This window comes from Sminthopsis crassicaudata, chromosome 4, assembly GCF_048593235.1.
Source record: "Sminthopsis crassicaudata isolate SCR6 chromosome 4, ASM4859323v1, whole genome shotgun sequence".
Classification (NCBI taxonomy): Eukaryota; Metazoa; Chordata; class Mammalia; order Dasyuromorphia; family Dasyuridae; genus Sminthopsis; species Sminthopsis crassicaudata.
Genome location: NC_133620.1, coordinates 98,166,771 through 98,299,460, shown reverse-complemented (window position 1 = coordinate 98,299,460; position 132,690 = coordinate 98,166,771). Strand labels below are relative to the sequence as shown.

At 36.7% G+C, this 132,690-nt stretch overlaps 1 protein-coding gene across 2 annotated transcripts; it reads left to right on the top strand.

Moving 5' to 3' along the window:
- Window positions 1-61,624: 61,624 nt before the first annotated feature.
- KDM5B (lysine demethylase 5B) lies at window positions 61,625-128,453 on the top strand. 2 transcript variants are annotated; one of them, XM_074308813.1, is made up of 28 exons: window positions 61,625-62,039; window positions 84,298-84,375; window positions 87,042-87,164; window positions 88,707-88,877; window positions 90,282-90,338; window positions 93,560-93,694; window positions 95,341-95,437; window positions 96,956-97,065; window positions 98,216-98,374; window positions 99,012-99,131; window positions 100,071-100,229; window positions 100,956-101,137; window positions 102,305-102,467; window positions 105,680-105,799; window positions 106,442-106,636; window positions 108,164-108,345; window positions 108,542-108,666; window positions 109,681-109,831; window positions 109,932-110,046; window positions 111,136-111,491; window positions 112,588-112,726; window positions 118,910-119,089; window positions 120,251-120,409; window positions 121,566-122,051; window positions 123,458-123,569; window positions 124,073-124,227; window positions 125,779-126,099; window positions 126,635-128,453. In XM_074308813.1, the coding sequence occupies exons 1-28, from the start codon at window positions 61,824-61,826 to the stop codon at window positions 126,770-126,772; spliced, it is 4,704 nt and encodes a 1,567-aa protein (XP_074164914.1). In that variant the 5' UTR covers window positions 61,625-61,823; the 3' UTR covers window positions 126,773-128,453. The 2 variants fall into 2 exon arrangements, with proteins under 2 accessions (XP_074164914.1, XP_074164912.1); XM_074308811.1 differs by lacking the exon at window positions 90,282-90,338 and having other exon boundaries at window positions 61,729-62,039.
- Window positions 128,454-132,690: the final 4,237 nt, after the last annotated feature.

Genomic DNA, 132,690 nt, shown 5'->3' with positions numbered 1-132,690 from the left:
TGTAGAAATGTCTTTCCAAATCTTGCCTTTGGGTTTCTTTTTGGTCTTTGCCCTCTTTTCTCCCCGACTCCAGTTCCCTGCCCTTTCCTCATTCCCTTTCCCATACACACCCGTTCTTATCTACGGAACATCCACCCATGCTCTTGGCAATGCTATTTTAGCCACCTTAACCTAACCAGCCACCCAAAGTCCTTCCCACAATGGCTGGGTTCTCTTCCCTCAAGGTAATTCCTTACCAACCAGACTATGGTCAAGTTTATATAGGGACAGATCTAGGGAGAGGTGATTTAGAGAAATGTCTTTGCTCCTGACAGGTAGTAAGCCTTTAATAAATGCTTGTTGATTAACAGAAGAGAGGTGAGATCTGTTCTACATTTGCCTGTAGGATCTTGGCAGCCGGCTCCCAGGGACCTATGACCCACAGACAACAGCCGCTCTGACAGGTGGTGTGCACACAGTCAAACCTGTGTAACCGGCTACCCCTCCTTTTCGCTGCTTTCAGAAATGTTTCCTGCATAAATGGATGCAGCAGGTTACCATGGAAAGATTTAGTCCAGACTCAAAAGTCCTGGGTTTAAATCTTCACATTCTCCCTACCTGAAAACTTCCTTTGTTCTTGGTTCCCTCCCCTACAGAAAGGAAGTTTCTGATTTGAGGATCTGAAGTCTTTCAGCTGGATTTCTATGACCCTGTTGCTGCAAGCTGCCCAAGTCCTTAGGACTTGGCTAGATTTCTTCCTTTCCCTCTCCCTTTGGGGAAGTGGAAACAATCCCTCATTTCCTTATGGCTTTCTTGGATCTGCTGACACCCATATTCCTAAAGATCCTAAGGTAAAGACACCAGTCTATAAGGTTAGAACCTAGTGAGGTGGGGGTAGAGCCACAAAGCTGGGACAGCTAGTACATTCACTGTCGCCAGGAGGGAAGGGCTCTATCAGCCTCTGAGCTGCTCATCTTCTCCACTGTATAAAACTGAACTCTTTTTATTCCCCTCCTCTTACAGAGGGAAACTAATGACAAGACAGAGGAAAGTGTGGGAATCGGTGTCAGAGTACTTCCAGCAGGTCTGTCTGTATTGGAGAAGCCAACTTTTTTTTTTTTTTTTTTTTTTTTTCTAACCAGACCCATGATTTCATTGGTGTGGGGAAACTTCTTTAACCAATGAAGTTCTGCCACATTTGGCCTTGGAAAGTAGTCTGAGGCCCTGAGGTTGTGATTTGGCTCTGGTCTCCTAGCTAGCTGAAGTCAGCTCTATCATCAGCCATCTTGTTCTTAAGTTCATGGCATGGGGGAGTGAAGAATGATTCTTTACTTCTTTGTCATGCTTCCATATTGCAATGATCCTTCGGGTTACAGCAAAACCCCATAAGGTAGATAGCACTGGACCCGAAATAAGTAACTTTGTCTTAGCTAAAATCCTGTTTGTTTTTTGAATTTTTTTTTGTTTTTTTTTTTAAATAAAGGTAAGGTAGAAGAAGAAAATTTGGGAGGTCTCAGTCACTTAAAGACCAGAACAGAAAAAGCCTTACTGAGCACAAAAAAAAAAAAAGCTTGATCTTAAGGCCTTCAAGCAAGGTGGTAAAGTGTTGAGTCTGGAATTGGGAACACTCATCTTCCTGAGTTCAAATCTGGCCTCAGATACTAACTCAGTGAGCAATCCTTATATAATCCTGTTTGCCTCAGTTTCCTCATCTGTAAAATGAACTGGAGAAGCAAAATGCTTCAATATCTTTATCAAGAAAACCTCAAACAGACACAAACTAAACACCAACAATCATGAACCAGATACTGCGCTAAGTGCTTTGGATATTACCCCCCCAAATCCTCAAAACAAAAAAACCCCAAACCCAGTTCCTACTCCCCAAAAGTTCATTTTCTAATGGAGGAGACAAAATGTAACAGCTATGTACAACTTAGATCTCTATAATGTACCCAAGATAATCGGAGGGAAGAAGCTTGGAATGACAAATAGAGGATTTTATATTTAATCCTGGAGGTGAAGATGAGCCACTGGATTTTATTTGGGGAGAGGAGGAGCAGGGGGAGGAACATGGTCAGATTTGAACTTTAGGAAGATCTCTGACAGGTAGGTGAAGGCTGGACTTCAATCAGATTATTGCAGTAGTCCAGGCATGAAATGGTAAAGGCTTGAACCAGGGTATGGAAACTTTAAAGGAAAGAAAAGATGTATACAAATGATGTTGGAAAGGTAGAACTGACAGAACTTAGTGACTGATTAGATAGAGGGATAGGGAGAGTGAGGAGTTAAGAATGACTTGTAGGTTGCTAACCGGGGTGACCTAAAGAAGGCTGGTATCCTTGGCAGTAATTGGGAAATAAGGATAGTGAGGGGGTTTAAGACAGAAAGAGTGAGTTCAGCTTTAGATATGTTGAATTTAAGATGTCCATTAGACCTATATTCATCTTAAAATGTCCATTGAATCCACATTCAGCTTAAAATATCATTGGACCTAACATTCGGCTTAAGATACCTATTAGATGATCTTGTGATGAAGAGAGCCATCTGCACCCAGAGAGGGGACTGTGGGAACTGAGTGTGGACCACAACGTATCATTCTCACTCTTTGTTGTTGTTTGCTTGCATTTTATTTTCTTTTTCATTTTTTTTTCCTTTTGGATCTGATTTTTCTTGTGTAGCACGATAATTGTATAAATATGTATACATATATTGGACTTTAAAAAAAGAAAAAAAAATATTTCTACTGAACACACATTCCTTTTAAGATGTCCAGTAAGCAATTGTAAATGCAAAGACTGGAGGTCAGGAGGGAGGAGGGAATAGGTCTGGATAAGAAGATCTGGAAATCATACAAATAGAACTGAGCAATGGGCTCCATGGAGCTGATAAGATTCAGAGCCCTAACAATCTAACTCTATATCTTTCTGACCCCTCTATCTAGTCAGCCCTTACTAGGTGAAGTTTGCATCAAAACAGCTATAATAGAACTTGTTATTGTTCAGCTGTTTTCAGTCATATCTGATTTTCATAATCCCAATTGGGGTTTTCTTGGCAAAGATACTTAAATGGTTTGCTTTTCCTTCTCCAGCTCATTTGACAGGTGGGGAAACTGAGGCAAACAGGGTTAAGTGACTTGCTCAGGGTCACACAGCTAGTAAGTTTCAGATTTAAACTGAGGAAGACCCATCTTCCTGATTTCAGGCCTGACTAATGCCCATAATAGAATTACAAGACCATAAATTTAAAGCTGCAAGGAATCTTAGCTGCATTCAAGTCCTCCCTTCTCCTACTTTATAGATGAGGAAATTGAGACACAGGAAAGCTGGGATTTGCCCTAGTAAGTATCTGAAGGAGGATTTGAACTCAGATTATCAACTAAAAGCCTGAAGCTCCATCCTCTATTCTACATTGTCTCTCTAAGCTCATTCACTACCTTCCAGCAGTGCAGGCAGTGTTAAGGGCTATTCAAAAGTCCTTTGAACTTGTCTTTTTGAGTGGCCATATTTTCCAGAAATACTAGTCCCAGAGCATTCAGGAGGTCCTGATTGTGTCAAGGACAAATTCCCCCCCAGCTGACATAATTTGTTGTTTGCACCCTAAGCTGGATTCTCTGTGTGTCCTTGGGAGGCAAGACAGGCACCAGCCAGTCTATGCCAGGCTGGAAGAAATGTTTGTGCAGCTGGGGTCCTTTTCAGATAAACAGACTCTCCTAATACCATAGTCCAGCAAAAGAATGTAGCTTTTGCCATGACCTGGTCCTCCTTTTTGGGAGGGAAGACAGCACCTTTCCCCTCCCTTGCTGAGCCTCTTCCTGTTTTCTCTTCTTCCTTTTATTGTGCTCTGGTAATTTTGCCAATTTCTATAAGGATTGGGAACTCTTTGGTCCCACACGCAAGTTCATTTCTCTTGTGATATATCTGATTTTCATATAAGTCTTGTGATTTATGTTGTAATTGTCTGTTGACAGCACCCCAACATACTTCTTACTCAAGTCATAGTCATCCAATCAATGGTATCACTGATTTTGGACGGGTTTGCCAACTGGTTATCCTCTGCATCCACATGCCTTCCCTGAGACTTTCCCTCTTAACCAAGCACCTCAACCCACTCTCGACCCCTAACCCTAACTCTCTCACTGACACAATGACTTCCTTACCCACTTCTCCCTCATTCCTTTGCCCTATTGGAATGGAAGCATCCCGAGGACTGTCTCACTTCTTGTATTTGAATCTCTAGCCTTCTGCCTGCAGCACAGCACTAGAAAACATTTTTTTTTTTTTTTTTTTTGTCATTGTTACGATGGGTTTTCATGACTCATTTACCCAGGGAGTGCCACTTCTATAAGGAGCTAACCCAGCTCTTTCCAGGGAGGGCTGACTTTCTTAGAAGTGGGGTTGAAAGGGAATCAGGAAGCAAGTGACAGGAAATGACTGCCCACTCACTAGGCTTCCCTGCCCCAGCTGGGAAGGACAATGGCCTGGCCCTGGACTAGAGACTGAGATTACAAAACTAGCCCCTGCTCCTTGTCCTGTCCAAGTCGGGAAGGAGGAGTGGATGGGGTCAGAGGGTCTTTCCCTTCCTTTAAACCTCATTTTCCCCCATCTCTAAAATGCTTTGTTCTTTTCAGGTCATTAGCCACGTCCCAATAAGCCATATTGTCCCGGCAAAGACACTGCAGTGATTTGCCATTTTCTTCTCCAGTTCATTTTACAGATGAGGAAACTGAGGCAAACAGAGTTCAGTGACTTACCTAGAGTCCTGTGGCTAGTAATTGTTCGAGGCCAAATTTGAATTTTCCTGACTAAGACTGTGTTCTAATCACTGAATCACCTAAAATGATTTGGATGAATTAATAAAATTTACATAATGCTTTACATATATTAGAGTCATGTGAGTCTTGCAAGAACCCAGTGAGGTCATCATTCCAATTTGACAAATGAGGAAACAAATTTATACTCAGGTTAAGGGAGCCTCCAGCAGTAACATGCTCCCTCCCAGAGGTAGGGTTTCAGCCTTCAGTGGGTCAGTCAAGATATAATAAGCACAATTTTTTGAGTCAAAGTCCGTTATAATGTCTGCTACCATCAGAGATGTGCTGGTAAATATTTAACAACTGGTTCTCAAAAAATTAATTTCTAGAAGATAATTTAAAATTTAATTTAATTTATTAACATTTTCTCCATCATTTGCTTAAATCTAGTCCAGAGAATAGACAAACTTTGACCTGACAGACAAATCCAGTGGCCCATAGGGTTCTGTGTGGTTGACCAAAGAATGATTTTTGTATATTTAGATATTCTTTTTAAACACATAAAAACCATTCCTTGCTTGTAAACCTTACAGAAAGAGACAAATTTAGCCCTACTTGGGCCATAGTTTATCCTGGTCTGCACCAGAGGCATCAAACTAGAAACAGATTAAAATATAATTGGAAAATATTTAATAGAAATAAAAATGCAAACAAAATAGATCTTGTCATTGAGTCTGACACGATGGGTAGGCAATCAGCAAAACAATAAATCAAGTTCTCATTTGTCCTAGATGTAAATGCATACTTTGAAATTTTAACAATCAGCTCCTATAAAGCAGTTTGAGCTGACCTTGCAATACCTGATTTTTTGCTTTAGACATCATAACTTCCTAATTTCCCTTAATGTCAATTTCATCCTTCAAATAATAACCAATAAAGGTAAATTCTATTCAAGATCTGATTTCTTACCATCAGTTGCTGGATGGAAACTATGGGAACTTTGGGAAGAAATAACTACTATCACTTAATATTTGAGAGAAAGAGTCCAGTAGAGTTTGACTTGCACCCTTTATTTTGTAGAGTGGATTTTTAAATAGTTCTGATGAAGGATAGATAAGAAGTCAATGCAAAAGGAAAAAGAAGCTCTCCATAAGGAAATCTGGGAAAATGTGAGGAGGAAAAAAATACAAGTTATTTGAAGAGAATTTATCTCAATGCAGATACCAACCAATTTGGGTTTTTAAAAGACAAGTAGAAGTTGGAAAAAACAGCAGGTAGGTGGTGCAGTGGATAGAGCATCAGGCCTTTTTAGTCAGAAAGACTGATCTTCCTAGGTTCAAGTCTGGCTCCAGACACTTACTAGCTGAATGACCCTGAACAAGTTTCCTCATTTATAAAATGAACTGGAGAAAGAAATGGCAAAGTTCTCTCGTATCCTTGCTAAGAAAAGCCCAAATGGGGTCACAAAGATTTGGATACAACTGAACAACAAGAACAAGATGAAAGCCAGGACTAGTAACAGAAGATGAATGGAAAAAAAAAAAAAAAAAAAAAAAAAAAAAAGGCCAGAAATGCCCAAAGTTTAGAATGTGTCTAATTAGCTGTCAAGGAAAACTAAGAATAACAAAAAAGACTTTTCTTTTGCTTTTTTTGTTTCTGTGAGTTTAAAAAAAAAAAAAAAAAAAAGAAGAAGAGTTTCTTTACTGTATGTTTATTTGGATTTTCTCTTCCTAAAGGAATAATCTGCAAAGAATTGGACTGGAAAGAACAGAACCAAGAAATGGCTAATAGAGAGTTGATACAGGATACAAATAAAGAGATATTTTAGTTGTGCTCTCTGATTGCAGAATCAGGATCCGAATTAATGCAAAAAAATCTTTTTTTTTTTTTAAATTTTATTTTATTTTTTTTTTTTTTTTATTTTTAATGAGGCAATTGGGAATGACTTGCCAAAGGTCACACAGCTAGGAGATGTTACGTGTCTGAGATGTGATTTGATTCAAGTCCGCCTGACTTCAGGATTGGTACTCTATCCATTGCAAAAAATCTTTAAAATAGATTTTTTTTTTAGATTAGAGCTTTTAATAATAATGATGGTCATAATAATAGCATTTACATAGTGCATTAAAATTGACATGTTCCATATATGCTATCTCATTTGATCTTTTTTTAGTTTAGTTTTGTGTGTGTTTTTTTTTTCCTGAGGCTGGGGTTAAGTGACTTGCCCAGGGTCACACAGCTAGGAAGTGTTAAGTGTCTGAGATCAGATTTGAACTTGGGTCCTCCTGAACTCAAGGCTGGTGCTCTATTCACTGCACCACCTAGATGCCCCTGATCTTTTTTTTTTTTTTTTTTTTTTATTTTATAATAGCTTTTTATTTTTCCAAATATATGCAAAGACAGAACTAGATTTTTAAAAATCAAATTACTAAGTACAAAATGGAAGGAACATAGCTGGAAGTTGAAGGTAGTTGAACACTACCTGTAAGTTTTAGTAGATTGCAAAATCAGTGTGAATTAGCAGCTAATTTTTAGTAAATAGAAGGCTAGGCCTGGAGTCAGGAAGGCCACAGAGTGCAAATCCAGCCTTCTCTATTAGCTGTGTGACCTTGAACAATTCATCTCTACCTGCCTTAGTTTCCTCACTGATAAAATTATTTTAACCCCCCCCCAAAAAAAACAAAACAATAGCACATACCTTGAGGGATAATGGTGAAGGTCAAATGAGATCATATTTGTAAAGAATTTACTACACTATCTGGCAGACAGTAGACACATATTCAATGCTTGTTGCCTTCTACCTTCTGCCTAGTCTACTGTACTATCTCAATTAAAAAAAAAAAACCATTGTGATCTTGAGCTATATGAAAAGATGACTAACTTACAAGAAACAGGAAGTGCTCATCAGAAAATATCTGGAGAATTGTGTGCAGTTTCTAAGCCACATTTTATCAGAACATTGATAAACTGGAAAACCTCTAGAGGAAGACAACTAGAAAAGGGAAGGACTTTTAGATTATGTCATATGTAGATCAATGTCAGTAAATGAGGATCTTTAACTTATAGAAGAGAAAACTTACATGATGACATAATGGTGACCTTCATGGCTACATACATGAAAGAGGAATTAGATTTATCCCCAAAAGACAAAACCTGCAACAGCAGAAGGAACTAGCCAAGAGCCAAATCAACATTCAGTGAAATCTTCCTAACAAGTTGAGCTAACTCAAAGGAGAGTGGACTGCCAAGAGACCTGTTGCATTAAACTGTTAATTTCCTTTCTGAGTTTTTCTTTCATAGGAGAATTTCTTTTCCAGTGTTTTTCCTCTCTTGTTCTTATTGATGTGAGTGATGAAAGCACCAGATAATGGCAGGCTCCAAAAGTTGGGGTTCGGTCATGTGAAGAATGACTCTTCTCTTTGGCAAAAGGAAGATTTATTTAGGGAAGAGATTACAGATAAAATGAAAGGATGCAATAGATACCGGGAATGGTAGATATGAAATAGAGTTGGGAAAGCACAGGAAAGACAAGTTCCTCAGTGGAACTCACAATTACCCAGGAGGAAGGGAGCTCTCCATGAGCATGGAGCATTTAGCTGGTAAACTAAATCCTGAGAGGGACTTAGCACCCTAAAAGAGTTAGTTAGCTGGGGGTTGGGAAGCAGAGTGGAGTTAGGAGAATGCTGTGGCAGACTGACTCAAAGAAAGGCAGCAGCCAAGGAATGACCCAAAAGTAGATTTTATAGGGAAAATTTAACCTCAGGGACAAGATTGGGATTTTTGACAGGACATGACAAAGTAAAATTAATCAAGACTTCTGAAGAGGGTGCGACCATGGAGCTAAATTAAGGCATCAATTCTTTGGAAACCCCACATTACTGAATCCAATTAGAAAGCCAAGTTATGATGTCAATTCCCCCCCCAGATTATATTTTCCCTATCAATGTGCCTATGACCTACACTGTCTTTGCTCAATCCCTTTTAGGGGTTAGCTGGCAATGACTTTGGTCTCCTAGTGTCTTCTCAACCCTTCTCCCCATGTCTCATGATGTCTTCTCTTTATTATAGGTAACTGACTCTTTTAGGGTGCTAAATTTCTTTGAAGTTTAGCAGGCCAATCAATGCTGTAAGCCCCTTCCCTTGCTAACCCCTTTTGGGGTTAGTCTGCTAAACTCCTCTATTGGATTTAGCTTGCCAATCAATGGTGTATCTTCTGGTGCATTCCCTTCCTTCTGGTTAATTGTGAGTTCTACTAGGGAACTTGTTTTCTTCCCTTAATAAAATTTTAAAACCCCTTTCCTTGCTAACTATAATATTCCTTATATTGTTTTCCCGATATTATTTCATATTTACCATTCTTGGTATTCATTTTACTTCTTCACTTTATTTTCAATTTTCATTTTATTTTTCTATTTTTAAAATAGCTTTTATTTTTCCAAAAAAAACCATAGTTTTCAACATTCCTTTTTGTAAAACTTTGTATTCTAAATATTTCTCCCTAACTCCCTTAGTTTCCCCTTCCCCAAGACAGGAAGTAATCTGATATATTACCTCTTCATTTTGTCTGAACCTTTCCTCCTAAATAAATCAAATGGCAAAGAGAATGCCATTGTGAATTCTTCACAGGTGCCCTATGCCTTTCCCCTTATTTTGTGTATTTCGAACCAGGAATTTCTATCCTGACTCCATCAGGTAGAAGGGTTTTTCTCAGTGGAATTCTTCAAGGATGATGTCACAGTGATTTATAGCCAGGATTCTTTTTCACATCTGGGTAGCGCTAGCTGGTCACAAATGTTTATTTCAACCACAAAATTCCAACATTTTTGAAGGCCTCTTTTAACTCTTCTTTATATTTTTAATTTTTACTGATTTACTTGTTGATATGTCTCCTTCCTTTCTGAATGTCTTTCTCCTTTTTACCCACTCAAATATTCCTTGTTACAAGGAGTAAAAAAAAAAAAAGAAACAGGAAAAAAAATTAATAAGAGTTCAGAAAAATTGTAAGGTTGTGTCCTCTCAGGCTTGGATCATTTGCCTTTGCAGAATGTAAGGGGATGATAACAGAAAAAAACAAATTTAAAAGATGTTCCCTCTAACACTGTATAGGATTTTTTTTCCCTGATGTATTAAAAAGCTTTATTGAATTTTTTCTTTTCTTCCTCTTTTTTTTTTTTTTTTTTTGTGTGTGTGTGTATGTGTGGTTGAAAATTCTTTGTAATGAGAGATGGCTGAAAGAAAGAAGGCTTTATATTCTTTGACCCAGCAGCATTACTACTGGGCTTATATCCCAAAGAGATCTTAAAGGAGGGAAAGGAACCTGTATGTGTAAAAATGTTTGTGTAAGTCCCCTTTGTAGTGGCCAGAAACTGGAAATCGAATAAATGCCCATCAATTGGAGAATGGTTGGGTAAATTATGGTGTATGAGTGTTATGGAATATTACTGCTCTGTAAAAAATGACCAACAGGATTGTTTCAGAAAGACCTGGAAAGACTTACATGAACTAATGCTGAGTGAAATGAGCAGGACCAGGAGATCATTATACAGGACAATAAGATGATTATATGAAGATCAATTCTGATGCTCGTGGCTCTCTTCAACAATGAGATGATTCAAATGAGTTCCGATTGTGCAGTGATAAAGAGAGCCATCTATACCCAGAGGGAACAGAATGTGGACAAGAACATAGCATTTTTACTCTTTCTGTTATTGTTTGCTTGCATTTTTGTTTTCCTTCTCAGGTTTTTTTTTTTCTTTCTAGATCTGATTTTTCTTGCACAGCAAGAATATGTGTATATATATATATATATATATATATATACATATATATATAAGAATATGTATACATAAATATGTATACATATATTGGATTTAACATATAATTTAACATGTATTGGACTACCTGCCATCTAGGGAAGGGAGTGGGGGAAGGAGGGGAAAATTTGAAACAGAAGGTTTTGCAAGGGTCAAAGCTGAAAAAATTTACCCATGCATATATTTTGTAAATAAAAAGATATAATAAAAAATTTTTAAAAGGAGACTTAGTGAAACCAGGGAAAATCTAGAAATATCAATTAATTTTTTTTTTTAAACAGTTCCCCTTTTAAGTTTTGAGTGACAAGCTGTCCTAGTTGTGGTTACTCAGATTTTGAATGAATTTACCAGTTGCCCTAGAAAGGCAAAAAGGCCTTTCAGATTTTAAATGGTTCTATTTATAATAGAAAAGGTAAATGGCTGGACAGTTAGCTGGGAAATTGAATTTGATCATTGGACACTAACTACTCATTTACAAGAATAAATGAGTAAAAGTTAGAACCTGAAAACTTCAGAATGCTCTGTCACTCTGTAACCAGACATTTATTTAGTCAATATGTGCCAAGTATTGTGCTAAATGCTGGGGATGTAAATTGGATAAAAATCCCCAGCTAGAGAGTTGTTTACTGATTGGCAAACAGATAGGGGAGTTGGGTAGCAAGATGGTGCAATGGCCTGGAGTCAAGATTTATCTTCCTGAGTTCAAATATGGCCTCATATACTTATTAGCTGGGTAATGCTGGGCAGGTCACTTAACCTAACCCTATTTGCCTCAGTTTCCTCATCTGTAAATGAGAAGAAAATAGCATCTCTGCCAAGAAAACACCAAATGGGGTCACAAATAATCAGACATGACTGAACAAAAGGTAAATACCATTATCTGGTGCTTTTTAAAAATCTATTCTGCAGAAATCAATATTTTGTAAATGTGTGAGGATTGCACTAAACTAGAATAAGGAAACCTAGATACCCACAAAAAAAAAAAAAAAAAGAGTTTTAAAAGTTAACCCAAAAGTCATTGCTAGAAGGACTCTTTTCCTTTCTCCTGATTAGGAGATGCAGACCTCAGTGCATAAATTGTGGAGGGTGTAGAATCAGGGAAATTTCTGCTGGTCCTCAGGGAAAGAAGAAAACAATGTATTTTTAAGTACCTGGTACTAAATTGTTCACAATTATTATCTTATCCTATCCTCACAACTGGGAGACTGATTATTCCCATTTTTTGAGTTGAGGAAAACAGAGAGGTAAAGTGACTTGACTAGGGTTACATACCTAGGAAATGTCTGAGGCTGGATTTGGACTCTTCCTAACTCCTGGTCTAAGGTTCTATTCACTTTATCACCAAGTTGCCTCAGGAAAGTTTCCTTTTCTTAATGAAAAAGCATAGCAATACTGGGCTGAGAATTTTATAAGACACAGGATCTCACAAACCAGAGGGCTGAGCAGTGACCTCATTCACTGAGAAGAGACCAGTGTGAACCACATGAAACATCAGTAGCCCCGTAGCTTGTAATCTTTATAGTATGATCTACTCCTCCACACATTATGCTCTAGTCACACATAAACCCTGCTTGTGCAACTATTCCAACCGCTGTATCTTTCAGTCTCCTCGGTGATACTGGTTGGGGGATAGTGACCCAACTTTATATGGGAAATGTTTTGTTGCTATTCTTTTTAAATGCCTTTGCCTTGAGCTAATTGTGTACTCTGGCTGACTTGCCACATATTGACTAAATAAATGTCTGGTTACAGAGGTAAATATATTGGTGAGGGCTTGTGACATTTTAATTTTAGGAATACCCTGAACCTGGGATAGATGTTTCCTAAGGGATTCAAACTGGGAATTAAAATAATAATAATAAGATTAAAACTATAAATTAGCCAGCAATTCTCAGCTTACAACTACATATAGCTATCAGTTGAATTTGACAATATATACAATGTTCCATATCTGTCATCTACTTAGTCTCAGTCTTTCAGGAATTATGCTAAGCATGGGGGATACAAAGAAAGACAAAAAATGATCCCTTAAAAAACATTTTTAAGGGGGAGATGTGAAAATAACTAGGAACAGAAACATATATAAAGAATAAATGGAAGGTACTTCTGAAAAAAAGAAATGGAGATTCATTTCTATCTTTCTAAAAACCTCTCCACACCTAGCAACAGTAAAAAGGAGAGAAAGAAAAATAGGGGATGCAAAGGGTATCTGGGTTCCAAGTGAGGTGTCTGAGAAATGGTTTCTCCTCTGCCTAGCCCCAGTTTTCTTCTGAAATGGTGGTGCATCCCGGTTAAGTTTGAGCAGAGTTCCCCACCTAGAGAAGTTATTTCAGAAGCAAGGTTTTTTTTTTTTTATCTCATTTTATTTAATCTCATTTAATAGGTGATGGAAATGATAAGGGATTTAAGTGATTCACTCATGATCATACAGCTAGTAAATATCAAAGACTGGAATTAAATCCAGGTCTTCTGGATTCCAAGACCAGTACACCATCCATTATTCCTATGTAGCTTACCTTTAAGGTAAGCCATTTTGTATTGCTATATACTGTAATGAAAAGAGTATATTGGACTTAGGAGTCAGGATCATTACTGTGTGTCTTGGGAAAAGTTAGTTAACCTCTCTGAGTCCATAAAATGGAAATCATATCTATATTCCACCAACTTCACAAAGTGGTGAGGAGCACATTTTGTAAACATTAAATAATATTTCATCCTAGTTTAATTGAAAAGATCTTAGTTGTTTTGGCATAGCCTCCTCTCCAAACTTAAAAAAAATTATAAATAATGACCGTTCTACTTTTGTTGTAGTTGGTATTTTGTAATTCTTCATTCTTGCAAAATACTGAATTAGAGTTTCCCTTATTTGCTATATTTGCTTCACAAATCATCAGAGATCCAAGAAGAAGATAATGGTTTACATTTACCTTTTTCTTGATTTATATCGCTTAATCTCGCTCAGCTCCAGTTTCTCCATCTATAAAGTATGATAATAATAGCATCTATCTCACAAGATTATTGTAAAGATCAAATGAAATAAAACTTGTAAATCATATTAAAGATCTAACCAAGTAAATATTAATTATATGCTTGTTTTTAATGGGTTCACTGAAAGCCCATCCCATGAGCACTTGGCTTTCTTACTGATGAACTCATCTAGAAGATTTTGATTCAGACAGCTAATGATTAACAAGCATTTAATAAACACTACTCTATTTCAGGCACTATGTTAGGCATTGGGAATCTAAAGAAAGACAAAGAATAGTCCCTGCCTTCAAGGAGCTTATAATCTAATGGAGGAGACAATATGTGAACAACTACTTCCAAGTATGTATATACAGAATAAATTGGGACTAATCCTAGAGGAAAGGAATCAGCATTAAAAATGACTGGAAAGGCTTCTTAAACAACAATGGATTTTAGCTGAGATCTGAAGGAAACCAGGGAAATGAAGCAGCAGAGACAAGAAAGGATCCAAGTGCAAGCATGGGGAGCAGCCAATGAAAAATGTTTGGTGTTTTCTAGTCATATGAAAAAATGCTCTAAATCACTATTAACTAGAGAAAAGCAAATTAAGACAACTCTGAGGTACTACTTCATACCTTTCAGATTGGCTAAAATGACAGAACAGATAATGATAAATGTTGCAGAGTGTTGGGAAAACTGGGGCACTAGTACATTATTGATGGAGTTGTGAACTGATCCAACTATTCTGGAGAGCAATTTGGAACTACACCCAAAGGGCTATCAAACTGTGCATATCCTTTGATCCAGCAATGTCTCTACTGTGTCTATATCGAGATCTTAAAAGAGGAAAAGTGACCCACATGTGCAAAAATGTTTATAGCAGCACTTTTTGTAGTGACAAGAATGTACATCAGTTGGGGAAAGGCTGAATAAATTATGGCATGTGAATGTAATGGAATATTATTGTTTTATAACAAATGATGAGCATACTGATTTCAGAAAAGCCTGGAAAGACTTACATGAACTAATGCTAAGTGAAATGAGTAGGAGCAGGAAAACATTGAAGTCAGTGATAACAAAATTATGTGATGATCAGTATGATGGACTTGACTCTTTTCAACAATAATGTGATTCAAGGCAATTGCAATATACTTTTGAGGGAAAGAGCCATCTGCATCCAGAAAGAGGACTATGGATAATAAATGTATATCACAACATAGTATTTTCACTTTTTTAAAATGTTGTTTGCTTGGTTTTTTCTTTCCAATTGTTTTCCATTTTAATCTGATTTTTCTTGTGCAGCATTATAAATGTGGAAATAGCTTTAGAAGAATTTCACATATTTAACTTATACTTGATTACTTGCTATCTAGGGGAGGGTGCTGGGAGGAAGGGAAGGAGAAACATTTGGGACACAAAATTTTGCAAAGGTGAATGTCAAAAACTTTCTTTGCATGTATTTTGAAAAATAAAAAGGTATTATAATTAAAAAAAAAAAAGAAAAATGTATGTTGGGAGACATAAGCAAGGAGGCCATCTTCATTAGATGGCAGAGTACATAAAAGAGAGTCAAATATAAGAAAACTGGAAAAGATTAAAAGAAATTAGATTGGAAAGGCAAGAAGATTCTGGGAAAATGGAGTGGACCAGAAAATTCCAAGCTCTCCAGATTTCTCCCACAAATAAGATAAAATAGTGCCTCAGGGCTAACCATAAAAAACAAACAAAAGCTGGAGCAGAACAGTGGTCCTGCTGGCACAATTGGAGAAGATCCATTGAAAGATCTCAGGAGAGAAGTTTGGTTCAGGTAAAGTGTAAATACCTCCAGGTTAGCTGCAAAAATAGCAAGTGGTGGGCTCTGGGGCTAGCTGGATTGGGAGGTAGCCTCAGCCCCAGCCACAGGAATTTCAGCTTCTCAGACAGTGTGGAGAGTCAGGATTCTCAGAGGAATATTGAGGGAACTTCTACTGATAAGGAATGCCAGGCCCAGCTGTGCTGAGGTCCTAGGTGAGAAGGAACCAGCAAACACGTGGTGATCAAGGATGCTGCTGGTTGTGGGCTTGTACAGGAGGACAGAGCTCTTGGTTTTGGTTCCAGGCCAGAGAGGAGAGCTGAAGGAATACCTGAAGTCAGAGGCACCATACCCCATGCCCCAGGACTAGAGGCAATTACAATAACAACCTACTATATATTTTTTAAATGAGCAGATAAAGAAGAAAATCCAATCATAGAAAGCTACTATGGGAATAGGGAAGACCATCTCATCTTCAGAGGAGGATACTGGAGGAAAAAAAATCGTTTCTTACTCAAAGAGTAACATTAAATAGTCACATGCCCAAAAAGAATTCATAGAAGAACTCAAAAAAGACTAAAAATCAAATGAGAAAGATTGAGGAAAAACTAAAAGAAAAATCAAAATCAAAACAATAAAAGAAAAAACAAGATTATGAAAAGAAAATCAGCTAACTATAAAAGGAGATCTAGTATCTTAAGGAAGAAAATGACTCCTTGAAAACTAGAATTGGGTAAGGGGAAGCCAGAAAAGTTCTGAGACCAAGAAATAATAAAACAATATATAAAGAATGAAAAAATAAAAATCTCATCTCATAAGAAAAACAACTGATGTAGAGATCAGATGAAGCAGAGAAAGCTAGAATAATCAAACTACTTAAAAGTTGTGATAAAAAAAAGAATCTTAATACAATAATGCAATAAATAAAGAAAACTGTTCTGAAGCATCAGGTCAAGAGAAGAAAATAAAAAAAGAAAAAAAATCTATCCATCATCACCCGAAATGGATGCTATAAGGAAAACCTACAGCAATATCCTAGCCAAATTCTAAAAACCCCCAATTCAAGGAGAAAATATTACAAGTAAAAGACAAAAAAATTCAAATATGAAGGAGCTACAGTTAGAATCATACAAGACCTAGCAATGGCTACCTTAAAGATTGCAAGTGTTGGAACATTAGATATTGAAGAGCTAAACAACTGAGATTAGGACCAAATATCATACCCAGCAAAGTTAAGAAAAATCTTGAATTTAAAAAACAATCAATGAATTGACAGGCTTTTAGGATTTTGTTGCAAGAAGATCAGAACTTAATAGAAAACTTAAAATATAAGATGCAAGAGAAATATGAAATAAACATCAAAGACTAATTACAAGGAAACAATAAGGACAAACTGTTTATGTTGTATATGTGGAGATGTTTTATATGTCTCAAAAGAGAAAAATAGGGAAACTATAATATGTCAGACATATTAATATTGTTTTAGCCTATTTAAAAATAACTAGCTAGTATAAGGTTGGGATATTGTTGTGGTGCAGGAAATGATGATTTGGTAGATTTAGAAAAATATAGAAAGATAGACTTATGAAGGATGATGTTATCTACCTTCAGAAAAACAGAGGATAAGCACACATGATATGGCTTTATATAGATATTTATGAATGCATTTGTGTATGTATGTGTGTGGTTATAAATATCTACGTATTTTGATATATATATATGAAATCTACATATGTATGCATGCATATATATGTATATCTAAAAATATCTGTACTTAGTTACCTTCTTAGGAAGAAAGGGGGAAAGAATAAAGTAAAAAATACACACCAGAGTATTAAAAAACTACAAGGAAACAAAGATGTTCACAATCTAAACACTATGTGTAGAATTTACTAAATAAGCTTTCTTGAAATGGAAATTTATTGTTTTATATTTTGAATACTCTCTTTTGCTCTGCTGTGCACAAGGCAATTTCCCCCCTATTTTCTATTTAAGCATTTAATAAATAAGTTTAAAATACAAAAAAAGAAATTAGATTATGAAGGATTTTTAAAAATCATCAAAGGTGGATGACATGTTTTATTATGCCTCTGGAACTGTGGTTGATCATTGTGTTGATTAGAGTTACTAAATCTTTCAGAATTAATCATCTTTATAATTTTGTCATTGCTGTATAAATTATTCTTCTGGTTCTGCTCACTTCACTTTGCATTAGTTTATACAAGCCTCCCCAAGTTTCTCTTGAAACCATCCCAATCATTTCTACAACAGTACAAATAGTACAAAAATACAATAGTATTGTTCTAAAACTTGTTCAGCCATTCTCTAATCCATGAGTACCTCCTCAGTTTGCTATCACAAAAAGAATTGTTTTATTTTGTACATTCTTGGTTAAAATTAGTACTCTCCTCAGCAAGGTCAGTCAGTAAACAATAGCAAAAATATCTGGAAATGAACAAGTTTTTGATTCACTGCAGATTTTTAACTGATTTTTTACTCCATGTCCAGTGCAGTTGCCTGATAAGGTAACTCATAAAAAACATACATGTTAATCTTGAAGGCACTCTCATATTACTTCATTGTTTCCAAAGCCAATTGTTTTGCAATGAGATACATTGTCTACTCTTCTTTGTTTTACTTTGTTTTAATGTTTTTTTGTTTCATGGAATCTTGGCTTCTATTTGGTCCAGTCTCATTTTCAGGAAATTTGTTGCTTGGGCAAGGTTTGTATCTTTTTTGCAAAGCTGTTAATTCCCTTAATAATTCTTTCTTCCACAGTTTTAATTTATTTTTCCATGTTTTCTTCTAGCATGCTTATTTCATCTGTAAAAAATATTTTAAAACTCTTTCAAAATCTGGTTTTAATCTCTTTCAGAAATTCTAGTTGATCATGTATCTAAGCTATGTTTTCTTTTAGGTTTTGCTTGTAGATTCTTGGAGTCATTCTCTTTTTCTGGCTTTGTGTCTTTTTTTTTTTAAGGTGCCATTTTTTGATTGTTCATTCTTCCTGCCTACTTCCTGACTTCAAACTCGATGTTAGGGTTAGGCTTTGTCACACTTCTTGTAGGAAGGTACCAGGGCAAGCTTTCAGGGCTCCCATAATGGTCTGATCTAGGGTTAAATCTAGTTTTTGCTCCACCAGCCTGATCTCTGCAAGTTCCTGACCTAGGTTTGGGTCTGATCAAAATGCTTGTGGGCTTGGCTCATTTGTAGTTTCAGTAGACTGCAGCTAGTCTCAGATTTTACTAGTCAGAGGAATACTCTTCTGGTTCAGAAGGCTGGAACTACAGGCTTCCCTTTGGTCTGGAATTGCTGCTCTGATTATCCCACTACAAGTTTCAGATTAGACTCAAAGCTGGAACTGTGACCTCACTCCATTCCTAGCTCTTGCTTGTGTTTGAACTTGCTTTTTGCTTGTTGTACAGCCTAGGGCCCTGACCCAGTGAGAGACAGAGCTGTCAGTTGGTAACCGTACCTGTACTCCACACAGATATAGACTGGATCTGGGGGTTCTTGTCTTGGTACACAGCCTCTCCTTGCAGCAGAATGCTATCTGATGCACTTCTGGTCAGACTCCCTTCCCCATGACTTCAAACCTTTCTGTCCATTTCCCTATGTTGCCTCAGGCTAGAAAAAACATTTCACTGTGATTTTTTTTTTTTTCATGGATTTCCCAATCAAGATATAGTGCATTTTCTTGTTTTGTTTTGTTTTTGGATGAGTTGATGGGTAGAACTTGACAATACTTTTTCCTGCTATTCCATCATCATGGCTCCACTTCTAAGCAGAGTTTTTGTATGTGTAAATTTGTGTTCAATGCTCCTTTGCTTATTTCAGGGAAGTGTCAAATTCATTTGATGTCTACTACTCTCACTCTCAATTGTGAAAAAGAATAAGTTCTACCTTCTTATTTCTTCCTCCTTTCTCTCTCTATATTAGTATATTTATTTTACCATCCATTTTATTTTCCTCTTAACATCCTTTACTTTTCTATTAAGAAATCTACCCACATTATCTCCATTTTTTTTTTCTGAAACAATTGGGGTTAAGTGACTTGCCCAGGGTCACACAGCCAGGAAGTGTTAAGTGTCTGAGACCAGATTTGAACTCTGGTCCTCCTGAATTCAGGGTTGATGCTCTTATCCACTACACCTAGTTGCCCCTTTTCCATTTTTCTTATTTAACTCTTGCATTCACTAGCTGTGTGATGTTAGGCAAGTCACTTAATTTTTGTCTGCTTTAGTTCCTTAAACTGTAAAATGGAAATTAAAATAGCACTTATCTCAAAGAGCTATTTTGATAATAAAATGAGAGTATATATGTAAAGTGCTCTGCAAAATTTAGGGGAATTGGATCTATGGTTTAGTTGATAGTAGAGTTTCTTTCTAAAGTATAAATTGCTGTCTTCACTACAACTTAAGGTAGAAAGTTGCTGGAAGTGACTTGTTCAAAGTCATACAATCAGTGTGTGTCTGAGGTAAGATTTGAATCCAGACCTTTCTGATTGTGAAGCTAAGCCAAACTGCCTCACTATACCACTGTTATGATTGCCCTCATGTCCTAAGATTTCCAAGGGGAAAAATAGTGTCAAATGGTGGCCAAAGAGCCTCCAAGGCAGAAATGTTCCCAGGATGCCAGGTCTTTGAACAGAATGTTCAGGGCTCAGATCACAGTTGTCTCCTCCCTCAACTCAAGAAAAATACAAATTAATTTTTCCAGGACAATGGGTAATGTCCAATTGCCTTCTAGAGAAATTACTTCCTGTTCTCTGAGAGAGAGGTAAAGGCAGGTAAGCTCAGATTTGTTTGACAAATGGGCTTATTCATGTCAGACCCAACTCCTTATTACTCCATTCCTAGACTGAGGTCAGAGCAGAGCAAATTGGCTTCTAATATTCACCCGAAAATAAATATTTTAATTATATTGGAGGTTCCCAAGCTGATGAAAATTCAAAAGAGCCAATATAATGGTGTATCATCTGAAGGACCAGTACATAGTCCCCAGCACAAGGTATTTCTCTGTAGAGAAGAAAGAGCAGGATCTAAAGTTCAAGATAAATAACCTAAAAGGCTGATTTCAAAATGAGCACAGAACTATTCTCCCATCGACTACAAGTTTTTGTATTTCCCTTTCTATTCCTTTTCCTGCTTATCCCTGCTAGATTATCTCTTGGGTCTGCTCCTTCTACCACTATCTCCTATCTTTAACTAAGAACTGGACATAATACAAACTTGGGCTTTGGAAGGAAGGATATCCTTGTGATTTTTATTATCCTACTTTATAAGATTAACTGTGTTGATTCAATTCTTCAGAAGTCTGTTTTTTAAATCATTTCAAAGATGATTCTGCAATTGGAGTGAGAGTCATCAGGGTGTGGTGCTGGTGGTGGTGTGGTGGAAGTGACTTTGATGATGGTGCTTTGGTCAGCTCACTGCAGATCTACTAAATCTGGTTAATTAAAATGGAACAAAACATAATTTCCCTACAACTTTCTCTTCTTTGTTGAAAAAATAAAACATTCTTTGTGAAGGAAGCACAACACTAAACATTTATTGATTTCATTAAAAATATTTATACCTTTTGTTTTGTTTGTTTTGACAGAATATATAGCTCTCAGGGAACATGGAAACAAAGCCTCCCACAAAACACATGTCCCTAAACAGTAAGTTTATTGGTTAACAGAAGGAAGGCTGTGTCCTTCACATACATATATCACATACACAAACAATACACATATATGTACACACATACAGAACTACCCAACTGCCATCCAAGGATCTATATCAGCTGTGCAGGCAAAATTCCATATTAATTCTACTGTCCCATTATCCAGTGCTCCAAGTCATCTTAAGCCTGTGAAATGGGTAAGCTTAATGGTTCAAGAAAGTGGCTGATGAGTAGTATACCCCCATCTTGATTTTCTTTTATTAAATTGTTTTTGGTATATATTTATTTAACAGCACCTACTATTTCTCCTTCTACCACCACTCCACAACTGGGAAAACAAAATAAGTAACGATTATATAGTTGAGAACAACAAATTGTGTCATTAGCCATACCAAAAATATTTATCTCACTCTTTACTTTGAATCCATTACCTTTCTCAAGAAGAAGGTGCATGCTTTATTGTCACTCTTTTGGAATTGTGATTAGTCATTAGATTGATTAAATCTTAAATCTTTCAGTTGCTTTTCTTTGTAATGTTGTTAAAATATAAATTGTTCTCCTTGCTCTGCTCACTAAACTCTGCATTAATTGAAGCAAACCTTCTGAAACTATCCCCTTTGTTATTTCTTAGAACTCATAATATACCATTATAAATATATACATATATAGTATATACATATACATATATATGGATCCTTTTTTTCCCCCAATCAATCTAATATATATGTGTGTGTATGTATGAATGTGTGTATTGTGTATGCTGTTTCTTTATAGCTGTTTGCACATTGAGGGTAGGCAGGGTTTTTTGCCTTTTTTTATATACCTAGGGCTTAGCATATAGTAGGCACTTAATAAATGCTTGTTGACTTGATTACCTCTTTCTTTGATATCTTCTGTTTTATGAACTTAAAATCATTATTCTAAGAAGGAGACCATTAGGCTTCTTGCCAAAGCAGTCCATGACATACAAATAATAATACATCTTAAGGTCAGCCCAGGACCCCCATTTTGAAGAATATTTCTCTAGGTTATCTATCCTTTTCAAGATTCTTTCTTCAAATTTCTAGTTTTTAAAAAAATAAATCTGGAAGAAATAAGTTTAATTAAAAAGTTCTAAATATCTTTCCTTAGAAAAAAACTTCAAAGGGACAGCTTCATCCTACCTTGGAAAATCTCTCTAACCCAAGATATTTCTGCTGGTAATTTATGTTATTTCTCAAACAATGGCAAAATTCCACAATAATATAAAACATTCTTAGAAAATTCAGATAATTCCTTTGATTTATCAAATGGAATAATATTTTCAATTTTTGGCAGATCCTAGAGAATCATTTTCCTAAAATCACACAATCTACCTTTAAGAACTCTAAGGATTTTCCTTTCTAGGGTGTTATAATTCTTACAAGGTGCTAAGACAGTGGAATTGATAGAGACAATAATTATCTAATTTAGCATGGTTCAGTATGATTGATCTAACCCTACAAGGAGATGTTATTGGCCAGAACTTGAAACAAGGTACTAAGTGGAACTGAGGAGACAATGGTTAAATCTAATTTAGCATTGATTTAATCCTATAACAAATAATAGTTTCCTAGTGATTTAATGATTGGAGTATACTCAGTGCACAGCACATAAGCAAGAAGCTCTCAGGGCCAGACCCACAAGCCCACTCTCAGAGGCGGAGTCAGATTCATTCCATTTTCCACCTTTGTGCTGGCTAGGGGCTTTGGATTCAGAGGGAGCTAGAGGCAGAAGCTGGAAGAGACAAAGGACTAGCAGCAAGAACTCTCGGAACCAAGGAGAGAGAGAGAGAGACAGGCCTCTAAGAAAGCTAACCGGGCTATTTTGAAGGAGACAATAAAAGATCTGGACTTTAAGTCCTGGCTGCATTTGAGGTGATTATTGAACTGAACTGAAACTAAGGTTGCCTCCAAAAGCTCCCCAAGAAACCTGTTCTCTGAGAACATTATGTTTTAGAGAAGAACATCACACTAGGGGATCAAAAATAAACTCGAGAAATACGTCTTTTAATTAAATTAATCAAAAACTCCTCCTAATTTGATACGCTAATCAATAGTCTAACACAATATTTTGCATATATCTGGTAGACACTAAATTCGTTGAATTTGCACATATTAGGTAGACATTTATTAAATTTGTTGAAATGAATAGTAGGGAAAATGTTGTGCAAAACAAAACAAAAGACAGGATAATCCTAAGAAGGGAGATAATGAGACAATAAAATGCCTGAAAGCTAGAGAGAGGTTATCAAAGAGAAGAGAGTGATCATTGAAGGCTACATAAAGGTCTGGGTTTGTGGGGGATCCAATTCAATTTTGATGACTTCTCAGTAACTTTGTTCTTTATCTTGTGATCCTGCTTAGGAATCCTCTTCATGAAGGCTGAATTTTAAACTCTCTTTTAGAAGTATCTAGATGCCCTGAGCAAATAAGTTAAATAAGACATAAAGAGAGAAAAGAGTTGTTAACAATACTTACATGAACCAGAAAAGGGCTTCTTAGCTCCTCTAGCAAGGCAAAAGTTATATTCTGCCTTCATTCTTAGGTTTGTTCTTTTCTCTCTCCCACCAGAAGATCAGTCATAGACCTTAGACATAAACTTCATAATAATTACGAATTAAATGACAGTAATGTGAATGGAGTTGAAGATGTCATTGAAGAGTATTGTTAACATCTCCACTTGCCTGCTTTCCATCTGATATCTTGACTTGCTTCTATGCTGAGGCATCCACATGTCTATTATGCATCCTGCTTTTCAGCTTCATAGGACTCTGGGAGCATTATCAGATTGCTTCAGCTCCTGCAGATCCTGTTTTGGTCAGGGAGCTTCTTATTGCTCCGTGGGAACATGATTACTTTGCTCACTTGTCTTCTCATTCCTAAGTAGGTCCCATAATCTCAGAAGAGTCCTATCTATTTCCTTCTGGCTCTTCTTTACCCTGAAAACATCTCTTTCTCTCCTCTTCTGCATATATACTTTGGGCTTATGTCATTCTAGGAAAGAGTGTTTCCTCTCTTTTAATGGAGGATTTCTCTCTTTTCCTAGTACCTTCAGTTGTTTTTATAGTTAGCACTGTGGAAAAGCATGATATCTTTCTATTTATACACAAATGAAGTCCTTTCAAGGAGCATAGAATAGATTAGGAAGGAGACAGAGCCTTGTAATTTCAAGTTTGAACTGTGTAGTTTTGGAAAAAAGGTATCAGACAATTCCTGGCTTTGACAGTTACTATACATACATACATATATAGTAATTGTATATATATACATATATATATATGCAAATAATCTCTTCACAACAGGCTTCTGTTATCTTACCAACAAATCAAGAGCATTAGACTAGATATTCTGTAAGATCAAGCTCTAGATTATATGATTCCTTCCAAATAATAGCACATCATTCAACAAGCATTTATTAAGCTCCAGAAGCAGTCAAGAAGAGTTTAACATTTCTGAACTGACTCAACAACAACAAAAGGTGTTCCTACTAGGTGTTAAATATTGAGGATGCAAAGAAAGGTGTCTCAGCCTTCAAGGAGCTCACAGTGTAATAGGGGAAACAACATAAAATAAATATGTAGAAGAGAGATACATGATAGATAGATAGAGAGATATGACATGATAAATTGGAGGTAATGTGTTGGGAGGAAGGAGGCACTAAGCATAAAGGAGGATTTAAAAAGCCCCAATCTCAGCTAAAATGACAGGAACAAATAATGATGAATGTTGGAGGGGATGTGGGAAAACGGGGACACTGATACATTGTTGGTGGAGTTGTGAAAGAATCCAACCATTCTGGAGAGCAATCTGGAACTATGCCCAAAAAGTTGTCAAACTGTGCATACCCTTTGACCCAGCATTGCTGTTATTGGGATTATATCCCAAAGAAATACTAAAGAGTGGAAAGGGACCTGTATGTGCCAAAATGTTTGTGGCAGCTCTTTTCATAGTGGCTAGAAACTGGAAGATGAATGGATGTCCATCAGTTGGAGAATGGTTGGGTAAATTATGGTATATGAAGGTTATGGAATATTATTGCTCTGTAAGAAATGACCAGCAGGAGGAATACAGAGAGGCTTGGAGAGACTTACATCAACTGATGCTGAGTGAAATGAGCAGAACCAGAAGATCACTATACACTTCAACAACAATACTGTATGAGGATGTATTCTGATGGAAGTGGAAATCTTCAACATAAAGAAGATCCAACTCACTTCCAGTTGATCAATGATGGACAGAAATAACTATACCCAGAGAAGGAACACTGGGAAGTGAATGTAAATTGTTAGCACTACTGTCTATGTACCCAGGTGACTTATACCTTCAGAAGCTAATAATTAATGTGCAACAAGAAAAAGGTATTTACACACATATATTGTATCTAGGTTATATTGTAACACATGTAAAATGTATGGGATTACCTGCCATCGGGGGGAGGGAGTGGAGGGAGGGAGGGGATAATTTGGAAAAATGAATTTAAAAAAAAAAAAAGCCCCAATCTCTCTGCAACTCCAATTTCCTATTAATCATATCAAACTGAATGCCCCATAAACATCAGCCTTGTAGAAGGTTTTTAACTAGAGATCGAAGAAAGTCAGGGAAGCCATGAGCAGGAGAGGAGAAAAGGAGCAGAAAGAGAATTCCCAGCATATGGTACAATCAGTGAAAAGGCAGCACTAGGAGATACCAAAAGGATGGAGTGAATGTCTTATGGGAGGGAAAATAAAAAGGGCAGTGTTATTGGATCTCAGAATACCTGAGCAGGAGGGAGATGTAAGGATACTGGAAGATAAAGAAGAGTTAGCTTGTGAAATGCTCTAAAAGCTAAATGAAATTTTCTGTTTGATGCTGATGGTGATAGGAGCCATTAGAATTTATTGAGTAGTGGGGTGGGTGACAGGATCAGGTTTGTGCTTTAGGAAGATCAATTTCTCAACAGTTCTTCATCCCATCAGCTGTTAAACTGATCTTTAACAGCTGATGGGATGAAGAACTGTTGAGAAATTTGAGAAGTAATCTCCTATAACAATCCAGGTGTGAGGTGATGATGGCTTGTATGAAGATGGTGACAATGTCAAAGGAGAGAAGGGGATGCTATGAAAGTAAAATTGATGAGATATGGCAACAGATTGAATATAAGATGTGAGAGAGATTGGGGAGTCAAGGATAATGCCTAGATTGTATAAAATTGAAATCTAATTTTTATAAAGCTTTTTATTTTCAAAACATATGCACAGATAAGTCTTCAACATTGAATAACCTTGTGTTCAAAATTTTTTTTCTACCTTTCTCCCCCAACTCTCTCTCCTAGACAGCAAGTAATACAATATATGTTACACATGTGTAATTCTTCTACATATAATTCTACAGTTTTCACACTGCACAAGAAAAATCAAATCAAAAAAGGGAAAAAATGAGAGAGAAAAATAAAATGAAAGCAAACAACAACAACAAAAAAGTAAAAATACTATATTGTGATGCACACTGAATTCCCACACTCTTCTCTCTGAGTGTAGATAGCTCATCATCACGATCATTGGAATTGGCTTGAATCATCTCATTGGACAAATCATATCCATCAGAATTGATCATTGTATAATGTTGTTGTGTACGATGTTCTCTTGGTTCTACTCACTTCACTTAGTTCATGTAAGTCTCTCCAGGCCTTTCTGAAATCATCCTGCTGGGAATCTGATTTTAAATCTATTTTTAAGACTTAAGCAATGGACCCACATTTACCACCACATACTAAGATAAGATCAAAATGGGTCCATGATTTAGGCATAAAGAACGAGATCATAAATAAAGTAGAGGAACATAGGATAGTTTAACCTCTCAGACTTGTGGAGGAGGAAGGAATTTGTGACCAAAGGAGAATTAGAGATCATTATTGATCACAAAATAGAAAATTTTGATTTCATCAAATTAAAAAGCTTTTGTACAAACAAAACTAATGCAAACAAGATTAGAAGGGAAGTAACAAATTGGGAAAACATTTTTACAGTTAAAGGTTCTGATAAAGGCCTCATCTCCAAAATATACAGAGAATTGATGCTAATTTATGAGAAATCAAACCATTCTCCAATTGATAAATGGTCAAAGGATATGAACAGACAATTCTCAGATGATGAAATTGAAACTATTTCCACTCATATGAAAGAGTGTTCCAAATCACTACTGATCAGAGAAATGCAAATTAAGACACCTCTGAGATACCACTACACACCTGTCAGATTGGCTAAGATGACGGGAACAAATAACGATGAATGTTGGAGGGGATGTGGGAAAGCTGCGACACTGATGCATTGTTGGTGGAGTTGTGAAAGAATCCAACCATTCTGGAAAGCAATCTGGAATTATGCCCAAAAAGTTATCAAAATGTGCATACCCTTTGATCCAGCAGTGCTACTACTGGGCTTATATCCCAAAGAAATACTAAAGAAGGGAAAGGGACCTGTATGTGCCAAAATGTTTGTGGTAGCCCTTTTTGTAATGGCTAGAAACTGGAAAATGAATGGATGTCCATCAATTGGAGAATGGTTGGGTAAATTGTGGTATATGAATGTTATGGAATATTATTGTTCTGTAAGAAATGATCAGCAGGATGAATACAGAGAGGCCTGGAGAGACTTACATCAACTGATGCTGAGTGAAATGAGCAGAACCAGGAGATCATTATACACTTCAACAATGATACTGTATTAGGATATATTCTGATGGAAGTGGGTATCTTCAACATAGAGAAGAGCTAATCCAATTCCAATTGATCAATGATGGACAGAATCAGCTACACCCAGAAAAGGAACACTGGGAAATGAGTGTAAACTGTGAGCATTTTTTGTTTTTCTCCCCAGGTTATTTTTACCTTCTAAATCCAATTCTTCCTTTACAACAACAACAACAACAAAATTCGGTTCTGCACATATATATTGTACCTAGGATATACTATAACATATTTAATATGTATGGGAATGCCTGCCATCTAGGGGAGGGGGTGGAGGGAAGGAGGGGAAAAATTTGGAACAGAAGGGAGTACAAGGGATAATGTTATAAAAAATTACCTATGCATATGCACTGTCAAAGAAAATGCTATAATTATAAAATTAAAAAAAAAAGACTTAAGCAAGCTGGCTTGGGGACTAGTCTTTAAAATTTATAATGATTATAAAATAAATAAAATCTGAAATAATAATTGAATAATATTTTAACATTAGAATTTAATTTAATACCAATATTTTAATACTAATAATCCCATAAGTTATATTTAAGAACTTATATTGTAACTTATATGTATAATATATATATAATATATGCATATAAAAATATATAATATAACATAAGTTATATTTAGAACTTCACCCTTCACCTACATTCAGAAGAAACTTGCCTAAAAACCAAGCTTTTGTCTGGTCATTCCCTCCACTTCAGACTCAATTCTATTGTGGAGTGAATCTCCATCCTACTAATGTCTACCTTTGTAACCTCACCTACCACCCATCATATTCAAATTGATTTAATTAAAACTGTTGCAGACTACAGTCAAGTCTACAGATGAATTTTATCACTTGAGGATTATTCCCATCTCCCAAAGAAGAAGTAAAGGGAAGTAGCGGAGGTGACTCTTAACCTACCTCTCCATTAAAATGTCTACCAATCAAAGTTGTTTTTACCTTTGTTAGGAAGGTTCAAATAATGTCCTGTCAGGCCCATCCGAAAGACACATTGGTTTAAAGATCCTGGAAGTTTCTCCCTTGGGCTGTGTTGTCATTAAGAAGCATTGGTTTCTGGTAGCCTAACTAATAAACTGATCATGCTTGGAGCAATGTCTCTCAGTTTGCCTTAATTTTCAAATGCAACAATTGTGAGCCTGGGAGACTGGGAAGATAGTGATGCCCTTGGAAGTAATAAGGTAATAGGGAATAGGGAATAGGGAAGTTTGAAAGGGAGAAAAAAAAGGGTAAAGATAATAGGTTCAATATCAATTTGGTTTGAGACGTCCAATAAACCGTTGGAGATGTCAGTCTGGGGGTTAAGTAAGAGGTTATTGTTGTTCTTCAGTAGTTTTTAATCATTTCCAACCAGGAAAGAGGTTAGGGCTGGTAAGTTAGACATGAGAATCATCAACATTGAAATGAGGATTTAATCCTTGGGAGTTGATGAGATCACTGAGTGAAATAATATAGAGGAAGAAGTGAAGAGGATCCAGGACAGAGTCCTGGGTGATAACCATGCTTTTATGGATGAGATCTGAGTGAGGATTTGACAAAGGAGACTCAAAAAAGTGTTTAGATAGGTAGAAGAACCAGGAGAGACCAGTGTCCCCAAACCCAGAGAAAACAGTTGTTCATGCTTCCTTCTCAAAAGGGATCAATGACACAAGAGTGATGTCTTGATTTGCCCATGAGTTGGATGTAAGGCAGAACTGCCATCAGCCTCATTATCTCCTCCAGTCTTTAGAGTCCAGTGGTAAGACATAGGTCAAGAGTACTGTCCAGAGAGAAGAGACTATCAATGAAAAGATCAAGAGTCAAGAAAGAGGATTGGATTAGATAATTAAGAGACCATTGGTAATTATGGAGAAAGTGATTTCAATTTAATGATGAAGTTGGAAGCCAGACTATAAAAAGGACCCTCAGGGAACATTAGGGAGAATGTGCATTAAGAGGCAGTAAATAGGTAGTGTAATTAGAGATGAGATTTTTCTCTCCCTCATCCTGTCTTTAATATCCTCTAAGTAATAGAATTTCTATTCTGTTAAGAGCAGATATAGTTGTAATATAGATGAACTGGTTGATGAAAGCCATCTCTTGATATAAAAATAGATTATTTCTTGCTTAGGTCCAAGTTTACCACATGGAAGCCTTGGGAAAGCCCACTTTGGGTCACATGCAGGGATGTATCATGGAATAACAGAGACCTCAGATTGACTGGTGATCCAAAGAACTGATGATTCAGGTTTATACAAATCAGTTTGTTAAACTCCTACCTTATTCTTACTGTCTGTCTTTGAAGCATGCAAACTATGTTGAGTTGGTCATAAGAGTTGGTGGGAGGAAAAGTCACTACCCCATCTCCCACTTTTGTCTCCTTTGGGTTTTCTTTGCTGAGTTGATGACTTGAGATGAAATCGTTTAGATGACCTTGTAAGTTCTAAAAGGCCATAAGATCATGGAAGGCCTGTAAATGTGGCAACTGTAATACACTTAAAGAAGTTGGGTTTGGTTGTAGCTGCCCCAAGAATGGGCTGACAGCAGAGGAAGCATTTGCATCAGGAGTGAGAGAGTTACCTAAGGAAGGAGGAAGCATCCTAAGGCAGCATGTGTCTGAGATTCCAGGTTATGTGAGCAACAAGATAGTGGACTAGATATTTTCTCTGATCCTCACAATCCCTCACACTTCTCTAAAACAGAAATTATACATTAAAAATAAAGCAACTTTAGTTATTTCTATGGTCTAGGACATCCAGAGTCCAAAAGAAAGTTTGAAACAAAAACAGAACCTTAGGAACTGATACCTCTTAGCTCAACTCCCACTTACTGGCAGCAAAGTTGCATGAGCAGACTCGAAGACCCAATCTTATATCAAAATTCACTCCTATCCCCAAGGCCCCTCCTTCTTCTTTCCGAGACCCCACTTCAAACTGCAGAAGTAGCTCAGACCCTGACAGTCAGTGTGGTCCCTTAGGAGCAAAAACATGCCAAGGGCTGCAACCTGGAAGCAATGGCAAAAGCTATGGGCTGCCATAGATGCCATGTGCCCAGGGGAAACAGGCTCTGGACCATTGGTGCCAGGCCAGAGAACTAAGAAACAGAGGAAGTGGGGCAGGACATTGTTCACATCAGGGACTATGCAGCATTAATCCACACTTGAGGGAAAGAGCACAGAACCCAGTGGAAATCAGTAATCACCACCAAAAGTCACTTGAGGCAGAGACCTAGGCTGGTGAATAGCACATTGCTCAGTGGAAGAACAGACTGAGATGCTTTGAGATCTAGTCCCCAAGAAAACCGCAATCAGAGGAGAAGGAGTCAGGAAGTGAATGACAAGGAAAACAAGGGAAGGGAGATTGGAGACTGATTGTTCCAAAGATTTTCAGAAGGAGAAATCTCAAAGACTTTGAACATAAATAGATAAATCAATGAGGAAAACAATAACAACAGAAGGAAATATGACTTCTAGATCTAGTAAATGTGTTCAGGCATCTATGAAATGATCCAACACTCGAGAAAGAGGATCCTGTGGAATTTGAGAACATAGAACTACAATACACTGTTCCTGAGTAATTTAAAGAAAATAGATAATTAGAAGAATAAAATTTATATCTCACACAGCAAAAGCAATGAGCAGATAGAAACTCTTGAATCTTCTATGGTAAAGCCTCATCAAAGAAACAAAAGAGGCAACAATAGATTAAAAATGCAAATATTTAGAAGTGAAAGATAAACTCTAGAAGAAGAGAAGCAAAAAACAATAATATTAAAAGAAAATATGTTTATTTTAACATTTAATATGTAATAGACTACCTGCTATCTAGGGGAGGGGGTGGGGGGGGAAGGAGGGGATAATTTAAAACACAAGATTTTGCAAGGGTCAATGTTGAAAAATTACCCATGCATATGTTTTGTAAATAAAAAGCTTTAATTAAAAAAATAATTTAAAAATCAGGCTCAAAAAAAAAAAAAAAAAGAAAGAAAGAAAGAAAAGAAAATATGCTTACTATGCAAGCAAAACATTTGTATCCCTAAGAGGATGCATAAGGATCATAGATCTCTCAGAAGAACATGACAGGGTGAAAATCTTAACATCATAATGAATTTAATAATAAGAAAAGACTGCCCAGAATTTCTGTAGTAGAAAATTGAAAGGATTCATAGATCCTTTCTGGGGAAAAAATCCCTACTCTGTAACTTCAAGACACATGGTGGTTAAAATTAAGAATTCACTCCAGAAAAAAAGTCTGTAAGCCAAGAAACAGACTTCAAAAAAAAGGAAAAGATATTCAAATAATACAAGATTATTCTGTACCCACTAGAAAAAAAAGGAACTGAATAATGAATTCCTAAGAACGGGAGTTATGATGCAGTCCAGGGTGATGGACAAATCTGAGCTTAACCATAAGGAAAAAAGATGAATTTTCATTTTTGTGGGGGGGGTTTCCCCTCAAGACCCCTCAAGGGTCACACACCCAGCAAGTGTTAAGTGTCTGAGGCTATATTTAAACTTTGTTCTTCCTGACTCCAGGACCAGTGCTCTACCCACTGCACCATCTAGCTGCCCCTGAATTTTCAGTCATTTAGAAGAATTGATATATTTTTAGAAAGAACATCAGGATGAAAGAGATTATTTTTTTCTTGAGCACTACAAACAACAGAAATGCCTGAAGAAGTAATATTTCTAGCAGGCAAGGATAGCAACAGCAACGGGGTGACCACAGAAAAGACCAATTTTTAAAAGACTTCTTTTTAAATGTACAAAAGGAGATAGAAGTGAAGGCAAAAATCTGGTAGAGGTTGAAGTAAGGGGAGGACTAGGAGCTGTATGAACAGTTTACCGGTGAATGCTCCTTTGATGAGACTTCTTTACAACATAAAAGGGCATTTAAAAGGGGAGAGATGACAGTAGAGGTAAATAGAGAAATAGGTGATCCTTCAGGTCAAATCTAGGACTAACAGAAGATTAAGTGGTCTCAGAAAGAGAAGAAACCCACAGAGGTATAGGTGAGGAAGAGGAAGAAAGATGCAAAGGAGGTTGGGTAAAGAAAGGAAGCCTTACTTTCCAAGTGGGAGTAAATGCTCCTATGGATGAAGGGAAGTGAATAACTTACTGTATGTCACCTGAGGGAGCTGGTCTTTGTAAAGTTTACTTGTTCTGGGAGAAGTTGGAACCCAGAAACAAAAGAAGCAAATTTTTAACATTCTCCCCATACTTCAGAATTAGGTCATAAAAAGGCAGAGTTCAAGGGGAAAAAAACTACAAAGCCTAATCTCTGTATTTAAGATACCATTTTCCCCCCAGAACAGAATTTAGATATTGTTATATTACTTTATAGTGTTTTTAAGGTTTGTAAAATATTTTACATTTAATATGACACTGGATGATGGTAAGTGTTATTGCAGCTGAAAAATTTAAGGATCAGCAAGATCAACTGATTTGTTCAGTTACCCAACGGATTACTGAAGATAGAATCAATCTCAGGTTTTCCTGATTTCAAATCTGGCATTATATATACATTGCTAAGCTGCTATTTGGACTCAGATTTACAGAACCAAATAATTCAGAATTTCTAAAAATAAGTGGTTGGCAGGGGGAGAGGGGGAGATTTTCCCAAAAGGGAGGTATTTAGAGATACTAGATGTATTTAGAATATTTGTTGGAAGATGATAATGGACTGTGGTCAGAAGATGAGGTAGGGTAATCTAAAAGGAGACTTTGTCCGGTAAACCTAATATAGTGTAACTTTAATAAATGTTGGTTAAATTGAAAATTGATCAAAACTTGAATTAACCCAAGGATAGGGGAATAGGGTTATAAGAGAGAGAGTTTCATTTGGATTGTCAGCCTTCCTAAATGGTTAAGACCTTACACTCTCTTCCCACATAATAGAAATTCCTGATAGCCTCACCTTCACAAACAGGCTCTCCTTCCGCTGTCATCCACTAGTCCCAAATAGGATGACTCTATTATTGAGGCCCTTATCTGCAGTGAGTCATGAATCAAGAGATGAGGAGGACAGAGAATTGTAGAAATCTCGGTGCCTGAACAAAGGGTATCTCCATAGCCCTGAGGCTGACGGAGTTGGTCCAAGTGCTAGTTGCTATGGTAACTCAAAGACTACAGCATCACTACTAACCCTGCTTACTTAGCTGCCCCTCAGATGCCTGGAACTCTGTGTCTACCTCTGTCCCTTGATTAATTGCGATTTTATGGAAGCCGTTTACCCTCTTTGACTTCTTATGTATTGATTTTCTCACCTACAGGGGGTCCACAATTCTATTTACAGCACAAACCTTGGCTTTGTTTTCCCTTTGTTTGTAAAGATTATGATAACTGATCACCCTCTCCAACCCTTCTCTGATTTTCCTAACCTTGGCTTCCATCTAATCCAAGTCAATACACATTTATTAAGTTCCTACTAAGTGTCTGACATAATACTAAGTGCTGGGGATAGTTAATAATAAATATTTGTTAAGTGCCTACTATGTTTCAGGCATTCACTAAGTGTTTGGAACATAAATAATAATCAACCAATCAATATTTGTTAAGTGCCTACTATGTGCCAAGAAGTAAGCTAATTAAAAAAAAAAAAAAAGTAGTCCCTCTCAAGGAAGTTACAATCTAAACCCTTCTGATTCTTTTCTGGTAAGCTGCTGTTGGGGCAAATTTATCCTCTGTCAAGTCCCCAAGACCTGGGCTCTCTTATCCCTCTAATCCCTATCAGGAAAATATGTAAATGGCATTCTTTCTTATCAAGTCCATTAGAGAAATTAGACAGTTGCTTTTGATGTTCTGGTCTCTTCCCAGTGGATGGAATGATACCTAGATTTCAGCCTGGGAGATATGAGCCTAACGAAGAAAGGGTATAATTCAAATAGCAACTACAACGAGGAGATCAAAGGAAAGGGAAGGGACTGGGAATAGTAGAAAGGAGGGTGAGCCAGGACAAGTGTGAAGAAACAAAAGACTTGTCCATTTGTTCATTCAATAAACATTTATTAAGCACCCACTCAGCATTTAGTCACAGCTCTATAACTAGCCACATGACGAGGGCCAACTTTGCCACACCTCTCTGATCCTGTTTCTTCATCTCCAAAATTAGGGAGTTGTACTAGATCCCTTTGGGCAATTAAGTGGCACAGGAGATAGGGTGTGGGCCCTGGAGTCAGGAAGCCTAAATTCAAATTTGGCTTTAGACATTTACTAGCTGTGTGACCCTGGGCAAGCCACTTAACCCTGTTTGCCTCAGTTTCCTTGTCTGTAAAATAAACTGGGGAAGGAAATGGCAGACCACTCCAGCGTTTTTGCCAAGAAAATCCCAAATGGGGTCATGAGGAGATAAAGTCGACTGAACAAATAACAAAATAAGTATTTGATGGGAAGAAAATTAAACTGTCCAAAACTGACTCGATAACAATAATTAGTTCTCTGATGAAGTTGTTTCCAGGTCTTAAAATTCTAGGGTTTTATGAGATAGAAAAGAAAGGAGGACTTGAAAAGAGACACAGTATTATTTAGATAAGAAAAGAAGATAGAGTAGGCTGCATGGAGTATTAAATCCTTTCCATTCAATCCATTAAGTCATTCATAAAGTATAGGGAGCCAGGTCTGCATCTCGTCTACCCCAACCTAAGGTCAGCATTAAACACCAAAGATCATCAAAAATAAAATAGGAAAGAGGGCAAACTAGAATTTTCTTTCATGTGGTAAGTACTTCTTTCCTCTGAATTAGAGGGGAAAGAAAGTGATTATATACACAAACTAGAGGACAGAGACTATAATCTGACCTCTGCAACTGAGTGAATTTGGAACTAATAAATTTGATCATTTGAGGGCAACAGTTAAAATATTCAAGATCCAAGTGGCAGAAATGTAACAGCTGAGGAGCACCACCTAGAATGAGATTATGATGGCAAATTAATTCATTAGTTATCATACTATAAGGGGCCAATCCAAAGAATTTATTTAATGAATCAATGTCAACTTGAAAACAAGTTTCTAGGGATGGGCCATTGAACTTTGTTTTTGTCTCTGTTCCTTTTAACATTTGAGCAGTGTCTTGGATGGACATAGAAAAGGTATGCTTGTAAATTCTATGGATGGCATAAACATGGGAGTCATAGATAATGCATTTGAAGTGGTAAAGCAAGGTTAGATTAACCATCTGTCAGGAATGCTGTGGAGAGAAGGAATTCTTCAGGTTGGAGTTGGATGAGATATTTTTCAGCTTAGGGATTCTATAATTCTATTGAACTGTTCTGTTTAGGGATATTTATCTGGGAGTGTAATGTTCTTTTTCTCTAAATTATAAATCGTTCTCTGGGAGCAGATTTCTTGGGGAGCTTCTGGAGGCAGCCTTAATTTCAGTTTAGTCCAATAATCCCATATGCAGCCATATGTCTCTTTCCAAATCTTATCTCCTTCAATTGGGGCTCAGCTAGTTTTCTGGAGGCCTTCCTCTCTCCTTGGTTCCCGAGAGCTCTTGCTGCTAGTCCTTTGTCTCTGGCAGCTTCAGCCTCTCGTTTTCCCAATGTCTCCAGCCAGCACAAAGTGGAAAATGGAATGAATCTTGAATCTTCCTCCCAGAGCATGGGCTTGTGGGTTTCTGCCTTGTGAATCTCCCGGGAGTCATTCCTAGTTATTGTGAATCTCCCAAAGTTTAGGCTTTTCCTTTCCTCCTTATATATCTCTGTAAAGGTATGAACTCCTTCAAAGGTATGAACTAAATACATGATCTTGTCTCAAGTTCTGGCCCATAACATCTCCTTGTAGGATCAGATCAATCATACTGAACCATGCTAAATTAGATAATTATTGGTTCTATCAATTCCAGTGGCTTAACACCTTGTAAGAATCCTAACATGGGAGAGTAGTGGAAAAAGATTATTTAGAAATGAAGGTGATGTAAAGACAGAGATCAATAGACATTTTTAGAAGAAAGTTCATAGCAAATACTTTTAATGAATAATTTAGTCTGGAAAAAGACTTCACTTAATAACTTGCATAAAATAAATTACTGAAAGTTGAAGGATGATCATCATTACTTTTCAAATTTTATAGTTTTGAGCAGTCATTAGAGACAGCTATTTCTTTTTAAAAGCCCAAACTAATTTTAGTTGTAAATGTTGTAAAGGCTGGATCCACTGTATAAGGAAGAAAGCTATCTTCTGAATAGAAAAAAAGAAAAAAGAAAGTCTTCCATTTCTTATGATTATTTAGAAAATAATACTATAACAAAAGTGGCTGTATAAATAAATGAAAAGTAGAAGAATAAAATTGGGCAGGGAACAAACTAAAAGTCTTTGTTAGATCTTGAGGAAAGATCAGAACTGAAAAACAAGGAGGGGGATGGAAGGATTTGTTGCCCACAGCCATCCACTTCTCATAGCTTACTTGCAAAATTTCTGCACTCAGTTAAGAGAGTCTGAGTTTCTTTGGGGCTCCTGAAAACTTGGATATCTTGTGTGAAGTTAGGTCTGTAGATATCTTTGTGAGAGAGCTTGGGACTGATAATTTGAAGGACTGGTGGAACCTGAGACCAAGGGTGTGGGGAACAAAGTCTGAAGGGCTGATGAGTCAATACCTTAATAAGAAAAAGTGTATAACTAGGGTGTGGCTACATCAAAGGAATTTGAGAGGTTCTAGAGTAGGGAGCCTGCACCTAGATATTTGGAGAATGGGTCCAGGGACAAGAAAGCTTCTTCTGTTACACTCAGATGGAGAGACTGGTTGAGAATCCAGAGTCCTAGTGTCCTTCCAGATGGGGAACAATGCAAGTGGCCATTAGCCAGATTTTGCCTGCCATCACTGCCTAATTATCATTTTATGAGTCCTCCACATATGTTATCTCCAAAATCTGTCTATCTACTGTTTAGTCTCTGTCTCTGTTGCTGTGCGTCTCTGTCTCTATTTCTTCTCTCTCCCTCTTTCTGTCTGTATGTATGTATTCATCTGTGTATCTCTCTGCTTTTCTCTCCAAGTACTAGAAAGGAGAAAATGGGAGTTGTCTGCAGCAGCAAGAGGGTGATGATTGAGACATTTAAAAGAATATCTTGAAGATTAATTTCATAAGGGATCCAAAGGGAGAAACTGAGCAAAATGGCAAAAATTAATAAAAGTAAATAAATTAATTCTTCTAATGACAATATCCTATCTTTCTTGTTCCTCCACAATTATATCTGCCAACTTTTCCCACTTGGTTGGTGCCTTTTTAGTGCTTAACTCCAATTTTTGGAATGCTTCCCTAATGGTCTCTGCTTCCTGACTTTCCTGGCCTCCTTTCCAATAGCAAAAGGTAGCTCAGTGGTCTAATGAATAGAATGCCATACCCAAGTTAAGATTTGAGTTTGAATTATGTATCAGACACTTATTAGCTGGAGGACCTTAATCTCTCTCAGCCTCAGTTTCCTCTCTGTAAAATGGGCAACAAAGAACTAACATTTATTAAGCACCTACCATATCAAGCACTGTGCTAAGTAACTTTACAAATATTATTTTATTTGCTCTAATAAATAATAGCTCAGTGGTGAAGTAGAATCAGAAAGACCTGGATGACTCTCTTAACTTCTGTCTGCCTCAATTTCTCCACTTTTAATCATAATAACAGCCACCTCACAGGGATCTAGAGGATCAAGTGAGATAATGCTTATAAAGTACCAAGAATAGTACCTAGTATATAGTAGACACTTAAGAAGTGTTTATTCCCTCTCTACTCTTTACTCTCCCACCCCCCCTTAATGACACATACCTTCCAGTTTTGTTATGAACCTAGATAGGATAATATTTACAAAGTACTTTGCAAGTAGTAAAACACCATATTATCATTACTGCCTGTAAACTCTAGGTAAATGTTTTCTCTATGGGTCTCAGTGTCCTTATCTGTAAAATCAGGGATTGGACAAGATGACTTTTACATATATCATCTTAAGCTCCTTCCCTATCTGTACTCTACCACTCTAGTTACTTCCTAAAATATTATATTAGCTTCCAACTGATCTTTCTATTTCTAACTTCTTTGCCTTCTAATTTATCCTTTACTTTGCTGGCAAAATAATCTTACTAATCCACAAATCTATGTCAAGTTGCTTCCCTCAAAAACTTTCCATAATTTCTCATTGCCTGCAGAATAAAATGTAAATTTGTCCTAGAGGTATTAAAAGTCTTCCATAATCTGGTTCCAACAGATGGCTTCATTTCAAACACATCTGTTCCACATACTATGTTTCAACCAAACTGGGCTATTAACCATTCTCCCATCTCATAGTCTCCTGCCTTCATGTATTTGCACATGACTTCCCTGGTTCCTGGAATGGACTCTCTTCCCATATTTTGTACTATTGAAATCCTTTCTTCACCAAGATGGACTTATTCAAAGGCACCTAATCCGTGCAACCTTCCCTGATAATGATAGTAGCAATAGTCCTTTAAGGTTTGCAAAGCACTTTGCAAATACTATCTCCTTTGATCTAACAACTCTGGAAGGCAAGTGCTATTACCCCATTTTACAGATACAGAAATTGAGGGTAAGAAACGTTAAAGACTTGCTCTAATTCCCAGATAGAAGAACATTGACCCTGAGTCATATTATTGTCATTGGAATATATAGGACTTCAGAATAATCTTCCCATAGAAGGAAGTGATTATAAATTGGGTTTTTTCCTTTTTTTTTTGCCCTTGTAATTCCAAAATTTAACATAACGACTGACACATAAGAGGGTTTTGATAAATGTTATTAATTGATTGGAGTCATTCAGTCCTCCTGGATTCCATTTTACCCAACAGTAGGATGAGGAGATTGGACTAGACTGGCTTCTAAGGTCCCATCCAGTCTTCCATTTAGGGTCCTTTGATCCTCAAATCTCTAATGACACAGTTTTCCCTCCCTTGGAATCTTCCTGTCTCCAAAGTCTACAATCTCTCCTTAGCTGAGCTTCGATTTTATCTCACTCCCAGGTCAAGAAGCTTCTGATTCTTGTGTGTTTTATCACCTAAAGGAATCTTTGTAGGACTTCCCCATTTTTGTTTTATTGCTAGCTTGGATAAGTGTTTCTTGCTACCTGTGATAGTCTTCTGTGTAAAAAAGGATTTAAGGGCAGCCTGGTGGATAGAGTATCAGGCCTGGGGCTAGTAAAACTCATTCATCCTCCTGAGGTCAAATCCAGCTTTAGACACTTACTAGCTGTGACCCTGGACAAGTCCCTTGACTCTGCTTACCTCAAGTTTTGTAAAATGAGCTAAAGAAGGAAATGGCGAAGTATTGCAATATCTTTGCCAAGAAAACCCCAAATGAGATCATGAGAAGGTAGACTTGACAGAACAAATAATAAGTATTTGCTGAGAAGAAAGCTAAACTGTCCAAAAGTGAAGTTTGGATAGTCCCCTTTCTCCCTCCCCCAACAACTAGGGAAAGTGGATTTTATCTTGGACTCCAAAATGAATCATACCCTTACACCATAAATACCCGGTGTGTAATTAATATTTTCTGAAGCCCAATAATACCTCTTTTGAAGATAGGAAAATAAGAAAGTGATCACTGAGCCATTTCCATTCTCCTGATCCTCATAAAGGTAGAATTCTAGTCTCCCTGAAATATGGACTAGGGCATTCCAGTTCTGTTTTTTTCTTTTTTAAATTTTATTTTATTTATTTAATATTTTCCCCCAGTTACATTCAAAACATTTTTTTTTACATTTGTTTTTAAGATTTTAGAGTTCTAGGTTCTCTCCCTTATCCCTACCCACAATTAAGAAGCCACATAGTTATGCAAAATATTTCCATAAAAGTCAAGTTGTGAAAGAAATCATAGATCTTTCACCCTAATGAAAATAAAAATAGTCGAGTTGAGCTGGCAGAATTGAGATCAGCCAGTTGAACCAATACAGCGATGTATCTCAGGTCAGATTTGGAAAGAGACTTGAATACAGATACTTAGGAGGTAATTTAGCTTAGGGTGATAGACTGAAAATAGGTCCATAGAGAGCAATCCTAGGAAGTGAATAAGAGATATAGTTAGCACTGGAAAGAATGGCAAAACAGTTTGCAACTAAGGACTGAGATCTCTCTGGGACCATCTTGTTTCCTCTTTCTCTCTATTTCTTTATTCCTATTATTTTATGATCAAGGGTAAATTATTAATCAACCAATAGACACTTATTAAGTACTTACTATGAGCCATGCATTATAAATACAATTCCTACTCTTAAGAGCTAATAATCTCCAGGAGAGGTAACATGAATAGACATAGGTACATACAGATAATTACAATTGTAAAATAAAATATAATATTTTATCATCTCTAGAAATCTGGGGATCATAGAGCATAGTGAAATAGTCCTTATAATATCAATTTCCTCTTTCTATATACAATTTTTATTCTTTCTTCTTCAATTTGATCTATCTTCCCTTCTTTCCTTCCTTTTCTTCCTCAGTCCTTGCAATAGACTTGTTGAAACCCTCTTGGGCACTACCTTCTTGGAAACTCACTTTTCTCTAGGGGTAGAGCTCCGACCAGGTAGTGAAAGCTGAGCTCATGAAGCACTTCTACTTTTCTGCAGGTACCCCTCATTCTCAGAGCTGTTCTGGATAGAACATAGTTTGATTTCTTGAGGAAAAACAAGTTTTAACCCTTAGGGACATCTTCAAAGTATTTCAGAAAACAGTAGGAGATGAATATGTTCATCCAGCAGGCAAACATGCTCCATTCCACTGCTAGCACTGCCAGTTTATTTGTGTTTGCTGTTTACTCCAATTGAAATGGCCTAGCTAGTCAGAACACAGATTTTGTTCTGACCTAGGGGAGGAAGGTGGTCACTGATGTTTGCCTTCAAGCTTTATAAGAGTAAATGTACAGATTCAATTTTAAGGTTTGTACCACTTCAAAGAACTGACTTTTCCACTGGGGGCAATTTCCCAATTTGGTCAGTTTATCAACCAAAAAAGCATTTAAGTGACTATTAGACTGCAGGTTCTATGCTGAATACATAGATGGAGGATCCAGCTATTTTTTTTACCCCTATTTTTTCAAATAATTTATTTCTTTTTCTTTTTTTTTATTATTATAGCTTTTTATTTTCAAGATATATGCATAGGTAATTTTTCAGCACTGACAAATGCAAAACCTTTTCTTCCAACTTTTCCCCTCCTTCCCCCCACCCCTTCCCCCAGATGGCAGGTTGACCAATACATGTTAAATATGTTAAAGTATAAGTTAAATACAATATATGTATACATGGGAGAATCCAGCTATTAAAGATATAGAAACAAAAATGAAAGAATCCCTACTCTCATAACCTCAATCTTTGGAGGGGGGGCGAATGTACATTTGCATAAATACAAAATATGAACCAAATCAATATGCAGCAATTAGGGGAAGAGAAGAGGCCCTAGCAACTGGAAAAGGTAAGGATCAGGAAAATTCTCCTAGAGATGGCACTTCATCTGAGCATTAAAGAGAGCTAAAGATTTTAAGAAGCTGTGATAAGGAGGAACATTATTTTAGGTGTGGAGGATAGCCAGTTAAAATAATAAAGCAGATGCCAGTGTTAAGTGAGGAATTGCAAAGAGGAACAATTTCACTGAACTATAGCATACATGAAGTTGTAGCAGTATCTGATCAGCCTGGAAAAGTTATTTAAAACCAGTGTGGGAAAGGTTTCCAATACCAAACAAAGTAGTTTTTTCTTATATCCTGGAGTAGTAGTTCTCAAAGTATGGGTCCCAAAGACTCTTTTCAGGTCAAAAATTTTCATAATATTGATGCCTTAATGTCAAATACAGTAAATGTCTAACATACATAATATATATTTCATAAAATACATGTATATGTATATAACTCATATATATATACATACATATATATATATATAACTCATATATATCATATATATATCTAAAACTCATAAATAAAAGCTTTTTGGAGGATTCACAATAATTGTTAAGGGTGTTAAAGTGCACTGAGATAAAAATATTTGAGATCTGTTATCCTAGATGTAAGTGGGGAACAGGGAAAGGAGTGACATTGTCACTCAGATGCCCATTTCTCAACTGGGCCTTCACTGAAATAAAAGCTACTGTTTTACCTCTATCCCATTAGAGTAGCTTCTCCAAACTTTTTCAGCTGTCCTCAAACCTTTTGCAACTTCCTTCCTCAAGGGAGAACCTCACTTCATATTTTACTTTAAAAACTAAGGTCATTTTCTCAAGAATTCACTCTTTTCTCCCTCCTCACCCCATCTCATATCACCTATATGCTTTTTGCCACTATTGTTTCCTTAGTTTTGCATCACAAGATATCACAGCAAACCCCTCTAGATATACAAGTACTATTCCATTCTATTTTCTCCAGTGGATTGCCCCCCCCTTTATCATTTCCATTCTTTTATTAATCTTCATTGTCTCCCTGCTTATTAGCTGCTTTCTTGTCTTATGAATATTGTCCATGTCTTCTCCATTGTCAAAAAAAAAAAAAAGTCACTTAATCCATTTACTCCCACTAGTTATCATCTCATATGTCTCTTCCTTTGGTGGCTAAATTCCTTGAAAAACAACTGCTATAATTGGTGCCTTCCCTTCCTTTTTCTCTCACTCTCATGTTAATTCTCTGCAGACTGCTTTCAAGCATCATCATTCAACTGACAGCTATTCTTCAAATTGCCAAATCTTATGGCCTTTTCTTAGTCCTCATCCCCCTGTATCCTTCTGCAGAATCTTCTTTATATATTTTTCTCTGAATTCAATAATATTTTATTTTCCAATAACATGTAAAGATAATCTTCAGCATTCATTTTTGTAAGATTTTGAGTTTCAAATTCTCCCATCCTCACTTACCTCCTCCTTCCCCAAGATAGCAAACAATTTGATCACGTTGCTGAGAAGAACTAAATCTGTCATAGTTGATCATCCCATAATCTTGCTGCTGTGTACAATGTTCTCCTGGTTCTGCTCACTTCACTCAGCATCAGTTCATGTAAATCACTCCAGGTCTTTCTGAAATCAGTCTGCTCATCATTTCTTACAGAACAGTAATATTCCACAACATTCATATACCATAACTTATTCAGTCATTCTCTAACTGATGGGCATCCATTTAATTTCCATTTCCTTGCCACTACAAAAATAGTTGCTACAAACATTTTTGCACATTTATGATCTCTTTGGGATACAGATCTAGTAATGACATTGCTTTAATAGCCCTTTGGGTTATCAAGTAGTTACAAATTGTTCTTCAAGATAGCTTGATCATTTCATAACTTCACCAATAATGCATTAGTGTCCCAGTTTTCCCACATTTCTTCCAACATTCACCATTATTTTTTTCGGCCATTTCAGCCTCTGCTAGGTGTAAAGTGATACTTCAGACTTGTTTTAATTTTCACTTCCTTAATCAATAGTGATTTAGAGCATTTTTTTCATATGACTATGACGATTTTAATTTCTTCATCTGAAAATTGCCTGTTCATATCCTCTGACCATTTGTTAATCAGGGAATGACTTGTATTCTTATAAATTTGACTCAGTTCTCTACATATTTTAGAAATGAGGCTTTTATCAGAAAGGCTGTAAAATTTTTCCTCCAGCTTTCTACTTACTTCCCTTTTAATCTTGACTGTGTTGGTTTTATTTGTACAAAACCTTTTTAATTTAATGTAACAAAAATTATCCATTTTGTATTTTATAATGTCCTCTAGTTCTTCTCTGGCCATAAATTCTTCCTTTCTCCAAAGATCTGATAAAGTTATCTCTTGCTCTCTTAATTTGCTTATAGTATCACCCTTAATGTCTAAATCACTTCATATATTCTTCTCCCTTTTTTGTATTTTGCAACACAACCTTAACTTGGTCATCCTTCTACTTAACTGACTTCCTCAATCTCCTTTGCTGGATCTTTATCTGAGTCTTGTTCATAATTATTGGGTGTCCTTAGGTCTATATCCCGAGTTTTCTTTTCTTTTGCCTCCAAATTCTTTCATTTGGTGATCTCATTAACTCTCATAGTTTCAATTATCATCTCTATACTGATCATTCTCAGATCAACTGATCCAGCCCTATTTATTCATCCTCACTAAGTGCCTATTGGGCATCTCAAACTAGATGTTCCAAAGACATCTTAAACTCAGCCAGTCCAAGATTCTGCCCCAAACCCTTCCTGATTCTGAACTGCCCTATTCCTAGAACATGCCCATCTTCTCAGCACCTAGGGTCACAACTTACATGTCTATTTGACTTCTTATTCTATCTCACTTCTCCATTTCTATCTTGTTTCCAAGTCCTGTTGATTTTACTTTCTTGACATCTTTTGTCAAGATCTTCTCTCTTCTAATAATACTGTCATAAACACAGCGTAGATCCTCATCACCTCACACCTGGACTGTTTCAATGGCCTTACCTCTAGTTTCTCTCTACTCTAATCCATTCTCCCCTCAGCTGTCAAATTGATCTTCCTAAAGCACATGTCAGACTGAGTCACTCCCTAACTCAATAAATTCCACTGGTGGCTTCTCTATACCTTCTGGATCAAACAGAAAATCATTAGGCATTCAAAGGCTTTCATAACCTTATCTCCTCCTACTTCCCTAGTCTTAAACTTTACTTCTCCCTGTTATGCTGTAATCCAGTAATGTCTTTTTTTTTTTTTTTTTAATTCTTCTGCAAGTTATTTCTTCACATTTCATTTTCCAACTCTGTGCATTTTCACTGGCTTTCTTTATATCTAGCTAAAATTCCACCTTCCATAAGAAGATTTTCTAGTGGCTTCCTTCAGTTATTTGTCCAATTCATCCTATCATTGTTATATCACTAGTATTTATTTTATATATATGTATGTATATATATATATATTTGTTTTATATAAAACTAGATATTGTTATATCACTAGTAGATAATTTTCCTGTTGTCACCCTCATGAATTTTGAGCTCTTTTAAGCAGGTATTGATTTTCCTCCTTTTCTTTTCTTTGTATCTCTAGCCCTTAGCACAATACTTGGTCCAAGATAGATACTTGCCAACTGACTGATGGTTTAAGACTTTCACTTTAATAGCTATGAGGAGGATGACTTGAACTGGGAAGATCCCAAAGGCAGGAAGACCAATCAAGAGATAGATTCAGAAGAAGAGGAGGAAAATGATAAAGGCAGAAACTAGGTTAGTGGCTATATGAGCAGAGAGAAGAAGGCAGATGGGAGAGATGTCATTCACATAGAATCTACTGACCTGGCAATTGACTGGACATGAATGATGATGGACAGACAATGAGGAGTTTTGAATGTATCCTAAAGCATGGACTCCAATTTTGTTCCTTCTTTATTTTTATGAAAATAGAAATCTTTACTAAAAAAAAAAACTAAATGGAGAACTGTGTATGTATGGTGTGTTAAATGTTCTATCCTACTTTGCTGATTTATTGGTTAGTTTTGCTTAACCTTTTTTGTTTTCTCTCTTTTTTTCTTTTTTTAGTCTTTTTTTTTGCAAAGGACTCTCTGAGTAGAAAAGACAAACTTGAAAATAAAGGTGATAAAAGAATAAAAGATATCACTAAAATTTTTGAAATATTTCTAATGTGTTGATATATAACAGTTTCATAGAGAACAATGAGGTAAAATCTTATTGAAATATAACTTTCATTAGCTTATTCTAATTCTTCATCTTTGCAACTCACCTGTTATTAGTTTGGATAGAAAAATCTATCTGTTACTATTTTCTCTTTAACTGGTATACTTACAGCTTCAAGGAAACAGAAGAAAGGTTTTAATTTATTTTTCTATCTTTCTGGTTATTTTTTTCCTGTCTTCTTTTTCTTTGCCTATTCAAAAGAAGTCAGACAGAGATTATAGTCACTAACATCTCAACATGTTAACATTTGCCCTGCTTAATTGATAGGGGTGCTGTAAAGATCAAATGTGGTAAAATACCCAAAGGAGCTTTGGGTTATATAGGCCATTGGATAACACTGTTAGAGCCTGCTGCTCTTAACTTTATACATCAATATCTGGGTCCAAAATCGGGATCCTTTTCCAACATCCTATTCTCAAATTTTCTTGAATTATTCAAATACTATGATTTATTTTCTCTCTACTTTAGCCACTCACTAGTCAAATAGGAGTCTGTGGTTCAGGGTACATCCAAAACTCCTCATTGACAATCATTCATGTCCAGTCAGTTGCCACAGACTCATATCACATGAAACCTCTTCCTCTCTAAGATTCTGAACTCTGAAATTCTCTTCTTAACCCTCAGCCTTAGTCTTAAATTTCTGTCTCTTGCTCACACTTCTCATACAAATTTTTTGGGAATTTCAATTCAATCCACTTTCTTAGCTCATCTTTTCATCAACTTATTTGGACCTCACCTTTTCTATGCAGTCTTGACTGTATGGGCCTCCATTCTGGTATTGTTCTCTTCTCTACATTTGAATTCGTCACCCTATTTACCTTCCCTCTTTTCTGTCCTATTAATACCTTATTATAGGAAACTCATGCCATGTGCTTCAATTCCTACTCTTGAATGATCAGAGAAAGCAGCTGGAGGTAATTGAAATAATTTTTATCAGTGACTTAGATGGAACAATAGAAAGTAAGCTTGTTATATTTATAGATGACAGGAAATTGAAAGAATTATCTAATACTGTTTATTGAATGACAGATTCAGGATCCAAAAAGATCTGATAGCGAAAAACAGGATTTCTTAACCTGAGGTCCTAAAAAATTGTATCACAACAACAAAATCGTGTTAAATACAAAATCAAAATTGTATCACATGTATCAAATATATTTGTTAGCTGTATTTTAATATAATTGGTTCCTTTTATAATTCTGTATGTTTCATTTATGAATGTATACTCACATATATGTATGTGTATATATAATCTAAATGAATTTATGTATACATATATTGCAACATTATATATATGTATATAGATATATACATACAATTTGGATGCTGCAAGCTTTCTTTTTTTTCAAGTTCCCAGACTTCCCAGTTTAATAGTAGATTGCCTTACAGTCAAGTTTGAGATCATTTAACATGAATTCTTTGAATTCAATTTCACAAATATTTGCTAAATTCCTGTTATGTGAAAGATACTATGCTTATGTTAGGAATAAAATTAAAAAAAAATTCTACTTGGTGCCTTTTTTAGATAAATTGATTGATAAGACTGGGAACCAGCTCAAAAGGGATGAGATGGGGATGCGAAAAGACTAAAAGACTAATAGAGGCAGTGAATAAAAACAGATTTTTCTAGAAGTCTGACTGAGAATGGAAGGATATAACCATCTAAATCTAACATAAATCTAACAGGGAAGGAAGGAGTCATTAGATAGGATGAGACTGAAGAGTAAAGAAAAGGAAGATGATGATTGCAAAGGCAATCTGCTGGAGGAAATGAGGAGATTCCAAGGTGAGCCAGGAATAGGTCTTCTTTCCTCAGAGTAAAGGACAGGAAAATAGTGGATAACATCAAAGATCTTTAAAATGTAATATAGGTTAGAAGAGGGAGTTCAAGGCAAATGGCCTCTATTTTCTCAATAAAGCAAATTTTCAATCTCTCTGTCTTCTTCCTCTCAGGCTATAAACATACTCAGGTTTTCCCATTCTAAAAAAAAAAAAAAAAATTCCCTTCACCTTGCTTCCATGACAAATTTATGTCCTATATTCCTCCCTTCCTATTCACTGCCAGACTTTGAGAAAGAGTAGACTATATTTGTTGCTCTACTTTGTCACCCTATAGGCCTGACAAAATGGCTTCTATCTTTATTGATTTCCTGGAACAGAAAGCTTTCTTTCTTTCTTTTTCTTTTTTTCTTTCTTTTTCTTTTTTTCTTTCTTTTTCTTTTTAGTGCAGCCTTTAGTCTAGAAATAAATCAGAATTTATACAGATTGGGTTCAATCTTGGGGTATTGCCTAAAATATATCTCTCATTTTTTTCTTCTCTGTACCCAGTAGTTCAGCCTAACTCTCTATGTAGCCCCTCTCCTACTCAGCTCTGGTTCTTTCCCTATTAAAAGTCAAGTCTAAGCAATGGCTCAGGTTTATGCTTAGCAACAGACAGATCATCCTCAAGTGAAATATTAATGGAATTGTTTAGAATAGTATGAGAAAACATCTTCAGTGATAGAACTAAGCCCTCTACTAGGTAGGGGAGCAATGAGGACCCTGGGTAGTTCTGGGCTCATACCCCTTAGACACCAAACAATTCTCATCCTTTTTCAGTATTTGGCAGTGTTGATAATTTTCTATTTTTGATATCCTTCCCTTGCTAATTCACATGATATCATACCCTGATGGGCTTTGCAAGCTCCTTTTCAGAATTCTTTGTTGATTCCTCAGTCTTTTTCCATCCCTCAGGTGTCTGTCCTGTCTCCTCTTCTCTCTCCTAATTCTTTTTTTTTTTTTTTTTTTTTTGGTCATCTCATCCACTATGACTTTAATGATTACTTCTATGTAGATGATTTCTAATCAGTTTCTCAAATACTGACCTCAGTTCAGATCTGTAATCTTGCATCTCCAAGTGCCTGTTGGATATTTCTATCTGAATTTCATGTAGGATACTGAACTCATCTTCCATCCCAAACCTTTTCCCTACCTTCTCTATTTCTGATGATTATATTTCCATGCTCCTAGTTGCCTCTATCCATAACCTCAGTCTTTGACTCTTCCCTCTTTTTTTATCACTCATTCTATCAATTACCAGATCCTATGAATTTTTCCTTAGGCATTTATTGCATTAATATTCTCCTCTCATGCCCTAAATCATTATTGATCAGAGAAATGCAAATTAAAACAACTCTGAGATACCACTACACACTGTCAGATTGGCTAGAATGACAGGAAAAGATAATGTCCAATGTTGGAGGGCATGTGGGAAATTGGGACACTGATACATTGTTGGTAAATTTGTGATCCAGCCATTCTGGAGAGCAATTTGGAACTATGCTCAAAAAGTTATCAAACCATGCATACCCTTTGACCCAGCAGTGCTACTACTGGGCTTATATCTCAAAGAGATCTTAAAGAAGGGAAAGGGACCCGTATGTGCAAGAATGTTTGTGGCAGCCCTCTTTGTAGTACTGGAAATCGAATGGATACCCATTAGTTGGAGAATGGTTGGATAAATTATGGTATATGAATGTTATGGAATATTATTGTTCTGTAAGAAATGACCAACAGGAGGAATACAGAGAGGCCTGGAGAGACTTACATGAACTGATGCTGAGTGAAATGAGGAGAACCAGGAGATCATTATACACGACAACAGCAAGAATATGTGATGATCACTCCTTTTTTGCCCAAAGCTTCCAGAACTGCTGACCCTGCTTGTCTTTCTGTCCTTTTATATATCCATCCTATATTTCTCCTTTGAAATCTTTTTTTCCCCCCTTAGGCTACTTCTTTTGTATAGATTTCTTGGGTCTCTTCCTAGAAGGAGAAAAAAAAAAAGAAAGAAAAAGAAAGTTTTAAAAATCTCTCTTGCCACATTAGATGGACTAGGTCCATTTAAGCCACTTTGTCTATGTGTTGCTTGTAGGATGATCTGGAGATAGTGTCTGAGTCTTTCCAAAGGAACTACCACTTTCCCCTAAAATTCAAGAATAGATTCTATAAAATCCCATAAGCAAGGCTAAACTGGACACATGGGTCTGAAGTTTGATTACTGTGGTCCCTGATAGGCCAGATCTGTCATCACTCCTCTCCCATGACAACCAAGCTTTCCCCAGTTCCCACTGTGTTGGGAGGGGCAGGGATGGGAAGAGTCTAGTTTTGGGTGAGATGGAAGATTGTACTTAATAATAATTTTTTTTCAATTACATATAAAGATAGTTTTAAGATTCATTTTTGTGAGATTTTGAGTTCTAAAGTTTTCTCTCTCCCTCCCTTTCTTCTCCTCCTTCCCAAGACAATGAGCAATCCAATATAGGCCATACATGTACAATCATGTTAAACATAGTTCCATATTAGCCATGTTATGAAAGAAGAATCAGAATAAATGGGAAAAACCATGAAAAAGAAAAAACAAAAAAAAAATTTGTAAACCTAAAAATAGTATGCTTCGATCTGCATTCACATTCCATAGTTCTTTCTTTGGATATAGATGGCATTTTTTATCACAAGTGTTCTGGAATTGTCTTGGATGTTCTTGAGAAGAATTAAGTCTATCATAGTTGATCATTGCAGATTATTTCTGTAACTATGTCCAATGTTCTCCTAATTCTGCTTAGTTCATTTAGTTCATGTAAGCCCAGGTTTTTTTCTGAAATCTGCTCATTGTTTCTTATAGCACAGTAGTATTCCATTACATTTATATACCATAATTTGTTCGACTATTATACAATTATTGGGCATCCCACTAATTTCCAATTCTTTGCCACCACAAAAAATAGTTTCTATAAATATTTTTGCACATATGGGTCCTTTTCCCTTTTTTTATGATCTCTTTGGGATATAAGCCTAATAGTAGTATTGCTAGATCAAAGAGCACGCATAGTTTTATAACCTTTGGGAATAATTCCAAATTGCTTTCCAGAATAGTTGGATCCATTCACAAAGGAAGAGGGTTTTTAAGAGATTCAGTGCTTTGCATCCCAGTTGGATTTAGAAATTGGGAACAGCTTCAGGGTATTAGAGAAGGTGACAAGTCTTAACTAGTTGGAAACTCAAATAAACTTGGCTTTCTCTTGAGAAAACTATATCCTTTGCTGCTCTTTCCACTGATAACTATCTTCACTGGTAATTTCTAACATTATTCATAATTTCTAACATTATTCATCTCTACTCCTCTGCATACAGAAGGGACTGTCAGACCATTCATATTGTTCTATTGTAACCATTATTCTACAGCCATCTCTATGGGGGAAATAATGTGGGATGGTGGCCAAGGAGGTACCAAGGGAGGGATGCTCCCAGGATTCGAGGCCTTTGGACAGTGTTGTTCTTAAGTTCCCACCATACATCCCTCAAGAAAAATATAAAGTGAATATTATGTCAATTGGCGGATGTCCAATTGTCCTCTAGGGAAGAATACAGGGAGGAGGTAAGCTCATTTGGATGACTAATGGCCAAATTCCACATTGCCCTATATCTAGATTGGGATCTGAGGGAACGACTTTGCTTTTGATAACTCACCCGGAGAGAGATGTTTTCAGTCATTTTTGAGGTTTCCAAATTGATGAAAAACCACAGGAGGCCCAAGCCTGCTAACATGATGATGTAGTGTCTGAAGGACCAGCACATGATGGCCAACATAGGGGGTTTCTTTCTATAGAGAAGAACATGCAGGGTCCAAGTTTCAGGAACTAGAACCTTAAAAAGGCTGATTCTAAGGAGTACAGAGCAATCCTCCTATGCCTTAGAAGTTCCTTTCATATTCCTCTTTCTAGTTATCACTAACTGATCATCTCCAGCTGCTGCTCCTTCCTCTTCCAACCCACTTCCCTTAACTGGGCACTGGACTCAAGGCAGACTTGGGTTACTATCTAAAGAAGGGAAAAATTCTTGAGGTATTTGCTGTCATGTTTTGCAGGATGAAGTGTGCAGATTCAACTTGAATATTCTAAAAATTTTTTTCTTATTTTATTAAAGCTTTTTATTTACAAAGCGTATGCATGGGTAATTTCTTTTCAGTGTTGACCCTTGTAGAACCTTTTGTTCCCAATTTTCTCCTCTTTCCTCCCATCCCCTCTCTCCCCTAGTTGGCAGGTAGTCTAATACATGTTAAATATATTGAAATACATGTTAGATCTAAAAAATCATTTCAAAGAATTAAATTAAACCTGCAACATTAGATAGTGATAGTGAAAGGTTTTGATGATTCCATGGACCCTGAACCACATTTTCTGCTAAGCTTCCTTCCTTCCCTTTTCCCTTCCTTTTTCCCTTCCCTTTCCCCTTCCCTTTTCTCTTCCCTTTTCCCTTCTCTTCCCTTCCCTTCCTTTCTCTTTTTTTTCTAAATAGTATTTTATTTGTTCCAAATACATACAAAAATAGATTTCAAGATTTGAACATGTTAACTTATATTGGATTATTTTCTGTCTAGAGGAGAGGGGAGAGGAGGAGGAAGGGAGAGAAATTTGGAGAACAAGGTTTTGCAAGGGTGAATGTTGGAAATACCTTTGGATATATTTTGAAAAATAAAAAGCTATTATTATGAATACAGATTTCAACATTCTCCTTTGCAAATCCTTGTGTTCCAAAATTTTTCTCCCTCCTTCTCCCCCTGCTTCCAAGGCAGCAAACAAGTTGATATAGGTTAAATATGTGTCATTCTGCTAAACATATTTCCATATTTGTCATGCTGCTTAAGAAAAAAATATGAGAGAGAAAAAAAGCAAATAAATAACCACCATAACAAAAAGAACAAATACTATGCTTTGATTCACATTCAGTCTCCATAGTTCTCTCTCTAAATGGGGCTAGTATTTTCTATCATAAGTCTATTAGAATTGTCTTGAATCACTGCCTTGTTGAAAAGAGCCAAGTCCATAACAGTTGGATTTCACATGATCTTGTTATTGTATACAGTGTTCCCTTGGTTTTACTCATTTCACTCTCCAAGCCTTCTGAAATCATCCTGTTGGTCGTTTCTTACAGAACAATAATATTCCATCACATTTATATAATTTATTCAGCCATTCCCAGTTGATGGGCATCCACTCAGTTTCCAGTTTCTTTCCGCTACAAAAAGTGCTGGCACAAACATTTTTGCACATGGGGGTCCTTTTCCTTCCTTTAAGATCTCTTTGGGATACAAGCCCAGTAGAAATACTGCTGGGTCAAAGGGAAAGCAATTTGATACCTTTTTTGAGCATAGTTCCAAACTGCTCTCCATAATGGTTGGAGCCTTTCACAACTTCACCAACACATCTCCAACATTTGTCATTATCTTTTCCTGTCTTCTTAGCCAATCTAAGAATTATGTAGTGGTACTTCAGAGTTGTCTTAATTTTAATTTCTCCGATAGTGATTTAGAGCATTTTTTCTTTTTTTCCCCCATTATTTTTTAAATTAATTTTATAATTTTTTTTGACAGTACATATGCATGAGTAATTTTTTTTTCCTTATCCCTTGTATTCATTTTCCCAAATTTTCTCCTCCCTCCCTCTACTCCCTCCCCTAGATGACAGGCAATCCCATATATATTAAATGTGTTACAGTATAACCTAGATACAATATATGTGTGTAAATCCAATTTTCTTGTTGCATGGTAAGAATTGGATTTCGAAGGTATAAGTAACCTGGGTAGAAAGACAATAGTGCAAACAGATTACATTCAATTCCCAGTATTCCTTCTCAGCATTTTTTCATATGACTAGAAATTTCTTCATTTGAAAATTGTTCTTTGACTATTTATCAATTAGGGAGTGGATTATATTCTTATAAATTTGACTCAGTTCTCTATATATTTTAGAAATGAGTTAAGACTGGCTTTCTTGAGATAATTCTAAACATAAATTTTCTCCTTTATCTCTTTTTTATTACTTAAAAAGATTGTTATTAAAGTAACAATTTATTTATTAGACTATATTTAAAAGATAACACAAAGAAACTACTCCTACAAGTGTAATCACTTAAGTAAAATTAAGGAATTCTCTTACTAATCCAGTCCCTGATATTTGTAATTCATTGTTACTTTGACTTTGACTCAAAGGCATTTCCAGAGCTTCGGGCTTAATGGAGTCAGATAAAATTCCCTTAAAGGAGTTTATAGTCAGCTTTGTCATCTTCTGTTTTCTTTATACAGACCAAAATGTTCTCATCTCATCTTATGAAAATTTGTTGAGAAATGTCCTATACAGCAGGAATCCCATATGAGAACTTATTAAGAATATATATATATATATATATATATATATATATATATATATATATATATATATATATATATATATATTTTTTTTTTTTTTTTGCCATCTGGGAGGACTTACATGAATTGATGCTAAGTGAGCAGAAACAAGAGAATATTGTACATAGTAAAAAGAAGATTATGTGATGATCAACTGTGATGGATTTGGCTCTTTTCAACAATGAGGTGATTTAAGTCAATTTCAAATGACTTGTGATGGAAAATATCAGCCCACCATCTGGAGAGAGAATTATGGAGACTGGATGTACATTAAAGCATAATATTTATACCTTCTTTTGTTGTTAGTTGCTTTTTTTTCTTATGTTTTTCCCCTTTTGATCTGATTTTTCTTGTACAGAATGACAAATATGAAAATATGTTTAACAGAATTGCACATGTTTAACCTACATCAGATTGCTAGCTGTCTTAGGAAGAAAGGGAGACAAATTTTGAAACATAAGGTTTCAAAGGTGAATGCAAAAAAAGTATTTTTGCATGTATTTGGAAAAAATACTGTTTAAAAAACAGCATTTCTCTTCACCAACCTCAAGTATTTGGCTTCTGAAGTGACAGCTTTTATAAAATAAAATTTACATATCATAGGGAAGACTTTGCAGATTAAAGTCTTCTCAGTGGGTTTCCATAAGGAATTGGTTTGACTACAAACTGTTTTCTATTAAAGAAAAAAAAAAAGATTACATATCTTTATGTAGGTTTCCTTATTAACTGCAGCATTAAAATGTAATATTTTCTCTCCAGAGAACAACTGATAATTTCTTCTTGTGTAATAAACTTAGTGGAATTGTTAGGGTGGTATTAGTAGTGATTTAGCCTACCAAGAGGAACAAGTTTTGAGTTATAAGGAACCCAAGGATGATCTTTCCTTTCCTCCCACAACTATGCAAACTGCCTTCCCTTTCCTTAGAGCTCAGACCCATCCCCTTTTCTCTTAGGTGGCCACTCCATCTTTCTCTTGGGGAAGGGAGTCTCATTTCTGGGAGTTCTTTTCATTAGGGACATTCTATGGAATCTTCCCCAATCTCAGCCACCATTCTGCTCACCATCTACCTCCATCTTCCTTTCTCCCTCGTTCTTATTTCCAGTTTTCTAGATGAGAGTACTGGAAGAGGCAATAGTCAAAGAAGATGGGAGAAAAAAAAGAGAAAAGGAAAATTTAAACAGTCTTCATAACACCTTTGATGATTTAAGTTCCTAAGGATCCCTTTGTCTATTGAGTATTCTAGAGATAGAGCCTGGGACTTTTATAAGGAACCAGACCCCTTCCCCAAATCTTGGAGAAGAACCTGGAAACCCACAGAGAAAGAATTGGAGTAGACAGAACCAGATGACAGTGATTCCTCTAATCCCAAACAAGCCACATCTGTCATTTTTCCCAGCTGACATTCCCTTGACAACCATTGTTTCCCTTGAATAGGAAGGCTACTTCTTACCCTCAGGACTTACTCCCAGTATTACTGGAAGAATGGGAAGGAAAATATATAAATTATATATATATATATATAGAATGGGAAGGAAAATATATAAATTATATATAGAGAGAGAGATAGATAGATAGATCTATAGATATATATAGATCTATCTATCTATCTATCTATCTATCTATATATATCATAACATTATAAAGATGATGTAAGAACCTTCCTATTCTAGCTCCAAGAGTTGGGCCCTGTCCCACTGAGGACTAGAACAGAGCTGTAGACAGAGGTCCACATAATGATAAATAGGAAAAAAGTGATTGAAAAAAAAAAAAAAAGGTGGGGGGATAAAACAGACTTTGATCCTGTGAAGACCAAAGAAGTCGAGGTACAGGATGATCATGAGGTAGTTTCCTCATAATTGAATAATTAATAGTAAACTTCAGACTTAAAAAGATGAAATTCTTTCCATTTCCCACAAGTAAAAAATCTTGTTGGGGGGGCATGTCACAGGGTAGTGAGGACTCCTGGATTTTTAATAATTTGAATAGTTTAAGATTGGGAAAATGAATCAATACACAATTCTTCTAGGCAATCCATAAAATAAAAGGATCTCAGAGCATAAATCATTTTAGCTGGTTGCGGAAATGAGGGTGGGTTTTCTCTTTCCCTTGTCCACAATCTGAAACCTTTCTTATAGTTAAGAGCTATTTTCCTGAGTTCAAATCAGACATCAATTGTGAGACACTAGGCAAGTCACTCAACGCTTAGCTACCTCAGTTTCCTCATCTGAAAATTGAGATAGAGAAGAACATGGCAAACCACTCTAGTTTCCTTGCTAAGAAAATCTCAAATGAGGTCACCAAGAATCAGACACACTGAAAACAAATACAAGTACCTACTATGTTGCCAGGCATGTTGCTAAGCTCTGGGAATACAAAGAAAAGTAAAAGATAGTCCCTGTTTTTCTAATTGGAGAGATAAAAAGCAAACCAGTATGTACAAACAAGGGATATATTGGATAAATAGGAAACACTCCACGGAGAGAAGACATTAGAATTAAAAGGGATTGGAAAAGACTTCCTGCAGAAGGTAGGGTTTTAGTTGGCACCTAAAGGAAGCCATGGAAAGCCAGTAAATGTAGACCCCCTTGGGGGTCAAGGACATTAAAAAAAATGCCTGGAGTAGAGAGATGGCACAGGGGTCAGGGAAGCTGTTTCAGATCCACTTTTGCAGTATGTGCAAATTGGTCTGCAAGTGGTCAAAAGAAATGGATCCCAAAGCACGAAGGCATGCGCTGCACTCGTGGCAGCTCTCACAGCTGTGGGTTCAGGGCTAACCAAGAAAAGTCGTCATATTTGGGGCCAGAAGGGTTTCAGGAAGTGGTAGAGTGATTAAGAAGGAGGCTTTGCTCTTAGGGTCAATGCTCGAATTGGGAATTGCTGCCTTAACTAAGTGTGGGCAGGAAACCTAAAGGAAACAACTGAGCTTAGCACCTAGTTACCAAAAATAAACTAGGAAGCTACTAGATATGCACATTGTTAACTGAGCCCATCTGTGAATGACTTCAGTAACTATCTTAATCACTTCCCCTCTCGTTTTCACTTCTTGAATTGCAAAGCTGATTTAAGTGGCACTCTCTTGGCCCCTTATTTCTGAGAGAGCTACTACTTCAGACTCTAATGTAGAGCTGTGTTCTGTTTGTGAGGAAGGGGACCCAGAATGGATCTTGGGGTTTAAAGCAGGAGACCTACACCTTTTGGTTGTTTTTGCCTCCCCCTGCCATTTCCTTAGTAGAAAACTGCAACATCTCCCCTCCCCCCCCCATTTTGGATGGGCAATTCTATATCTCCCAATTTAGGCTGCTGGGGTTGAGATCAGAGGTAGCACTTTTGGAAATGGTCCAGAACTCTGGGCCCCATCAAGACAAAGCAAACGCTCTGCTCGCCTCTAGCTAGAGCAGAGTCCAGTTTACAGGTGGCCTGGAAGAAGTTCATGGGCCTAGTAGCCAAGTCATAACTACTGAAAAAACAGCCTGAAGTGGGTTGATCAAAAAAGAAAAATTTGAGTTGGGACAGGGAAATCGGTTATAATAACTATACTTTGCTGAGTCTAAGTTAAGGCTAAAATAGTGGGAAGGAGGGTGAGAAAAGGGCCAGGACAGGGAAGAAGTCTGTTCAGTTTCTCCATTTTAAAAATGAGGTTGACTAGAATCCAGCCATTAGAGGATAATTCCGATTGCCATTAGAAAGAGCCCTTCTGTTAAGCTTACCCCAACCCAGCCTCACAGAACATTAGCGTATTTTTCTTGAAATATTTGTGTGAGAATGGGGAATTATTTCATTTATTGCACTTTTTGGGGGCACAATTCGGGGCACAATTAGGCACAAGACTGATGCCTAATAATAAAATAAGTTGATAGAGGAGTCCCTTTTTCCAACCCAGTTCTGCTGGATGAACGATAAGGGGCCTTGTAGTCAATGCTTCAGAAATGTTTCTGGGGATTGACTGACAAGCTTGAGAAAAAGGAAGGAAAAAGGAAAGGATCCTGGGAAAGTGGAAGTCAGGTGGGAAGAGGGGGGAGGGAAGAGGTCTGAGGAAGGGCAAGGGTGGAAACTGAAGGTCAGAGCACAAAGCGGGGCTGCTCCCGGAGGTTCCGGAGGGGCACGACAGTTAAGGGAAGAGAAGGTGGGCAGCAGGCACAGGGGTGAGGAGGATGGAAAGGGGAGGAAGAGAGCGGGGAAGGGGGGGAAGTAAAGGAATAGAAGGAGAGGAGGACGGGGATGAAGTGGGGGAGAAGAGAAAGGGGTGACCAGGGGGGTAAAGAGAGGAAGAAGAGGAGGAGGAAGGGGGAAGAGCCCGAGGAGGCGGCGGCCGCGGAGCAGGAAGGTGGGAGGAGCCCAGGCGCACACGTGCGCTACGTGCAGAGCCGGCCACCGCCCCCTCCGCGAGTAGCCGAAATCGGCCTGCTCTCCCCTTGCCCCAGACCCCGAACTACTCCGAGTTCCCGAGAACAGGAAGTTGCTTAGGTGGCGACCCACCCCACATTTGGGAGCAGAAAATCGCGTCGGCCTCGATTCACCTCGGGCATGAAGGAAAAGAATAAAAGGGGTCAGTGTCCGTGCGGGGCTGGGCCGGGCGGCCGTCTCGCAGAGGACTGATGTTCGAGGCTCTGGCGCAGACTGCGCCCATCGGGATGACAGCAGCTGACCCTTTAAAGTTGCGGGAGGGGGTCGGGCCTAAGGTTTGGGGTACCCGGTGGTGAGAGAAGGTGTGGGGCTCCGTGCCGGAGAAGCACGACCATGGCCGTGGCGGTGGGATGAAGGCCAGGGTGGAGTTGGGGGGGGTCCCGGAGACGTGGCATGACTATCCGGGGTTCTAGGAGCCTCAGCCGTCCCGTGCTGACGCCACCGGTAATCCAGCCTAGACGCAGTCCGGGCCTTACTCTGCACTTCCCTCCCTGTCCTCCCACCTCGGAGCCCCCACTCCAGCGGCTGGGCGATCCGACCCCGGGGGCGCCCCGCTGGCCCCAGCCGAGACAATGCGGCCTGGGCCCCGCCCCCCGAAGGCTGATGCGACCCCGGCTTCTGCCAATCACAGGCAGCGGCGAGGCTCTTTAAAAAAAGAAGATCCGGGCGTGGTGTGGCTGTCAGCTGGAGCCGGATCCCTCCGCACATGTAAACACACATCATAAAGGGCAAAGGGAACCCTGCTTTGGAAGGGGGAGGGGTCTGCAATCTTTGCCCACTTTCCAGAGAACCCCTCCAAGCCTTTCCCAGCCTGTGCTAGGCCAGCTGTCCCGGTTCTTCGCGACCGAAGTCCCGTGGTTACCCTTCATGGAGGAAATGGGGTTTGGGGAGCTGGAGGCCAAGGACTGAGAGAGGGAAGGGCCGTTTTCCTAAATACTTGTGGGCCCGCTGTCCAGAGGAGAAATCTCAAAGTAGAAGTTTACGTTTATCTCAGCTATTAAAAAGCGGACTGCAGTTTTTGTGCGGACCACCCTACTTATGGGCCTTTGGGTCATAAGGCTGTTGCCTGGGTCTTACGGTGCACATGCAGTCTGGAGTGAACAAATAAGGTTTCTTTGAACTGAACAAATGTTTCCATGTCTTCGCATTAAACGTTTTCAAATGCAAGTAGATACTGTGACAAATAAAGTGCAAATCCATCCAGAAGCATTACTGAGTTACATTTTTCCTTGCTTAACATTGTTGAAACAGCTCTGCAGAAGGAAGGGATGCTGACTGATAGAGGTCAGGGGCCACTCCCAGATGCCAGGGAAGGGCATGCTGAAAAGGCAGGGTTCAGCTTCAGAGATGGGCACCCTCCTGCTCAGGAGAAGCAAGCGTGGGTGCTCCCTGGCCAGGATTTGTAAAAGCCTTGCCCTTCACAGCCCAGATCGCCTGGTTTCTGTGAGTTAGTGAGGGAAGAAACACTTCCGAGTTGCTCTCAGATGGGGCAGGGACGCTGCAGAGGCTTGCAGAAGGGAACTGGTACGTTACAAAACTCCCCATCCAAAGGCTACCCTGGATTAAAATGAAAAACTCGAAGTGAAGTCTCGGGCGCGGGTGGAGGAGTTAGGTCTCTACGTGTAAATATTCCGGCTTCCCTGTCCTCACAACACGTGGGTCTCGGAATCGGAGGGTCGGCTAGGCCTTCTGTAGCCGGAGCAGGCAGAGTTCCACGGCTCACTGGCCGCTCTTCGTGCCCTCAAAGTCCAGCAGCAGGACAAAAGTCAGGAGGCCTGGTGACGACGACAGGTCAGCGGAGCTCCCTGCTCTGCTCGGGCCCACCGCCTCTGCCTTCCCGGCCTTTAGGACACCTCTTCTGAGCCCCCTTCGGGGGAAGTCTTCCCGCGCTTGGGGAGCGGGCCCAGCTCTCCGCCTCGGAGACGGCGTAGTGTCTCCCACCTGGCCTTATCCCCTGCGCTGAGCCTGCTTTTAGCAGGGTGTGGCTCCTGGGCCAGCTACGGCCTCGGCATCCCCCTCACCAAGGGTGCTGAGGAACCCACACCCGAGGGGCCGATGCTCCTTGCCCATCCCCGTCCCTCGTGTGGCAGCAGCCCCGCCGACTTCCTAGGCTCACAAGAGGGAAGGATGGCCGCCTAACCTCATCCCCTTATTTTCCATACATGGCTGTAGTGACTGACGCCCGCACAGACGCGGCTCAGTACTTCTCTGAGTCCAGGGAGATTTTCTAAATCTGATTTAAGACCATCATGCCCGGGGAGGGGGGAGTGGGGCTTCTCCCTTCTATCCACCTCGGACAGGCCCTACAAGACCCCACAATCCCCAGAGGGCCTGGGCAACTTCCCACTTAAAGAGGGTATGGGTCCCTTAGCCATCGGCTCCCCATCCCTCAGGGAGAGTTAACCCAGTGAGAGGGGATGACAGTCGCACTCCCTCCCTCCCTCCCACCCATCCACCCACCCATCTCCCCCTCCCCCGCAACAGCCGCCCACTCCATCCTCCTGTGGCCCCGCCCTTCTGGGGACGGAAGGAGGCGGGGTCGCTCAGCTCATTGGGGGAGGTGGGGATGCCGTGGGACTCCTTTCTCTCTCCGTGGCGGCGGAAGCGCACGGCGGTTAGGCGCAGAACCGGCGACGACGGCGGCGGCGGCGGCGGCGGTGGCGTCGTCGTCGTAGTCGTCGGCGGCGTCGGAGGCAGCTTTATCCGAGCCGGAGGTGCTGCTGCTGCTGCTGCGTGCTGGGATCGGCGTCGCTGGTGTCGCTGTCGCTGCTGCTGCTGCCCGAGGTGTCGCGCTCGCAGGCGGTCGCGCCAGTCGCTGCCGTCTCGGCTGCGCTCTGCCCCCCGATCCCGGGCCCCGCTGCCCCCGGCCCCGCGCCGCCCCTGCCGATGGAGTCGGCCGTGGCGCTGCCCCCGGCGGGCCCCCGACCGGTGCCTCCCGGAGGCGTAGCCGCCGGCCCGGGCCCGCTGGGTGAGTTCTTGCCTCCGCCCGAGTGCCCGGTGTTCGAGCCTAGCTGGGAGGAGTTCGCCGACCCGTTCGCCTTCATCCACAAGATCCGGCCCATCGCCGAGCAGACTGGCATCTGCAAGGTGCGGCCGCCCCCGGTGAGTGACCCGAGAGTGCGCGAGGGCAGGCCCGGGAGGGCTGCGCGGAGGCGGCGGCCGGGGCCCCTCCGACATCCGTGGGCCGGTGGCGGGGAGCGTGGGGCGGGCGGCCGGCCTCCGGGCGCGGCGGGGGATGTGCGTGTGCGCGCGTGTGCCGGGAGTGTGAGCGGCGGGGCCGGGGCGGGTCGGGGGGCGCACTTGTGAGGAGTCGGGGCGAGGAGCAAAGTTTTCAATATGGCGGCGGGAGCCCCTGGTCCTTTGTGTGGCGGCGGCGGCGGCAGCGGTCCCGGGGCGGCCCTCACCTGGGCGCCCCACCCCGCCCCGGGCCCCTGGCCGGGCCCAGACCCTCCAAACGCCCCCGGCCCTGCCCGGGGCCCTGCGGCGGGGAGGGGACCCGGCCCCGCGTGTGCGTGCGTGTGTGTTTATGTGTGCGTGTGTAGACGGCTGTGTTTAGGGTGGGGGGGGAAACTCCGTGAGCCCCCATTCCTCCTCCCAGTTTTGGGCTCTTGCGGTCGTTGCACCTCTTTATTTTCTAGGGATCCGTTTCTGGCGACATCAGAGAGAAGGGCCCTTCTTATCTAAATTCATCCCCCTCCTCCGAGGAAGGGGGCCCTAAATCTGAGGGGGACCCCGCCCTGACTGTGGGAGTGGGAGACTCAAAACATGGGGCCTAACGGCCTCAACGTCCAGTGAGGATGGCCTGAAGCCCCCGGAAGGGCCGGGCGCACCCCTCCCCCCCGGGGTCCCCCTCCCCCCCGGGGTCCCCCTCCCCCCTGGCGGGGGTGGGGGCAGACAAAGTTATCCCAGAGCGGCGGTTGGAGGGGCTGGGACCGTTGGGGGAGGGAGACCAACTGCCCTTCTTGCGGTTGTGGAGAGTCCTGTCCCCTCCCCCTCCTCAGGCCCTCCCCGAAGCGGCCTATCCCAAATGGGAGGCTGAGGGAGAATCTGCTTTGTTTTGTTTATTTCTCACCCCCACCCATCCTCCACCCTCTCAGCCCCTTCCCAACCAAAGCTCAGCTCTTTGTAATGACGTCTTTGAGCAGGAGGGTCTCTCCTCTCTCCTCGCCTTGGTCCCTCCCTCTTTCTGCCTGTACTCTGCTTTGAAAAGATGTTTATTAGAAGGGGGGGAGGTTAGTGGTCATTGATTGTGTCCAAGACCTGGAAAATCCGCCACCATCCTCCCCCACCCTCCAAGGCCAAAATTAAGCTATCACCACATTTTAAAGAGTTGCACTTGGCCAAGTTTTGAAACGAGGTTGAAATACCTGTCGTCCTGTGTCCTCTGCCCTCACCCCCACCCCCAATTCTGACTAGCCCATTTCAGTTGGGTAAATAGTGCAGAAATCAGGATTTGTTTTTCTGAGTGGATCAGAAGGGTTCTGGTGTCTGAAGGGAAGCGAATTATCTTTTAAGCTCTAGTAATAGTGCCAAAGCCCACAAAAAAACCCATCTTGTTGAAGTCATTGTTTTAATTCCTTAAGAGAAAATAAACAGTGGTTCATTGCTATTTTAGCTCTCTTATACTATCAGAAACTAGAATGGAAAGGGTGAATATGAATTGTGCAGTTCTTTTAATAGTCTGAAAGCTACTAACTTGGGCAAGTTCTTTGGGGCCCAGATATGTGAGCAACAGAGGAGAGACCTAAGGAGAGGAGGCTGGATTCCTGGGTGTTGTCCTCCATGTTGGCATTGTGGTATACTATGGCTGGGGGAAAGCCCTTTCTTTTTGCCTTTCTTTTTTGGTCTTTATAGGCTCTCTGAGTCTCAAAGATAGGGTTCCTTTAGTTTGGTTTGGCTACTTCTTTCCCTAACTTGACTTACATGGAAATGGAAAGTTTAGCAAAATAATCTGTAGTGTCTTTTCCTACCCTTAATGTTAGACAGACATGATGGCCACCATTTTGTATAGAGAGGAATACAGCCTGAGGAAGGGTGTAAAGAGGCACAAATAATTTATAAATGTAAACCAACCCTCTTTTGGAACCCATCTTCATGCTGAGAGGACTTGCTTCCCTCTTTGTTTAACAAAATCCAGTGCCAAATTGAAAGTTGGTATTGTTGTGAATTTGTTAAATCTAACCACAGAATAGGAATATATACAGAAGTTGTAGTTCTTGAAGAGAGGGGTCTTCTTGGAACAAAGGTTTCTTGAGAAATGTTAAGTCTTTGTTTCAGAAAAAGAAGTGATTCATTAGGAAAGCATAACTGAACAAGTGGTTTCATATAGTTGAAATAGAAAACAAAATCTTTTTTCAGATATTTCAATAGGAGATAAACATAAATAGAAGACATCAATATTTTAAAATAAAGTAGTTATATTGAAAGTGTAGGCTGTGATATTGTTATTTACACCTTTTGGGAGGGATGAAGAAAGGAAAAGAAAATAAAAAGCATTTAAATGATTTTTATTACCTTCCGTACCTCAAATCTGTGGGATTGTATAATCTATTATCATAAATTGCTAGGGAAGGGGTTTTGAGCTAGATGTGGGAACTTTGTAGTGGTAAGTTTTTTGTTTTTTTTTTTTAAAGTTATCACTGGGTTATTCTGAAATATATGAAAAATAAGCTGTATAGATTTGGTTGAAACTAATACTGGTTTTTAATAGTATGTGCCCATCTTTAGATTGTACAAGTTAAAAAAAGAAAATAGCTTTTAAATCAAACATCATAGTGTGAAATAATTTTATTTTCTGTGCTTAGTTTTATAGTTTTCAAATAGTTTTATAAAAAGAGAAAATTATCTGTTACCTCCCTAGTTTTTTTACACTAAAGGATTTAATTTTATTTTCATTGTCATGTTTGTATTTGTAGACCTTTTTTTTTTTTTTTTTTTTGGTTAACTAAGCTGGATACTATTAAATAATGCATGATTGAGTCTTAATATGCCAGAGTTTATTGATGTTTAAACCAAATCAGCTGAAGATATTTTAAATTCTTTTCTACCTTCAAATGCATTATTTTGGCTACATAATCAGATATTTTATCCATCGAACATAGTAGCCTTAACTTGAAGGGGGTCTACCGTTCTCTCCTTTCCCCCACATTGTAGCAAGGGAGTAAATTTATATGAGGATTTGAGTTTGCATCCCAGATCCAAGATAAAAAAATTCTGCCTCAACCTTATGCCTCCTATGTTTTTAGTTTGAGTTATCTCTGTGTAGCAAAGATGTATAATATAAATATATGTGAGATTGGATAGTTAAAGGAGAATAGAATGCTTTTATTTGTAGACTTGTCATCTTAACTTGTGTTTTACTTTGCTTTTCAGAAAAAGGCATTGTTTTGGACTTTTGTGGACCATTTTCCCCAATTTTCTAAGGGAAGGGAGAGAGAAGCTCAATTTGTGATTCTTTATCCTGGGGTTGATTTGTAAAATGCATATACCTAGTTGAATGAATTTTGCCTAACCCCTATGCTTATGGTGGTTTGTGCTTTTAATTCAGATTTTAAAAATCTTAAAAAAATCTTTAATACTTCATCATTTATATTTGACCACCAGTTTCTGTCTTTGTATGAATGTTCTTGTACTGGAGTTAGCTTAGCACTTAGAATGTGCTTGTTGTGGCTTCACATTTACATTTGGCTAAATTTGACTTTACTGATGATAATTGGTCTTTGAGTGGAAATAATATCCATTAGAATTGTTAGTAAATTACTGGAGATTGACAATGAGTGGAGTCAAAGTCCTTATCCTAAAAAAGAGCTCTCCTCTCATATTTAGATGATTTATTGATAAAACATGTCAACCAACACATTGGTCAAATAATTAAAACTAAATTTGCAAACCTATTTAAAAGAATTCTTCCATGCTAAATTAGCAGGACTTTTGAATTGCTTTTTTTGTTTTAGACACTGATATAAGACTTAACTGATTTTTTAAATTACAGAAAATTATTAATTCTTAGCATCACTTGTTCCTTGTTTCTTAATTGGGTTTAAAGTATTTTCTTTTTGTTCAATAGAATACTTCCAGTTGAGTAGTTGATTAACTCCTCAAGGTCTCTGTCATCTCTATTGATGTTTTTCGAGGCCATTAAATTTGGAATTTTCCAGATTGACTATTACCAGACACAAATTTGCTACTCCTAAAACTTCCTTCAGAAAAAAGGGGGGGGCAAAAAATGTATTCACCATAAATTGCTTATTTCTTTAAATTGAATTTGACTCATTTCGTATAATGAGATCTTGTGCAGAAGTTGCAACCTTTGATTGTCCTCTTAATTAGACCACTCACTTTTAAGGTTGTCTAGAGAAAAGGAATCATTTTGGGAGAGGCAAAGCCACAAAAATGAAAATGCTAATTGGGTTTCTTTTATTTTATATTCCCTATAGTCTTACCCACCAAATGTTACCTCATAAATTGTCTGCAGAACCACTCTTGAGTTGGATGAGGTGGGATTTGTATTTGCATAAAGTACAGGACATGGGGTTCTGGTTCATTCTTTTGTTTAGTAGGATTGCTTGATTTAAGATACCATGGTAATCAAGTGCAGCTTTTCTTCCTGGGGACTAGATGTAGATATTTTCTGGAGACAGATAAAAAGCTTTGTCAAATGAAGCCCATAGAGTGTGGCCCTATACTATGGCCTATAAACTAGCTAGATTTTTATTTTTTTTTTTTAAATCTCCCATATCTAAGTAGGTGATACCTGTGTGAGAGAATTTGGTGCTTTGAATTTCTCTTTGAAATTGGAAGCATTCAGATTAGTAGAAGGTTATGGAGATGGAGAGCTGATGAAAGGACCCTGGCTGGAAACTTGCTGTATTTACTTCCGGCAGTGTGGGAGTAGGGGAGAGGAATGTGGTATTGGGGTGTCTGATATAGTTAACTGGCTTTGCTTCTCTGTTGTTGAATCACAGCCAACTTTTCCAAGACTCCATTTGGGATTTTCTTGGCAAAGATATCGAAATGGCCCAGTTCATTTTACAGATGAAAAACTAAGGCAAACAGGTGACTTGCGGAGACACACAGGTAGTATGTATTTGAGATCATTTGAACCCAGGAAGATGCGTTTTCCCAAGTCCAGGCCCAGTGCTCTATCCCACTTTGCTACCTACCTGCTTCTATACTGTGTATAAAGGGAAGTTTTAGGAATTGAGACTTGAATCTTTTATCTAGTGGGTGAAGGACATTTGGATGGAGAGAAAATGCCTTACTTTTTGTGTTACTACTGTATCCATTATCTTTATCTTTAGAGAAAGGTCAGAGTGTTCAGAACAGTTGTTGGATCTTCCATGTTAGCTAAGTATTGTAGGGTAGCATGTCACTCTGACTGGAGGGAAATTCTCTTAATGGAAATCCGGCATGGTATGTTTGTTCTTGCCTGTTCCTCCCTCTTACCAGCTTTGGGATTATCCAGGCTTCTCTTTGCTGGGAGTGTTTCTTTGACAGCCACTGGCCAGATCAACCTACAGAACAGTCATAATTTAAATAGAGTTGGATGTTAAAAATAATAGTGGAATATTTAAAAATGGTATAATATAAAATGATATTTACATCTCCTTGACTGGGCTATGTCATCTTAACTTCAGTCCCCTAGTTATCACTTTCTTGGACTTTAAATAACCTCTTTAATATGCTCTTTGCCTCAAGATTTTCTCCTGCACATTCTATATTAGATAATATCAACAAGCACTTATCAATAACTTAATCTGTATGAGGAACTCTGCAAAGTGCTAGGGATACAAAGAAAGGCAAAACAAAAACAAATTCCTGCTTTCAAGAAATTGGCTAGGCTATTCAAGGAGACAACATGCAAACAACTGTGTACAAACAAGATGTCTAAATCCACACATAAGTATATGTGCATATTTGCTTATGTATAGATATATGATAAATTGAATTTGAAGTAATTTTAGAGGGAATGGATTAAGATTGGGGAGGATTAGGAAGTATTTTTTGCAGAAAGTGAGACTTGAGCTGAAAGTCTCAGCATGAGGAATAACCAATGATTAGTCAGGAGATACCACGTAAACTTCAGAGGCTTCCTCTTGCCACTAGGATAAAAGATAAACCACCTGGCCTACCTTCTCATCCTTATTTATGGTTATCCCTTCTTTTTTCTACACTCAATGGTCCAGTCGAAAGCTGGCTTTTTTCTTATACATAATTCCATCTCCTTGTATCTACTGTTTCTTCATCCCTTTTTGATCCTGCTTGGAATATCTACCCTCATCATGCTGCTTTTTTAAAATCCCTAGTTTTCTTTCAAGACTCAGCTCAAGCACCCCCTTCATGATGAAGCCTTTGTTGAGTCCTTCCCCCTTTTCCTAGTGCTCTCTTTTCTAAAGTGGATTATATATGCTTATATACTCATTTACTCTTTAATAGAATGTGAGCACTTTGAGGACAGGAGCTGCCGTTTCATTTTTGTCTTTGTGTCACATGGTAGGTGATTAAATATTTGTTGATCTACCTGGAAATAATCTTTTTAAAAAAATGTTAACGATTCTTTATTGCTTTCTGGACAGCTTTTGAGTTTTGGTAAAAACTACTTCCCTGTACCCTTTCCCCCATGAATGTGCATACAGTAATCTATACTGACTTAGTAGTTGCAGATTTTAATATTATTAAAATTTCATTTTAGAGTTGATTTGGCTCATATGCAGAATGTTTACAATTTATAATTTACAATTTATAAGGGTAATTTTTTCTACTATTTAAAAAGATTCAAATTTGAATTTTGAATTTGTAGAATTTTGAATTGGTTATAAACTAAGATCATCTAGCCCAGATTCTCTTTTTAATTGAAGTCCAAATTGGTTAAACGACTTGCATGAGGCCACATGAATTTAGGTGCTGGGCTGAGATTTGAAATTTTAATCTCATAAACCAGTGATTTAAAAAACAAACAACCCCCCAGACTTTTAGGAATTGAGGAATCCCTAGCTAGTTAGGGTAAGTGGGGAATGTCAGGTTTTTAAAAGCAGATGAGGGTCTTGTTTTTTTCCTGTTAATTCCAGTATTACCTTGGATCAGGCTTCATCTGCAAATAAGGATCAGGCACTAACTAGGACTGCTGTCCTTATTAATTAATTGGTGATGTGAGAGGGATTAAGAATCAAAGCCTGATTTCTTGTATATTCCTGAAAGTTAATGATAATTTGAGAATGTTTTTTTTGAATTGAGGTATACCAGGTATAGTGGTCTTAAGGAATGAATCATTTTTTGTTCTTTAAAACACAAAGTTCGTAACTGGAACTGAGGAAGGGCAACAGTTTTAATTTGAAAGTAGAAGAAAGCATCAGGATAAGGTTGGGTAGAGTTTTACTCTGAACTTTTTATAGTGTTTTGGGAAGAGGAGAAAAGTTTTGTTGTGTCTAGTGAAAGATTTGGTATCAATTGGGTATTGGATTGTTTTTAATTGATTTTTTTCATGCTTAGTCTAATATGGATAGACTTTTAGAAGCAGTCTCATCCCCCTGAAAAATCCCTTCTGTACTACTTCTGAAAGTTGTTTCATTTACTTTTATTAGTTTAACACAATTTTGAAATGGAGGAAAAGACAAGGTCATTTTGGATATAAAAGTTATACAACTTTTTATGTCTTGAAAAAGTACTTCGTGGAGTTCATTAAGTACACTTTGTATTCTTGTCCACATACCCTTGATTATCTCGTAGAAAAGAACTGCCTTGCACAACCACTAAAAGTTGGCCTGAGTAAATCTGAATCTCTGGATCTCTACATTTTCAGGTTTTTTTGAGTATGAAGAGGCCTCCTTTCAGTATCTCATAGGATAGAACCTGTTGACTTGATAAGCACCTTCCTATGAAGGACCCTGAACTTCGGAGTATAAAATAAAAAGACATGGCTCAAATTTCAATACTGTCTACAAGTAGTGATTTTTAGGCAAGTTAGTTCCCTTTTTTGAACTTGTTCCATGTAAAGTGAGGGCAAAATCCCCTGAAAGGTTTGTTATTTATTACCTTCCTTCCATTGGGCCATAGTTTGTTTTACACCGTTGTTTGTTTATTGTCTCCCCCATTAGATTGAACTTTCCTGAAGGATGGGGCAGTTTTGCTTTCTTTATATCCTCAGTCCAGAACTGGCAGTATTGGACTAAGTGATCCTGTTAACCCCCAGTTCAATTCATTAAACATTCATTAAGGACTTGGTTGCTGAGTATTGGGGATACAGGAAATAATGGAAATAGTGCCTGTCCTCAAAGGGCTTTGATTCTGTGTGGTTAACAGGTATAGGGTGAATAAATGAAGTCACTCTGGAAAGATAAGTAGGAGACAGATTGATGGAAGAGGGAGCCAGCCACTTGACTAAAGCTCCATGACCTATGTTTTAGGAACGTTTTCAGGTGAGGGAAGATGGATTTGCACAGAAGAGAAATTAGGAGCAAGGGGACCAGAAGAGAGCTTGTGAATTTCTGGAGAGCAAGCACTGGTTTTTTTGCCTTTTTGGATTCCCAGCCTTTAGCACAGACTCTCCAGTGCTAATAAAATGTTTACTGACTAGTGACTGTTGACCAGGAGGCTAGGTAAGAAATTAGAAGTACTTGCTCAAAGGTAATGGCCACATGAATGGGAAGAGAAGCAGTCAACTCTACACTGTAAGTGATTGGATATAGAGAGGAAAAAGTCTACTGTTGAACTTGCATCATTTAGTAGAGGGAAAAGATGAGGAGTTCCATTTCTGGTATCAGTGGATAGAATGTTGGGCTGAGTCAGGAAGATTTGAATTTAAATCCAGCCTCACTTAATTTTCTCTTGACTCTAGAAAATCACTTAAACTTTGTTTGCCTCAAGTTTCTTTAACTTTAAAATTAGTATAATAATAGCATCTACCTCACAGGGTTGGTTGAGAGAATCAAATGAAATACTTTTAAAGAACTAAATTAGCATAGCACTTGGCACACAGTAGGATGTTTAGGATTTCCCTTCCCTTCTTAGATGTGACATCTAGGTAAGAGATATTTTGTAGGCAGGTTGGTGATACATGTGATCTCTAGGAAATAGTTATTCAGTCTTCACTTAAGTATCAGTCTGGGGAACCAATCACTTCAGAAAGCAAGTTTACTTCTCTTGACTGGGAAGTTTTTTTCTTGCTTGGAGCCTAAATCTCTTTGCTTTGAGCTTTGTAATCCATAGGGACATCCCTTTTAGATTTGACTTCAGTGAGTTTTTTCTCCCCTAAATTAATGGAAGTCTTTGAATCATAAAAATATCCCTTTTTAGATATATCCTAAACACTAATAGGAAATTAATTTTTTATACTCTTGGAGCATACTGTGCTTTAACCAGGACCAGGCAAGTAAATCCAGATTTTGCTTACTAACTTTTCTTTTGATGTATGGTCTTAGAGAAAAAAATTAGGAAAAAAATGCTTACCACTTTTTTGACCCAAGGTATTTTAGGCAGTATCTTAAGTACTTTGAGCTCTTTAAAATGGTGCTCCTGGGTATAAAGGTAGTGAGAATAGTGTATTTTTTGAGTATTAACTTTGGACTTGGGATCTGGGTTCAAAATCCAGCTCTGATGTTTATTACCTATATGACTTTGGTGTCAAGTCTCTTTGGGCCTCTTCTGCAAAATGAGAGTGTGGAACTATAGTTGACTTCAGGAATTTTTTCTATTTCTAGATATAAGGTCCTAATTGTTTGGGGTTTTTTTTTTTTTTTTTCTAACATTGTTTAAATTTGCCTCTGCCTCTTTAACCCATTGCTACTGATTTTACTTTTTGGGACCAAACAGACTAGGTCAATTTCCTCTAGTTTGACAATGCTTATGCTACTTTGAAGACAGTTATCAGGTCTTCAGGACTTGTCTTTTATTCAGGTTTAAACATCCCTGGTTCTTTCAGTAGATCTCTGGACATGTTCTCAGTGCGTTTCTTCCCTGGACATCTACTTTATCTGTGTCTTTTTAAAACTTAGATCTCATCATGATATTCTCATGTGAACAGAATACAAAGGGGCAATTACTTCCTTATGCTAGGAAACATTGCCTCTCAAAGCAGCCCAAGCTTGCTGTAGCTCTTGACTTCCTGTTAACTTATTGAGTTTGTAGACACTAATAACTGCCAGAACTTTTTCAGAAGAACTGATACTTCCCTTTACATAGCTTCATGTAGCTAAATACCCAAGTTGGTGTGTGTGTGTGTGTGTGTGTGTGTGTGTGTGTGTGTATTTTGTTGTATATTCCATGTTTTGGTCTCCTTGCCTTTGTACAGGTTTTTCTATATGCTTGTAAAATATTCTCTCATCTTGGTTCTTCAGTGGTCTTAGACGCTCAGTGTTCCTTCAGGATGTCTCCTGTGAGAAGCTTTTTTTTTCTAGAACCTCTGATATTGTTGCTGTCCTTGGTTGCCATGTCATGGTTGCCACTATTTTGTATAGATAATGTATTCTCTTCCAGTAAAAGATCTTTTCCTTGAGAGTAAGAATTGTTTGTAAGGTGCTGGTATATAATACCTTGCACACAATAGGCAGTTAACACCTTTGGCTGGTGACGATGAAAGATGATTTTTCTAGGGTGTAGTTTGGCTCTAATGTCTAAAGGTTTTGAACCGAATTGTTGGAAGATTTAAGTTGGAAGTCCGCTGTCCGTTGAGATACTTAGTTGCTGGAATGCCAAAGGAGTGAGGATGAATGGACTTTGGGAATGGGGGGGAGGGGATTGTTTTAATTGGATTCCTATTTTCTGGCTTACTCATTCTTTCTCTCCGCCTTCCCTTTTCCCTCTTTGTGTTGAATATGGCAGCACCTTTTTTTTTTTTTTTTTTTTTTTTTGCTGAGGCAATTGGGGTTAAGTGACTTGTCCAGGGTCACACAGCTAGGTAGTATTAAGTGTCTGAGATCAGATTTGAACTCATGTCCTCCTGACTTCAGGACTGGTTCTCTATCTGCTGCCCCACCTAGATGCCCCCCCTTCCTCATCCCCTTTTCCCTATTTAAGTATTTATGAAATGTACCTGTTTATTTGTTTATATATTATCTTTGACTAGCATTTTTAAGATAGGATCTCTCAACACATATATTTAATACATACATATACACACATATACACTCACATACATACATGTGTATGTCCTGGAATGGTACCTTGAATATGTTTGTTGAATTATTAAATTTGATCTGCCATTTTGGATACTTCTCATTCTTGGCAGGAGAAATATTTTGCATGTTTGGTTCAGAACTCTAGAATGATTTTGCAATATTGGAACTGTTACCTCAATTTCCTTACTATTAAATTAGTATTAGCGTGGCTTTGACAGTTATGCCAGGTTTTATTTCCAGTATATTTTAGTTATTGACTATTCTCTTGAGCTAATTATATTTGGCTATACCTTTGAGTTTCAGTATTTCATAGATGTTGAATCTTATGGTAATGATTTCTTAATTCATTTATAATTTATACGTGACCTACATAACCCTCCTCACTTTAAAATCTGGGAACTACTGTACTCATGAATTTGTAGTCTTTAAACCTGAGAATTTAACATCAGTTCATATTATGTGTTATCCTATTAGACTCATGTTCTTTTTTTGTGTTTAATGGTCATGGAATTAAATTGGATTAAGATCTGTCCAGCACAAATGACAAGTTAATAAGTATAGAAAAAGGCATACAGCAACACACAGACCTCAAATATATCATTAGGATTGTGGTTAAACTTAAATCCACTACTGATCATGGTTTTTGTCTGTCATCTCATAGCTCTTCAAACTGGAGGACTAATTTTAAGACTTGGTTAAAATTATAAGGTGTTGAGTGAATTGAACTGAATATTTGTCTCATGTTAATTAGATGATTTGGCAGTGATAGAATAAATACAGTTCCCTAATAGTGTTTCAGGTTTGAATATTAGTCATATTTAGATAGATTTTTACAATCACTTTAGATAAACTACTATATATGTATACTTGTAATCATAATATTAAAGATTCTCTTTGCAATAATGACAGATTTACAGAGCTCAAGAGTTGGTATCTGATCATTTAATTAATTTTGTCTGAACCATTACTCTCTAAACATCCATGACAATTTATGAAATAGTTGGGTTTTTTTGGGTATGGATGCATGGCCATTATTTAATGCTGTTCTCATAAGGTTAGTAGAAATACTTGGGTTTGTCTCTCCATTCCCTGCCCCCTTTCAGTTCAGTAGTGATCACTTGCTTGTTTGAAAAAAAAAGGCCAAATACAGTAATGATTCAGCAAATTTCATTCAGCCTCTGAGGCTTAGGTTAGGATTCCCATAATAGTTTTTAATCTGAATGTATTAACTGACATGCAGTTGAATCCCATTTATTCAACCAATAACAAATTTGCCCTTGCCCTGGCTTGGAATGTCTATAAGACATATAATGTCTTATATGCAATATAATGCCTTACATTACATATTATAAGAATATGTAATAAAGAATATATATTCTTCTTTATTCTTAGCAGCCTCCTATTTTTAGGCAGGACAGGTTTTACAGACCTAATGAAATAAGAGTGTGTGGATGTTTGATATTTTTTGGTTTAACTCTATATAGTTTTGGGATTTGTTAAAAAAAAAAAAAAAGAATTGGCAGCGTTAATTTCGTCACTTTGGAATCTCAGAAGTCAATCAGTAAGCATCTGTATATCTTGTTATGGTAGGTACTATGCTAGATGATAAGAATACTAAAGAAAATAAAGCATTTCCTACTCTTCTAGGAGCATATATTCTAACTAATTGAATAGTTGCTGTGTCTTCCTCTTTGTCATGTAAATGTTCTTCTGTATAATTTATCTTTTTCCAACAGACTTTGAGTTAAATATTTAGAAAATACATTGTAAAATTTCTTCAAATTAAAATCCCTTTTTAAAAATGCAACTTTTACTGGATCACAACTCAATGGCAAGCTGATCAATTAGAACTGTCAGATGATATGAAATCATTGCTGTCTTTTTCATTGGCAAACAGTGCTCATGGGCATTATTAGCTACTCTTCGGTTTTTGGTTTTATTTGTGAAATAAGGCTATTGAGTTGTATGACCAAGCTTAAAAATTTTTTTTTAAACTCATGCTTACATTTATGCTTAATTTCAAGAAAGTCACTTAGTATTTGATTTAAATTGATATTAGCTCTAACATTCAAATGGTTGAACTTCTATGATCAATGAGGAACACTATTTTCTTTTTAAAAGGGAAATTTTTTTGTGGTATTCTAGTGAACTTGAAAACATAGATTAACTATATTGCCACTCACAGTTCTAGCAAGCAGGATATATTCTGTTTTCTTATAATCGTATTTTTTCAGTCAGCAAAAATCTGCCTTGTCCTGCTATCATTGAACATTCCTCCCCATCACTTGAACTTAAAAAAACCCAAATCTGTTATAAGTTTGTATGATCAATCAAAACAAGTAGATAATTTGGCCATATTCAAAAAGATTCTTTATTCTGCTCCCTTGATCTTCACCTATCAAGAATTAAGTGTCATGTTTAATCTTTAGTCCCTTGGAATCATGATTGGTCATTACTGTAATAAAGTTCCTGATTCATTCAAAGCTATTTGCCCATACCATATTGATGTCAATATTATCCTGATTTTATTCCTTTCACCCAGCATTAGATTATAAAGGTTTGTCTGAAAACATCTATATCATTTCCTCAAACACAATAGTATCTTCACATTTATATACATTACACATACATTTATGATACTTCCTCTGCTATTTTAAGAGCTATAAGTATTTTTGCACATCCTTAGAATTTGTTTTTCTTTAGGATTCATCTTTTAATGCACCTTTCCTCTAATTCCCTCTCCCTTCTTTCTCTCCAGTTTTCCTTGTTGAATAAAATTTATTTCTTTGTGCATATATTTTTTGTGCACATGCACGTGTCTCTATGTATTCCTTTTAAGATATATTTTAAAGATTTACCAAGCATAAGGGAGAATGTAAAGCAATGTTCTTAATGCTATAGTATCCAAAATTTAAATTATTTGAATGTATTGAGAATTTGTGATAAAGCTAGGAAGATCTGGGGTCACATGCTGATGATGTGACCCTGCACCAGTCATTTAATCTCAGTCAATGACAATTATGTTGTAGAGAAGGGGCTAGCTGACATACTGTGGTGATTTGCTTTTACCAATTAAATGACAGGTAGAGTAACATTACCACACGTTCCTAGTATTGTGTCTTCATATATTTATGCAGAATTTTGTTCATGAAATGCTGAATTCATGAATGCTTTATTTCTTGAATACCTCTTTAATTCACATAAGCTGACTTATTTGGAAAGACTTCCTAGTCATTTAGTTTAATCTCCAGCCTATTTACTTTAGTTAGAACTGTTTTTTAACTCCTTCCCAAATCCCATACAGCAAACATTTTGAATATCTCTTTGTGTGTAAGGCACTACAAACCCTGGGATCCAAAGATGAAAAAAACCTTTATTCTCCAGAGCTCACAATTCTAATGAGGAAGGTAAAAGGAAACATTTATACAATTAGTACTAGGTAGAATAGTAGAGCAAAGGAGAGATCACTGAAAATCAGGAAATGGAAGGACAAGCTAGCACTTTGCAGTGTGTTTAGAAGGGAGAAATTTCAACAAATGGTAACATGTTTTGAGTTCTTCCCAATGTGTCCTGTTTGTGTCATTCTTTTCCTATCCTGTATGTTCAAGCTATTTGTCAGTTTTGTCAGTTCTCCACAATCTCTTGTTATCACCTCTTCTCATCATTTTGCCACCACACTAGTCTTGGCAATCATCACCTCTTGCTTGGACTTTGTAATGGTTTCCTAATTCTTTCATTTGCCAGTTTCTCATTCTCTCCATTCTATTGTTAACATAAAATGAATAATCTCCTAATGCATAAATCTGGTCATGTTCTTCCGAACAGTAGCTCTCATTGACCATGTGAAATTAAAAACTCCTTAGTACATTACAATCTGACTCTTAGGCTACCTATTTGGCTTTGTTACTTTTTTAGACAATTTAGGTTTTAGCCAAGATAGACTGTTTTTAGGTAGATTACATTTTTTAACCTTTCCTGCAAGTTGTTCCTTCATGTCTGCAAAAATGGTTGTCATTAACAGGAATTAGGACACTTGAGAGGAGAGGGATTGGTTTTGGGGGAAAGATAGGGTTAGCTGGGTGCCTGACTCAGAAATAGGATATTTAGTGTTGTCCAGTAGCAAATTAGTAGAATTTTAGTAGAATTTAGTAGAAATTTAGAACTAGAACTCAGCTGAGACATTCAGGATTGGTATATTTATAGAGTCCTAGGAATGCATGAGATCTCCAGGGGGGGGGGGCCCTAAAAAAAGCTCGACTAAATTGAAGTTTGTTTTGGGTTTGTTTCATTATCACTGCAAGAGATAGTAATGGACCAATGGGGGAGAAAAAAGATAAATATGAGAACCAAGAGAGAATAATGCCAGGGATATTAAGGAATAAATTTAAAAAAAAAAAAGATTTTAGGAGATGGGATAATGCCCAATGCTACTTGGAAGATCAATGTGAATGAAAAGAGGAAAAAAAGTCATAAGATTTGGCAATTGAGAAGGTACAGTTTTGGGGTCCACCAATTCAAGTCTGGAAATTAGGTAGCTTGATTAACTTCATTTAAATTTGTGGTTTGGAATATTATCACTTTGGATAATTGCCAGTAATTTTCTGGTTTTGCTGAAGGCATTAAATATTTAAATGACTTTTTTGGAGGTGGGCATACTTTTGTGTGTGTGCACTGGGCTCAAGCGCGAGTGCTGATCTCATGAATTCTTTTAAAAGTTTTGAGCAACAGCTACCTTCATGGACAGCCCCCAACCAGGTAAGAGTTTAATTCAGTAACAAAAACTTGGGCCAAATATTAGCAGCTGTGCTTTTGTTATCATTAGTTATTAGCACTGGACAGGTTTGCATGTTGTTGACATGTTGGGTGGTTTTTAGAGTTTTTAGTGGTGGGATCAAGTGGGAAGACTTGATTTGGAAAACTTTTCTTTTATAATAACTTGCCTTTTATTAAATAGTTGCCATTACTCCCCAAAATTTATCAAGTATTGTTAAAATGGAGTGAAAAATACTTGGAGTCCTACTTGAAATGAAAGATGAGATGAAGTCAATATTTAGAGACATAACTAAAAGCATTCCTTTTGGGTGGAATAAAGATGTTAATGAACAAACACTTAAGAAGGAGGGAAGTGGTTTAGTAGATATTCTGTCATGCACTGTGACCCTGGTCTAGTCACTTAAGCCTCTTGGTTCCTCATCTATAAAATGGGGCAGAAGAAGAAAATGGCAAAACACTCATCTTCCAAGAAAACTCCAAATGGTGTCATGAAGAACTGGATGTTACTGAAAAGACTGACAACTAAAAGTGAACAAACTTTTAATGAGAAGAATTTAGTTTTGCAGAGGTTTGAATACTGGCCAATACTTGAAGATAAAAATGTATTATCAAGACTCTCTGAGGATATTCCTAAATGATTAATGGTCTGTTAACAAAACTAGTTATTTGCATAATTACTTAGCTGAGCTGGCACAGAACCGGTAGAGGGCACACTAAGCATTCTTAGCAGTTGTTCTCTAGCCAGTATTATTTGTTTTTTTAAATTTTGCTTTTCATAGGTTTTAACATTAAATATTTATAATAATCCTATTTACCTTTCACAAATTTGTTTTCACAGAATCAGAACAATTTATAAAGTGAAATATAAAAGATGTTGGTTAATTACTACTATAAGGCAGTCACTTGATCATTCTTAGAGATTAAATTTCTCTGGAAGTTATATTAATTTAAGGAGCTATAAAGCGGTGTTCTGTATTTAAAAAAATAAGAAATTTAGCTATCCGTATTTTCAGCATACAAAGTATATTCTAAAGTATTTTTGTTGACTGGTTTTAGAATTTTTATAAATGTGTCTGTATCACCTAGTTTGATAGAGACCTGCATTATTACTAGCCATAACTTTCCCAATTAGAATTTGTCAAAATTTTGGTACCTTAAAAATCTAAAAGTATGAAATTAAAAAAAAAATTTAAATTGAACAGAAAAAAGTAAAAGGAAAAAGAGCAAGGACTCTTAGAGAACAAGGACTAATGGTCTTGGACTAAGAACAACTAAACTTGCTCTTTTTCCTTTTACTTTTTTCTGCTCAAACATTTTCTCTTGAACATTTTTGAATATTTGGTATGTTGAGCTAACCTTTTAAAATTCCTTTTGAAAGTCAGGTTATACATTTAAAAGCAGCTATTAGTTGTAGAACCAAATATATCAGATCAAATTCTCAATTTATACTTTTTTCAAAGTTTGGTAAAAGATCCTAGTTTTGAAAGTCACAAGGCTAAAACCTCCCAAGCCTGGCAATTGGGAGACAAATGTGCTGTTCCTCTGAGGTAGATATGAGTGCTTCATGAAGAGTTATTAGCTTTGTTGGATGGGACAATGAAAGCTGATGTTCCCCCCCCCCCCCGCCTTGTTGAAGATTTTAAAAGCAAAGATATTATCATGTCTAACTAAACATGTCAGATTTAGAAAAACTGAATTAATTGAATAATGACCTGAAGAGTAAGTGCACTAAACTATAGAGCAAACATGCTGGAATCTGGATGGCTCTTACTAGAACTGCAAGTGATCCACAGTCCCAAAGCTGCTCTGATGGTGATTGCCACATTAAGAAATAGGAATAGTATCATTTATGAAATATCTTTTTGTTTAAAAGTGCATGCTTGACTACTTAAATGTTTGTTTTCCTGATATTCATCCAATGGGAACTAGCCTCAAACTTATTCATAAGGAGATATCTTCTTTAGGGGCTTTCTCTAGAGGAAGCAAAGGACTTGGAAGCATCTTTTGAATCCCAGTTCTTTGAAATACTAGTTTTGACAATTATATAATTTTATAATAATATTTATATAATATATATTATATATATTTATATTTAAATATATATTTATATTTAAATATAAATATATATAACATAAATATATTATATATATAATATATATTATATTATAATAATATTATAATATATAATTATATAATAATTATATAAACTTTAATTTCACTTTCCTCATTCAATATGGGGCTTGATTATTAGCTTATGCTACTTATATACATCATTTGGATTTTGTTTTTTTAATAGTGAGGAAAGATTTATTTAAACATAAGGTTTATAAGTTACAAATTCTCTGCATATTGTTCAAACTTGATAATATGCCTTTTATTAAGCAAAATTTACCATAAGGCCTAGAAAGAATTTTGGTCTCTATCCCTTTCTGGTTTGGTGACGGTCCATTCAAAAAAAGAATGTTGTTTTAGGAGGACTTGTGCTTTGCTCTAGGGAGAATTTTGCCATTAAGTCTGATTAGGTTTGTTTGGGTGAAAGCCACGATTAAAAAAAAAAATCTTGTATTTTGATAAGTGTTTTGTTTTTTGGCAAACCAATTCCTTTTGACACCAGGTTTTTAATTGGTCCTGTTCTGTATATAGAGTCATTGAGTCTTCATTTTAGGAGATTGATAATTCTTTCTCATTTTGGTTATCAATTTCTTAAAATAATGATCAATTATCTATATTTAGAAAGAGATTATGTGAAAGTTGGGAGATGTCAGGTTTAAACCGAGTTTAATTTGACTATTGATAAATTAACTAGGTTTCCAAACTGGCTGATATAGATGATGTCAGAGATACTATTGGTGGTATCAGATTCTAGCACAAATAATTATGTGGCTTCCTGGAACGACCACTTTCAAAGTTTTATTTTATTTATTTATTTATTTATTTATTTTTTTATTTTGGACATTTACCTTAGAAGTGAACATTTTATGAAACAATTTTTTTAAAGAGTTTCTCTTGTTTTCCAAATTTTTCTCATTTTCATTTTGCAAGTTACTGTTGCTAGGTACTTACTGGAAGTAAAGAAAATATTTACCTGATTGTTCAAATCTCTCTGGAGGATTTTTAAGTCCCAGATTCCTATTTAATTGCCTTCCTAAGGAATACATGTACTTTGTGTTGAGGAAAACATCTGGGCTTGTAGACTATAATAAGTGCTAACTTTTATTTTGAATATCTTAAATATGAAATATTGAAAACTAAAATTATAGGAAGATTGCATTGGCAATCAGTCTGATGGACTTTCACTCTGATGATTTGCTTGCAAAATTCACATATCAATCTTAGTTTTCCTATCAGGAATTAAAAAAAAAAATTGAAATTCACATCTTAATTTAGGGAAGATTGGCTTTCTTCCATGGAATTTGAAAGCTTATACTTGAATATTTATTTAATGTTTATTCAAGTTAAATTTATATAACTTGGATGTCCATGTGATTTATGAATTACTATGCTGATTACAAATGACAAACTTGGAAAGTTTATATAAATATTACCTTTTCCCTACTTAATTGTGTGTATTTGTGTCTGTAACAGTTTGACTCTTGTCTTTCTTACTGTAAAATACTTCATTGTCCAAAAATCATGGTCCTGTCACCAAAGCCTTTTTACCTTGGTCTAAAACCAAAGGCTCCACCTAAGATATAATTCTTAATGAGATGTAATTCTTTAGGGTTAAGAGTTTTGCAGTCAATGGACAATTTAAAACTAAGAGCTGTATGATTGTTTCTCTAGTCTTGATTACCAGGAATGTCAATAGTTAAGCTGTATTTGTTGTATTTTAGTGTCTTAAACACCCAGAACATTAGTATCCTTGACATGCAGTATTTCCTAAAACTAACTCAACTTTGTGCAGGAAGACTCAACATTTTTGGTTCCTTTTGTCCATGTTCTGAGGAATTCAAGAAGTATTATTTGTCCCTGTTTAGCATAGAATTTTATGTGCTCTATGGTGGCTTGGTCTCATGCTTATAATTTCAGTTTCTGGGGACATTTAAGTTGGCAGACCTATTGAACAGTATTTTTAGCTGTAATGGTTCAAGTTCTTAGATGAGGTGTTTAGTCTATGCATGGTAGGGATAATTAGATTGCCTGAGGATGTTCAAGCTGGTCTATATGAAAGTTCCTATGCTGAATAATAATAAATAGTCCCAACCTGGCCGAGAAGGGGAGACCCCATATCTCTTGGGGAAAAAAAAAAATTATGTCAATACATGAGAGACAGACATTTAGGGGAAAAGCAGTTTTGAAGACTTGATATAGAGATTTGAATGATTTTTTTATTATCAGCATTGTGGAGTTATAAGCTATACATCTTTTAATCACTTCTTTCACTATGAGGATGTAATCTTGTGGAATTTTCTGTCAAAATGTTTTCTTCTAGGTTACCCATAATGTTTTATAGAGATGTGAGGTTGGTAGTGTTATATCTTTTCAGTTGCCTGTTTAGTGTTAAAATGCCATCTGTAATCTTTTACATTCTTTTTAGCATCTTGTCCTTGAGCCATTTTCAAAACAGCTCCATGAGTGCTTGGAAGTCTGCTTTGCTTTTATAACTCATGGAGGGCAGTTTTATATACTTGTGCTTTGTGGTTAGAGATGGTGCTTAGTATTAGTAGTAGATAGCTTCATATAGTAGGTGATAGTTGAGTTGGACTTTAAACATGTGTAAACATATATACTATAATTTCTCAAAGAAGCAGCACAGCATGGTCTTTTAAGAGATGGGGGGGGGGAAGTGCTCCTTCTACAATGGCCCAAGGATCAAAACTAGTAACAAAATTCCACTTTCTAGATGTCGTGTTGTAAATTACAATGGAATTTAGGATTTCCTACTATCAAAAAGGGAAGGGGTTGAGATTTTGTTTGGCAATCAGTAATGAAGCGTTCCATTTTCACACTAACAACCTTACTATCTAGTTACCCTGGCCCTGTTTTAATAATATCTTCTACTTCTTGAAACATATTCCATGTACATTAGCTCATAAACATTTCAGTAGTGATAGGTATAATGTGACTGTCCAGGATACATTTTCCCTGTTTCATAGGCAAGGAAATTGTCCAAAAAAACCACACACACACACACACACACACACACACACACAACACTGAGTGAACAAATACCCCTTCATATGGTATGCTACTATACCATCAGGGAGAAAAGAGGGTATAACTTGGAAAACAGGATGAAGAATGCAAATACAAGGAGTAATTAGTGCTAGGCTTTAAATGCTGAATAATCTAGATTCAAGTTCTAATAGTGACTTCTTAAAAACCCGATAGAGGAAGTCCTCAATTGCCCATTCCTTCAGATTTACACACTGTCAATAAGATAAGAGTCATGGTGAAAATAAAATAAACTCATACAAAAAATACTGAAAACTGTGTAACAATATAAAAATATAAATTACCTGTGTTTAACATGAAATTTCTCATTTATTCTGTATTGCAATTAAGTTAGGTTATATAAAATGCAGGCTACTTTAAATGTTATATGTGTACATCATGATCTAGATTTCAAATAAGTAGAAGTTCAAAATTCAAGCCATATACATACATGGACAGGCATGTTGAAATAGTCTGACTTGAATGCATCTGCCATTTCCCCAAAAGTGCGGAGTGTGTAGTCTCTGGCTGCCTGTTCAAAACCAAATGCTTCCTGAGGCTTATTACATTCCTAAAACAAAAGAAAAGACAAATTATTTTCACTAAAGTGACATCCAAAAAAGATTTGCAGTCTTTCTGGAGTAGTAGTATCAATGGTCTTTCAAAAAAGCTTAATGGATTTTTTTGGGGGGAAGGTAGAAGGGCAAAATGGCCGCATACGAGGTTATAATGTGTTTTTAAGATTAACCAAATTTGATTTTTATTATGTTTTGGAAACTCTTCTGTACTGTCAGTGGTAATAAAGAATATTGCTAAGCTAGTTAACAGAATACTTGCCTGAAATGTAATTTCTGTAGATATAGTTTTCTCTTCCATATCTCAGGGATTAGGATTTAAAATTTTTTTTTGACTATACCTTCATATACCAGAGAAGAAATCTGGTTTTGAAGATTTCCTTCTCTCTCTCTCTCATTTTTGAGTTTTAAACTTTTTTCTGTCATGTGCTGGCTTTCCTGTATTGTCTGTAGCTTCTGTGACATCTTCCCCCCCCCCCCCCAATTTTTTTTTCCCATTTAATTTTCTTATATTGACCCATTGGGGAAAAGTAGCAATTTGAAAGGGATAAGTGTATAGATATAATAAGAATGAGCAGCTTTCTCCCTCTGTGTGACTCTCCTCCCCCGCATCTTTTTTTTTTTTCCTTCTCTGAAGAGCCCTTTTTGGATATTGGGACTAGTAGCATTGATTTTTCTTGATGTGCACTAGGTTTGAATTCTGAAAAGTTTGTTATGTCATCTTCTAATTGCTTTCTCTTCTCTCAGGCCTGGCAACCACCATTCGCATGTGATGTTGATAAACTTCATTTTACTCCTCGAATCCAGAGACTGAATGAATTGGAGGTGATGTTATGAATATTATTATATTGAATATAAGAATATAATCTAATTTTAACATTAAATAAGTAAATATTATATTTAATTATCTGCTCTATTCTAAAACTTATAACTATAATGGTTCTTTGGTTGAATAAAATAATTTCTAGAAATAGTATTAAGGCATGATAACAGTAAAGTTTCAGTATTATGCATTAAACCAGCCACCGCAAAGGAGGAAAAGGACCTACATCCAAAAGGCCTCATCTGAACCTAGACTTGGGCTTGACATTTCTCTCAAAAGGAACTTAACACTCTCAATTTTTTACTGCTCTCCTGTCCTAACCTTTCTCCATTTCCCCTCTGCATCCCTCTCTACAGCCTAATTGAAAGAGCATTTTACATTACATGTAAAGATAGTTTTCAACATTCATATTTGTAAGGTTTTGAGTTCCAATTTTTTTCTTCCTCTTATGCCCCTCCTTCCCAAGACAAACAATCTGATATGTTTAAAATGTTTATTACACTTATTATCTATATTTTCTTATTTGTCATGTTGGGAAAGAAAAATCCTAACAAAAGAGGAAAAAATCATGAGAAAGGAAAAATAAGTCAAAAAAAGGTGAAAATAGTATGCTTCAATCTGCATTCTTTCACTGAATGCGGATGGCATTTTCCATCCCAAGTCTAATGAATTTGTCTTGCTAAAAAGAGCCAAGCTGATCATCACATAATCTTTCTGTTCTGTTTTTTTAAAAAAATATTTTCATTTTTCCTTTATCCCAATTTTCTCCCCCTCCCCTCCACACTTTTCATCCCACTCCCATTCAAAATCCTTGTAACTAATATGCATAGTTAAGCAAAACAATTCTGCACATTGGCATTTTCCAAAAATGTGTATTTCATTCTGCATCATTTCCAGATGGGCAGCATTTTTAATAATTCTTTTGGAAATTTAGATGGCTATTGCATGATTTAGAGTTCTTAAGTCTTTCAGTTTTTACAATGTAGATATTATAGTAGAGTTGTTTTCACTCATCAATACACATTGATAATGATATCGCCACATGCATTGCCAGAACTAGCTCACTGTTAAGGAAGCTCTGAAGGAACGTTTGGGTGAGAAAAAGATTAGACTTTCCAAATTGAAGATCTATAAAGCAGTTATGCTGACTTCATTGTTGTATCCCTGTGACAGTGCTCAGTGCCATGTCAGGGAATTAAAGAGCTTCTATTTGAATTGCCTTAGGAAGATCACCTGGCAAGGTAAGATAGCAGGCATTGAGATCCTTTCTTAAAATAAATGGTTCAGCATTTGAACTTTACTACAGAATACAACTGTGCTGGGCTGGCTACATTGTTCAAATGCCAAATGCATGCTTGCCAAAAAGATAATTTTTTTTCTTTTATCAATGGTATTTTATTTTTCCAATTACTTGTAAAGATAGTAAGGAATTTTTTCTTCCTTTTATGTCCCTCTTCCCCCAGATAACAATAACTTAAGGCAAGCGCTTATGTGGCGGTCAGAAAAAAGTAATACAAGGTCTCTCTTAAGAACTTTAGAATTGATTGTACCACCTGGGAGACACTGGCATAGGACCATCCGGCATGGTGTGTCCTTATCAAAGACAGAGCTGTGCTCGCTGAATAGAGCAGAATTGAAGTAACTTAAAAGGAATATGAAGTAGACATCGCAAATTTTCACATGGACTATTTGTATTTGATCTGTAGTGTAGAGCGTTCTGACCTCATGTTACTCTGATCAGCCACAATAGTTCTCATTGTAACTTGGTTCTAAATAGTGATGTCATTTTGTTCCTCTTTGAGAGTGAAGTACATCAACCAACAAACCTCAGTCCACATAAGTCTTGTGGGTTTTCTCCAAAATTTTCTTAATTTCTTACACAGCACAATAGCATTCTTTTACATTCAATATGCCCAAACCCCAAAAGCTAGCTGTCCACTTTAAAACATGTTTTAAATGAAGATAATAATAGTAAGGATGGAATTTGAACCCAGGATCTCTTACTCCAGAGAGAGTCCCTTCTTATTGTACCAGGTAATACCATCATTGCTCTATCACCCCAGCTAGTTTGTGAGTTCCTTGAAGGCAAGGATCGGGTCATGAGAGAGTCTTTACAGAAAGAACTTAATAAATGTGTACTACATTTACTACATTTGCTTTCATAGAGTAGGATTTTAACATACTTGGTTGAAAGATTTACATATTTAGAGAGATTTAATGTTGACATTTAATAGAAAAAAATTAGTTTTAAAAAGGCTAAAGTTTAACTCCCCAGAATAACTTTAAATCACCACCTATTCTGGATAGGATCTATTTTGTATTTTCTTTAAGTGAAACAACTTTTCAGCCTTTGTTTTCATAGCATAGGATTTTTCAGTCCTTTCAATCCTACCTTAAATTTTTTTTAAGTAAATGACTTCTTTCTAATAGTACAGAATTAATAAGTTTAATTTTTTTTTAATTTTTATCTGTAATGTAGGAGAGACTATGCTTTAAGCGCTATCTTATGTGATATATATGGTATTTATATACTATAAAAATTGTGAGAATATTTTTTAAAGTTTTGAAAATACTTTGTGGCGGAAAGGAACATAATTGTTTATGTATGTGGACTTTGGTCATTTTTGGGGAGCTAATTAAGTTATGGTGTAATTTTCTTGTCTTCTAGGCTCAAACTCGAGTAAAACTGAATTTTTTGGACCAGATTGCAAAGTTTTGGGAGCTCCAAGGATGTACTTTAAAAATTCCACATGTTGAAAGGAAAATATTGGATTTATTTCAGCTTAATAGGGTAATGGATTTTTTTTAAATATATAAAAATTAATTTAAAATTTTAGTTTGAGATGTACTGGTAATTGTGTTTCCTATTAAGTATTTTAAGGGGGAAAAGAGACTATGATTCAGATGAGCTAATTTCAGTTTAGAATGTCTAAGCATAGGTAGGACCTGCTAATACATTTAGATAATTTACCTGGTAGATCACAGAATGACAGATGGGAGAGTTGGAAGAGACCTTAGAGATCATTTTGTTCAGCTCATAGAAGTAATCTCCACTCTAATAAAATTGACAAGTAATGGTTATCCAGGCTCTGAATACTTCCCATGGATAGGTAACCCATTACTTTCCGAGACAGCCCATTCTACTCTGTTGCAGTTAAGAAAGTGTTAGGAAATTTTTCCTGATAGCAAGCCTACATTTGCCTTTTTGTGACAACACAGCTTCTAAATATGTTTTTGGGGGCTGGATATACATTACTGATGCAGCTTGCACATATATAGCTTGTTTTCCTTGATTTTGCTAGTTCCTAAATGGGAGATGTACATTTTTGTTTGCTCTGTCTACAGGGACCCATTTTTTCTTTTTTTGCCTACTAGGCTCTTATAAATTTTATTGAATCCATAATACAGGCTGGGAATTCTCTTCCATTTGCACTTACCCTTCCCTACTCCCTGAGTATCACAGTCAATTCTTTTTTTTTTCCCCTTTTATTGCCTGAGTAAATGAAAATAACTCTAGATAGGAGAGGACTGATTGCAAACAACCTGGGAATTTTTTTTAGTCTTTTAATATGTTGATAGTAATGAACTACTGGGGAGTCCTAACTCTACTAATTTTCCAGCCTTGTGGATGGTATTGCTTAGCAATATTTTATGTAGGATAGCTTTTAGGCTTTCTCAAAATAACTTTTCTAGGTCACTAAAGTGAAAGATAAACCCAACTCTAGGTATAAATGATCACATTTTACTGGAGTCTTAACTAGTTCTACTCTTAGCTTATGACTGCAGAGTAAGCTTGGAGCTTCTATCAGGAATCTGATGCAGACCTTACAGGGGCCCTTTCTTTCTTCTCCATTGGCAAGATGGGCCTACCTTGGGTGCAGTTAAACATTTCCTTCTTGTTAAAAGCGACCATTTAGACCAGCTTTAAACAGATACAAGGAAATAATTCTTTGAAAAGCTTAGTTTTATGCTTATATAGTCATTGTAATAAATTATAAGGAAAGGAAAGTTTATTGGGAAAATAAAGGAAAATTGAGTTCTTAAATTGGCAATTTTTGCTGACATGTTAATGTCAGCAAAAAATTAGCCATGTCACAAAAAAGGCAAAAAAAAAGTGAAGAAAGTGAGACAATGATATTTCAGTTTGCATTCAGAGTTCATCAGTTCTTTCTGTGGAGGAAATAGAATTTTTTTTATCATGAGTTGTTTGTTGATCATAATAGTCAAATATTTCAGTTGATTAACTTAGAAATTTTTTAAAACCAGATTATAAAAAAAATTTTGTCTTGGGATTTGGTGCTTGAATAATGTTTCTTTCTATTTTATTTAATAGTTAGTTGCAGAAGAAGGTGGATTTGATGTTGTCTGCAAAGAGAGAAAATGGACCAAAATTGCCACCAAAATGGGATTTGCTCCAGGCAAAGCTGTGGGTTCACACATTAGAGCACATTATGAACGCATCCTTTACCCCTACAACCTATTCCAATCTGGAGCTAGTCTGCTGGTGAGTGTTGGTTGTTAATTGAACCTGGTTTTTTAAATCCTAGTTGCTTTCCTTGGAGGAAGGGTAAGAGTGGGAATAGGGAGAGGGTCTTGACAATTTCAAAGATTCTGTTCAGAATATTAATATTTTATATATTTTCAGCAGTGAACTTCTTTGATTAAGTATAGCATAATGTATGATTTTCTTTTAGATTGTACAAAATATGTGGGGTAAAACCTTTTGTCAAGCTGAAATTGGTTGCTAACAAGGGAAGCATCTTTCATTGGATGAGTTGTTGAATAAATATGCCATTTTGTCTTATACTTGTTGTTGAATGAAGTCTTGTGGTTCTTATCTCAAACCTGTTTTACTTTTGTGTTCCTGGTTGTTGTTTCATGAAGTACAGTCTATGAAATACCTGCCCATTCATTCTCATGTCAGATGGGCTCTTCATTGAGATTTTCAGGAGATACAAATTGGTAGCAGGATGGAAGATCCTGATTATTTTTTTGAGTACATTGTCTTTCTTGACAAGGGAACTTATTTAAATGAGAGAAAAAGCTTTTATGTCTGTTGACATTTGTTATATTTTTCTAATTGTAGCTCGAAGCCTGACCAACAGAGCAGATTTTAGTCCTGGGCTTTACAAAGCAAAACAAAACACCTTTGAGAAAGTCTTGGTTTAAGAATGTATATGGAAATCCTATTCACTGGAAGTACCGTGCTTTAGGATTATCCATAGTCATTTTAATGTGTTTTTAAAGATGTTTTAATAAGCTTTGTTAATGTCAGTCTTATGAAGGTAAGAAAGATGACTTTATAGGGTCACTAGTATTTACAATCTTTAATGCTTAATAAGTATTTAAGGTTCTCACTTTTTTGTGCTTTTATATAAAACAAAGCCTGATCCAATTAGTGTAGCAATTTCATTTTCAGAAACAATAAAATGTAAATAAATAATAAACTGATAGATCTGAAATCTTCAGATGAATTGTGCCAATGTGTGTGTGGTGTTTTTTTTTTTTTTTTATTGTTTTTAACATTTTGGATGAAATGGGGCAGAATTCCATGCTAATTCTTTTTATTTATTTTTAATACCGTTTCCTAGTATGGACCAGTGAATTCGTACTTTTAAAAAATTGTGTAGATTTTAATTTTTCAAGAGTTGACGCTTCCTTGTTTGTGTTTGAGAAATCTCTCTGGCTCAGGTAGTGTAGGAGCAAACCTCAGTGCATCATGAAATCAGGTAGCCAGTGCATAGAGAGATGCCTCCTCTGACTCACAGCATCAGGCCCCTTCTTATGGCCTGGTCATTGTGGAAGGAAACAGTATCAGAGCAGGAGACAACGTGGGCTGCTTGTGACCTCAATTTTTGTGGCCCCACTTTTTGTTAAGTGTAACTTTCCAAGCTCTCTCTTGCAATAGGCACCTGACATATGTTCCAAACTGATGTGTTTAGTGGATCATGGCGTTCTGGAAAAGGTATGTTTCCTTTTTATTGTTGTGCTGTTTTTGTTTTAAATCTGCCGTGCCTGAAAGCTGTCTCTTCTGCCCTGTTGTCATCATTGCCCCCATTCTGATGTGCTGGATGTACAGGCTTCATTTGGCTTTCTAAAAAAACAAACAAATGTGGTTTATTTGCTTCTTTCATTGTCTTTTAGTGCTTTGTGGTTTTTTTTTTTTTGTTTGCTTTTTGATTGTTGATACTTTAGGGGCCCTTGTCTCCTTTTACCCCCAACCAGTAGAACCTCACATACAGGTCCTCTGCTGGTTTCCAGTTTTTTTTTTTTTTTTTTAAACACTTCCTCCCTCCCCCCCCCTTTTTTTTTTTTTTTTTTTTTAAAAATCAGGACTAGGGTCTTAGTTTGTTTTTGGGAGATGATGTTGAATTTGGATCTTTTTGGATGTGTGCTTTTAACTTCTAAACTTTCCAGGTCGTAATAGCAAAGTAACTTCAGTGTACAAGTGAACTGTGTCTTAGCCAAGTCCTGTAAAATTTGATGGTGATCTATAATGGTGTCAGAAAAAAGGTCACAAAAGTAAAGAAATAGATGGATTTTTTTTTTTTTTTAAGTCCCTTTACCCTTTTCTTATAGAGTACTGACTTTCTGTGGATTACTGTCACTTTGCTTTCATCTGGTAATTGAAATAGGCTTTATTTGGATTCTGGGTGAGGCCTCTGGAACTTTTTGGTATTCTAGAGCTTCATTGATTCAGATTAACAGCTTTTGCCATTATTTCCAGATTTTTTCTATCTACTCTGAATATTAAAAGGCATTAAGAGAAAATTCAGAGGCGGCCTAGGAGAGTTAACCCTGGTTTATGTGTCTAGCATTTTTGCAAAGTTCCCTGCAAATTGTGGTACCAATTATTTTGCAAGCATCTGTTTACTCACTTATTTCCCTACCCCAAAAGGAGAAGTATTTATTTGCTGGCTTGGGAAAATGGAATTATTTAAATTATATTTGGCCTCACTCAGTCTTCATGTGCTAATGTGTTTTGAGTTGTTTGTTTATTAAGCATTATTAAGGAATATCAGAATGTATGGAGTACATATCTTTCAGATAATGAGTTCATTAGCTTGGCAGAAAAAAGGGGAGTAAAAAATAAATTTAAAAAATTGTGCCTGATGGAGTTGTCAGTTGGAGAACTCCAGGGCAACAGTTAGGGATGTAGAGTGACAGGGCAGAAGTTAAATTAGAAGAATAATGTAGAGAGTAATTGTATACCAAGTTTGTCTAAACCATAGACTTGTATCTTCGAGAAACCTCCTTCTGAGAATTTATCTTTTAAGGTTTACCACCCTTGAAATTCCCTTTCCCCAGTAGAATTAAAATTAGACACAGTATTTGATAGTTATCACATGTGAAACAATAAAAGTGCTTTTAAGCAATATTTTGAAATGAAATAAATATCTAGTAGACTTGATTTCCCTCTTCCCAGGAATTTCCCCATCTTGGGAGAATATTGTTGCTGTGGAACAAAGCAAGCTCCAAACAGAACTTCTGTTCATAGAGACTCTTGGTGAGAGATCCAGACAATCTCTCTGTTTAGTACCTGAAATTTTGTGTCTATTAGTGGTGGTGCCAGGTATTAATAATTCCATGTGGGATCATTTTTTTTTTTTTTTAAATCACTCTCAGACTGACATCTTGATCCAGAGTTGTCTTTGCCAAGAAATTGAGAAATTTTTTTAAAGTAGCTCTTTTCCTTCTTTTTAATAAAATTGGAATTAATTTGTTTACAGCCTTAATTTTTGTTATTTTAAAACCTTCAATAGCAAAAAATAGGGGAAATTTAGATTTAAATGCTTAGGACTGTTGTATAACCTTGATGGATTTGTGAATTTGCTTTGGAGAATCAAAACCAGCATTTAGATTCCAATTTTTACTGATCTATAAAATATCTAGTCTTTCCTGAGCTTTTTTTTTTTTTTTTTTTTTTTTTGGATTCATGAACCTTTATGTTTTGGCCTCATAATTGGCAGCCAAGCTAATCATTTCAAAAAAATAAGAAATTTTACCAGCTTATAGCATTTCAGTCAGAGATAGATAACTTCATCTATAAGTGCTAAGATTGTGGTACATTTGATTTTCGTAGAGTTGGAAATTCTTGTCAGGAGATTGAGAAATTTGCAATTTCAATTTATGCTCTGTATGCTCTTTTTTATGTCCCAGAATTATTTATTCAAAAATATTCAAATCTTTTAAGGACTTAATTCCAATAGTATACATGTAGGGCCATAGAAGTTACTCACATCTTATAAGATCTAGAAAGGTTCTCCATAAATGTCTTGTTCAATTTGCTCTTAACACTCAAACTTAATACATATTTTAGCTCATTTTTTTCAGCAGATTAAATTATGCCTGTTTTAACATACACTGTCTCATGATATGCTATTGAGGGATCAGTAACAACCAAATCACAAAACTCTTGATCTCATCTCTTGACATTTGATGTCAACAGTGTTAACTTTGTGGGGGAGGGGACTAGGAACTCAATGATATTAATAAGAAATGTTTTCTGGTATCTGTCATCTTTCTGCAGTTCAGAAATCATTAATGTATAAGAATAATGTTGATTGGGTTTTTAGGAAACAATTACATAAGCTCATCAAGAAAGATAGAATTTCCAGTTTACTGTTTATGGAAACATTTTCTTTGCTGTTGCTTTACAATTTTTATTATTTTATAATAGTGTTTATATAGTAATATATAGGATTTCCTTTTGTAACAGTTCTTTCAATCTTTTATGCTACTTAGAATAAGGAATTTATGGACATCTTTAGAAGTCATTAAGAATAATGTGCCATGATATGTAAAAGTTGTTATTGTTAATCACATCTAGCAAGCATATCTAGTTCCTTCTATCTTAAATTTCCAACACTTTTTTTGGAATGGATTCTTATTACAACCTAATTCAGAAACAATTGCTTTCGGGCTTTGAATCTTCAACTAATGTTTGATATAGAATTATGAGAAAATTAAATCTTATTCTTAAATCAATTTACTTAAATATCTTTGGCTGGAGACACAATATTATGCCATTTAAATAGGTATGATATCAAGTAGCCATTGTTGCTTGTATACATTCTGTGTTCTTCACCAATAGATTTGAAGCATACATTACAGAATCATATGTTGGCCTGATTAGTGATTAAAAGGAAGAGTGAAATCTCACCAACCCAATTGTGTTGTTTACAGTGTCTGCAAAAGCCAAATCTCACCACAGATACAAAGGACAAGGAATATAAACCTCATGATATTCCCCAGAGACAGTCAGTTCAACCTGTGGAAACGTGTCCCCCAGCACGTCGTGCAAAACGCATGAGAGCAGAGGTGAGAGCCTTAGAAGTTTAAACTGTTGATATTTTAGAAGGCATATAGTACCTGTTTAAATTTAGTGGATATGTGATAAAAATAAAGTAAAGGTAAAGTAAAAGATTATACCTTGATGAGTAGGTGGCTTTCTAACATTTTAATATCTGGATAAAAAAGTAAATAGTTGGGGGTGAGCTCCAAGAAAAACTGGAAAATAGTTGTATGGGATTAAGGTTAGGAGATATGGGGAGTGGAAAATATTTATTTAAAAATTAATAGCAGAACTAGGAATGGAATGAAAACTCTGTTTTCTCAGAGGTATACTGGTTAGTGATACAGCAAATGTAATGAGAAGAGAATATGTAGTGCTGTAGTACAATCTTTATGAAAGAAATTGAGATGTTATAGAAGATAGTGGGTGGTGATACTGAATGAGAGGGAGGGGAAAATAGATTTTTTTTTAAAAATAAGATTATAAGAGAACATAGGATTTCATAAGGGAATACAAGAGAATAGAGTAGGAAAAGGTAGCCTACATTTGTATTATTTTGAGATTCTCATGGGAAAGGAGGGCAAGGCTTTGAAATCTAATCTGATCTAATGGGTAAGTTTTTGGACTGAATAGAATGAATAGAGGAGAAAGATTGTCTTCTAAAAGGAGGTTTTCAGATTCACTTTTTATTTGGGGAGTAAGGAGGGCATGTGGAGGCAATCAGGGTTGAGTGACTTGTCCAGAGCTAGTTAGTGTCTGAAGTCTGATTTGAACTCAGCTCCTTATGACTCCAGTGCTGGTACTCTGTTCAAGTAAGTTCTTCTTCTAAACATCCCTCTCTTCCAGCAGGGAGGTTCTGAAAGATGAGTGATCTGTAACGTAAGCATGTCTCTTCTGCAGTCCCCCCCCCCCAAAAAAAAAATTCTTTTGCTGGGTGACTTGACAAAAGATGGCCTTTTTGCTCTGGGTTGGGTCTTTGGTCCCACTTGCCAAGGATCCCTATCACCAGATGGGCCTGAAGCAACTGACCATGAATCCAGAACTCCTCGACTTAATCTTGAAAGTAGGCTGAGACAAAAGTATGTTTAACATACCATCCATATGACAACTAGGGCCTTTGTCTTGTGACTGAATTTGAAGATGAAGGTAGAAGGTGGCACTTAAGATGTTGGGATAGGTAGGGTGTAAGGAAAGAGTTGAGGCCATTTACACAGTAGTAGTTTTCAGAATCTATTCCTGATCTCATCTGTATTGTTCATTTTCCTTAATTATATGGAGTTCTGGAGAGATTCCTCAAATAAGTTAGATGATGGTTTGTTTAAGGTTGGTGGCATATGTTTGGAAAGAAAATGCTAACCATGTTTAACCTATATTGGATTGCTCGCTGTCTTGGGGACAGGGAAAAGGGAGAGCAGAGGGAGAAAAATTTGGAACACAAGATTTTGCAAAGATGAATATTGGAAATTGTTTTAGCATTTTATTTTCCCAAATATATGCAAAGATAATTTCCAATTTCCAATAGTCACCTTTGCAAATTATGTTCCAAATTTTTCTCCCTCTGTTCTGCCTTTTTTAACTGAAAAGAATGCTAGATTACTAAGTACCTTTAGCTTTTACTTTCAATATTTAAATATATCAATTTAATGAAATATTAATGTGTTACTTTTTAAAGGCTGCTAATATTAAAACAGAACCTGGAGAGGCTCCAGAAGCCAGAACTCATAATCTGAGACGTCGAATGGGTTGTCCAACTCCAAAATGTGAAAATGGTAAGAACAAATCATAAGTGCAGGATGAAGAAAGAAATAAAAATAACAAAACCAAAGTTAATGGTTAGATATGGGGTTGAGTTACCAAATGTAAGTTTTGGATGTAGTCTTAAAATTCAATTCAGTAACAGTTTCAGCATTTATTGAAAACTACGACTTGGAAAACACTTGGCTAACAAATTTGTTTCAATCAACATAGACCAACTTGTGTTTTCTCACAGTAGCTAATGATTTGTTTGTATCCTAGTGGAAGTTTTGGATGATCTACTTCTTAGGTTATATACAGAAACTTAATTTCACCTTCACACTTCTGTGGGTGAGTTGGGACCAGGGAATGTGTAAAGGTCTGGTCATCTCTAAGTTGTCCTTCCACAACTCAATCTCCCAGCCAGACTAGATTACTCTCCAGACCCAATCAATGCTGCCCTCTTTTATCCTTGCAGAGATTGTAGTGAGAACTCAATGGGGCTTGTTAAAAGTTTTCAGAAGTTCAAAGGTGTAAACTCCCCCTAAAGGCCGGAAATAAAGGTGTGAATTCTGAGCTAGAGAATTGCACAACCTGAGTTCTCACCTTGTAATCCTAACAGGAGTGAACATAACATTTTTCTCTGGCCATGGTTTAGGTATAGAAAATATAGAAAATTTAGTTTTAAAATTATTTAAAATTTTAAAATTATCTTTGGAATTAATACTGGTCAATACGTGCTTTAACTTCCATTCATCTAGATTGCAGAGACCTCATGTTAGTTTTATTTTAGAAGTTAAATATAGGCTTTGAAACTAGTTGGAAGGAATTATTTTATAGTCCGACACTCTTCCTAAGGTTCGTTTTACATATATAGTAGAAACTATTAAAATTCTTTTTGAATTTAAAATTTATTACTTCATTGTATAGATAGAAATAACAGATTTAGTTATGAATCTTTTCATTTCTTTGAGAAACAGTTGTCTCATTCCAAAACTTTAGGTCTTTGAAAATAATGAATTGGAGCTAATTCTTAAAAAAGACTGGACTGGACAAATGACCAAAATTTCAGAGGACCCATAATGAAACATGCTTCCTGATAGAGAGCTGATGAACTCAAGAGTACAGATTGAAGCTCTTTTCTCCCCTCTCCTCCCTTCTTTTCCCCTTTTTTCCTCTCCTTGAACATAACTTGAAATTAAATTTAAAAAAAGACTTGTTTAAGAAATTATAGGAAAACATTAGCAATAATATGAAAATTTTAAATTAGGAGTCACCTGTGTAGCCAATATTTCTTTGGTGTGTTGGGTCTTAAATAAGAGTCATCTTAAGCATATTTTGGAAAGTTCTAGAGAAACTTAAGTAACACTTTAGTAATAAATATTTTTTATACTATTGAAACCTCAAGCATATACCATTTTGCTCACCACTGGAAATTTACCTATATTAATGCTGTAATTTGTTGCAGTGGAAACAAAATAAGTTCTTTAAAAATAATAAACATGATGGAAAAGTATAGAATGTTTTGGTTTTTTTGGGGTTGTTGCCAACAGAGAAAGAGATTCGGAGCACAATAAAAAGAGAGCCCATTGAGAAGAAAGAGCATACTGGGGAAATTGAGAAGGAGAAACCTAAGAGTCGGTCTAAGAAAAGCACAAATGCTGTGAGTCACCTTTTTCTTTCTTATCCTAGCTTGATGTTGAAAACATTTTGCTTTTCTCCAGAAGATCATTTTCAGTGTTTTTCTAGGGAAAATTGTGAGGTAAGGTGATAGACTTAAGAATTAAAAAAAAATTATGAACTGTATTAACTAAGTTAAATTTTAGAGAATCAATAGTTATTTTCAGTGCATGTTTTAAGTATGCCCGTGCCCCTCCTTGGTGATGGAACTCAAATCTGTGGATAAGTCTCAGATTGTGCTTTATGAATCATTCTAGCAGATAAGGTGTGCTAATTAATATAGATCTTTCAACCAACATAGAAGAAAATATATATATATAATTATTTTTTTTAAATGTTGAGCATTTTCACTCAATTTGAATTGAACATGAAAATTCAAATTCATGTCTTTCCCTCCTCTTTACCCAGGCTCTTAACATGACATCCCAGGCCCTCACCCCTCCCATCAACCTCCCCTTCCCCCCCAGTCTTTGTCTTATCTACTGGCCTAATTTCTGTGACTTTTTCCAAGAGTTTAAGATTACAAAAAACCATGTAGCCACTCCTCTTCAACTTGATAACATTTTTCTTTTAGGGTCAGAGGTACAGGTTACCCTAATATGAAGGGAATTCTCTTTGTAGCTTCATGTAGAATTAAAAAGCATAATAGGTTGTTGCTTTTCCACAAAGTTTCCCATTTTTATAGTTGCTTAATAAGAAATGGAAAGCTGTATTATCTACATTAGAATTTTCCTACCCTTAATTTGATATTTCTTCATACAACCATTGACTATATTGCATACATTCACAGCTTCAAATTCCTGTGGAATGATTATTTTCTTATATAATGTTAAGTGTTTAGCAAAGATTAAAGCCTAATTATAGGGATGTCATAGAAGCAACTTCGATCTAATCATTTAATGATTTGTTTTTTGATTTTGGTTAAACATAAAATCTTTGAATTTTATGTTTTAAGAGGGCTATTTGTTAAAGTAAGGATTTACTTGAAAAGATTAGGTACAGTTATGGATATTGGGATGAGAAGAGAGAGTAATAGGTTAATTAACTCTCAAATCCCCTTCAGTCTTAGAATTTTATAAAATCAGATGTGAATGCACACTGCCTTGTTAAAAAGACAATTTCTAATGTTACAGGTGGATCTATATGTCTGCCTCTTGTGTGGCAGTGGCAATGATGAGGATCGCCTTCTTTTGTGTGATGGCTGTGATGATAGCTACCATACTTTCTGCTTGATTCCACCTCTTCATGACGTTCCCAAGGGAGACTGGAGATGCCCTAAATGTTTGGCTCAGGTAAGATTAGAACTTGGGTATTGTTTTAACATGTGTAGTGAGGTACATTGAATTTTTTAAAATTGAATTTTCTTCTTCTCAAATATTTATTCAAGTTAAAAAATGAAACTCTTGCAACAAATATGTATTGTTGAGCAAAACAAATTCCCATATTAAGTGTAGACAAAGGGAAAGCTTTATTATGACAAAACCAAGAGAGGAAGCTCTGAAGATGTTATTTTTCACAAAGGTTTATTACATGGCAAGTATATGATATATAAAAGCTGTCAGTTTTATTAGCATTATTTTTCTTGGCTTAAACTTTTTGACCAGATTTACGATACTATTTTCTTATTTAGATAGGAGATGTCGTGACAGATGTGGTATTTGGCATGTATACTACCATTTGATACTAGGAGGAATCCTGCTAAATTTCTTTGTAGGTTTCAGATGCTTCTTTATTTATTTTGCATTCCATTTGATTTTTATCAGTTGAAATTGGGGAAGTTGATTGATTAGTATGAAATTATATATATTGTATATTATATCCATGTATATTATAGAGAGGGCTAAAATTTTGTGAGTTTAGAAGAGAGATGTGCTCATCTTTTTTGGATGTCACTTTAGTGAAAATAATTTGTCTTTTCTTTTGTTTTAGGAATGTAATAAGCCTCAGGAAGCATTTGGTTTTGAACAGGCAGCCAGAGACTACACACTCCGCACTTTTGGGGAAATGGCAGATGCATTCAAGTCAGACTATTTCAACATGCCTGTCCATGTATGTATATGGCTTGAATTTTGAACTTCTACTTATTTGAAATCTAGATCATGATGTATACATATAACATTTAAAGTAGCCTGCATTTTATATAACCTAACTTAATTGCAATACAGAATAAATGAGAAATTTCATGTTAAACACAGGTAACTTATATTTTTATATTGTTACACAGTTTTCAGTATTTTTTGTATGAGTTTATTTTATTTTCACCATGACTCTTATCTTATTGACAGTGTGTAAATCTGAAGGAATGGGCAATTGAGGACTTCCTCTATCGGGTTTTTAAGAAGTCACTATTAGAACTTGAATCTAGATTATTCAGCATTTAAAAGCCTAGCATTAATTACTCCTTGTATTTTGCATTCTTCATCCTGTTTTTCCAAAGTTATTACCCTCTTTTTCTCCCTGATGGTATAGTAGCATACCATATGAAGGGGTATTTGTTCACTCAGTGTGTGTGTGTGTGTGTGTGTGTGTGTGTGTGTGTGTGTGTGTGTGTGTGTGGGTTTTTTTGGACAATTTCCTTGCCTATGAAACAGGGAAAATGTATCCTGGACAGTCACATTATACCTATCACTACTGAAATGTTTATGAGCTAATGTACATGGAATATGTTTCAAGAAGTAGAAGATATTATTAAAACAGGGCCAGGGTAACTAGATAGTAAGGTTGTTAGTGTGAAAATGGAACGCTTCATTACTGATTGCCAAACAAAATCTCAACCCCTTCCCTTTTTGATAGTAGGAAATCCTAAATTCCATTGTAATTTACAACATGACATCTAGAAAGTGGAATTTTGTTACTAGTTTTGATCCTTGGGCCATTGTAGAAGGAACACTTCCCCCCCCATCTCTTAAAAGACCATGCTGTGCTGCTTCTTTGAGAAATGGAACTTTTGGTGAGGGAATTCATTCTTTGGTTCCTTTTCATTTCCAGATGGTTCCCACAGAGCTGGTGGAGAAAGAATTTTGGCGTCTGGTAAGCACCATTGAAGAGGATGTCACAGTGGAGTATGGTGCTGATATCGCCTCTAAAGAATTTGGCAGTGGTTTTCCTGTACGAGATGGAAAAATAAAACTCTCCCCAGGGGAGGAGGTAAGGTTCTAAACATTTATGTTTCAGAATGTGAAAACAGCTTGCTATAAAAATGTGGAAATAGAGCTTCTTTAATGGATATCCTTTAGCAATTGTATTCTATCTCTGGCATTATTACAGTGAATTGTTATGGTCCGTGTGTAGCCTGTAAGTCATTAATATTGCAATTTATTTACAATTCCCATATAGTTGAGAATTTTTCAGGTTCTGGAATATTTCCTTGGAGTACAGAAATGTTAATGATTATTTTAGTAGAACTTTTCAAGTGTTGAATAAGTATGTGGTGTAGAAATTCTTATTTTGAACTCCTAGGATCTTTCAATTCATATATGTACAAGATTCTTTACTATGAATTATAGAAGTGGCATTTGGAAAGAATATACTTTCCTACCCACACCAAATATTCATAAGTTAAGATTCTGAAGAACATTTCTGCTATTAAATCTTTTATTAGGAAATCAATGTGTTCCTTTTACAAAGTAGTTGTTAGCATCAAAAATAAGAAGCTGCCTTAAAGAAATAAATTTAGGCTACAAATTTGTATCAGATTTACTACTCTCCAACCTTCTTAGGTAGTATTTCCTACCCAACATAAAAATAATTAATTTTATTTGGTGTGTTTATTATTATTCAGTTAAAGTGATTAACTAGTGATTTTGAAAACAAATTGATGAATTTGATGTAAAATGTAAAACAAGCTGGAGTTTTTGTCTTATTGAATTTTAGGAATATCTTGATAGTGGCTGGAATTTGAACAACATGCCTGTAATGGAGCAATCTGTCCTTGCTCACATTACTGCTGATATATGTGGCATGAAGCTACCTTGGCTGTATGTGGGAATGTGTTTTTCTTCATTTTGTTGGCACATTGAAGACCACTGGAGCTATTCAATTAATTATCTGCACTGGTAAGAGATCCCAAATAGAATTTGTGGTGGGGCAAGAGGGTATGTGTTTTATAACTAAATACTTGGTCTTTTAGATCTTCTCCCTCCTCCATTAGTCTTCCAGTTTCTGGTAGCAGAGTTATTGATATAGACTGTTGACCTAACTCAGGAAAATGCCTTATGGTAGTTTGTCCTTTTGCAGGGATAATATTATAATATGTCTATTCTCTTTGTCACTTGACATTTATCTTTGCACTACTCTGGACAATTGAATTGATCAGCAGTGTAGGATGTCTTTTTGAAAGAGAAAGAAATCTTGTTTTCCTTTACTGCTATGTAATATTAGCTCATTCTTCTATTTTTTAGTTTCTGGCTTGTCATACTTTCATAGTTAATTCACTGAGATCTCACATATTTATATCTCTTTTCTTGGAAAGTCATTGTATAATTAACTACCTATTTCTAAGTGGTATAAATATATAGGTAGGCCTTAAGTTGTGTACCAACTTTACTGCTTCCTAAATCCTTCAAAAATAAACTTCCCTAAATTGGTGTTCCTTTTCATATATCCCTTTATATTGGTTCCTTCGTAAGGAGAAGAAGGCTGAGAAGAGAGACTTTGTCAGCCTTTGTATGTAAAATGGCAGGTCTGCTTTTCTTCCTTGGCAATTGCTTCCAGATGTTGAGGAAGATGATTCTTACCATATTTCCTTGGGATGTCACAGAATAATTTGTTGAAGGTGTTTTAAAGATGTTGAGCTCTATAGAAATGCTAATTGTCTTATTAGGTTTCCATTAACCTCAATTGTTAGAGTGGGTAATGCAGATTGTATTGCCATCCCTCATTCATCCCAAATTCTAGCCTATATCTGGTTTAAGAAATGGTATCAATCTTAAGTCTTAGACTTTTGATATTGCAATTCTTAGAAATCTATCTGATTTTTTTTTTTTCCTATAGGGGTTTATAAAAAAAAAAAACCAACTAATTTTCTTTTACTTAACACTTGAAAAAAAAGTAATTTCTACACTTAGGCAAATTATTTGCTGTTTGACCATCCCTTTATAGCAGTCGTTTGAAGCAGGACCTGAAAATAGGAAGGTTTCAAGATATCACATCGTAGAGCAAGGACTAGTGGAAGAGACTGTTACATGTTTATTTATTTATTTATTTTTCTAATTTGTTTGTAGGGGGGAGCCAAAAACCTGGTATGGAGCCCCAGGGTATGCAGCAGAGCAGCTGGAAGATGTAATGAAGAAACTGGCTCCAGAGCTCTTTGTGTCGCAGCCAGATCTCCTCCACCAGCTTGTCACTATCATGAACCCAAATACCCTAATGGCTCACGGTGTGCCTGTATGTTTTAAGCTCTTACCCTATTGCCACTCTTCCCTTGTTTCATTTTTTTTTCCTCTCCCTTTTCTAGACACTCATTATTTTTTGTGAAATTGTTTCAGTTCTAAGAATTTCTCACATAGCATAATTTGATAGCAGAAACGGCTGTTTGGTGTATTTTTAATAACACATTCCATGAAGCCAGTGGGTTTTTAAGATGTAAAAACCAACTCAGAGTGCAACTGAAGAGGGTGAATGAAGAGGGTGGTAAACTAAGGCAGAGATGGGTCAGTGGTTTCTTTCTGGCTGGCTGGCTGTCTTTCTCCTTCCAAAGTACCAAAGCTGGATTTGTAGCGAATTAATTCACCTACTCAATTGCTGTGTTAAAACAAAATCTTGATTAGGAAAGGGACGTCTCAGGGTCAGCAGGCAAAAGACAGAGAAAAGCCTATTTGCAAGGAATAGAATTTTGGAGGTCTGTTTTATACACAAACAGGATCATAAAACAGTTTGTATTTACAAAGGACTTTTCTGCTTCCTTCGGATATAGAGAAGTTTGTATATCAAAGAAGTTCCTCAGGAGGCTTGTAAATCCTTTGAAGTTTGTATAAGACAGGAATTTCTCTTGAGGATGTAAGACTCTGTTAATCATTTGTATCTTGAGCTATCTCCTTTGACCTCTTCACAACCAGTAATTAGATGCGCTATTACAAATAAGGAAAATATACTTTGTCAACCTAGACCTCATTTTTGTTCTGCTTTGGATCGGCCAACTCAAATGGCATTCTCTACACTGCCATTTGCATGGATAGTTCAGATACATAGAGGTCAAGGATCATAGATTGAGAGTGGAAAATGAACTACTTCATTGTCTTCATTTTACAGATTAGGAAATTGGTGCTGAGAAGTTGAGTGAAATACCTGGGGTCATGCAGGCATGAGTGATAGAGCTCAGATTTAATCTATGCCCTCCTGATTGCAAAATCATTGCTTTTTCCATTGGATTTCTAATTCCATTTTTGGACCATGCCATAGGCACAACTCTGGTATTCAGTTTGGTGTCTATTTCTGGGAACCAAATTTCCGGGAAAGTGACGAGCTGGGACATCCAGAAGAGGATGATCTGAATTGAGAGAACAAGAAGATATGGAATGCAAGAAGTAGTTGAAGGAATTGTAAGATGAATGTAGGTGAAAAGCTTTAAGAAAATGATGGTCATTTTGGAGTGTTAATAGGGCTGCTTTGTGGAAAGAGATATTAATTGGCTTTTTTCTACTGGGCTCACCCAAAAAGAACTACAGTGAGTGAAGTTACATAGAGCCAGATTGCAGTATGATAGAAAGAGACAATAGATAGAGTTCAAGACTTGAAGTCAGGAAGACTTGAGTTTGAATCCAATTATTTACTAGTAATATGACCCTGGGCAGGTTCTATGACTTCTTTGCTGCAATTTTCTCTACTGTAAAATGGGTATAATAATTGTATTCACCTCATAAGGTTGTTGTGAAGATCACATGAGTTAACAGTAAAAAAAAAAAAATGCTTTGCAAACCTTAAAACTATTCAAATGCAAAAATATGTTTGAGAGCTGCTCAAAAAATGGAATGGTGGGTGCATTGGTATGTTTATGCTTAAAAGATGTTTGTGATTATATGTTATAGGGAGAGTCTTTTAAAAATTTTTCTTTATTTTATTTTTTCAAATACATATAAATATAGTTTTCAACATTCATTTTTGTAATATTTTGTTTCAAATTTTTCTCCCTCTCTCCCTTAGACCTCCTCCCCAAGTCAACAAGCAATCTGATAATATGGATTAAATATGTGCAATTCATTATAGGAAAATTCTTTGATCAGTTAATACCTGGACCAATGGTTTTATTTTCTTGGAACGACTTTGTTTCATGCCTTACTTTACTGCCAATATAAATTATTATTAATCTTAAAATTAAGTGTCTGGAAATTTTTCAGTGAATCTTGCTAAATTCTTATTTACTGTGGTTAACTCATTATGTAAAAAATAAGGTTGTAGTTGTTCCAACTTTTGTACACATAGAAATTGGCTCTCCTTAGTTCACAATGTATAGTTAAAAATGAAAGATGATTGAAAAGATTCAAGTCCAGTCCAAGTCCAGTAGGGTGGTGAAGTCAGTTTGCTATTTGAATGTTGAATTCCCTTTAGAGATAACACTTCATAGTGTTTTGAGTGCCATATTTTGGAGTAGAAAGTAGTTGTTTGTACTATTGTTCCTAACATCCTGTGGTACTAGTATTCTTTTTTCCATATCAAGATCTCCAAGCCTCCATAAACTTTTTCATTTATTTGTCAACTTTTAGAAGCCATTTATCTGGTGAAGAATTCTTTGAAGTCAGCTAAATTTGCCATGAGAGACTCTCAAATTACCTTGAATAGGTACTTTCAGAGCTTGAATGTCCATTGGCCATAGAAGCCCAAGTAACCTCCTTGTAGAGCAAGGCATCATGTTTTGGTTTTAGTGGAGTTTTAATAGAACGTCAACATTATGATGATGTCATTATCCTTTGCCCCTAATGAGGGTAACCAGGAATCTTTCTTTGATTACAAATAATTGGTGACCTAAAATTTAGATGATTGCTTAAATGACTCCGATTATATGCAGTTAGAATTTCCTTTATTTTATATTTTAGCTTAATATTTGCAATGGTTTATCATCAACTCACTTATATACTATTTTAAGGAAAAATACAAATCCTTTTGTAAAACCATCATAGGCTAATTTAAAATTTTAGCAATATGTTTTTGGTGGGGAGGCAGCAATGATGTCCAAAAGTACATTGTGATCACTTTGTGACAGAAATAAGTGTAATCTTTTCAGAGATGTCTACATCGATAATATTGATGTGTACCTGGGCTAGCCTCCATGTTTAGGAAAGTATGAGAGAAGAGTGAAGACTGAAGTTCTACAGAACTGCTGTTCTGACCTCATTGTTGTATGTCTGTGAATCCTGGATAGTCTACCAGAACCGTGCCAGGAAACTGAATCGCTTCCATTTGAATCTATTAGTGCAACCTTGTTGCCCTCAGAAGTCAGCTATCTTAACCACCGAATGAAGTTTTATTCAGTACCATTTACTGATGTGTGCACCTATGGGATTATTGCTGAAAATGTCAAAATGACTTGATTATCTCTGTTTCATATGCTTTATACATGTTGTCCACCTTAGAAATACATTGTTTTTATTTCTTTCTATTAGGTTTACCGAACTAATCAGTGTGCTGGCGAGTTTGTGATTACCTTTCCAAGAGCCTATCACAGTGGTTTTAACCAGGGCTTCAATTTTGCTGAAGCAGTTAATTTCTGCACTGTTGATTGGGTATGTACTAAGACATACTAATATATACTAATATGTTAAAATATTTTTTGATTTTTCTGTGTTTCATGTATAAGTTAAATTGTTAATTGCCACATGGGCAGTCAACTTAAAAGTGGTCATTTTAGTTAATAACTGCTGACTCTCTTAATGGTTTGTTCCAAAAATGTTAACATAAGTATATTTTAATATTAGTGAGTTGAACTGGAGCACTATTTGTTCTGCTTGATCTCTGATAAAAGAACTGTCTTTTGCCTCTTTTTTGAATGCTCATCCTCATACAACTACTTGGCACATAGTGCTTAATGTTTCTTTATTAATTGAAAACTTATTAAATATGTTTTTCTAAAATTTCTCTCATAGCCTTTTTTGCTTTTTTAGTCTCATGTTTTTGGCATATTATTTTTAGCAAAAAATTTCCTGAAAAAAATTGCTAGTTGGACCAAAGGATTTTGTAGCGTGTGAAGCTGTTTGAATTCTTCTGAAGAAGTTTGTTTTTGAAATAATTTTATCTGTTTTATATAGATTGTACGTTGCTTTAACATGATATAGTATAGTTTAAAAAATCAGATTTACAAAACACATTATGAGGTCATCTGCTTGTAATTTGTTTTTTTCCATTGAAGTATTTATCTTTTGATACAGCTTCCATTAGGACGTCAGTGTGTGGAGCATTATCGGTTGCTGAACCGATATTGTGTATTTTCTCATGATGAGATGATTTGTAAAATGGCCTCCAAAGCTGATGTACTAGATGTGGTCGTTGCTTCAACTGTTCAGAAAGATATGGCCATTATGATTGAAGATGAAAAGACCTTAAGGGAGACTGTTCGCAAGTTGGTAAGGTTTATGCATTAAGGCTATTATGATTGTATTCTCATTTTTAGAATTTTTTTGTGTATGTCAAAATTTGGAAGTTAATTTTGTTGGCAGGTCATTCATAATAAGTTCTATTAAATAATAAGTAATCTTTTTTTCCATCTTTCTTTAAAAAAACAAAAATAAATCCTTCCTGGTTAAAAGTTAGTGACTTTTGCCTTTTGGAAATGTTTTTATTTTGTTTGTTAGACTTACATACTAGTACAAAGCATTTGAGCTTTCCATGTTACTTTGGATTAAAGTGCATACTATAGAACAAAGGCAGTGACTATTGAATCATACCTCCTTGAAGAGTTCCTGACAGAAAACAAAGTTTTTGAGTTTTTGTTCTTATCCATTCTCTGGAACAGGCTCTGTTGTAATAGTCTATATATACACATCATCTCCCTGTAAAGGATAAGAATAATGCACAGACTTTTTAATTTTATCCTGAATAAATCATGAGTCCAGATTTCATAGCCAATTTTGTTTGAATTGGTGAATTATGTAAAGTATGTATATTATTCATAAAAAAAAAAAACCCCAAGGCACAGAGAGGCAAGAACAATTTTATCCTTATATTATCCCTGGGAGGTAAGGTGCTATTATTCTCTCCATTTTATAAAGATCAGATGGAGATTAAGGTGACTTGCCCAGGGTCAGATAGCTAATAAGTATCTGAGCTGGAATTTGAACTAGCTGACTCCAAATATGCTACCCAGTTGTACACTTTTTTGTATTGCCTTGAAGGATTATTTTGATGTTTATTTTCTACTCCATCCTAAGTTTTGTAGAGAGAACTGAAAATGAAATATCTTGCAATATTATGTTGTTAAAGATCTAAGGGGAAAAGCTTCCTTTTTTTTCATGATCCATTCTATTATCTGACAATACTTTGTTCATATTGGAGATTTTTCTGCTTCTAGTGGAGAAACCAAAAAATGAAGGCCCCTTTTCTTTCTGATAGCTCTTTATTTAAAAGAAGACTAGCGTCCCAAGCCATATAATTACTATTCCACTTAATCTTGCCTTTTTCAGTCTTATTTCTGATCATGATTCATCTGTATTGATCTTCCCATGGCAACTATTCTATGTATGTCAAAGTTCTCTGTAAGACTCACCTATTTTAATCATTTTAATATTTTATATCAATATCAGTAATCACTTTAGTATTTAATCATTTTAATTGCTATATTAAACATTTACATTCCCAGAACTAGTAGTCTAGTATCGACCTGATCAGTGTGGAATAGAATTGATATCTTACTTTGAAGTTCCTGTATGCTGTGGAATTCCTATATTGTGTTGGTTTTTCATATCCAAAGCTCATCTGTGACAGCACTTTCAGAGGCAAAATCTTTTTCTACATTTATAGACTAGTTTAAATTTACCATATTATACCTTTGCTTTCCCAAACTCTTTCTCTTTCCTATTCATTAAAATTTTTTTTTCTATGCTTAGTGGTTTATACAATCTTTTTGGAGCTTTCTAAAGCAAACTTTATTGTAGGGAGTAATCGATTCAGAACGCATGGATTTTGAACTGTTACCAGATGATGAGCGCCAATGCATAAAATGCAAGACCACATGTTTCATGTCTGGGGTGTCCTGTTCTTGTAAACCTGGGCTGCTGGTGTGTCTCCATCATGTAGAAGACCTGTGTTCTTGTCCTGCCTATAAGTATAAGCTGGGGTGAGTAGAACTATTTCTTTCAATGCTTTAAAGGTTAAGGATGTCTTTGTGAGAGCATGCTATTTTTTTCTACATTCCTAGTCTTCATATACATTATTGTAACAATTATATTTCGGATGGAAATGTTTTGTACTGCGTTATTTTATTTTTGTGATATGTGTATAAGTCAGACTGAAATAGGTTTTCTTGCTTCTAGGTACAGATATACTCTGGATGACCTATATCCTATGATGAATGCCCTGAAACTCCGAGCAGAATCATATAATGAATGGGCATTGAATGTGAATGAAGCTTTGGAAGCCAAGATCAACAATAAAAAAAGTATGCGATACAGTACAATAAAGATGATGCTGTTTGTTCATCTGAAAAGCACATAAAACATAATGATCATTAGTAATGAAGCTTTGCATAGTTGTTTTTCTAGCTTTCTAGTCAAATCTTAGATTAATGGCAGACGTAAGCTAGGAGTCCATGATTATATATAGACCTAGTAGTTGTGTGTACATCTATGTTATTTACAAAGCAAAATGTAGATAACTACCTCTGATTTTTGTCTTAAAAACCTCTTTCCCTTCTGTATATTAATTCATATCACCAAGTTTTCTTGTCTATAGTATTGTTTACTTTTGATGACTTTTGTCTTATCTACTGAGTGAAACATCTTAAAACTTCTAGTTTAGGGGGTGAAGGTTTTAAATCTTTGTGTATGGGAACTTAAACAGCTGGAGGTACTAGTAGATATTTTGCCAGAACTGGAGATAATTAAATACTTTTAAGGGGAGCATTTTGTTTGATTAAATTAATGAAATGCTATCTTGTCACTGTAAAGCTACTTGAAAACAAGGTCTTTATCATTCTTTATCATTTATCAATATTTATTCTTTATCATTCAGGAAAAGTTCCTCTTGCTGTTATTCTAGAAAGTAGTTGTCTTCTCTTCTTTTCCATCTTGTTTCAATCTTCTTTTGAGGTCTTCGGCACCACACCCAGCCTTGTTTTCTTTCTCCTGTCCCTCAGAATTCTTCCCTTTTTTTTAATAGCATTCTTTGTATATATTTCCATTCTATTAACTGAATTCTAACTGAAGTCTCTTATTTAAAGAGGTTGGTTCATCAATTAGAGCAGGTTGTACTTTTGCATTTTATAATGAACGTTTTTATTCTACAACATAACTGCTTCTAATTTCTTGGTTTTTTTGGGGGGGACAATTTTATACTTTAAAAGATAGGGCTAATAAATGGATACTGGTGGCAGATAATGGCTTACATATTAATTTTACATATAAATATTTTTATTATTTAAGAATATTTGTTTATATGCTTGTATTGTTTCTAGGCCTCATCAATTTTAAGGCTCTGATAGAAGAATCTGAAATAAAGAAATTTCCTGACAATGATCTTTTGCGCCATCTTCGCTTAGTCACGCAGGATGCTGATAAGTGTGCGTCTGTGGCACAGCAGCTGCTCAATGGCAAAAGGCAGACTAGGTATGGACATAGTTTTGACTTGGAATAGGGTGGAACATGCTGAAAACCCATGGCCTGTAGATGTTTATATTTTAATGAGACTTCTTGGTTATTTTTGCAGGTACCGTTCTGGTGGAGGGAAATCCCAGAATCAGTTAACAGTCAATGAACTTAGACTTTTTGTGAAACAACTATATGCTCTTCCGTGCATTCTCAGTCAAACACCACTGCTGAAGGTGGGAGATAGGTTGGGGGTGGACTTTCTTATAAATCTGCTTACTGGGGTGGTGGAATTAGTTAACCTCTTTGAGGTTTGTGCCTGGGGGTGCTTTCATGGAAACATTATTTTTTAAACTATTGTATATTGTTGTACAAACCTTTGAAAAAACGTCTGTTTTGCAATAATCTTTACCTGTTGTGAATTTGAGATAGAAAAGAATTTGTTTATTTCAGCTCCAAGCTACTAAGAATTCTTCCTTTAATTAGGTCTTTCATTTTAGTGTATACTTTTGTCTTTTGTAAAGAATGCTTCTTTAGAGCAGGGGAGATCTAAGCTTCCTTTTACTAATTTTGTGGGTATTGCTCCATCTCTAAATAGGGATCATCATACTATTAATTTCTTTATTTTTAAATTTGTATTTTTAAGACACATTGCTTTATGAATCACCATACTATTGATTTCAAGGCTGTGGGGAAAGTACTTTGTAAAAGTTTTAAAAGTGCTATCTAGCATTTATTATCTATATTACTGTCCTTCAGAGGCTGTCAGAATAGTATAGGATATTTAAGGGAGCTTGGCTCAAAGCCAGGAAGACTCAAGTCTCATTTGTAACACACACTGCCAGTGATTCCTTCCTCTGAAAAGGCCCTTTACAAACTCTCTCTTTGCTTTAGTGGGCTTTCTCAACCTTAAAAGTGGAATTCTGGCTTGCATTGATAGAGAGAGGGAGTTTCCTTAGTTGGAAGTCCTCAAAACCAAGGAAATCATAGGTGTAGTTCCTGTCTGTCTGTGCACTTTAAAAAAAAAAAAATTTTTTTTCCTTACCCAGTAGGGGAGGGAAGATGGGGATACACATACCTCTTATAAGAAATTATATATAGTTAATATAGAATTCACATATTGGCTATGTATAAAAGATACATATCTCAGTGTGCATTCTGTTTATCATCTCTGTCAGGAGTCTGGTAGGCATACACATCTTATTAAATTAGTGTGAAATAAAATTAAGTTCAGTTATTAAAATAAGCACTTGACAATCTTGAAACAGGTTTTAGTTAAAATGTATCTTCATCAGTTATGGTTAATTCTCCATTTGATTTTCTAGGATCTCTTGAATAGGGTGGAAGATTTCCAACAACACAGCCAGAAACTACTATCTGAAGAAATGCCCAGCGCTGCTGAGCTGCAGGAGTTGTTGGATGTCAGTTTTGAATTTGATGTTGAGCTTCCACAGCTTTCTGAGATGCGTATACGTCTAGAACAGGCTCGTTGGCTAGAAGAAGTTCACCGCGCTTGCTTAGATCCCAGCTCCCTCACCCTGGATGATATGAGACGTCTCATAGACTTGGGAGTGGGATTGGCCCCATACTCAGCAGTGGAGAAGGCCATGGCGAGGCTACAGGAGCTGCTTACTGTGTCAGAACATTGGGATGACAAAGCCAGGAGCCTCATCAAGGCCAGGTGAAACCCAATTTCATCTTTTTTCCCCATTTGATAGTGATACTTAAATGGGTAGAAAAGATGTTCCTAAAAAGAAGTAGAATCTGTACTTTACTTGACCATGTTAGTCCATGTTTTTATAACCAGATTGTATTCCAGTATTAGAGCAAGCAGAGTCTATGGGGATAGAGGAGGTGGGGATAGAAGAGATGCTTTTGAATTTATGTTGTTATTGTCCATGGATTTTGACAGTGAATTCCTAGTTTAAAGTGAAATGATCTTTATTTTAGAATTCTGTATAGAGCCAACTGTTGCAGATTACTCTTCATGACAAGTGTCAAAACTTAAAGCTACAGCTGTTGAATAACAAATTGAATGTAATAACTTACAAGGAAAAACTCAATAATTAGACTTATTCAGACATGAAAAAAACTACTTATCAGTAGTGATCATCAGGATAACTTGGGAAATTTTCACAGGAGATTGCAAATTGGACTAGATAGTCCTTTGGATTAGATGGTGAAAGCCTTTTAATTCTAAGATTCAGCAATCTGTCCATATGCTACTATTTACTCCCCCTTTTCAATCTAATTTTACTAATGTCATTTCTGGCCATGGAACAGGGCAAAAAATACTAACATACTTGGAAATCAAGTTCATTTCCTGGTTGTCAGATTACTCTTGTATGTAGGGTGGAGGAATCAAGATTGAGGAGAGAGGGGAGGGGGGCTACCTGTTGTCCTTGGGATTGGATCTAACTTGATCATCTTGATATGTACTGTTTTGTGTAGAACAATGCCTAACTTTTAGCATGGAGGGAATTTTTACCAAGTTATCCTTCAAATGGAGTTTTTTGGTAATCACAGACCACAGAGCCAAGAACAAGACACAACTTCATTTATAGACTTTGCAACCATTTAAGTCTGTAGCAGTCAGCCATCATTTGGATTAAACATATGACACAGAAGTGACTGCTATCCATAGCTAAATTGTATTTGAAAACTGAAATCAAAAAGATTTTTGTTTGTAATACCAATTTTATTAGTGTTTTGGTTCTATCGTATAAAATTAATTTGTGCATCAGATGCTAAGTGTATTGAATATCTCATTTCCATAGACCACGACACTCATTAAATAGCCTTGCAGCAGCAGTCAAGGAAATTGAAGAAATTCCAGCATACCTCCCAAATGGCCTTGCTCTGAAAGATGCTGTACAGAAAGCCAAAGACTGGCTTCAGGAAGTAGAAGTCCTTCAGGTTGGTGTAACTTAGAAAAAAATCCCATTATGATTGTTTCTACTCATTCTCTATATGTATCTGGCATGTACTGATTTTGGAGTGAGGTGGGGGGGGGTTCCTTTTACATTAAGGGGCCATTATCAAGGTAAATATAGCATGGTACAATTTTGGGTAAAGGGGATGATGCTATATATATAAAAGTCTTTCTAGATTTTTGTGCCAGGTACCCCATCTCTTCTTCCCCTTCCATTTCTCAATTCGGTTTTCTCTAGACGGGTTTTTGTTGTTAAACTTCATCCCTGTTTTTCCTGATAGTCTGTGGTAGTACAAGAAGATGAAAGTAGGAGATAAAAGGTTATCAGTAACTTGAAGTCAGAGAAGTGTCTGTTGACTTGAATTATATTAAACCCAAAAAATATAAAAGTTAAATTTTTGAGTAATAATCTTCTTAATAGTTGCTGAAGAACATCTGACATGACTGATCTTCTGCATCTAATAGGTATAAGTCTTTTTATTTATTTTTTTTATTGAAAACAGTCACTTTATTATAAAATTTTTTTGGACAGTATATATGCATGAGTAATTTATTTTTTTTTTTTTATAACATCCCTTGTAATCGTTTTTCCAAATTATCCCCTCTCTCCCTCTACTCCCTCCCCTAGGTGACAGGCAATCCTATACATTTTACATGTGTTACAGTATAACCTAGATACAATATATGTGTGTAAATCCAATTTTCTTGTTGCACATTAAGTATTAGCTTCCGAAGGTATAAGTAACCTGGGTAGATAGACAGTAGTGCTAACAATTTACATGCACTTCCCAGTGTTCCTTCTCTGGGTCTAGTTGTTTCTGTCCATCATTGATCAACTGGAAGTGAGTTAGATCTTCTTTATGTTGAAGATATCCTAGGTATAATAGTCTTATGAAAGACAAGAGTTAAGCTTATTACCAAAGTGATATGGTAGCACATGTTAAAATGAACTGGATTTTTCTGTGCTTCTGACTACATACTAGTAGTACCATTAACCTTTCTTTAATGTTAATAGACTAAGTAAATCTACCCCATTAGATCTTAAATGTGAGATGAGCCGGGAATTTGGAGAACTTTCATTATCTCTGAATGTCCTGTAGTTTAGACCTGCTTCCTACTAAGCCAGGATCAAGACCTGGAAAAGGCAAGAAACACAGCCTTTCATTAAGACAAAGTCCACGATTAACTTGTTACCTAAATCTAGGTTAGTAAAAAGCAAGACATTTTCCCAAAAGTTCTGCCCCCATAACATTATTAAAATCCAACTCTGTAGAAATAAACAGTTTTTTCAGGAGCTCTTGCTTCTGTGTTAAAAGATAAGGTAAAATGTAAGTGTATAAAATATACTAGAGTGCCCTGAGATAAATTTTAATGATCAGAAATTTGGGGAGGGTATTTAGAAAAACCAGATTGGAGATCTCAGTAAAAAAAAAATATAGCTTTTTTTTTTTTTTTTTTTCTCCTGCCTTTCAACTTCATTTTGTATATTTGGAGACAAGTTATCTGACAGATTTTGAGAGGAAATTAATAAAAATGCACTTCATAATAAAAATGGAAAAATTCAACCAACATATCCATTTTCTAAATTAGAAATTCATTTTTCTTAATTTGAAATGCTGTCTTATTCTTTCTTTTCCTGATTACAAACTTCAGCTGATAAATTCAAAGAGCTTATTTCTTTCCTCTTCCCAGATTTTCTTGAGCTGATGTTTTTGAACTTAGGTGAAAGAAGTTTTCCCCCTTAAATGAGAAATGATTTCTAAATGAGAAACAGGTGGCCACGCGGGATCAAATTTTTGTTCACTTGCTTTTATAAATGATGCTCCTTGAATGGACTGCATCTGTAAGGATTTATTGTGCATTTATAAAAGGTTGGAAAGGCTGTATGTTTGAATGTAGCTCAAGTAGTGCCTTAGATCTTTGGATTCATTTCTAGTTTTTGACACTTTCTGGCTTTGAGGCTATGGATTAGACCCTCTACTCCCTTCAAGCCTTAGTGTCCTCATTTATACATGCAACCTATAATTTTCAAGGTTGTAAGTCTCAGGTGAAAACAATAGGGAGTAATGGTGTATTTCCAGAATTGTAAAGAGTGCCCTAAAAATGTCAGTTATTATTAATTATTGAAGAAAAATAAAACTCCTAGTAACTAAAACTAATGATGATGATTTTATTTAAATGGAGAAGTCATTCAATAGACCTAACTAGATTGAGGTATTACAGATGGGAGAGGCAGTTACACTTGTCTTTAAAATAACCCAATGAAAACATGAAGGGAAATTAGCAGAGGGTAGAAGAATAAGGACCTTCTGAATTATTCTCAGAGGGGCTACTTTGCCACAGATATGTCAGGATTACATATGAATAGGTATTTTTGACTGGAACTGAGAGCCATTTTGCTCATTCCATATTTGTTTCATATTTTTGTGAAACTACCTTCAAACTCTTGATGACACAAAACTAGAGGACTATATCGATTATGGAAAATTTGAGATTTTTAAGATACCGTTAGCTTCTAAGTTCAGAATGTAAAATTTGTAATGTATGGAAAGTTTGATTATTCACTGATAATATCAATTGTAAATATGTCTTTGGATTATTATGCATCAGTTAACGATAAATTGGTTTGTCTAAGACTAAATTACCTATACAATGGAATTTTTTAACTAATAATTTTAAATTTATTATTACTTAGTTTTTCAAGTAAGGACTTTTTTTTTAAATAGTTTTTTCTTTTCAGAATACATATAAAGATATTTTTTTTTTTTCTTTCCTTTTTTCTTTCTTTTTTTTTTTTCCAAAGGTAGTTTTCAACATTCACTCTTGCAAAACCTTGTTCCATATTTTTTTCTCCCTCTCCTTTTTTCCCCTCCTCCCCTATATAGTAAGTAATCCAATATAGATTCAACATGTACAATGCTTTTACACAAATTTCCACATTTACCATGCTGCACAAGAAAAATCAGATCAAAAAGGGGAAAAATTTGAGGGAAAAAAGCAAAGAAACAGCACAAAATGAAAATACTATGTTGAGATCTACATGCAGTCTCCATAGTCCACTCTTTAGATGCAGATGGCTCTCTCCATCACAAGTCTATTGGAACTGGCCTGCATCATCTCATTGTTGAAAAGTGTCACATTCCCCACAGTTGATCATCCCATAATCTTGTTGCTGTGAACAATGTTCTCTGGGTTCTACTCACTTCACTCATGATGATAAGTTCATTTAAATCTCTGCTGATTGTTTTTTAATAGAAAAATAATATTCTATTACATTTATATACTATTAACTTAGCCATTCCCCAACAGATGGGTATCCACTTAATTTCCAAAAGTAAGGACTTATTAAAAAAAAGTTTATAATCAAAGTATACCAAGTTTGTCAACAGACAATGCTTACAGCACTAAAAGAGAAGCTGTTAGTGTGACCATTATAAAATATCTAGTTCATTCTTGATGATGCTCTTTAATGTTAATGTTACTTCAAGAAAGCTAAATAGTTTTAAGTGCTATATATTTATTTTTGCGGGTATAATTACAGTACAGCTGAGAAGTATGGCAGTTAATTGATAATGAACAATTTTTTAATTCTTAGATTTGAGTTTCGATGTAAAATAGTTATCTGCCTCATTTTCACCTCTGAAAACTCTGATATCCCTTGCTAACAGACCACTTTAGGTACTCTTTTAAAACGTTGTTTCCATGTCCTATGACTGCCTTTCTGTTTTTATCTAGATGCATTTTACTAACTTCTCAAGGAAGTACTGATGCTACAGTTAATTATTCTTTACTACACACACTTTCCAGCCCAGAGTGGGTACTGTTAGCTAGTTTGATCCCGCGTGGCCACCTGTTTCTCATTTCTGGGTAGCTAGGTAGTACAATGGATGAATCCCAAGCTTCATCTTTCTAAGTTTAAATCTAGCCTCAGACCAGGGATGTCACTTTACTCTGTGTGCCTCAGTTTTCTCACCTAGAGAAGTATATGGCAAGTCTATTATTCCACAATCCCCAAAAAACCCTAAATGGAACTGGATATGACTGAAATGAAGAACAAAAAGAACCTTGAACTTGAAGTCCATTTCATAATCCAGATCCAGCACTTAATAAATCAATGGTTATGTGGTCATGAGCAAGTCCCTGAATGTTTCTATACCTCAGTTTCATAATTTGTAAAATGAGAATTCCCAATTTTTGTTGGGATAACATTCCTAGAATGTAGTGCAGGAGTAAAAAAAAAAACTATGAATGGTCATATGTTGGACCTATGAGGAGTAGGTTCCAGTGACCACTAAAAACTGCTAGTGATTGTTGAAAATACTCTTGTCCACATATAGTTATTTATAGCAAAACATTAATACCAATAATAATGCACATGATAATCATAGAATAATCCATACAGTGTTATAGAGACCTGGATGAGTTGGTCTGGTATGGGGAAGAGCAGAGGAAGTTCTCTAAAGTAATAAAAAAAAAAAAAAGGCATCCTCATTTCTAATATTCTTTTCAACTTTGTGGAACTCTTCCCTGGTGAAAAGCATGTGCTTTGGGCTGAGTCCCTGGTTCTCAGAAATGTGAACTCCAAGGCAGCAATTTGGGGTCTGTGTGTGTGTGTGTGTGTGTGTGTGTGTGTGTGTGTGTGTGTACGTATGTGAGAGAGAGAAAGAGATAGATAGAGAGATATGAGGGGTGGTCCTGGTGGTTCTGGGATGCCCATGATCTCAAAAGGCCATGGTGTGGGATAGGGAGAGGTAAGTGAGAGGTTATAACCTCCTACAAACTTAGCTGTATTTCCAGCTTTTCAGTTCTCTTTTATGAATACTACTACTTTTGCAGATAAAATTGCACCTTTATTATTTTCTCTAATCCTCATAGCCACTAATGTGCCTGGTTGGGAAAGTTAAGTACTTAGGATTTAGTATATTTAACTTTAGGAAAGCTATTTGCAAGCCTTCTAAAAACATTGTCACTATATAGTGACAGTTAGTTATTAGTAACAGTCAGCTATCAGACTTCACTGTTACTGAAATGTTGTCCAGAATGTTCTGTTGATAAATGCCTTTTTTGTTACCAGGGGCAAGAGTGACAATCATGTATTTAAAGGGAAGCACATAATCTTATCCTAAGGCCATTGATTTCATTCATGGTTATATATTCAGGCTTTTGAGTGACACAAACAAGTAGATATTCTATTCAGCTTAGTGTTAATATTCACAGTGTTGATATTTACACAAAAATACAAGATGCCATATGAGGGGACAATGAAGATTATTTCAAAGACAGAAGAAAAAATAGCATAATTGATTAGTACATTGAAAAATTTTGAAATTCTGCATTTTGTCATGCGATGGATCTGTTTACATATGGATGAATTCTTTAGCCAAAATTATTTTTCTAGCTGCTAAAATTTAATTGGAAAATGGTTCTCAGAAGGTATGTGAAGAATTCTGTGGATGGAGCACAGGCAAAGTTCTCTTACCCTGAGGAGTTTTTGCTGGTTGGGACAAATAAGGACTAGCAATTCAAGGATGACCAAAGCAAAAGCATTAATATACCCTAGATGATGGTGAAAACTGCTCTTAAATCATTGTTTTCAGGGCTGTGACTCAAACATTTAGCAGCAAAAATTGTTTTTGTTTCATTTTTCAGTATGGGGTTATACTTGTACAAGAAAGAATAAACCAAGTATTTTAATTTTCTGAAATTAAAAAATCTTTTTGTAATACAACTCCGTAATTTATGCCTGTAATGTAAAGAGAAATCTGGGGTATCTAGGTGGCAAATGGATAGTCCTGGGCTTCAAGTTCAACTCTAATTGTGTGACCCTGCATGACTTCATTTTGTTTGTCTCAGTTTCTTTGTAAAATAAGCTGGAGAAGGAAAAGGCAAAACATTCCAGTATCTTTGCCAAGAAAACCCCAAACCAACCTGCTAAACTAAGGTTGAATTTGAACAAAGTTTAGGCCATTTCCTGAAGTCCCCAGGAATTGTGGAATTGGGTGGTTATCTCTCAGGCATAATTCAGTCTTTTGCCTTCTATCTTCTACCAGTGAATTTTACTTTGTTGAAGGATCATATTTGTTCTTAAATCAGAAGAATAAACAGAAAAAAACCATTCCTCTTAAAAATTTTTGTCTTTAATATCAGCTGTTTTCTTGATTGTATAGGCTGGAGGCCGTGTACCAGTGTTAGATACACTAATGGAACTTGTTTCAAGAGGCCGAGCTATCCCTGTGCATCTGAATTCTTTGCCAAGACTAGAATCCCTAGTGGCTGAGGTTCAATCTTGGAAAGAATGTGCAGCCAATACTTTTCTGATGGAAAATTCTCCATACTCACTCTTAGAGGTAAGATAACTTGAAACTAGCCAACCCAAGTCTCTTTTGGCTCAATAAAATGTATTGCCATTCATATATAAAATCAATGCTATATGCTCAATTTTTTTTTTCCTTGTAGGGATATAGAACTTATGCTTGAAAAATTTACAAAATATACTTGATGATCAATCCCAGGATACCACTTTGACTAAGGAAATACTTTATTCTCCCATATAAATCTTATTAGCCTTCAGTTATTAACCCTTCGTTTTGACCATGTTCTATTAGTAGTTGAGCTGTTCTTCAGAAAAGTCAGTTTTATCAGAATCCCTGTGGATTAGTTTCTCCATTACCTCATAAATGGTTTTCCTACTTTTTTTTGGTTCAGATCTTTGATTTCATTTGTGTAGAATCTACTTGGTGAGGAGATTCCAAATCTGCCTGTTTGAACTAGAGACTGTTTTCTAGCTTCTACAATCTTAGACAGCTGCCTGAGTCACTGAGAGGTTAGGACATGCCCAGGACTGTATAGTCCAGATGTTGGGAGCAGAACTTGATTTTTGTATTCTGTGGCTGCGACTTATATTGCCAAGCTCATGATGTGTCCTACTTATTAGATGATTTGGTTTGGGATACATTGCCAGGTGAGAATAGAAGTGCTTTAGTTAATAGAATCTTGATGATCTGGCATCTCATTTAAATACACTGTTCAACTTCCTTTTCCAAGTAACTGCTTTGTGTGTTTTTTAAATCTCATTAAATCAGAGCACTCTGACCCTAGATCTCTTCCTCTAGAAAAGAAATTAAGAATGCACTTTTTAGACTATTTATCTAGCCAGAAAGCCTGGTCTCTGACCTAACCTTTTTTTCTTGTACCATGGGGCCCTTCTGTCACACTGGTGAAGCCTATTTTGGACTCTTTCAGAATAATATTTTTTAAGTAATTGAAAAAAGTGGTAAATTTTACTTGGAAATTATTAAAATTAAATTATTAAAATTTTAAATCATTAAAAAAAAAGATATGGGCGCAGCTAGGTGGCTTATACACTTAACATTTCCTAGCTATGTGATCATTTAACCCCAGTTAAAACCTCAGGATCTAGAGTTAGGGTTTTGTTTCCTTGCATCATTTTGTTCCTCCCTGATAGCAGCAGATGATTTTGAAACATTGTGCTTTGTTACTCATGTTAGGTTCTTTGTCCCCGGTGTGATGTGGGTACGATGGGACTGAAGAAAAAGCAGAGAAAGTTAAAAGAACCTATTCCAAGTGGAAAGAAGAGAAGCACAAGACTGGAAAGCCTGAGTGACCTTGAAAGAGCTTTGACTGAAAGTAAAGAAACAGCTTCAGCGGTATGTTATTCTCTCTCAAATTAGTTTCCACATTGATGACTTTAAAAAAAATTTTTTTTTTAAATATCTTTTGTTTATAGTTTTAATCACAATCATTTCTGAATCTCTCCCCACTCTGACCTTTGCTTTTAACAAAAAAATACAAAACATTTTGAGCAAATAAACTGATCAGACAATATGGCAGATAACAAACAATATTTCATACCATAGTTCCCCACTTCTCCAAGATTTTTTATTTGCAATAGGGTTAATGGGAGAACAGATAAGAATGTATAGAAAGTGCTTATGGGTACGGTCTCTTAAGTTATATCAATTATTTAAAAAAATTTTTTTTTATTTCTCCCTCTTTCAAAGTATTATAATTGTTAACCTTTTTGGCTGTTAATATACAAATACTGAGTTTGGGGATTGCAAGCTGTCTTTGTTGGAAGATGGGAGTTAGCTACAATTATTAAGCAGACAGCAAAATCTGGTTTTCGAATCATAGCTTGTAAGGAGCAGAAAGAGCCAGCACAGTAAAGTTAGTGGGAGGTGTTGGTTTTTTAAATCAATAGAATGGATTTAATAGTAATAACAGTAGTTGAGCTTTTTCTGTAGTCTAGGAGTTCTTTAAGAGATTAAAAAACATTGTGATTAAATTTGTGATTGGAATTGTCCATTGTTTAGCAATTGTAACTAATAAGCTAATTTATGCTGAACAAGAAAAATGTTTCCTTAATTACTACTTTTGAATTGTAAGGGAGAAAGTACGGATTTATTTTAACTTGGGATGATTTTAAGAGACATTTGAAGCAAGTGATAAAAGTTTCTTAGAATCTTGCTATCTAAACCAGATAGTTAGGACAAATTAAACTTTGGTAATAAATTAGGAATTGTGTGTTTATAAATAAACAACTCCTAATTTGTTACCAAAGTTTAATCTTTTTATATTGACATAGTGTTTGTGGGTTTATGGTACAGAATTAAAAAGTAATGAATTTGAAAATTTATGTTGTAGGATTTGGGAATTTTAAGGAAGTTAGAATGTAAAAGAAACAAATGTAGAGATTAATATGAGAAATAACACAAAAGTTCCAGGAACATCCAACATTGGGAAGTGTCCAGAAGGAATCTCCGTGCCCTATCATTAAAGTTTGATTTCACATCATCTTTGCAGATGGCAACACTTGGCGAAGCTCGGCTAAAGGAAATGGAAGCCTTGCAGTCCCTGAGAGCAGCTAATGAAGGGAAACTACTGTCTCCCAACCAAGACTCAGAAATCAAAATCTGCTTATGTCAGAAATCCCCGGCTGCACCTATGATTCAGTGCGAACTCTGCCGAGATGCCTTCCACACGGGCTGTGTGGCTGTGCCCAGCATCTTGCAAGGTCCCCGGGTCTGGCTATGTCCCTATTGTCGAAGATCTGAGAAACCCCCATTAGAGAAAATTCTGCCCCTTTTGGCTTCCCTTCAACGAATCCGTGTTCGCCTTCCCGAAGGAGATGCTCTTCGGTATATGATTGAAAGAACCGTGAACTGGCAGCATAGAGCACAGCAGATGCTTGCTTCAGGGAGCCTAAAATTGGTACTAGACCGAGCGGGGTCAGGACTATTATACAGCAGATGGCAGGCCTCAACAGGCCAGGTGCCAGAGACAAATAAGGTAGGCTTAGACTTTGGTTTTCAGAATCTGGCAAGCTCATATAACTTCCATGCATGTTGCTGGGATGCTTCCCCTGCTACTGGAGCATCCTCTTCTCTGGATCACTGGTGTGTTATGTGTTCTCAGTTTGCTGCTGCTGCTGCTGCCTCCACCGCCACTGCCTTCTCAAAGAAATGTCTTCTAAGGGATTTATTTTGTCTGTTTCCTGAAGCATATGCTCATCCACATGGCTGTGGACACATCTGCTTCTGTGGGGCCTTTATCTGTAGAATGATCTTCATTCTTCTGTTCATTTAGAGCAGTCTCAGGTTTTCCAAGTTGCTTCCCTTTAATTTGCACAAAAAATCCATTAGTCTGTATATTTTTTTCTGTTTAAATTTTACGCTGTCCATGCAAGTGAGTTTCATCAAGTAGAATGGAAAAAACTCTTGCCATTTTCTCCATTCTTTTTTCAAAAAGGTTTTTATAAATGCTGCAATTTCTTCCTGTATCCCTTCTTCCTCTCCCTGTAACATACATCAGTGCTGTTCCTCCCATTTACCTGAGAGTAAAGGAAATGAGTATAACATTTGATTCTTTTGGTGGCATTTTGCTAAAATAACATTTGATTCTTCTGGTGGCGTTTTGCTAAAAAGCATGGCACCAACACTCACTTGGGATAGGGAAGTTTTCTTTTCTATTAGGTAGGTTTTAAAAAAAAACACACCAGAACTTGGCTATTAGTCTGTATTTTTCCAATCTCTTATTCGAATTGTCTGCAAGTTCATTTGGACAGTAACTGAGTTTGTTTATTGCCCTGAACTACTTAGTTCCCTTTATTTCTCATCATTTCCTTGGTAATATAGAGTTTATGGTTTTTACAAGTAAGAACTTCAAGTTATTTGTGACCAAACCTTTATCTTACTCTTTTGGCTGTGACTACTTTAGAGTAAATGTTTTCAAGTAGTTTCAAAAACTTTTTGTCAAAAAAATGTTTTGTTATCTTACAAACATGTAATTGTTTGTGTTATCTTTTTTGGTACATATTACTACTTTTGTGGTAAATTGGCATTTTTAATTGAAATCTTTAGTTTTTGTACACTGTAAGAGTTATTAGTTTGGATCTGTCCCATAAAGAAAAGAGATTTAAAAAAGAGACAGTATTAACTACTGTCAAGGTAGCCATGTAAAACTGATTTCAATGAAGCCGGGAAGATTAAAGGCCTGCTCCCTTAGTGATGAGTCCATTTGCTTAGACTCGAAGATTCCAAAGTGATAAATGCCAAAGACAATCAGTTTAGGGCAGTCAAGTCATTGTGCCTCCCTCTTGTCAATCTTGACAACGTGATCCTGCTCCATCTCTGGGCCTGTAAGAAATTATTTCTGTGCTAGGAAAGTCTTGTTACAAAATGTTTTCCTCCTATTAGGTTTCACAGACAATTGGTGCAATGTCCTTTTCTCTGCCCCATGACTGGGATAACAGATCCTCCTACTTACACTCTCCCTTTTCAACTGGACGAAGTTGCATCCCCCTCCATGGTGTGTATACTACCATTCATTTTGGGGTTTGGTGTAGAGAAGTTACAAGCAGTTCTATCGTGGTTCTACTACTGTTGTAATCAGTTGTCTAATTAAAAGTCCTTGACTTAATTTCATTTTAGTCATTTAATCATAAAGTTTATTGCTCTCTCAAAAAATGCAAAGGAGTTTGGTGGGAGGAAGGGAAACTTTTTATTAATTCATTTTTGGAATGTTATTGTGGTTAATTTATCATTCCCAACTTCATGGATCTCTGAAAGTTTCTAAACAGATTTTGAAAATGTTTGGAGTACTTGGTAGAATCCTGTTCCTTACCCACCAACTAGACTTAGTATCTGATAGCTTGGCTTCTTTACTAGTTCAGGTTTGTGTAGATTTGGGACTGCCAGCTTCCATGTATTAAGGATTAATGTGAGGTTACAAAAGCTAATCTTTTCTGTCAGTTTTGGAAGAAAAAGTCAGGAATAATCAAGTTAAGATTTATTTGTTCTAATCTTTTATAGGTATCACTCCTGATGTGGATGAACTGTTAACAGAAGCCCAGTTACTCCAGGTGTCTCTGCCTGAGATTCAAGAAATCTATCAGACTTTACTCACCAAGCCTAGCCCAACTCAGCATCCTGACCGAGGGTCACCTGTTGGACTCACCAATGAGAAGGCAAGCATCAGGCTTGAGGAGGATAAGCTCTGTGTCACTAACTTTTTTACATATAATTGGGAACAATAATTGAAAAAAAAATAAGCCACAGGAGATAAAACTTATTAACAATCTGTCTTTTAAATTTCTGCTCTAATTATGCCAAACTTTAAAAAAATGTAACTAGCCAGTCTCCTACTTGAGTACCAGGAGAATTGGCTCATAAATAAAAGCCAGGGATGGCATATTGGAGCCAGATCAAAACTGCTCTACCTATAAGGTAACTTCTCCAGTCCTGCTCCCATCATTGACTCTAAAACTTGGGACATATCTTCTAACATTTGGACATCCTGAGAAACTAATTCCTTTCTAGTTTATAAAAGACATACCACTTGGAGAAGGGCTGTTTGTGACTGGATATAGTTGTATAAACTTGTTTTTCATTCTTGTAAGTCCATCTTGAATCTATAATTGAGGTTAAAGTAGGGGTTCTTTTGGAAATCTGGTGACCACCCAGGGACTACCAGGAGTAGTGTTTTAAGTATTGAAGAAAATGCTCTGACTCAGTTAGAGCTTAATGAAAAGATTTCTCTTCCCCCCCCCCCCCCATCCAAGTTAAGAGGATCTCCTGAACTTCAAGATCCATGAACTTCAGGCTAAGAATCCCTAGACTAAACATAATGTTTTAGAAGACTAATTCAACTGAGTCTATCTATTGTGCCCTCAACAACTTTGTAGAAGAGAGTTTCTATGGGGTATAGAGAATATGTTTGTCTGTATTAGTGAATTACTCCAGTAGTATCATTGTTGGCCCTAAGAAGTTTATAAGAAAAAAAGTAATACTGTTGGAATAGACCAGTAAGAAAATCTCAAGATATCCATAGAGGATAGAGAATAGAGCCTTATATTTTTAAAGGGGGAGTTGAGTTGGAGATCCAGGCACAAAATTAACAAGAACTTATTGACAATACCCAGAATAAGGGAATCTGTATTAAAAGGTAGCATCTACCATGTTAGTTCAATTCTGTAGAACATTTTCTCCTAAAATCTGGGTTTTAGATATAAAACCTACTACACCTGAGGTTAAAAAGTGCATAGTTATATTCATCCTTTTAATTTTGGGTTGCAACTACTTAACCTTTTACAGCTTTTGGCAATTCCCCAAGATGATGTTGAAGATGCTACTTTGTTTTGGTAGGGAGTTTATCTGTGTATCATTAAAACCACTGGGATAAAATAGGGCATTTTACTGTAAGAAATCTGTATTCTAAAGAAAGGATAAATGTGCATTTAAAAAAATAAACTTAATTTGAAGACTTTTTTTTATTGGGGGACTGTTTACCTACCCAAAAACCAAGGTGGTTCTGACACCTTCTTTTCCTTTGATTGGTTGCTTAGCATTTATAAGTGGATTAGGGAAGAGGTTATGAAATACTTGGATTTTACTTACAAATTTCTAGTTTACATTTTCTCTCTAGTCATTGTTTATTTATTCATTCATTTATTTTAGTGCAAATATCAGAGGGCATTATTTGGGAAATCAAAGTTAATCTTGACATCACATTTTTCCAGAATGACTGTTGCCGGGGGAAGCGAGATGGAATTGGAAATCTTGAGAGAAAATTGAAGAGACGACTGGAAAGAGAGGGTTTGTCTGTTGAGCGAAGGGAGCGAATTAAAAAAACGCGGACCCCTAAAAAGAAGAAAATCAAACTGAGCCACTCCAAGGACATGAACAATCTCAAGCAAGAGAAAGAACGGAGCTACGAACTGGCCCGTCCCACTGAAACTCACTCCCTGCCCTCAGACACATCCTACTCGGAACAAGAGGACTCTGAGGATGAAGATGCCATCTGCCCGGCCGTGAGCTGCCTACAGCCAGAAGGAGATGAGGTCAGTGAGGTTTGGGCCATAGAGGACGAGCTACCTACCCCCTAACTCAGACACCCTGCTGGGTCTGTCTCTCTTCTGCTTATCTGCTTGGAGCTGATCGAAGTCGATGGCTCCTCCCTACCCCTACTGATTTCTCTGCTCTTACCATCGTAACTGGGTCTTCTCCCTTTTCTCGAAGAAACTCTTGCTCTTCCCTTTTTCCTTTTCTTGCCTCCTCTTCCAGCTTTCACCATCCAGGTGCTCAGAAGGTGGGAGGGATGCTGTCGTATTGTTTTTTAATGCTTACCCACCACAGGGAAGCACTGTTTTAACCCCAAAGCAGTCAACTTGAAGAATGGCTTTGACTTGGTGGTTCTGGCTAGTGGTCCAGCTACGTTACATCTGGCTTAACTGTTGTGCCAGAGATCCCAGTGGTGAAATATTGGCGGGTTAGTTAGAAACAGTCTAGATCTCCTGAACCTGGCCCGCTGGCCCGCCCATTTTTGAAACTCATTTTCCCCTCTGAAAATCCCATCTCCCTGCTCTTTGTAACTAGGTGGACTGGGTCCAGTGTGATGGCAGCTGCAATCAGTGGTTTCATCAGGTCTGTGTTGGTGTTTCTCCTGAGATGGCAGAGAAGGAAGACTACATCTGTGTGCGCTGTACTGTGAAGGACGCACCGAACCGAAAGTAAAAAAAACAAAACAATACAAAAACAAATCCCCCATTTACGTAATTCAGGACTCCGAGAAGATTTCTGCAATTTCTCAGCAAAGCTGCAGGACTGGTATTAGAGCCAGCCTGTAAACGGTGCTATTTCTATTCTTCATGGGATCATTTTTCCAGAACTGTTTGAAAAAAAAAAAAAGAAAAAAAGAAAAAACTAACAAAAAAATTTTTTTTGACACTTTTTGTATTTTTCCCTTAAAAGCTGTTTGTGGTTGTTGAGGTCTGAAATGCTGACTGTTTTTTGCAGGGGTTTCCACCAATTTAGAAGGGAGTGAAGCTGGCACCTTTTCATGGACAGCATTAAAATCATACCTCTGTCTGGGATTTACCGGCTTAAGAATCCAGCTTGGCTTCAGTGCCCAGAGTGGCACCAGAAATTCCAGTAAATCCTCTTTTGAGGAATCTCTCCTGTTTACTGTTACCATTTGGGGGGAACTTTTAGTTTTTCACTTTGGGGTTTTTGTTTTTGTTTTGCTCTGCTCTCCGACTCCTGCCTTTCCCCTTCCTCCTCCTCCCCATAGATTAGGTTTATTTATCTGAGCAATAACTTCTATGTCTGGTTTCAGTGGCTGGAATTAAAAACGTTCTGAACAGTGTGGTGGTGCTTTAGCATTGGGTTAATGTACGGGATGCAGACGTTTAGAATCTAGTGCCACTGATGGACTAGTGATATAGAAGGGAGACAGCTCTGTAAGTAATTTCCACAGCTGTATTTTCGCTTTCTCTTTTTCTTTCCCCTCGGGGAGGGGGGTAGCTTGTATCAAATGTTGCAGTTTATATTGTGGAATAAATCCTTGGTTATGACATAATAGTAAATCTTGGTTATTCAAAGCCTTTAGAATGCAGCTTCTCTTAACCTTTTTTTCCTTCAGCTTGCCTTGCTTCTGCCCAGTTAGGCTGTCGTAGAATAAGCCCCAACATGAAGGGGCTGGAGATGGGTTTCTTCTGGTGTGTTGTGCCCTTCCTTTGCTCTATTGCTGAATCCCTCACCCTTCCCATCTTTGGGTGGGTTCATACTCTATAGGGAAGAGTACCTGTCCTTGAAAGCCATTCTGTTGATAACCTTTCTCAGAATGTTGGCATTCATGCCCAAATTTTCCAGCTTGGCACCCCATCTGATGAAATGTTTTCTTTGTATATACTAAAGTTAAAGAGGAAACTAGAGTTTTAAGGACAAGAACTCAGGAAGGAATCCAAAAAGATTTCTTCCTCATAGACGGGCCTATAGAATTGAATTGAAGGAGAGTTTAGTTCCCATGGGGCTAAGCACTTACAAGGGAGGAGCAGCTGCCTTCCCATTTCTTTTTTCCTCCCCATTCTCATTTCTATCTACCAGGGCATGGGGTTGGGGAGTAGTGGGGTTCCTGTACCTCTCATTACCATTTCCTCCCCACACCTCTTTTAAAGAGCTCTGTCTTAGTGAAGATCACTGACAAACATAACAAGCTCTCTTGCCTACTTCCCTTTCTGTGACCATTTGGTAACATTTTTCTCATTTTGTAGCCATCAACCTGAGGGGAGGGTTAGAACTTTTAGTGGGTTTTAAAAAACAAAAACAAAAACACCCTAGCAGTTTGTGATGTAGTGGAGATTAAATGTACTAGCCCCCTTATGCAATTTAAATAATTAAATCTCTTTATGAACAATCTTAGTTGTCTGCAGTTTTGATGCAGTTCCTGTGGTGTCTCCTTGTTTGGGGTCTTGGGCTTAGAAAAAAATCTGGTTAATAGAGCACCCACTAAAATACAATGTGGTTTGGCCCTCAAATTCCCACAGTCAGAATGTCAACACCAATGCATTCATCTAATACCAAGGGGAAGAGGATTCTGCAGCCAATCATAGGCTTTATTAAGCTTTCTTGTCTTTCAGAAACTGAGGTTTTTAGGGTGTTTAATGAGAAGAAAGAAAGCTTTTGAAGTGCTGTGATAAGGAGCTGCCTAGGATCTATTTTAGGTCTGCATAGGAGTGCCATGCTTAGTCTTCACTATTCAAAAAACCCCGTTAGAAAATCATACCGTCACAGTTTTAGATCTGATGGGGGGAACATTGGACATTATCTGCTCAAACCCCCTCATTTCATAATTGAGGAAATTAAGTCTCAAATTAGCTAAATAATCAAGATTACTCAGAGTAAGCGTCAGAGCCAGAATTGGATCTTGGATCCTCTGCCTGCTCTTACACTGTACCATTATAATTAGAATGGAGTTCTACCCATAAGACACCTTTATAGGTGGAAGGGATCTTAGATCATGGAGTGGCCTTGAGGAAAGAAGGCTGAATCTGGAATCAGAGGACCTTGGGTTCTCATGCTGCCTGGGTCTTTATCCTTCCTTAGGCTCTAGTTTCCTCATTTGTAAAATGGTAGCATAGAATTAAAATGACCCACGTCCCTTCCTGCTTTCACTCCAGTATCTTAATTTAACAGATGAAGAATCAAGTACTTAAGGTGGTTGTCCTCTAACACTGTCCCAGGGAATCCGTGACAGTGATATAGCCAAGATTAATATCCAAGTCTCCTGACTCCTCAGTACTTGTATGGGATATTGTGTACCTCTCTAGCACTCATTGGAGCTTGGAGTACAGTCATTAAAATGGGGGATGAGTTCTTTGGAAACAAGAGTGGTTTCATGTGACATGCCTGAGTCTCCAATCTTTGGGGAGGCTGAACTGGTAAGTAATTTGTATTCACTCGTTGATCCTCAAGTTTCCAGTCAGAAAATGGTCAGAGGTTTGTCCACTTGCTCTTCTGTTTGGAATGATTTTAGACTTGGATTTAGATTTTGGAATCTGATTTTAGAGTCTTGAACTTTCAGTCCTTTTGAGTTGGCAGAGGAGTGCCCATCCCTGCCATCATCTCACCTGTGGGCAATGAGAGAGTGTCACTTCCACCAGGTTAAGGCCAAGTCCGTCTGCCTGGGGCCTCTGTGTTACTGATATAATTGATCAATAAAAACATTTTAATGTGATTACAGTTATGCCCATCATATTCAGATGGTTAGTGAGAACTTATCACATACAAGGCCCCAGTGATACTTTCTACTTTCAGGAAGCTTCCAATCCCTCTTTTATACTCAATCCCAGAGCATGTAAATCACCAGGGACTCAAGATCTCTTGTCAGTATTTAAACATCATCAGTATAGAGACAATTCCAGAAATACATTTCATATGCAGGATGCAGGTGTCCTTGCAAGTTAGCACTGGCCTAGACCAGTGGTCCTCAAAACATTTTAAATAGGGGGCTAGTTCACTGTCCCTCAGACTGTGGGAGGGCTGGACTATAGTAAAAATAACAGCTCACACTCTGTCTCCGCCCCTCAGCCCATTTGCCATAACCTGGCGGGCGGCATCTGGTTTGAGAACCCTGGCTTAGACAGTAATTAGTATGTACTTTACAGAATCCCAAGATAGGATCTTTTTTTGGCTATTGGAGAAGAGCAGAGGCAGTGATGAAACTCCAGCTCTGGGTCCCTACCCTATGTAGCTCTAGCAGACTGGATTAATTGATTTGTGACCTGGCTGGGGTCATTGTGCTGCTCTAATTCCTGTTACCCTCCCTCTCCAGTATGATTCTCAACTCCCATTGATTAAGTTCTTTTACCTTCTGAGGAAATCATGTGAACCCTTACATATTTTAGGTATTTTCCTGATTGTCTAAAATGTTTATGAATTGGTATAGCCTGCTCTCTGAAGGAATGCTACCTTATAATCTCTCAGTTCAGTATGTATCACGGCTTCTTCACTAGGTACACCTTAAGGTTCTTAGCCACATGAGGAAGCCCTCTAGGCCAGCAGGGGAACAGACAAATTTTGGTTTAATCACATGGGGCAAGGAATTGTGGTATTTTATGTACATCTCAGCCATTGTATTTCCCAGAAAACTTGTATTTGACTTAAGGTGGGTTAAAATTTATCAGTGACAAGTAGAAGCAAAAGGAGTACATTCTTTTAGTGGGGACAGCAAAAACTGGGAAATGGGAAAGCTGCTAAATTAGGTGTTGCTTTTTATTTGTTATATATTTGTATACCAATTATAAGGAATTAAACCACAAACGGTTAACATGAGCAGAAGTTGGAGAGAGAAGAAACTTTTTTGTCCTCTACACAGAACCCTAATGTTTTTCATTTTCTAACTTTTAATGGAATAATTCTGAAGAGGTAGAGAGGGATCTTTGTTATTTGGTTTGGCTCTTGGCCTCCAGACATCACTGGCAAAGATTTTTTAGTGATAAATGATGGTAATCATACTTTTCAGGGTCTCCAGGGATTGATAGCTTCAGCTATCATATATCTGACACAGTGACTAATCACCATGATTTAATCAGTCAGGGAGTCCAATTTTGTGTTTAATCAAATACTTTTTTGGCTAGTTTATACTAATTTTATTTGCTTGAACCTTTGTGCAGAGTTATTTGGGAAGTAAGGAAGGTCTAGGAATTCCATTTCCTATTAGTTTCTAGAAATAGTAGGCTTTTCTGGATCTTTTACACTTCCATTAGAGTGTAATCTACCTGAAGTTAGTCACTTATTTATAATTATTTTTAGCACCTAGCAAAGTGTGATTAGTTTATTGTAAGAAGTGCTTGTTGATTGATCCCCTCTGAGGATACAATTAAAAAGCAAACAATATTTGTACATAAGTAGTTTACATTCTCCTGGGAGGGAGGAGTTAACTGTTATGCACAGATAAATAAAAATAATTAAAAGTAGAAGGGAACAAACCTCAACAACTAACATCAAAGACTTCTTTAACAGTTGCCACCTGAGTTGAACCTTCAAGAGAGTAATGACAAAGTAACTTTGCTTAGGAAAATTACTCAAGCTATTGATCATGTTCATTTCCATAATAATCGGTTTGTAATTCTAGTACATATTCCCAACATTTTTTTTTTCCTGTCCATTAAACCTTGGTAGGTAAGAACCTATCCTACCCTCTTTTGTAATTAAACTGGATTCTAACTCCCATGGGCTTCATAAACCAATACCTGTACCCATGCTACCAGGCCACTGGAGCAATCATAACAGAAGTGAGAGGTTATTTCATTGTGAAAGAGGATAAAGAAAACCATGACACTCTAAACTGGCCTCAGCAGCACCCATGGATTGGATTTGGGGGAATTTCTAGGCAGATCTGAAGTGGAAAGGAAAGGAAGGAGGTTGCCTTAGAGAAGACCCAGACTCCTGGGGAGCATGAGCAGATTTTTGATGACTTCTGGTGCTTCTAATATGAAGAGTCCCCAAGCTGAGCTACTGGTTTGGCTGGATTTGCAAAAGATACACTAATGAGGGAAATGTTAAAACCAACATAAAAGTGGACACTAAGGTATACTCTTGTATACCTCATGAGAAAGTGGAAAAAAAAAATGAAAATAAAACTTAGATACAGTTCTGTATCTAGACAAACTAGGATCTAATAAAGTATCCAAATTTTGTCATCCTTAGTTTCCCCATTGCTGGTCACTTAGGTTTGCTGCAACCTCTACTCTTGTAATCACCTGTGTGTGGGGGGGCTCCCTTTCCCTCCCCACCCCAAGGTTTAATCACTTGGCAGTTCTCCCATTGTTCAGACTCCCATCATTCTTCACCTGTTTTGCACAACTGGTCCTGTTCCTAATTGGTCTCTGCCAATTCATCTCATCTCCACTTCCATCATTGATGTGGCTGTTGGAGTGATAATTTGGTAAATCCTAAATCTGACCACGTCAGTCATTTTATTCTGAAGTTACTTTGAACTGTTGGGCATTTAAATTCCTTCGTAATCTAGCTACCTTTCAAGGCTGATTGTTTCTTTTCACATATGGTGTAAAATTCATAAAATTATGAATTTATTTTTTGTAAGACAATTGGGGTTAAGTGACTTGTTCAGGGTCTCACAGCCAGTAAAG

Coding starts and splice junctions, on each gene's coding strand:
- KDM5B (XM_074308813.1), top strand. CDS start 61,824: ATGGAGTCGGCCGTGGCGCTGCCCCCGGCGGGCCCCCGACCGGTGCCT. Junction 97,066..98,215: donor CTAAGAAAAGCACAAATGCT/GTGAGTCACCTT, acceptor CTAATGTTACAG/GTGGATCTATATGTCTGCCT. Junction 108,346..108,541: donor GCCTATAAGTATAAGCTGGG/GTGAGTAGAACT, acceptor TCTTGCTTCTAG/GTACAGATATACTCTGGATG.